Source organism: Lethenteron reissneri, chromosome 19, assembly GCF_015708825.2.
Source record: "Lethenteron reissneri isolate LAM-NWPU_2019-01 chromosome 19, ASM1570882v1, whole genome shotgun sequence".
NCBI classification, from domain to species: Eukaryota; Metazoa; Chordata; class Hyperoartia; order Petromyzontiformes; family Petromyzontidae; genus Lethenteron; species Lethenteron reissneri.
This window is the reverse complement of record NC_083797.1, coordinates 7,949,323-8,061,244: the sequence shown is the minus strand read 5'-3', so window position 1 is coordinate 8,061,244 and position 111,922 is coordinate 7,949,323. Positions and strand designations below refer to the sequence as shown.

The 111,922-nt window shown below is 41.9% G+C and overlaps 2 protein-coding genes across 2 annotated transcripts; one reads left to right on the top strand and one right to left on the bottom strand.

Moving 5' to 3' along the window:
* Positions 1–23,186: 23,186 nt before the first annotated feature.
* LOC133344238 (actin-binding Rho-activating protein-like) lies at positions 23,187–40,710 on the top strand. Its single transcript, XM_061554303.1, has 3 exons — positions 23,187–23,217; positions 37,298–37,470; positions 38,056–40,710. The coding sequence occupies exons 1-3, from the start codon at positions 23,193–23,195 to the stop codon at positions 39,238–39,240; spliced, it is 1,383 nt and encodes a 460-aa protein (XP_061410287.1). The 5' UTR covers positions 23,187–23,192; the 3' UTR covers positions 39,241–40,710.
* A 4,974-nt stretch (positions 40,711–45,684) lies between these two features.
* Positions 45,685–98,150, bottom strand: LOC133344233 (oxidation resistance protein 1-like). Its single transcript, XM_061554298.1, is given in 18 exon segments — positions 45,685–47,483; positions 48,273–48,346; positions 49,219–49,314; positions 52,906–52,941; positions 52,943–52,972; positions 52,974–53,060; positions 54,272–54,400; positions 55,150–55,230; positions 57,088–57,250; positions 62,541–62,706; positions 63,016–63,752; positions 64,963–65,147; positions 66,244–66,408; positions 66,760–66,873; positions 67,692–67,799; positions 68,766–68,845; positions 94,083–94,342; positions 97,811–98,150. Coding segments are annotated over 18 exon segments (2,679 nt in total). The 5' UTR covers positions 97,843–98,150; the 3' UTR covers positions 45,685–47,347.
* Positions 98,151–111,922: the final 13,772 nt, after the last annotated feature.

Below are 111,922 nucleotides of genomic sequence, written 5' to 3'. Positions count from 1 at the left end.
TACGTCACTGCCGCGCATCTGTGTGCCAGACAGCCAGCCAGGACAGGAATCCAGCCAGGCGGCCAAGAATTCAGCCAGCAAAACACGTTTTTGTTTGTAATCAAGAACGACTAGTCTGAAATATGATGCCGCACGAAGTAACATCACTTTAAAGATGCTACTTCTGTGCTCTCTCCGCCAAATGTGCTGTCGCATGGCATCGGATGATCTAACTCTTGTTAGATTTAGGAAAAAAAATCACAAAAGCAAAAAGTTTATGATCCAAACATCCCGAAGAGATATAAAGTTGTCCTTAACATCCAAACATCTGCAATGTTTATACTCTTTGGTTCTTTCGGCAAAAGTCGCGTAGGTATAAAATAAAATTAAATCACGACGACGTTTCGATCGCAACACAAGCGGTCGTCCTCAGGCGGAAAAAATATAATCCAGCAATGGAACTGCTGAACTAAAGTTTGAAACTCACCCGTACGAAGTATGTATTCAGGATAAGCTCCAGGAGGGAGTGCGATTGATGACCGATGCCCTCCTGTGGTAGAACAAAAGCCGAGTACAGGGACTCCTCTACTCACGACAAAGCAGAGGTCGCAAACGGGTTTTGATTCCTTACCCGTACCCGTACCCGGCCGCACCAGGGTCGCAAACGGGTACCCGTACCCGGCCGTACCCGTACCCTATCCGTACCCAGCCGGGTACGGGTAGGGTACGGGTATTGGGTACCTGATTGCGACCTCTGGGATGAAGCCATGTTGCAGGCGCGGGTGGGTTGATTCTAGGAACTTGAATTGTGAGAAGAGACAAGACGTTGGGAAATTAGTGACAAACAGTTACTCACCAGTGACTCACGGTCTACCCGTACCCGTGCCCGGCCGCACCAGGGTCGCAAACTGGCGGGTACGGGTAGCCGGGTATCGGGTAGGGTACGGGTATCGGGTACCCGGTTGCGACCTCTGCGACAAAGTGAGGTTCCAGAGGTCTCTTCGTAAGTCTTTACTCCTGTCGATTCCAAACATGTTGTGACGTCATGTACACTAAACACGGGAAATGGCATTACACGTTGTATGATGTCCTGTAGATGTAGATGCCACTGGTTCTTCACGTTCTGCAGATGTAGATTCCACCACCGCCATCTATTGCACGGCGGTTGAACTTACGAATCTCGGTCCGAACAGGCAACTGGACATACGAACAGATTTGCCCGTGTTTTTTAAAGTTTGTAAGTCGAGTGTTCGTAAGTAGAGGAGTCCCTGTGGTGGCACAATGGAGCGCAAGACACATTAGAGAAACATTTAAATCCTATGTTATATATTTATTTGATGCTTTCCCACCTGATGACAGACGCTTGTGTTGCGCCCGAAACGTCGTGATTTATTTTATTTTATACCTACGTGACTTTACCGAAAGAACCAAATAGTATTCTTTGTTATAGTTTGTATGTTTCGATTTGCTTCTGGATGGGTGGCAGGGTGGCGCATCTGCGACACTTGGGCCACCACAGCAAGAAGGAACTAATCATTTTTTTTTACTCTTTATCTGGCAACAAAACTGACACCTTTTTTACAAGGAGTCATGTTTGCATTGACCACAATACGTGCGGTGAGAATGCAATAAAAACACAACTCTGATAATGTATGCACTGTCCTTGAAACTGATTGGTCCACACCCGAGACAGCTTTTCTTAGAGCCTATTCTCACATGGTGTTGGACCAGATGACGCCATATTTTGCTACTGGCAAAGGAGGTTCCAATGGTGGAAGAAGGAACGGGTTTCGATTCAGACTTCAGGCACCTGTCTGCGTGGAGTGAGAATGTTCTCCCCCTGTTCATCATGGGTTTCCTCTGAGTCCTCTGGTTAACTCCGATAGCTAAACACCTCCACTGTATCTGGTATTGGACAAAAATACCAATGCTGAAAATGTACCTGCAAATTACTAAAATCACTCAATTCGGACTACACAAAGCAATCCTCCTAAAAAAAAGTCTTGAGACTCAGTGAGGTTATCCAGAATAAACAAGCATGGTAATAAACACATTCCTGCGGAGGGAGCTGCTGGTAGGAACGTTGGGTTGCTCGGTCAATGGCCAGGGTCAACGGCGGCGTGGTGTATTCCGCAAATATGCCCGACTGTGAGGGTGGGCACAAGCTGGCGTGAGTAGGTTAAACGTTGATTTGTATAAGGGCACCACGGGGTGAGCAGCCCCTCCTCACCCAGCCCCACCCCTCCCACCCCCCACCCTGCCCACCCAGCCCCTCCACACCCTCCCCACCCAGCCCCTCCCCACCCTCCCCTCCCTACCCAGCCCCTCCCCCCCACCCAGCCCCTACCTGCACGACGGACGGACACAATAATCCCCTGTGCGCTGGTGTAACCAGGAGGTTCCTACCAGTAACAATATGCATAGAGAGGAAGTCAACCAGTGTTAACGAGTATTAATGGGTTATGTGAACATTTGATAACGCTCTAAATTGAAAATGTCATAACCGTACATGGCCACATAATACATTTGATGTGATTAATAATGTCTCACGGAGTGATTTGTTTGGAAAATGTGACACGTGGAAACTGAAAGATGACTGTTCAATGAATGAATCTGGCTGATTTATACAAACCAGTATAATACGTGAGATTAAAATGTCATGTTGTAATGCGGTAGTATTTTCTACTGTAAGTTAATAGAGTGTGATGGAAATAATTAGATCGGGCAATAACAATATCTTTGATTCAACTTTCTTTAGAGTAAGAATGTCAAATACATCTCCACGAAATGCAGAAAACGGCTCGTTGCAGTCAAAATCATTTTATGAATATATATCTACAATAGGCGACATGTTAAGCCACCCATGCGGCTAATGAATATGAGTGATTAATGTCCGAATTCAAAAAATCGTTATGCTTTTGGGTGGCCCAGATGATGAAGCGTCGCAGCTGCAAGCTCGCCACAATCCTGCATTATTAACGCTCTGAGATGTTTTTTCGTGGCATCCCAGAACGGCACGAACCATCTGGAACCAATGGCGAATGCAGTGTAAACACTAAATATGAAAGTGTCAACATTCCACACTCGGGGTCTAAATCATGCCGCTACTTTGGCCGTCATTGCATAAACTTCGAAGCAAAATGAAAGCCGGTTCCGCATAAAAATCAGAAATAGTCTGCATTTGGAAGCATTCCGCAATTCAATTGCCTCGGTTCAGTTACTGATTATGGCAAATTTCTGTGCGGAGTGTGTATGTTCTCCCCCTGTTCTGCGTGGATTGCCTCTGAGTTCTCAAGTTTCTTCCCGTTGTAAAAAAAACACAAGCGATGTAACTGGCATTGGCCACATTCCCATGCTAAAAGATTACCTGCAATTTACTCAATTGGGATTACACACAGCCACAGCCTCGCCTCCTGCTGTGAGATCTTGGCAGGATCGTCCAGTGATGCTTTCCTGGGTAAATAAGCATCGTCCATAATCATTCATGTTGGCTACTCTGTTCAGCATTTTTTTGCGTATTTTGCAATTATATTCTCGGTTCTTTCGGTAAGTCACGTAGAAGGGAAATAATAATAATACAATTCTCACGACGTTTCGATTGCAACACAAGCAATCATCATCAGGTGTGAAAACCACAGCAAGAAAATTTGAAGAAACCGCCACTTTTTTCAAAATTTCTTGCTGTGGTTTTCACACCTGATGATGATTGCTTGTGTTGCAATCGAAACGTCGTGATAATTTTATTATTTTTTTTCCCTTCTACGTGACTTTACCAAGAATATAAATCCCTGCAGTCACGAAAGCTTTAAATCGAAATTTATTCTGCATTTATTTGGAAAGTTTTTGCTTTGGTTTGAAAAGATGATGAAGCCATTGATGATAATGGTATTCATAGATGATGATGTTGATGATAATGGACAATTATGATGTACGTTGTACGTAGCCAACGGTGCTAATTTTCGTGGTATGATAGTAGACGATGATGTTACATAAAGATGGTAATAGTATAACTGATGATGATAAATGGGTGCTGATGATCACGTGCTGTTGATGTTGCTTCTGCTGCTGCCGATGAAAATGATCACAAAGATCTATGCAAAAGAGGCAGTGTTCCCAGAAAAATCCATACGGACTCCGAGTACATATATTAAAGAGTATTTGGCACACGGGTAGGACATGGCAGTACCCTGATAAAAAATATATATATATGGGAGGGGGAGTCGCACTTAAAGCTCATCACAGATAGATTCGCTGTAATATCTTTGCTTGGCCATCTCGCCCAGAGTGCTTGTTCGTTTTGACCCACCCATCCATGCCTCCAAATCCATGAATTGCAGGTGTCGTGCGCAACACACTGCAACAGTGCCCCATTAAAGGCTGAGTTGACCTCGAAGGGGCTCAGAGAACGTTCAAACTCGAGTCACAGGGTTCGTCGCACAGCGCACGGTTCAATGTGCGACCCACATTAGCACGCCACACACGCCACACATACAAAGATCCCCCGTATAGCCTTAACAGACTGTTGGGGCAAGTGCTGTTTGCGAGCACCTTATGAAGGCCGGCACGGCACACGAGGGGGTGGGTGGCCAGCACCACGCCCGGCCGCCTTTGTCTCCCGAGTGGCGATGTTTACACACCCCCCCAGGACCGGTTCAGATAATTAATCGTCACTGGTGTTGGTCGTGAGCGGGAATCGAACTCGGGTCGCAGGGTTCATAGCGCAGCGCGGTAACCGCTACACTGCCGATCCTCACACATTCACACGCAGACATTGACACATGCACAGTTACAGGCATGTCTGAGCGAACCAGCAGGCAATAATAGGATGTCAGGGATATACTCCCTGCTCCTGGGTCAGAGGTCCCTGTACAGACATGGAATGATATCTGTATGGAAGACAAAATTAGCATACCTGGTAGAATCCAAGCACAAGACCCTCTCTGATAATTGGTTCTTTACCCTTCTATCTGGCAACAAAACTGACACCTTTTTGCAAGGAGTCATGTTTGCATAGACTATTGCGGTCTATGCAAACATGACTCCTTGCAAAAAGGTGTCAGTTTTGTTGCCAGATAGAAGGGTAAAGAACCAATTATCATATTTTTACTGGCAAATGAGGTCCCCATAGTGTAGATGCTTGCCCCGAGCTCTCATACTCTGATGGTGCATTGTCCTTGAGTTCTGCGCCTTTTGGCGTCATCTGGTCCAACCCATATGAGACTAGGCTCGAAGGAAAGCTGTCTCGGGTGTGGACCAATCAACTTCAGGGACAGTGCACATTATCAGAGTTATATCTTTTGTTTGTATTTATGACTGCAGGTATTGCGGTCTATGCAAACATGACTCCTTGCAAAAAGGTGTCAGTTTTGTTGCCAGATAGAAGGGTAAAGAACCAATTATCATATTTTTACTGGCAAATGAGGTCCCCATAGTGAAGACCCTCTCTCTTTCACAGCGTTATATTCGCCTTTCTGAGGCTTTCACAATTCCCATTCGCCCACGGTTTATCATGTATTTGACACAGTGTGTATGTTGTCCTTGACAATTATCAGCTACATTATATATACGTCTAGAATGAAGAGGAACACATGGGTGAGAGAAGCTACGCGGACTGGTGACACCATGGGACCGTCCATAAATGACGTCACGCGATCTTGGCCGATTACACCCCCCCCCCCCCTCGTCACACGGCGTCACAAAAAGTCAGACCCCCCCCCCCTCAAATATGACGTCACAAAGCTCTGCCCCCCCCCCCCAAAACCATATGTCCATTTTGAAAATAAAACATGCTTCAAATCGCTTTAAACTATTGTCATTGTAGTGCGTATTTAATGTGGCGCTGCACTCTGATGTTGTAGGAGAAAACATTTATTAAAAAGTCTATTTAATGAAGCAGAACGTGTTGTCTATATTTATTTAAAGTTGCGCATTTTGATGTGACGTCACATTTCTCAAACCCCCCCCCCCTCGTCACACATCGTCACAAATGTCTGACCCCCCCCCCCGCCCCCCTAGGTGCGTGACGTCATTTATGGACGGCCCCTTAGGACCCGGGTTGTCCCCATACGGAATGCTGTTGGCGAGTTGCCTTGAAGACGCGGATGCTGCCCAGCGATGAACCGTTAGCAAAGCGCTCAACGGAGTGAGGTGGGGCTCCGGCCCAAGTTCAGATATTTATCTTCTTATTCTTAGGTTGTTTCGGTAAAGTCACGTAGGTAAAACATTAAAATTAATAAAAGTAAAATAAAATAAAAATCACGACGTTTCGGAGGCAACACAAGCTTCCGTCTTCAGGTGGAACCGTCACAGCCACGACAGCTGTATCAAGTAAGCTGTCGTGGCTGTGACGGTTCCACCTGAAGATGGAAGCTTGTGTTGCCTCCGAAACGTCGTGATTTTTATTTTATTTTACTTTTATTAATTTTAATGTTTTACCTACGTGACTTTACCGAAAAAACCTAAGAATATGAATCCTTGCAGTCACGAAAGCTTCAAATCTAAGAATTTATCTTCTTGGTTCTTTCGGTAAAGTCACGTAGAAGGGAAATAATAAAATAATAATACAAATTTTATTATCCCTGCAGTCACGAAAGCTTTAAATCGAAATTCAGATATGTAATCAATATATTTCAGAGGTATATATTTTTTTCTGGAAGGTATCGCTCATGTTAATGGGACAATATACGGTGGTCCGTTTATAGATACCCCAATACAATTTTGGGGGGAAATGTATTTCAAAGCCTCTACACGTCCGCCGCCAATTACAGTTATAAACTTCGTTGATATGTTAACACTCTACTCGAAGACATGTAGCCAGTGGTTACAATACTCTATTCAATCAACCTGTTGGTAAGAAAACAAGAGGTCCGTTAAACATAAGTGGGGTACCTGTACATAGATCACCCTGTATATTCATCTGGAATGAGCAGACTAACTGATATGATTGTTTGTATGTGGAGACTCAGAACGGAATTCTGCTTATAGTTGCCTTCATCCTTAAAGCTTCACGGTAACAAATAATTAATCGTGTACTGTATGGCTTTAGTGTTGAACGGGGTACCATAGTTTATATGGAATGCTCTTGCCAATAACATCTGTAAACCGAGCATGCTTTATTTAACCAGTCCGACCCTGCTGATGAGATCCAGAATATACAAACATCGCTTGAAAATATTGGCCTGGAAATCAAATAGGCTGATGGACTAGAAATATTTGTATGTGGAAACACAGAAGGAAATTCTGCTCATTTTGTCATTAAATTGGTGTAACTGAATGGGGAATGTGATCTCTCCCGGTCAGTAAACGGCCTGCGGAACCTCCAGTAGAGGGCAGCTGAATGGTGAGACATTACTCTGCGTGATTTCAGAAGCACTCACTCTGATGCTCTCAGATGCCCATTTGCTGCAATCAAACCATCGGCGAGTTTTTGGATGGAAATGAGACATTTTAATTGGCACAATTCGAAGAGCCAAGATTATTGTGATAATTGCACAGCGCCTTCGGGCTACTTGAGCAATTATTATGGACATAAATAAATATTAATGAGTGCAAATGTGACAGTAACACTCTCGTCAAGTTGTTGCGCCACTGAACTTAAATGTGAAAATGCAGTTTAATTTTAAAAATATATAAATCTAACAATAGGTTTTTCATATATGGCGGATACATTTGCCGTCACTGAGAGGAGAGGAATGTCTAGATGTCTTGGCTGCTTCGCTTTCATAATGAAATATTGAGCTTTACAGATAGCAAGTATCTTCAAGTGCCTTTGGTGTGTGTCAATGGATGCGGTGAGGTGATGGACTGGACATGTGTGAAAAAGAGCTTCATTGCTCATCGGATTCTTCCCAGGAGCTGTGCAGTGTTCATGGTTTTGACCTCTTGCTCCATGGGCCACGAAGTGACCCATTTAGGCAGTTTCATTATCCTACAAAAATTAACAGAAGATAGAGAATGTGTCAACACAAACAAACTCAAATTGTACGCATCAATTACAGTTCCTTCAAGTCAAATTTATTTCACCAGTTTGTGTCTTAATGTCGGAATATATTTAATCCCTGATTTGTCTGAGCAGTGCTTATAGTCTTAATGTATTTTCTTAGCAAAGCATGGCATTCGTTCTTCATTTCATTCGTTTGATATCTTTATTGGGGTTAATGCTGTGCATGCCACAATCAGCATTCCGTTAAGAAGGCATAGAGGCTGTCCTAAGCTCGCATGGCAATCATTCAAAGATTATACGCATTTTAAGAATGCTTAATTAACGAAAACTTTTGACGTGTTTACTTACTGTAAGTTGTAATTAATACATACCAAATAAATCTGATAATTTAAAATGCAATTAAAACACCGGAAAATAAATGTCTTTTTCCGTGGCACATGAAGCTTCCAGAGTTTGCAATGACAAAAAAAACGAGATTCTCAGAATTAATCGGAGAAACCCAGAATTTTAAACAATTGTAAACAATTCTGAGAATGAGGCCACCAAGAAAGCGAAATGATCTGTTGTGGCCACTTTTCAACTTCCTGCAGCTAAAGAAACTTTGCTGAATTCATATTTTTTTTTACTAAAACAACTGTCTTCTCGATTCTTTCGGTAAAGTCACGTAGAAAGGAAATAATAAAATAATAAAAATAAAACATAATAAAATAAAATTCTCACGACGTTTCGGCCACAACGCAAGCAGCCGTTCTCAGGTGAAGAACAGGTCTGTCGGAAAAACAACTGTACCAAACAATTGTTATCTTTATTTACAGCTCTGTCTGGAGGACGTTCTTAATGTTATCAAATAATCAAATATTATTTTTTATCAAATATTTAAAAGCAGCTGACAACTTCAGATAATTAAGGTAGGACTTGAGCTGCCCTATTCAGTTCCTGAAGAAGCTCCCAGCACGTGCTGCGAAACGTCGGACATGATGCCAAACAATACGACTTGAAGAACACATGGGATAGCGATAACAAATCTTAGTCAATGAACAATTATACAATTCACCAGATGAGATGCCACATGCCCTGTAAACTGACGACGACAATGATTGGTGGCTCACATAGATTTTGTAAACCTCTCACACCCACAAGGTTGACCTGGAGATGGTCTTGCAGCAAATGGGTCATGCACCCACCCGTGGAGGTGAGTGAGCATTAGTCTGTCGTATATGTGGGCTTTCTCCAGGTACTACAGTTGCCTCCCACATGCAAAATCACTGAAAGAATGTGACACACATTCCAATACAGGACTGTCCTTAAGAGGAGCTATTAAAAACTGTTTTGGGACAATTTAGCAAAATAATTAATTTCATTGCATAGTGCCTATGACCAAGCTACCCAGAATGCACCTAATCTCATGAGATTTCAGAAGCTAAGCAGGGTTTAGCCTAGATAGTGCTTGGATGAGCAACTAAAATGTGTAAACCAGGTGCTGTCGGCTGATGTGGAGTTATGCTGTGAACAGAGGGCAGGGCAGCAAAATGCATTGTTATACTATACTTCTATGTTCCTATGTCTGTCCGCCTTCACCAACGAACACTGACCGACATGCTGATGTATGGTCAACAAATCACCGTGACCCATATGGTGTGGGGAAGCCCTCATTTACCAATGGATTCACAAAACATCTGGATATAGAAATTCGATTTAAACGTTGTGTGAAGGGATCCTATTTGTTTATTGCGGTATATTTATTATTCTTCATTTAAAATGGCACGTGTTCAAATAAATCTAAAAGATTGTACTGGAAGATCGTGTATAAGCACAGACTTTAATAAAAAAAATCTCACCATTGTCAACATTAACGGACCTTTATAAAAGAAAGATGTAACGGTAAGCGAACATTTATTCCGGCAGTAGTGATTTCATGAATCATGTTTGGTATATACACTGTCTCTGTTAAATATCTCTCAAAACCCATTTCAGCTGTGAACCCGGTGACCCGAGGTCTCACAGATGGCTTTCGAGGTAAGGCCGCGGTGCTAAGCTCTTGAAAGTGTGTGGATCATGTGTGTGCTTGACCTCACAAATGTATCCATGTGCCCGAGGCTATTGAAACCACTGGGGTGGTAAGCCTTGCTTGGCCACTATCAGCACACCAGATTAACATGGATCCTAGGAACACAAACTCATCTCACTGGACCAATGCCAAAGCCAAAATGCCAAAAGCATCCACAAATAAGGACAGGATTAATTATCAAAAACAGCATGCATTTACGTCAGTGACGAACTTGATGAATGAATAGAATGTAGGTGTTCCATAGAGCTCGCAAATGTGGTAAATATATTGTAAAGTTGCAAACCTGCACTTTACAGGAAACCAGCACTTAATCATTCATGTACTTTATAGCCTACGTGTTAAACTGCTTTGTTTTCATTGTTATTAATCTCGATTTCTTGATTGTGGCTACATCCATTGATGTTTGCATTTTATTGTATGGAACAGCACTATCTGTGTTGTAGCCCTTACCACCTTTGCCCAATATTTGTTTCAATGTTTTTCTGAGAGGATGTAAGCAGCCTTGGTGTGTCGGCTGCTCTGACTCACTTGAGTGTGAGTTTCTGAATAAACGAATGCTATATATTTAAAAACGATATATAAACGATTTATAAGGAACAAAACAGTTAGACTTCTCCCCAAATGTGGCTGTCGCCTGATAAAGCTAGTTGTAATTACTGGCGAAATGTCGTACTCAGTTTGTAAATGTTGTGGCTTGGCTCTCCAACACACCGGTTAGTGCTGTACTAGTGACGAATTGGCCACGTTCTGTTTACGTGACAACCCTTTACGCGATCTCACCCAAAAACATCTATTATGGATAAATATTTATATATAAACGATGTATATATAAACGATGTTTATACATATAAAGAATGTGTGTATATATAATTGCTTGTGCACGCCACTGGTGGTGGAAGAGCCCCCATGTGGCGGGAGTTGTTGAGGACTTTCAGATCTTCTCTTCAATGCCGCTTTGACGGCTCGGAGGAGGTGGGAATACTCGCTCTTTACCCCGCCAAACGCAACCTGCCGATCTCGTAACTGTACGATATTTTTTTTCCTTCAACCTTCGTTCAACAAACTCCAACATCAATGCATCCTTTTCCTTGTGATTTGTGCCCAGAAATATTGCACATCCATGCGATCATAATGTTGGCACCGCTTTTATAAAATTGTTGGGCATCTCCTGTCGTATTTTTATCTTTTATGAGATATCATGTGTGTGTTTGTACACATTTACATAGAAATTAACATTTTGTGTTAAAAATCCTCATGCATAGCGCAATACGGCAGCTTACATTTGATCGCATTGGCACATGTACAGCCCTTTGTCAATCCACGTCTGGCTAAAGAGCCTCCTAATGTCAGTTTCAAGTTGGTGATGTGATATATTTTTGCATGGATATAACTTTGATAATGGAAAGTTTGTAGGTAAATATCCAGATAGTAATTTGGTAGCAAATAATTTGGTAACATTTTACAGTATATACAATTTATACAAAATATTTCAAAGCCTCGACATATCTCCCACCAATGCCAATCCACGTATTACGTGTACGTACGTATGTATGTTGAACTTATTTCGGACCGTATGTAGTCAACCGTGCTAATCGGTTGCCGACCACTCTCCTCTGCCAGGATATGCCGCCATTACTTCCTTACTCCTCTTCGCTCCCTGTGAAGCATGAGGCCGCAACAATCCCACGCCATGCCGGACAGTCTTTAGCAGCTTTCTCTGCTTCACCCCAAGACAGGCGGCCCCCCCGTGGTCTTTAGTTGGTCTTGAAAGGTGCGTCGCCATGTTGCCTTTGGCCTGCCCCGCGGTCTTTTTCCCGTAGGGCGGATTTCGCTACGGACTCGGGTTCCATTCTCAGCACGTGCCCCAGCCACCCGAGTCTTCTCTCTCTCTATCTCTTTGCTACCTCCCGCGTTATGCATCTTGAATTGGTCTCGATGTTACAGGTCCCGGTTTGAAATCTTGTTTGGCCAGAAGATGCGACACATTTTCCCCAGGCAGTTGTTGTGGAAGGTTGATAGGGAGTTCACGTCTATCTTGGTGGTCCTCCAACTTTCACTATTGTACAGTAGCACTGATTTTACATTGCTGGCCAGACTTCCAGATGTTTTTTAGTTGAAAGAAGGTTTGTTTTGCCTTGTTTAGCCTGGACTTGATGTCTTTTGAGGTGGAGTTTTCTTTGCTTATTACAGCGCCAAGGTAAGTAAAACTATCAACCTGTTCCAGTGGCTTTCGCTTGATTGTTGTTGTTGCTGCGTTGATTTTCATTTCTTGGGTCTTTTCTACATTATCTGCAGGCCCTAGTTGGTCAACAAACTGGCATAAACGAGTTGTTTTCTCCTGCATATTATGGGTTTGTTGAGAAGAGAGCAGAGTCATGTCATCTGCGAAATCAAGATCTTCGAGAATTGAGAAGAGGGTCCACTGGATTCCACTCGGGAAGTCTCTTGTGGTGCATCTCATAATCCAGTCAATGGCAACCAGGAAGATCATTTGTGAAAGGATTGCATCCTTGGTGTACCCCTGACAGGACGGCGAACCAGTCTGAGGTAGTGTTGTCGACCAGGATGGCACATTCAAATGCTTCGTAGAAGTCATTCCATTCACACGACATCCAGCCACCTGTTCTAATTTCGTTCATGTACGGAAGTCAGCAAGCTGAGAAAAATGTTACATATTTATTGAGTAGGTCAGATTATTTGCCAAGGTTGACGTGTGAATGGTTCCCGCAGGCCATTCCTATGAACGCACCTCTACCGCGTTATACTCGGAGCAGTGAATGAGTGTCCACTCACCACCAGCCGGATCCACTCATCGACCTTCAGCTATCCTTGTAAATCACAAGTAAGTAAAAAATATATTTTTGGTTGTATTTTGTCCTATGTCTGATTAAAATTGTGCTGCTGCATAGGCAGTGTCATTAGACGAAGCACGGTACCCATTCAGATGTCTCACAGAGCAGTGTGACATTTTTTTTGTCAGAGAACAGCCCATGAAAGTTGATAACAGAGCTGAGTTCCCTTCAAATGACATCTAGTCCACACAATAAAAGGCTGCACTACCACACTCGTTATCTATATGAGAGTAACGTTTGTCAAATGTATATTTGTAATTTATGCATATTCATTTCAGAGCTAAATTCAATGCGATGGTTATTTTTTTTGCGCAGTCACTGATGACTGGACTGAGGCTATCAACTCGCGACACTTAAGAACCAGTTTTACTCATAAGCAGCTGCCTAGGATTCAAAACTAGGATTTCAGCGGTGCCATCTCAGAGCTCTGACCTATGAGCCATCCAGCCACCCACTTGCCCATTAAAATTATTCTAATAGGCACAATGCAGTAATGGTGTTCACATGTATTTAATTCAGAATACTTTGTGCGATTTCATGACATCCTGCCAGAAACTTGTGCTGACATTTTTGTTTAATTTTAAATCAGCATGACCTCTGAAATATATTCAACTGAAGTGCCGCAGGAGACAGAAAATATACCACCCACGTATCCCCATCCAATTTATATTGTTCAACTCTTCTGCGAAGACTGAATAAATTGCCGTGGAATTACTCGACTAACCATTCCAAGCAATTCATAATAAAGGTGTTTGGGTTAGATACGCGATCAAACCCAAAAACCTTTATTATGAATAATTTTGCTCGCGAAAGTCAACGTGTTACATTCGAGGCAAGCTTTTCTGCTCAATCATTATGAGCAGGCTGAGAGAATTCGGGTGCTATTCTTTTCCACGTGATATATTACTTCATTGGGCAATCATTTCTGAACACAAGATCTATATCTCAGTGGGCCTCACCTGGTAGAATACATAAATAGTAAAAAAAATACTTCGGTTTAAATACCGATGACAGCCGGTTTCCAGCAACAGCCAGCAGGCTTCCGCCACAACCAACCTCATGCCACCAAAACCTTCATTCGATGGAACTTTGAACGGCAACTTACAGTGGTTATGAATTTAATTGACTTTGGACAAAAGGATAAATGTCACTGAGCATGTATACCAGGATGCCCATTGTTCATGTACAATCACATCAGGAATTTGCTGTCCAGTGTAATGTGACCACGGAAATTTGACGAGACTGTAGCTTGTCCCCTATCACTATAAATTGTCAAGAAGCAGACTGCCAGCGTGAAACCTGGCATCAAACAGATGGGAGGTGTGTATGTTGAACTTCGTTCACGCCATACGTAGCTAACCATGATGAGGAGGCAGGACAACAAACTAAACACAAGCAGTTCTACAGCAATGAATTTTCAATATACAGTAGATTTAAAAGTGCTTGGCAGCTTGGACTTTATACACAACACAACCCTATGAGCTTCATGATATTTTTGAAAGTGAGGTGGTGGGTTGGACCCGATTAATTCAGCCATCATTATCCAAAACACGGCGAGCAAAATACGCAAACAATTTTCGGCTGCGAGCAAAAACACGACGTCACATGAAGACACTAAACTATTTGGATTTAAATGGTGTCTAAATCCAACTATATTTCATAAAGACGCCGTTCATAAAGAGTCAGGATAATTCCATTGGAACCTTCTTTGCCAGTAGCAAAATATGATAATTGTTTTTTTACCCTTTTATCTGGCAACAAAACTGACACATTTTTTTGTTGCCAGATAAAAGGGTAAAAAAACAATTATCAGTCAGGATAATTGTTTTCATTAACTGGGGCTGAGCCTTCAGCAGGGTGGCTCGTATCCTTTCAGCCACTGCCCCCACCCTCCAACACTATAACACGAGAGGACATCTGCATATTCTGGAGGGGATTCAGAGGACAACAAACCACCTCGTGAAATCATCCAAGATGAAAGATCTGCTAAAATGTAAGGCATAGTCATGAATACCTATTTGAATACAGATGGCTGTACTGAAACAAGTCAACAAGTTTAAATATCTAGAAAGTATCAATCAACAGCAGTGGGGAGTGCATCCCCAAATGTTAAACATAGAATCAACAAAACTAGTTCTTTGAAAATGAAATAACATTTGGAAATTGAGCGCCATCGGCGAAATCACTGAACTGAAGATATTCAAATGCAACCTGCGATCTTTCATATGCTATAGATTAGAGTTCTGAAGAAATAATTATGATCAGATGCTTAAGCAACAAAAACCCTTCTTTAAATGCAAGTGTCAACACCTTTTAGAAATTTAATTTGTTAAAGTCATTCATGAAGATATCATCGAACGGGATGGAGCTCATTACAAAAACACAAATGGCTCTATGATGTGTTTCTGGGTTATACAGAGGAGGTCTCTGAATAATTTAGTTCCTGAAGAAGCTTCCAGCACCTGAAGTGAAATGTCAGACATCAAGCCAAACAACACACGGGTTCCTCATACAAACAAATCAGAGAGCTACACAGCATAACCGTGCAAACCGACGCAAGAGTGTGGCAACACGAATCGCTCGGAAGTGGAGCTTGGAATACTTTGGAATATAGAACATTCCTGAGCCAAGCCTCCCAAGCTAGGCCTTGGTGTGGCACTCACATGGGAAAGGAAGAGATAATGTCCGAGACAATGGACTAAACTTTTATAAACTAAACTTATTATTTTAGCAGGTAAGGCCCACTGATATATTTAACTCTTTTTCAGAAGCAGCCTGGCCATAAATGATAGCTCAACGAAGTGGCTTATGTCAAAATGTATAGCAGCCAAATTCTCTAAACGCATGCTGATTCTAAATGAGGGAAACCCCGAAGGACCTGGAGAAAAATCCACGTGACTACGGAGAGAGAGAGAAACTTGCAAACTGCAAACATACAGTTGTCAGGGTCGGGATCGAACCCACGCCCTCTTCTATACAAGGACGAGGAATTGTAGAGTTGAAGTTTTTGTGACTGCAAGGAATCATATACTCTTTGTTTTTTTTCCGGTAAAGTCACGTAGGTTAAAAGAAAACAAATAAATTAAATCACGACGTTTCGGAGGCAACACAAGCTTCCGTCTTCACTGTATCAAGTAATTTTGCTGTGACGGTTCCACCTGAAGACGGAAGCTTGTGTTGCCTCCGAAACGTCGTGATTTAACTTATTTGTTTTCTTTTAACCTACGTGACTTTACCGATGAAAATTAAAGAGTAAGGACGAGGGAGTTAACATCCCACCACCGTGCCACAACCCTTCAAAGTAAGCTGGTGGCCGAGGCAACAACTCTACAGAAGTAACAGTGAGCTTGAAGAACAGGGACAGGACAGAGGCAAGTGACACCACCTGACCAACTGCCTGACGGTGGAGGTAGATACCTTTTTGGCGTCCTCTTTCTGAAAACGTAGACTGGTTGTTGGTATGCGTTGTAGAAATAGCTGCCATGAACTAGTAATTCTATGTACATATTTAATTTTAAATTTATTTCTTATTGCTCGTTCATAAGAAATGGGGTTATAGTTAGACAGCCCCATGGCACCCTCATAATGCAGCCTGATGCAACAATGCCACACTGCGTGTCGCACTATGTGGAAACGGTTAATTAAGCCATCATTATCCAAAACAAGGCGAGCGAAATGCGCAAGCGATTTTAGGCTGCGAGCAAAACATGATGTTGCATTAATACCCAGCAGAGCAATATTCGTCACAAACATGATCTGACACGACATTATTTGGATATAAAATGTGTCTAAATGCCACCATGTATCATAAAGACGCTGTTCATAAAGAGTGAGGATAATTATTGGAGAGACCGAGAGGCAGTCGGTCACAGAGGAAACTGGACTTAACTGAGCCTGGACTTAAACAAGGGAGGGGCTGGGTGGGGAGGGGCTGGGTGGGGAGGGGCTGGGTGGGGAGGATGGGGCTGGGTGGAGGGTGGGAGGGGTGGGGCTGGGTGGGGAGGGGCTGGTCACCCCCTTGGTGCCCTTATAAAACTCAACGTTTAACCTACTCACGCCGGCTTGTGCTCGCCCTCACAGTCGGGAATATTGCGGAATACACCACGCCGCCGTTGACCCTGGCCATTGACTGAGCAACCCAGCGTTCCTACCAGCTCCCTCCGCAGGAATGTGTTTGTAATCAATTGGCAGCCGTATTTTTTTTCCATTCGACTTCAACAGCAACAACAAACAAAACAAAACACACGCACGCCCCTTTTGAATAAAGTCTTCATCAAGGAGCATCGCGACTGAGCCTCCGCTGTGCGCCAAACCCAGCCTGCGCCTGCCCCAAGGGGGACACACACAACAGGGCTGATAGAAAAAAAGGGCTGATAGATTTGGGGAAAATATCTCATTGAGATTTTTCTGACAGATATTGCGATTGCGATTTGCGATGAAAAAAATTAAGTCAAGCTTCAATTCAATATTCATGTTGTAATAGATTTAAAACATGTGATGGAGCATTACCACATGATACCATCAAAATATGAACTGCTCTATATATTCTAATACAAGGATGACAAATTTAAATATATGAATTGCTTCCAGCATGTATTTATATAAAAAAAATAATAGAACAATAAAACATAGAACAATTGTTAAGTTAAATAATTAAAGTTCTAATAATCCAAAATAAAACAATTCCAATAAGAAAGTAAGAAGACTTTTCAAATCGCAAAAAAATCGCAGCCTTTGCGATTTGCGAAACGCATTGTTTCAAATTGCGATCTTAAATCGATTAATCGTTCAGCCCGAATAGACAACACCGCAGCCGCTGCTGCTACTGCTGCTGCCACCACCGCTGCTGCTACTGCCACTGCTGCTGCCACCACTGCTGCTGCTGCTGCCACTGCTGCTGCTGCCACCACTACTGCTGCTGCTGCATGGCCATGGGCTGTTGCCACAATCCCAGGGACCAGACGCACCACCCCCCCCCCCGCCTCTCCGTCTCGATTAGCGCAGCCAAGTCTCGAGTCGGCGGCAGCGGCGTAGCTCGCAAGGTTTCAGATTTATAATTATAATCATAACCCTAAGCACGCTCTCTTTATTTCTGACTACTCTTTGTCACCTCGGCAACACGTTTCGATTAAAAAAGCAATCTCCTTCCGTGCACAACATTGGATCTTTGCTAATGTCACCGAGTGTGTTGTTGTCCAGTATGAATGACAAAGTTGAATAGCATCTCTCCACTGGCTTTTTTTTTACGCAAAGAACCTGGTTGCCACGAAGAGTGGCGAATATTTGAACCGTTGCTGGGTCTCCCCTAGGTCGACTCAGCCTCAAAATGAGTACCTGGTGCGGTGTGTAAACATCGCCACTGGGGAGACAAAGGCGGTCGGGCGTGGTGCTGGCCACTCACCCTCTCGTGTACCCTTCTGGCCTTCGCTAACAGCACTTGCCCCTACAGTCTAAGGCTATATGGGGGGTCTTTGTCTTTGTTCAGTGTCGTTCCTTCACAGTTCGGTAAGAGTCAAACTAAAATATGTTTTATTTCACTAGATAAGGCCCACTGAGCTATATAGATATCTTTCAGAAGCGACATGGCCACAAATGATATCCCAACAAAGTGGCTTATCATGTGGAGATTTAAAGCAGCCAAATACGTACTCTAAACGTGTTTTTTTCTAAACAACTCTGCGAACCAGTTACGTTACAAAGCAGATATTTATTTTACTGATCAATTTAAAGAACACGAACCACTGCGGTTGCCAACACTGGTTACGAAACCCATTTTGCAAAGTGGCAAAGGAATGAGCATTAACCACAAACGGCTCAAACGTTTTCGTTGCTGATGTGTCGTGACCGAAGGCTCTTTCACGCCGGGTTGAAAGCACCGACTTTTCCAAACTGAGAATATGTCAGTGTCCTGAGACGTGTGTCATTTAGGTAAACTTTTGTCGACTCAGATCAGAAGACTCGTGACGTTTGCCCATCGCAGCCACACACCTTATAAGTAGGCGAGGAGTATTATTGGCAAATACTTCCCGGTGGTTGATGGTTCGATTCTGGATAGAATCGGCCCGCCACTTGGCCATGGATAAGAGGAGTTGAAGACTGACAGAGATTACGTATTGGCATTCGAAATGTATCGCTACAGGAGGATACTACTGCGTCTGAGCTGGACACGAAGAGTGACCAATGTAGACGTAAGAAAAAGGTTGCCCATAGAAGAAGACAACCTGATGATGCAGGCAGCGATGAGAAATAAACTGGCACGAGATGTCGGATGGACAACAGGAACATTTAAAGTGTCTTGTTTGTTTGGAAAAATGAAAGGAACCGGAAAGAGAGGAAGACCTCACAGAGCAGGGCTTGACGACAGAAGAGATTGGTGCCAGAAAGGTGTTGCACTGCTTGAGCATATTGGCACAAGACGGAGAGGAAGGTGGAGACAAATGACGAAATGTGCAGTGGACACCTACGGGGCTATCTGCCCATGGACCGTGATGACGATGATGATGAAGAGGAGTTCGACTGAACCTCTAGCCTGCTGTCTCACCGTTGAGCCCACTGTTCTTGGCACTGCTGTGTCTTTAAAAGCTCTGCCATCGGCAACATCATCAACAACGTGCATGTCACCGTGTTTAGAAGGAAAGAAAAAAAACATGAACTCGACCGTAGCACGATGGAGTTTTGTCCCAAAACGTTGCGGGTGTCTCGGAGCCGTATCTCAACCCGCTGGGGGTGTCTGGGGTACGCGTGGCACACCGCCACGGGTCGCCATGCCCCCGGAGCTCGGCCACCTTCACAAAGTCTCTCCCCTCCCACCGAACACTCAACGATCCTGCCAGCGCGGTTTTCATCTGGGATTTGTTCGTGCAAATGCACACAGTTCTCATTCATGTGCGGAAAACTGAAAAACAAAAACCAGCCACAACATTTTCTCATCGGCTGATTAATACTGAGCGAGATAATAAATGCGTATTTGTTCGGAATTTGAAATCCACTTTGCTCTCGCCGGTAACATTGTCAGTTTAATATTAATGTAAATGTAATTCCACTTCACCAGACAACGATGGCATTTAGGCAACATTATGCATAACAGCCGCCAGTGATTGTCACGAACGTTCGTGTCTGGTTTGTTCATTCAAGTACACCACTTGCCCAAGGCTACAAGCGCACGCTAGCAGATGCGTTAAACCCCCCCCCCCCCGTCCATGTTTTGGTATTTCCCAATTATACAAAGCCCTATGCACCTCAACTGATGCAAGGCGCACTGAATTTAAACTGGGATTTTCCATCAGGACACGAGCATGAAACGACAGTAATCTCTTTACTGTGAACCGATGGCTTGTGGCATGCGTTCATGAATGTGTGCTTGCTTACGCCGTGATTTGTGCGAACTGATTTAATGATTCATCCTTGCCAGAGAGCTCTTAGGAAAGCAACACGAGCAGAAGTGATCACTTTACTATATCAGCCTATATCCCATCTCTAATATTGGATACGTCTTTGGTTATCTACCGCTTCGGGAAATGGTCATGGGGAATCCATACTTTGACTAGTTACACACATAAATAACATTGCAGATTGCACGAGTATAAACAACATATATCTTTCAACATGAATACTAATACAATTCCAAAAGCGTAATTTCCGTCGTCTCTAAAGTGCATGCAAGGGATAGTATGAAAGAAATAAATAGCCAGTATTATATATGTATGTTGAACTTCTTTCGCACCGTACGCAACCAACCGTCCTAATATGTGGTGCAGGGGAAGGATAACACACTAAACACAAAAAGCAATTATAAAAAAAAACGTGTTTTCAATCCGGATTTGAAAGTGCACAGCTCCAATGGCTTCCTAATAAATGTTACACACTTTGTACGCGGGATATGGATTTCTCTATTATTAACTTGAACTACACGAAAGGTCAAGGTCACGCTGCCTTGGCTTTGTTCACTTACGAGAGAAACCACCTGAAGTAACACGATTGTGCTTCTGAACGCTGCTGTCTCGCCCGCAAGCAAAGAGCCTTTGCCTCAACATATGATCAGTCACATTACAGGGAATGTCCTTGAATATATCGTAATGTGTTCATCTCATACATGACAAACTCTCAGGTCAGATGAAGGGTCAAACCTCTCTTGGAAGCCTAAAAAGGGCAGCGTATTGTGAGTGTGCATGTCAGTGTGAAAGCATCACATGCACCGTTAAAATTCATTGATCAAAATCATCGCTACATTTGGTGCGTCCACTATTCTGGAAGCACGGGGAAATCACAGAGACACCACATCTGTATTCTAAAACCACGGATTAAAATAAATATATACTCAGCGGTGTACATGAGATAGAATATTCCAGGACATACATGTCATAAAACAAAATAGACTTCCTCTATTAAAAAAAAACCAATAAGGCATTTGATTCTGGGCTATTGGGCTGTTATTAAATCCACATGTATAGCTTCTCTTAGTACGTGACCATACTTCACCACAATGGTCAGCACGGGCTGTTGATGTCCAGCAGCAAGATCTTGGAGCGTGGTACAGTACAACGTGGGATTTTGTTGCACTGCCCCTCTGCTGTCAACATCGTTTCACATGAGCCTACGATGCCTCTTTTATGCATGGCGATGGTCGCTTGTCCAAGCGTTATCCAGGCGTAAACATGCTTAGCTTCCAATATCTGATGAGATTGGGTACATTCCAGGTGATTTGGTTATATGCATTGTAGGTGACTCAAGTAAAACATTATATAAGGTTTGCATGCACAGACACGGGTTCTGAGTGTCCTGGCTTGTAAATAGACAACATTCGTCATGGTGCTAAGAGAAACATTCAAGAAGCGCTGCAAGAAGCTAAAAAAAAGTTGTCAGACAAAACAAACCAGTTATGCAACGATAGAGTCTGCAGATGCAAAAAACAACAATCCCAATATTTTCTGTTCAGTACAACTGTGAAAAGCTCGCACGACGATGCAACATTTGCACCCTTGATTACTTGAAAAGGAACTCGTTTGGTTAAAATTTGCAGCCAAAAAGTTTTTGTGTGGAAATAAGTGGGGAGGAGGGGAGGAGGGGAAGGGGGTGCCCGTAGACTGCCCCCACACCTTACCCCACCATCCACGACCTGCCGATCAACTGACTGTGGTTGTATCCATTTAAACCAGCGGTCGGGAACCTATGGCTCGCGAGCCATATATGGCTCTTCCAGTGACTGCATATGGCTCCCAGCCAATTTTGAGTTGAAAAAAGAATAAAAAAATAAAAAATAAAAAATCAGTTTGGAACTGATTTTAAAATACTTGTGATATTGCTTAATAATACTGTGTCATTTTTAAGTAAACAGAAATTAGTTTTGAAGATAAATTTCACGGGTCACGCCTGCATGAAGCTCAACCTCACCACGTACGAACCAGACAACAAGGCCATCAGCAAAACCATGCAGCACCAGAAGTCGCATTAAAAGTAAGACATATTTAATTTATTATACGTTCAAAATACTACATGGCTCTCAATGAAATATATTTAAAAATATTTGGCTTTTATGGCTCTCCCAGTCAAAAAGGTTCCCGACCCCTGATTTAAACCAATGGGTGAACACATTGTAAATGTTGTGGATTTACTCTCCAACACACCGGTCAGTGCCGGATTATCCTAGTCGCAAAAGTAGCTACATACAGTAATGCTACGGGCGCCGCACTTTCAAGGGCCCCGCGATAAATGCTTTCAAGCTATCAATTCCGTTTCAGTGATTCTGCACTTGCTCTATTACTATAGTACCATACTGCCTTCAACTTTCATGAACGACTGGGTGTTTAAGGTTAGCGATTTGTTATATTATCTGGCTGTGTAGCAAATGAAAACATGCAATTACTTTACTATGCAAGTTAAAAATTTGTGTTTCTAAAATTTACGTTTTTTTTTTTATTCAGGGCCCCTTTATAACATATTCTACAGGCCACGCACTAGCTTAATCTGGCATTGACACCGGTGCGCTGAAGTAGAAACTAATTGGCGCGTCGTTTACGTGACAAACCATACCGGCTGTGTCGGGTGGTGGAGGGTTACGACACATTTATGCTTACGCGATCTAACCCAAAAAACATTTATTATAATAAAGCGTTTTTGGTTATGTCGATTATTATTATTAATCGTTAACAATTACTAATTGTTTCAACTGCCACAACGGGAGATCAAACCGGCAATCATCTGTATTTATCAAGTGCAGCGTGCTAACCATTCCCATTTCTGTGTGAACGCACCCACCAATTGTTAATTGGTCAGTGCCGGCAGAGTGTACGATCGCCTTTGCCCTCGGAAACAGTGTCGTCAGACACCACGTGAAGGATGGCATGCGTCAACCATGCCGTGTCCGCCATTCTGTAACAGTGAGTCACGGTGCATGACAATTAACCCTTTCTGAGGTGTTCGTGTGCATTGTGAGTTGATCGACGGAGATCCTGTACACATGGGCAGATGTACAGGGTGGTCCAGGTAGTTAGTGACACCCCCCCCCCCCCACACACACAATTTAAGTTTATAAAACGTCATATTTTTTAAGTATGATTATTTTTCTTCTACAAAGCATACCATCCCACGAGGCAGTCTGCAAAGGAACTGGTTTCATAGTGACTTCTAATTTAAATATAGCAAACAATGAAATGGTTCACTCGGGTTGTACGACTTCGCTCGGGCACCTTGAGCGAGACCGAATGGAATTCTAAAAGCACGCCAGGGTGAAGTGGGGGAAATCGGCGAAACATTTAATTACTTGAAATATCCCCACTGCGCCACCTTCATGGTAAGAAAAAAATACATATTAACCGCCTTAGATTTGCTCACGATGGTCTTCATCATCATTTGCTTATGCGTGTCCCATCACGCCCAGTGCGGTCATAAGCTGCCGACCTTCTTGCTGTCGCTCCTCCACCCTGCGCACAGTTTCGCTTTCGCTCGCCGCTTGCTCCCCCCCGCCCTTCCACTGCAACAAACTCCTCTCTTCTTGGTTCTTTCGGTAAAGTCACGTAGATGCTGTCTTCCCGACAGACCTGTTCTTCACCTGAGGACGGCTGCTTGCGTTGTGGCCGAAACGTCGTGAGAATTATTTTATTGTGTTTTATTTTTATTATTTTATTATTTCCCTTCTACGTGACTTTACCGAAAGAACCAAGAAGATGAATCCCTGCAGTCACGAAAGCTTTAAATCGAAATTTAAACTCCCTCTACACATGCGACTCTACCCATCGCTTTACTCTTTTCGCACTGCCCTCGGGTCCTACCTGACTGCTCCTGCCTTCTCCCTTCCGTGACCTCTACGAGCACCAACTAAGGGGCTGTCCATAAATGACGTCACGCACCTGGGGGGGGGGGGGGGGCAGACATTTGTGACTATGTGTGACGAGGGGGGGGGGGGTTTGAGAAATGTGACGTCACATCAAAATGCGCAACTTTAAATAAATATAGACAACACGTTCTACTTAATTAAATATACTTTTTAAAACATGTTTTCTCCTACAACATCAGAGTGCAGCGCCACATTAAATACGCACTACAATGACAATAGTTTAAAGTGATTTGAAGCATGTTTTATTTTGTTTGGGTGGGGGGGGGCAGAGCTTTGTGACGTCATATTTGAGGGGGGGTGCTGACTTTTTGTGACGCCGTGTGACGAGGGGGGGGGGTAAAAAAATCGTCCAAAATCGCGTGACGTAATTTATGGACGGCCCCTAACTCCCCCCTTCCCAGCCACAGCCTTCCACCTCGCTCGCTCCATCCTACTCACTGCCCCATCACCACCCCTTATTTTTTGATATTTTGTACCGTAGTCGGTAAGCATTGTCAAGCGCCTTGGTGAACGGCGCTTTATAAATCCTAAGTAGAATAAAATAGAACATTATTGAAAAAAAAACAATAACGAAAACTGCAAATCAAGGCTCATGATACATATTAAAGTAGTGTGCAAGACGTTTGCTGACCAATTGGAGATATCTGTTGGAGGGACAAAACTAGAAGACACGCTAGATTATTGTATGATAATTGTTTTTTTACCCTTCTATCTGGCAACAAAACTGACACCTTTTAACAAGGAGTCATGTTTGCATAGACCACAATACCTGCAGTTATAATGCAAACAACAAAACATAACTCTGATAATGTGCACTGTCCTTGAAGTTGATTGGTCCACACCCGAGACAGCTTTCCTTAGAGCCTAGTCTCACATGGGTTGGACCAGATGATGCCAAAAGGCATTATGACTGCAGGTATTGTGTTCTATGCAAACATGACTCCTTGTAAAAAGGTGTCAGTTTTGTTGCCAGATAGAAGGGTAAAAAAACAATTATCATATTTTTACTGGCAAATGAGGTTCCAATGGAGATTATTGTATGTTTACTGACAGCAGTTATTGAAGGCAAACCAGAATCAAATTCATGAAATAAAGAGACCCGAAACAAGAAGAATTCTCCACAATTTTGGCTGCAGCCTGATGATGCTTGTTATAATGTCTGGCGAGTCGTCGCACTCGAATTGTAAATGCTGTGAAGTTCACTCTCCGACACACCGGTGTGCTGTGCTAGTAACGAATTGCCACGTTTTGTTTACGTGACCAAGCTTGTGAATTGGCTGTGTCAGGTGTTGTGACGGGTTTCACGACACATATTTCCGTGTTCTCACCCAACCTACTGGGTGTTAAGCTGGGTGAGAGGAGGTTGGAGTGCTTGGGTTAGACGCAAGCCTGGGGGGGGGGAAGATCTGCAACTCCTAAGGACGTTTCTCAATTTTTCATATCAGACCCATCAGCAATAAATCCATTCCATCGACCTTCCAAACAAGGGCTAAAGATAACCTTGCGTGTGGCCGGTGTGTCGAGAGAAGCCAAAAAACATGATCAGCATCTGTTCAACTACAGGCATTCTCTTCAGCCTTTACTTTTGTCATGTCACAAACAGGTTCCTTCTGTCCTGGAGGTGTTTTGGCTGTGGTTCCCCTGTGCAAAGAACACGCTTCGGTAGCAACACATTATTCGCTGACGATCCACTTTTGGCACTGGAGCACACACACAAACACATTCCTGCGGAGGGAGCTGGTAGGAGGGTCAACGGCGGCGTGGTGTATTCCGCAAATATGCCCGACTGTGAGGGCGGGCACAAGCCGGCGTGAGTAGGTTAAACGTTGAGTTTTATAAGGGCACCCCGGGGTGACCAGCCAGCCCCACCCAGCCCCTCCCCACCCTCCCCACCCAGCCCCTCCCCACCCTCCCCACCCAGCACCTCCCCACCCTCCCCTCCCCACCCAACCCCACCCTCCCCTCCTCACCCAGCCCCTCCCCACCCAGCCCCTCCGTGCACGACGGACGGACACAATAATCCCCTGTGGGCTGGTGTAACCAGGAGGTTCCAGTAATAACAAACGCCTGAACACATTTGTCAACAACAATCCCACAAAAGGAAAAGTATCAAATTGGCGACGTTTTGGGCAATGGCCCTTTTTATTTGCTATGAAGAATTGACCATGTGCTATGAAGGAGGGATTTTGCCTTAAATGTCATCGATTACGTACCTTTTTTTCAAGGCAGTGTTGCTAACACAATGCGTTGTGATCCAGTAATGGTTTTCATATTTACGAGCACACACATTTTGGTGATGTAAAGCAGCAGTGGCTTGATTACTTATAAAAAAAAACACACGACTCTTACGATCATTGCCATCAAACACAATTTACACAACCGTTAGTATACGCAGTGAAGAAGATGTAGCTTTTGAGAAAATAATCAGATTGCATTACAACTCATTAAGTTAACAGCATTAATCTGTACCTTGGGATAATATACATAAATGATAAAGTTAACCAGAAAGCCCTCCTAGTTTCACAATGGCCAAGTCTTACATGAAACTGAATTTAAAGCACTGGGCTATATTTAGTGGAATGGCCACAACTTGAATACTCAATAAACCAATTTGAGGACGAGGCTTAAAATGTACCATACATTCCTAAGCAGAACAAATTCATACACCGCAAAGATTCTGCGGCGGTATTGGGATGGAATAGTAAGCATGGATGTCACTTTTTTCCGTGAATTAATAATTCATTTAAATGTGTCTGAGCTCATTAGTACTGTGCACATTCATATTTAAAGCACACCATGCCTGGTGCACAGACTTTATACACCATCGGGGCTTGACGCCGGCTCATTCATTAGCATATGTGAATGGTTGTCGTGATGGATTGCAGAGGAATATGAAAGATTCATGGCAGAGACTGCTGTCAAACAGGGCGATGAATTAGGCGCAAGCAGACGTTACTCGTTGTAACCATTCAGGGAAGGTGACGGCGGGAATCGGGACTGGTTTATAGAGGGACCTCTGTGGTCACATTAGTCAGCAAAGTAGAAGATAAATAAAATAAACTGAGCAAGACGTGTCTTTCTCTCCGCACATACACAATGGACAGGCATTGAGTACTGGGAAAGTCGTATGCTTACTCCGGAATGCATTTGAGAAACATTCATTAAGAATGCTTACAGAAAAGTTTTGAGTTTGTTGTTGATGATTATGACTATGACGATAATGACCTGCAACTTACATTCCAGCACATTCAGCGCAAATGCAGCATAACTCAAGACAAAAGCCAACACCAATGACTCACTACCATTACAGTGTGTAACGAAATTTTTTTTTTCCTGTGTAAGTGTTATTTCCTAATTGGGTATGCCTCAAAAGTACAGAAAATGGCTATTATTTCCCACAAACTTTACTTTTGTGACCAGGACAGTGATATTTTAAATGTGCCTATTTTCAATGAGAAAACGTGTGCATTTGTGCCATTCCTTCACGTAAAGTCCTGGTCACAAAAGCAAAGATCGTGGGGAATAATAGCCATTTTCTATACTTCTGTAGTGAGTTCAACTGAGTCGCAGACGCACTTCTTGGAGGCAACACATTTAATATACCAACACACGCGGTTAACAAGATAACAACCTACGGTGGTGGACCACCAGGCTAATTACTCTGTAACTAGCTACAACGGACCGGACCACAGCATGGACCCAGGTCAACGTGTTGGTGACTCTTCAGGAAGTAGAACGTAGACTTCTTCAGGATGACAACAGCAACGCCGAACCCCGGTCCCTCTTTGGACCCGGCTTATATCCGCTCTGGCCGTGGCTGGCTCCGCCCTTGGCCACGACCACCTTCCAGAATCCTCTAGCAGGATCTCGCCCTGACACGTGACCACCCCTAGTCCCCCACTTGCGGCCCCTGTGTAGACTTTACCAGTCACGTGTCCTCCTAGGTCAACCAGAGTGCCACGGCCTATAGTAACCCCATTCCGTGGCCGGCACCCTCACACCCCATCCTGTAGGGGTCGGCACTGCACGCCGAGCGTGGTGCCACTCGGCGCTATCATTCAGCGCTCACGGAGCCCCTCTAGGGCCGGCATTACACAGTGACATCCACGATGTCCACGATGTCACTACACGTTTGAGGCATAAGCAATTAGAAAATAACACTTACTACCCAGGAACAAAAATCGTGTTACATCGCATTATCATGAACACTGCCTTGTAACAGAAAAGTGTGCTTGTATCAGACAGGCGGGTTGCTTTTGTAATTTGCTTGCACGACCAATCATCATTCCGGCATTCTCTGCAGGACGATCAGCCGGGGAGAATTCCTTCCAGTTGGGTCACAGTTCCGGTTGCCACCTGTCCTGGTTTTCCCAGGTCCGTCCTCTCTTTGAGAACGCTGTCCTGGAAAGTCTGTTAATTTTTCTTGGACATTTCAAAGTCTGCCTTCTGTCAGTTGTATAGTACTACGGCACTCAAGGCAATGCACACATGGTTCTCCCTGGTATTGTGGGATGTCCTTCTTCCTGTAAAATGTCCCGTTGTTTTTTTTGCACAAGAGGGTTGGCAATCTAAGTAACAGTATCCATGCAAATTGCATTCTCAGTTTATATAAAGACTAGCTTGTTAGCCCGTCCTCAAACTGAAGCTGTAATATTAAATATGTAAATGAACGTTTTATTGTATGATTGTTAAGTTTATTAGGAAATATAACACGTAAAGACATTTTTCCTAACTTATTAAATGAAGGTAAATTAAGGAAAATAATAAAATAATATTAATATAAAAAAATATTATAATTTTACATTATTTTATTATTTCCCTTCTACGTGATTTTACCGAAAGAACCAATAATATGAATCCCTGCAGTCACGAAAGTTTTAAATCAAGATTTATTAAATGAAATTAAAGACTTCGGAAGATTTCTCGGTACACGATATTTTGTGTTTATCTCTTATCACTGTTCAAAAGGTTTTTTGTGCAGTTGGCTATCCTCGATGAACACTTTAATCCGCTGAGGATATTTAGAGCTAGACAGAGCCACGTACAACTGGCCATGGGAAAATACGGGTCCATTGAGATAAATACCCACATTTTCAAAAGTCTGACCCTGCGACTTGTTGATCGTCATCGCATGAGCAGCAATTATCGGAATTTGTCGTCGTTTCAGTACGAAAGGAAGAGTGACATCACTTGGAGCATGGTCGATTCTCGGGATGAAGACGATTTCGCCTCGGTTGCAAAGGCGAACAATCTCTGTGGCTGTGTAATTTAAAAAAAACCCTAACTTCACTTTAGCACTGTTTTCAAATCACCTGAAGTTGTTAACTGACAAATGTAACTTCACCGATGGACGCTTGATCGCGAAGAGTGAAGAAAGTAGAGTGCTGATACTGTCTGAAGTAACTTGGCAAATAACGAAGAGCAAAGAGAAGCATTAGAGTTACGAATAAATTGATCAGAGTATAATTGTATCTTGTCTAAATGTCATGGCAGGGAACATTGAAGAAAAAAAAGGCCATCAAACACTTCATTGCATTTCACTGTAGCACTGTATTAATGGCAGTGAATGTTGCACAAAAGGAAGTCAATAAAACCTCACAGCATTTGACCGCAGCACTGCATTAATGGCAGTGGTTGTTGCACGCAACAAAGTCATCAAACACCTCGCGTAATGTCACAGTAGCACTGCATTAATGGCAGTGGTTGTTGCACGCAACTAAGTTATCAAACACCTCGCGTAATGTCACAGTAGCACTGCATTTAACGGACATTCAATTACTTGCAATCCACTGCTCTGATAACTTACTTATCTTCCGCTTTCGCTCGCTGGGGTTGAAAACAATTGGAATTCGATACAATGTCTGCAAAGTAGCAAAGAAATGTTTATTTTAGCATAATTTGGAAGCGTAAAGTGGACTTACCTTTTGTTGGACGTGCCGAAGAAACAAATAAAGGCACCAAACGCACCGCGATGCGGCGTAGAAATATTTATTGCCTTCACTTTCTATGAAGATACGTAAAATCGAAAGTGAATTTGCGTAAAAAAATGTTCATAACTGCTCGACCTTCTGCATTAATAAAAAAAAATGCAGGCACACATGAATAATAACGAGGGGGGGGGGGTGTCCATGTGGAGGACCATACCTACCTGTTCATGATTATTAATGAGGGGGGCTGGTCGACGTGGAGTGACGTCACGCGCGTTACACACTGACATTATTGGCTCATTATAGTGTCGTGTGGAGACACACACTTGTTCTTGTAGGCAACATGTTTATTACAACACCCTAACAGGGTTCTCCTACATAAACGTCTACTGGTTCTACATCTAGATGATAACTACATGGTTCACTAGACCACAACGGGGTAACTACATAACCGGGTCAGTCAGCTAACACACTGCCTGACCCACGATGCCGAGCGTAAACATCGAAGACCGAGGGACCAAGGATCGAAGAGACGTAGCACCGACGGGTTCCATTCAAACAGAGAGCCAAGAACCCACTCGGGACTGCCCCTTTATGCACATGGCCCATATCACGTGTCCATCGAGCCCCTTTTCGAGCCCCCTTGCTACCCTGCCCTGGTCACGTGTCCTCTCGGGTTCACACAGAGTATCACGTCCTCACTTGGCCTCTCTCTCCGACCCTCACCAGAACTATGCCCCCGAGGGCCCGCTTCCATGCCAGTTCCACTCTGGTGCCAGAGAGAGACTCAAGACGCACACTTCCACTCCTGTGACAGTAGCAGGCGCTAAACACCATCGTGACTCCATATAAGTCACTACAATAGTCGTAAATGTACCCAAAATAATGCATCTCATCTCTGTCTGTTTAGTCCTCTGCCAAATGAGAGATCTTCAGCTCAAATCCCTACATCATGCATGTTTGATCTTGAGCTTTCTTTATCCTTGCGCTGAACATATAATTTACCATTTCTTAATGCATATGTCCTGTTTAAATCAGGCTAGATCCCCTTAAAATGGTGAGAACAAACCTGATTGTAATATATCAACTATAAAAAAATCTACATTACACAATTATTAACAGCATAATTAAGAGTATACGATAATTGAAAAATACGCAAGAATGCAGTGTATATCTAAAATAAATCTAGGTATGTATGTATGCATGTTAAACTTATTTCGCACCGGATGTAGCCAACCATGCTAATTGGAGGTGCAATTCTAACTCAATTTACAGTTCCTGCATGTACACTTTAGCTGTGGAATATGGGATATTTGAAAAACAATTATACACTCATGATGTCCAAGAAATCAATGCAGTTTTCCCATTAAAAATAACTGGGAAGGAAGAGTCTGTATTTTTTTAAACGATGCAATGTTTTCCCATGTACAAGGGCCATAATGTCAAAAAAAGTACCTCCAAAGTCAGTATTTACTCGTGGGTTATAGCATGTGCATTTTCAGACATGTCTCAAATTGCAGGGATGACACTTTCAGTTAATAAATCAGGTGGATTCTGTGGGAATTTCTTTGCAAAATGTCATTCATATAAAAACTAAACAACAGTAAATAAATCACGAAGCATAATGATGGCGATGTATCCCAATGACATTCTGTAATTAATATTTCAGCATGGTTCATCAACCTCAATGTTCCAGCCGGCTGAACTTTAAGAGCAACTCTGGAAGACATGTCTAATTAAGCATGGGGTGCAGACTGTCCTGAACCTAACCGTGTGATCTCAGACTCGCGATATATTTATAAGTGACAGCGTGTTTGAAGGCTACATTTCCACTTCAATATCAACGTCCAGATCTGTTGAGAAGCCAAGGAGAAGGCAGCCACCCCCTTAGGACTGGGGGTGGGGGGTGGCTGTAAGGGGATGGAGGGGACTAAGCCCCCTGAGTTTCAAGCTCAGCCCAACTGCTAATCTATTACAGTCAACTTTTTGGTTCTTTCGATAAAGTCACGTAGAAGGAAAATAATAAAATAATAAAAATAAAACATAATAAATAATTCTCACGACGTTTCGGCCACAACGCAAGCAGCCGTCCTCAGGTGAAGAACAGGTCTGTCGGAAAGACAGCGTGGCCGAAACGTCGTGAGAATTATTTTATTATGTTTTATTTTTATTATTTTATTATTTCCCTTCTACGTGACTTTACCGAAAAAACCAAGAAGATGAATCTCTGCAGTCACGAAAGCTTTAAATCGAAATATTACAGTCAAGTCAATAAAGGTTGGTACGTAATTTCGTACAATTTAGCAATGGGCATCACTGACTTTAGCTCATACACAGCGTGTGAGGGCTAGATGAGGATGTACAATGGACAAAAGCAGATACAATCGTTGCCGATTGTGTTTCAGTGTTTAATTGTTGTTTAAAGTTCGATTAGCATTGACGGTGTGGTGCTCCCCACTGGCTTACTGGACATGTGTGAAAAAGAGCGTCATAATTTGTTGAATTCCTTCAGTGTAAATAAAGATTCTGATTCCAATCCTGCGATTTTGTATGCCCCCCCCTCTCACCTTTAAAATCGGCCACTCTAGAGTCCGGAGGGTTGATGGACCGTGGTTATGAACACCACAGATCTATCTAATTGCAAAATTTGGTTGTAAAAAATAAACCCGTAAAAACAAAGTTTATCACTCTAAATCCTTTATATGCGTGGCGGCTAGAGTCCTCTCGTCCTCTGGCTTGAGATGGCTGCCACCTATGGGTCAGATGATTGTCTGCCAGCATTAAGCAATTGGTAATTAAATATTTAAAAAAAATTCCCTAAACAGTGTAAAATTTAGGAAAAAATTTTCACGAAAATTAATTGTCATGCACAACGAGTCTGTGTGGAAAATGTCAGCTCGATTGGATCACGGGAAGTGAGTTAAAAAACGACCTAAAGATTTGCACGGTCGTAAGCAAGCAAGCAAGCACGCAAGCACGCAAGCAAGCAAGCGAACTTAATATAAAGGATTTAAAAATTGTTCTTCGACTTACCTGAGGTGAAAAAAAAACTATTGGTGCGTTAAAGGCTGAGTACACGACAATTTCTTTGGAAGGTTTTTACGATGAAAATTTGGCCAGATCATTACATAGTCAAACCCAACTAAAAATTATGAATCGTAATTATTGGCTGCGAAAACCCTACGTGGTGAGTCATATTCTTGCCCCTAACTTGTGTATATTCACGAATACAGCCTGCAGTTCCATTTTGTTTGTCAGTATGAAGATTTCTGATCCATAGGTCAGAGTAGGTAGCACTCACTTATTAAAAACTAAATTGTGATGACAAATGGTTGATCAAAAGTTATGAATGTGCGTCGTTCAAAAAGAAGATTTTTTTTTTAGTCTTCAGAAAAAGATCACCTCTGTGCAACCTCATTGCAGCTGTCAATGAGCACATGATCATTGACATTAACTGAGGCATGTGCGATTTTGATGAGAGCTTCGGTGGTTGACATTGTCCTCCATTTCACTGCAAATATCCACCTCATTCCTCTGTCATATTGGTCTGTAATTGAAAATTGATCAAGTCCTGTGACCAATAAAACCAAAAAATTGAGTAACGCTCAGCCACTGCAAGACAGAATGTAGAAGTTATTATATATGATGCCCCATGCTCTCCCCAAGCTCATAGGGTCGTTGATTTCAATCGTAATGAAATATTAAGCTGCAGTCAATACCTTATGATTCCTCAACCCTGCGTTTCTGAGGACGTCTGGAACGCTCTTCCTTCAAATATTAGGAAGCCACCGGAGCAATGCACTTTTAAATCTAGATTGAACATTTTTTTTCTTTCGAAATGCTTTTTTGTGTTTAGTTCGTTGTCCTTCCCAGGGCACCTCTGATTAGCAGAGTTGACTATGTTCAGTGCGAAATAAGTTCTACATGTATGCGTATACCCAGGATTATATTCTCAAGTCCATCAATGCTTAAAAGACATACCCCTCCTTTGGCAATGGATGTAAAGAATATTGCCCAATTCGGATGACATTGAAAAACACTCCACCACAAAATAATGTTCATGTCAACCGAAAGTCAATGGCCCGGTAATGGTCTCAAAGAATCAGTGAGCATCATTGGCGGCCTCATCACACACTAGAGGGTGCCATTCCTGTCCAGAGAAGATGTGTCAACCAGAGCAGGATAATATTAATATTACTAAACTTGTTCACCCACGAAAGCCTGAGTCCCGGCTCCTTTTAAGGAGGTTTAAGCCATGTTTTCACAATAGGCGCCACTGTTGTTATTATGCGTAATCTTAACCGAGTTATTTGCAGGTAATTTTCCACCAGTGGGGGTGTTTTGGCCGATATCAGTTACACTGTATATTTATTTTTAGCTGGAGGAGGAAACCGAATAACCTGAAGGAAACCCGTGTCAGCCGAGTTGGGGATCGAACCCGGGTCCTTCTTGCGGTGAGGCACGTCACCGATGTGCCCATCCTGCTGCCCACAAAATTGTGTCAATGGGATTGTCCCTTGGGTCACCACCTGGTGTGTCCTCCACTGACGCACGTGACGCGCAACGGTGTCCGGTTACTTTCCGATCATCGGCTCCGCACTGCCGGTCACTGCTCGCACGGCGATACAACCGAGGCAAATTGGGATACACTCGTGTGTTTGTGCAAAGGTGCCCCTTCCAAATGCCTGTGTACTGTAGTGGACCCACCAGTCGGCACTCGAGAACTGTGATTTCCAAATGTACTAATTCTTATCATCAAAACTGTCAGCAAGAGTTTCAAAACGACCCTGTACGTATGCATGTATGTTGAACTTCTTTCGCGCCGTACATAGCCACCGATGCTAATCGGAGGCATGCGGGGGAATGACAAAACTAAACGCAAAAAGCAGTTGGAAAGAAATTACTTTTCAAAAAATCTTCAGCAATTGGTCAGAATTCCCTTCCTTTAGTATGAACCGAAACACTGCCCTCCCGCCCGAGCGTGCGTCGGAATCAAGAGCAACAAAACCTTACTAGTGGGTAGTAGAATAGTCGAAGGGCCGTGGGGGCGCTGCGGTGGCGAGATATTAACTACCTCGCCTGGTATACAGGAGGTCGTGGGTTCGAGCCCAACCCTGCCTGTCTCTCTCTCCCCATGGTCTCGTGGATTTTTTCTCCGGGTCCTCTGGGTTTTCTCTCCACATTGAGAATCAACATCACGCGTTTAGAGTATTGGTTTCTAAACATTTTCGCATGATAAGCCACTTGGCCGAGCTATAATTTGTGACCAGGTTGCCTCTGAAGAAAAGAGCTGAATAGCTGAGTGAGCCTTACCTGTTAAAATAAAAAAAAATAGTTTAATAAAATAGTTAGAAGTGTGTGATTGTAATGGAGCAGAGATGCAGGGCGAAATAAACCGGGCAACCCACGTTTTACTCCCGGTCATGGATAAAGTCGCTGATGAGTAATATCTGAAGTGGTCCTCCACACCCTGCACTAATCCACACTGATCAACACGGTGATGCATGGTCCAATAACGTGGAGATAATATAAGCACTAACTCATTGAGACGAATCATGTAGCTTGGTCATTTCTTCGTTCGTTTTTCTTCATGCAATTGTCCAGTCAAAAGGGAGAATGCCGAGATGAAGTAAGTTAAAATCGATTCCCACTATATTCTTGGGTCTTTCGGTAAAGTCACGTAAATAGGTTCAAAGAAAATAACAAAAAAATAAAGTCACGTAGATAGGTTCTTTGACTTTACCGAAAGACCCAAGAATATGAATTCCTGCAGTCACAAAAGCTTTAAGTCAAGATTTAGATTCACACTGTATTTGTTTGTCCACAGTGCAATGTAAGCAAGCGTGGAAAATTGGTATGAGCAAGGCAGATGAGATCTAATATTGCAAACGGTGTGCTTGTTTAAATGGTTGTTATCCCATGCAGAATTCGATGTAATTTTACACATGATCGATTCGCAGAAGAGTATTGTTGCATTTGCAATGCCGACAACTGGTATCCTGCGAACAGCACAGAATGAATTCACTACAATTTATAACAAGCATACGACATGAAGGCAAGCTGACCAATATTGTGTTTCTGCCGAGCAATTAAGGTCCTCGCAGATGAAGAAATGTATTCCGGATAATCAGGAGCCATGGGCACCTAATGGAATTCATTGGTCTTATTCTGTTGTGCTTACTATAGTAGTTTCTTATTTCCCAATTTAATTCCAGGGACCGAAATACAAAATTAAATGCGGCTGTGGTGTAATGGTTAGCACACTGAACTTGTGATCTCGAGTTTGCCGGTTTGATCTCCCGGCGTGGCAGTTGAAACAATTGGGAATTTCTTAAATCTCCTGACCTCTGGCCTCCAGGTAACATGTTGCTGCGGTAAAGTGTGGGGACTCCCACCTCTTCCGATATTAGGAAGCCACTGGAGCTATTCAATTTTAAATCTCGATTTAAAACAGCGTTTTGTGTTTAGGTTGTTGTCCTTTCCCTGCACCGATTAACACGGTTGGTTACATACAGTGCGAAATAAGATCAACACGCATACATAACATCTTGGCCAGTGTGGAAGAGTAAGCCAAAAGACCCTCTCTAGAGGGCCTCCATGGAGCTCCTTCTAGTGGTGGCCATTCCACAAGCAGTGGTGTGGGTAGGCAAATCGCAGCGCTGCATGTTTTTTATTACAAAAATATAGAAGCCTTTCAGATTGCAGCAACGTATGCAGTACAGTAGTATTGGTGGATGTGTTATGAAGATGGCACTCAGTTATTCATTGGATTGAAACCACTTTAAGGGCATGGTCAGAGTCTAAAAATAGACCGACGTTCACGGCCACCATCATCAATCCTCAAATATTCTCCAATGTTTTTCACAATCTCCGACATCACAAACATTTCTAAGTTTCAAAGATGTCCTCGACTCAGCACACCACTATAAATACTCTTTTTTAAAGTGGATTCTTATTTTAACGCAAGCTTTGTTGATCTGTCTGATAACCTTGGGATGGCTGCTATGTATTACATAAATAAAACATATCCAGGAAGAGCAAACAATATTTGGAAGGTTTTTTTTTAATTAGAATAATGTTATCTCTAGATATAACCTGCCTTGTCTGCAAAAAGATTTGTCAACACATGCGAAAACACAACGTGCCAATGCGGCTGTATGACCGTGTCACACGATCTCTAACTTTCCATGCCTTTAGGTGACACACAAGCCAACCGGTCTCCCACTGGAGATTCCAGCCATACCAGAGTGGCGATAAATAGTATATCCAGCTGCCTGCCCTGCTTTCAAGCGGGCTCAACGAAACACGAATGCGCCTTCTCACCAAAGCCCTGCCGAGCGTTACTGGGGAACAAGATGAGCTCCTCGCAGGTTAGTCTGAGAAAAAATTTAGTTCGAGGCAAGATACGCTCTCTCTGTATTACCGCACAGACCATGAGCTGGACGAATTGTTTAAAATAGCCATTGGCCATTTGAGCACAAGGTTATGAAAGGTGGGCGATAGGAATATAGTGGGCAAGACAGCATAAACAATGCAGAAGTCTGCAACAGAAAATGGCAGGCAAGTTTTGGAGACTAGATTGAAAACTCATTTCTTTATAGCTGATTGTTGTGTATAGTTTGTTGTCCTTTCCGTGCACTTCCAATTAGCACGGTTGGCTGCGTACGGTGCGAAATAAGTTCAACACACAGTACATACAGATATGATGATGGAAATAGTCTTGTGCTGAGGAAGACCGTTTGCCAGGATAGGTATTGGAGTGGCCTACACGAGTTCGGGAAACCAAGGGAAAGACTTAAGACAATATAGTGGAATACTATCAGGGCAGATATTGGAGATCGCGTGTAGACTGTGCAGCCATCCGTGGGACCTGGCAGAGGTCAAACGTTTTGGCGAGGTGTGGTGGCATCAACGGATTGACCATGGTAACACGTCTCGCTCTTTGACCTTTACAGGTAACGTTGAAAAGAAGCACCAAAGACATCGTGCGGAAGATCCGGTGTGTGAGCATGGTGAACAGCCTTACGAAGGGCTGGCAGCAATGGGCTCAGGAGAATGAAAGTAAGCAATCGAATGAACCCACAGGCTGGACGCCTGGATGCGAAGATGGCGATAATGGCGAACAGTGTTCCTTCACGAGAAAGCTGTCCGTGGACGCAGAAAACGCCGCAAAGAAAGAATTAACAATGCCAACGTTGAAAAACCTTCAGCCCGATTTCGTGCCCGACGTGAACACGTCCATCAGGACTGGAGCTCGCGAAAGGGGCAATGGACGGGGCGTGAAAGAGCAACGCAAGGAAATGACCAGCATGCTGAAGAGCTGCTTCGAGCCGTCGGCTCAGGAAAACCAAGGGAAGCCCCCGAGTGCGGTGGACGACAAGCTTTATCTCCTGAGCGACCGCATGTCGCCCACGCTGAGGCGGCGGTGCAATGGCCTCGTCTCGGAGCTGTCGACGGGGTGGCGTCAGGCGGAGAAGGAGGACGGCGACAGTGGCTTGAGCTCTCTGGAGGCCAGCAGAAACAACAGCATCGACGCCGGCGACGTCCTCGCCGTGGCGCGGGGGGAAGGCAGCGCCGGCGAAGCCGTCGAGGCGACGAACCACGGCGGCGACGACGGCGGTGGCTCGGAAGCTCCGGCGATCGGCATCAAACGGTCGTCCGCGAAACCTGGCACGGACAGGTCAAAGGGCGGGAGGCAAAAGTCGCGCTACAGCCGCGTGAAGGACCTCCAGAGCGGCTGGGCCAAGTGGTCCGAAGACCACATGGAGACACAGAAGCTGAACCCCTTCAGCGACGGCTTCGACGCGGAGCACGCCCTGGCCACGCGGCTCCAGAAGGGCGAGGAGGGGTACGGCCGCCCCAAGGAGGGGACCCTCACGGCGGAGAGGGCCAAGAGGGCCGAGCGCCACATCCGCCGCGAGATGGAAGACATGTGCTTCATCATCAATGGCATGGGTGTGCAGGGCCGCGACGGCAGGGTGCGCATGCCGTTCGGGGAGCTGTTCGATCGGTACGTGCGCATCTCCGACAAGGTGGTCGGCATCCTGCTGAGGGCGAGGAAGCACGGTATGGTGGACTTCGAGGGCGAAATGTTGTGGCAGGGCAGGGACGACCACGTTATCATCACGCTGCTGCGATAGCGGTGCAATGAGTCGGTGGTGCCGGAGGATGTCAAACGACGCATATTGTTTGAAACGGGTGGCTTTTGTGTTGCCCTAAAATCCAAAAAGTTGAAAGCCATGGACAAAAGTTCGTGGGTTTTTTTGAAGTGTGAGAAAACACGCTTTGAGATTCATGTTTAAGGTATCATCTCGAAATTGTACGCTGTTGTCGGATGTGAAATGTCGCGAATGTTGTTAAGTTTATATCTCATATTAATGTTGTGCAATGTTTTCCTCTCACTTCATGTAATATGGTTTCATTTTTACTGTCAAATTCTATAGATACATGTCATTCAAGTTTTATTTGACCTTGCTTATTTACACATGCAGATAATTTATTTGTATTTATTACGCATGTATAGCTGTGCCTATGCCATGTCAAATGTTATTTTATGCAGTTTTAGGGAGAGAAAAAAAACTTGCGGAACATATTTATATTATTTCAATAAATCACAGGCATAGCACAGTAACACTAAAATGCAATATATCACGTGTATACGTACTTGCTTCAATATTTAAATGCCCTCACTATTGCAGGCACTAAAAATGATGTAATAGCTGTATCAGAATACTGGAGGAATCGGATGAGCTATGAAGCGCTTTTTGCACAGATGTCCACCTGATCTTTGTTGACAATTCATTGGCCTGCGGCTGAACATTTATATCTGAAAGCTTAGGAACAGTTGGAAATGCCGAGTTTTATTTATAAACTAAATAGATACATGTGAATAATTGTAAGCTTTATTTTTTATAACTAAGCAATTTTTTTTTATTGGGTTAATAAATAGGACTGGACAAATTGAACTGTTTCTAAACGTTCAGATTATAATGTTCGGCCGCAAACCAAGTAATTGCCAACAAAGTACAGCGTGCTTCAAAACAATGTTCACACTTCTGCGAATTTGCAACAACACCACAAGAAATGTGCCTCCAGGCTCTGGAGGACCATCTGGAGAAGATTACAATGATGGCGAACAAGTGGAGACTTTTTGAAGCTATTGACATGCATTTATCATGTTACAGTGTGTAGTGTCCGTTCTTTTTCCATTAAAAACGATAGTCTCATATAAGTGTTAATATTTTTTTGAAGCAGCCTGTGTAGCTGGACATGACTTAATGGCTGTACTGTACTACTAATAAGTGCCCCCTAGTGCTGTGGTGTTTTCTGGAGGCCTCTAGAAGGAGGATGGGGAGGGGAGTGGGTAATGGCCTCTGTATCTAAAATGATAAGATCCGTCTTGGCACGCTAAGCATATCTCCGCAGCACAGATGCTCTTTGCCCTATGCTGCCCTCCAAATCAGGAGCAGATAAGCCGGTGTATTGGCTCCAATGTCGAGCTGTGATAGAAGTCCCCTGCTAATTTGCATCTCACACCCAGAGAAAAATCATATTACTGGTAGGAACCTCCTGGTTACACCAGCGCACAGGGGAGTATTGTGTCCGTCCGTCGTGCAGGGAGGGGCTGGGTGAGGAGAAAGGGGCTGGGTGGGGAGGGAAGGGTGGGGAGGGGCTGGGTGGAAAGGGGCTGGGTGGGGTGGGTGGTGGGAGGGGTGGGGCTGGGTGGAGCTGGGTGGGGGTGGGAGGGGTGGGGCTGGGTGGGGAGGGAGGGGCTGGGTGGGGAGGGTGGGGCTGGGTGGGGAGGGAGGGGCTGGGTGGGGAGGGTGGGGCTGGGTGGGGAGGGGCTGGGTGGGGAGGGGAGGGGCTGGTCACCCCGTGGTGCCCTTATAAAACTCAACGTTTAACCTACTCACGCCGGCTTGTGCCCGCCCTCACAGTCGGGCATATTTGCGGAATACACCACGCCGCCGTTGACCCTGCAGGCCATTGACCGAGCAACCCAACGTTCCTACCAGCTCCCTCCGCAGGAATGTGTTTTGCTTTTCGGTACGTGCTTTGAGAAAAGAAAACATGTCCTTGCGGTCGTCAAGAAAACTGTTCTTCACATTAACTATAATTTTCTATTAGCCTGTTGCTGTACATACCGGTATGCAAAAAAATGTCGCGACATCATTTGCGTTTAATTATTTTTATTAAGCACATTACACTGTATTTCCTACATATACAGTGGTAAGAGTATGCATAAGGTGGTACAGTGCCTTAATACAACCACACAACTTATTACAAAGGTGGTCACGATATTTAAGAGTCTAATTAACAACGGAGTGCATCAACTACGAAGGAAACACCATTCAATAAACCCCATTTACCGTTTTGGTGCACCAACAACAATGCATAAAATACAGCAACTCCTTTCCAAACCTGTTAATTATAAACCACAACATAAGTACGAATGTGCCTTATTGCAACTTCCATTGTCCTGCTATGTACACAACTAACCGGTGTTTAAGGCCAATGCAACAAAACTTTCAAGGCTATTATTCAACCAAACGTGTGTGTGTGTACCATAACACCAAAGTTTTACACCATTATAATTCCACGTTAAAGCTGTAAAATAACATTTAAACCACACTTTTTTTTATCACTATTAAATTCACCTGCAGAACATTGTCCGACTACAGTGTAAGTTTCAAACAGTCATTTTCTTAAATATATAAATATGTATATATATAGGATCTGGCATAGAAGCACTGCACAGACAGATTGACTGGCTATTTAAGTATACAACACCTGCCGTAAGCAGTCGAGCACTGCCAATGGTATAAAGCATTGGGAGTGCCCACCTGCAAACACAGCACATTAAACAGCACGGTATATACTATTCTTACACCTCTGGTCATTTTCAATTTAAAGCAGCATTATTTAAAGCAAAACAATTAATAGTACTTATCTGTGGAATATGAAGAACTTGGCAATTTTATGAATGGGTGTAAAAAATATATATAAAGCGATTACCACAATCGACATGTAGATGTTTCCTCCAGATTTTGAGACTTAATTTATCACATAATTTCTGGAATTGTTAAAGATTATATTAATTCAGCGACTGCGAAGGTGTTCGCTCTCCAACATTTTTGGGTTTTACCGCGTGTTGTGTGTGACGATGTTCGACGTTTCGCTCCATGCGCTCCGAGCTTCTTCAGGAAGAGGAACTGAAGAAGCTCCCAGCATGTGGAGCGAAACGTCAGACATCATGCCGAGCAACATATGGTACAACGCGAAAACATATCACAGCTTTTATTTCATGCAACTCTTCTGGAAATGATATATTTTTTTTACAAAGAAAATGATTTCACAAAACATTACAGAAGCCCACGGTGGTGAAGCCTTGTAGACAATTTTAGGTGGACAAAAAATTAAGGCCGTTGTCTTAAAATGTACTTGCTCAAAGCTGACATTCAACATTCGCATTGTGAGAGGTGGTCAAGCGAGACAGAGGTTGAGCTCCCACCGACATCCTGGATTTGAATCCAGGCAGTCACACGTGGTTAAAACCGGGATCTCAAGTCTAATGACGTTATGGTCTCAGCGGGTTACCGATGACTGCACAAAACAACCTATGCCATTACATTTCATGTCGCACTGAATTGTATTTTAATTACAGCTGAGAATTTAATATCGTTTTCACTATTACCCAACAAACATTGCTCGCGTATGCTGAGCATGTGTACTTGCCTCTATTGGACGTAAGAGCACTCAATTGAATGGATCTCAGAGGTAACTCTGCGATATCAAATTCCATGGGCCACTCACTAACACGGAGACGGTTTTTCGTTGCTCTGCGAGATTCGTTTCATCAACATGACTCCGAGATCATAATCGGGATACATTTTGGAATATTTTCCCAAGTATCCGATTTTTACTGGCCTTGTGGTGACAGCGGCAAGTGTTGGAGTGGCTATCTTGGGGGAAAAAAGAGAATTGCCCAGAGCACAGCCTTCCATCTAAGTACACGATGGTTTTTTTTTTATGTAGATCACTAACAGCGTGCATATCCACTTGCCATTTTGAAGCTTGGCTCTACAGAAGATAAAGAGGCAAGCATGCAAATGCTTGCTCACACAACTACTGGTGGAAGGGCTTCCACGACAGGGCGTTCTAGAGATCCCTTCTAGCGGGTATTTAGCCGACTGTTCAATGGTGCTCAGACATCCTCCACACTTTACCCATTCACATGCCACCTGCCAAATCGACGAACTCTGGCATGGACCATTTGTATATTACTGGACAGTCTTTGATAGATGCATCGGATTCCTCCAGTATAAATATTCAGATTTGTATATTCTGCTGGGTGGACAGAGGGAGGCAGGGGGGATTGAATAAACTTGCACGTGGTTTTAACTGGCGCGCCAGAAGATGTAAATCAAACAGGCGCGACCTCTGAATTCAGCTCCGAAACACCTTAACGAAAGAGTGGTCCATTAACAAAAGGAAACATGAGAATTTAAAAGCCTGCAGAAATATATCGTGTAAGTGTTGCCACAAATTATAACACTCGAGACCAACTACATGACATTTGCGGGAACGTCCACAGTGACGTTGAAACACCGCTCCAGTTCCGATGGTCTGCTCGCAATCCCATCCTGCAGGTCTTGTCATGGCGAGAGCCAACAGCAACAGTGGTGGATGTTCAGCGTCTCGCTGTGTATTACGGTTTAAGAAACCAACATAAGTCCCAAAATCTTTTGATGAAATGTCATCAGGGATGTTTACTTGTGGCTCAGCAATATACATAAAACACATTTTAATTGCATATATAGAATACAACATCAAATAATACCCTGTTCCAGTCGCTCTGGCTCTGAGAAAACTCCATTAAAACAAAAGTCTGTGGATGATGAACATCGATCTCTCGCTTAAATATTACATCCAGTTCAGACTTTTAATTTGACAATGAGGTCCTGACTTTTTAGACGATGTATCCACTCGCATATAACCCAGAAATGTGTCATACTATGAACTATGGTAACTGAAACTCTGGTAACTGAAAGTGCCATGAAGTTCCAGAAAAAAATACACATTCTAAACTGTGCATTCTGCTAAAATCGATTTCACATTGAGATTGTACAACGCTTGGTACCAAAACTGGCCAATCGCACAGATGATCGCGATGGTGATAACGATCACAAAGTTGATGGCTGCAATCATAATGGTGAAATCATAGTTTTAATAATAATGACGGTGAAGATGCAACAAACACAAATATAAGAATTTCAACTAAAGCAGTTGTGTACGTTGAAACTATTCTCTTTTTTTCTCATCACGGAAAATATGGCAATGCTATTATCTATACCAGGGGTCGGCAACCAAAATAACAAGAAGAGCCATTTCTTTACAATTCGGTACAAAATTCAGTATTTCAAGAGCCGCAATGCATCTGAGTAAATACGTACATATCGTCAAGAAGCAGCCTGTAAAGAGCCGCATGCGGCTCCGGAGCCGTAGGTTGCCGACCCCTGATCTATACCATATGCCTTTGAGATCAAACATCTCCATGAACTGTGACTCGTGTACCATAGGTCACAACAACGCACACAATTGGCTCCACGAGTTCGCAGACGGCACGTGAACGAATACCCCTGACAGTGAAATTAACAAATGACTGTATTTGGTAATTACATCACAAAAACCAGCAATGGGTATAATTCCAAGGATTGTTTTATTTGCTATTAATACTCGAAAGCCACCTGTCACTCAGGACAGTGAGGTTTGCATGTCCGGTACAATCTAGGCTGTTTTAAACCAGCATTTTGTAAACCATAACAGATTAAACTTTATATGTATATATATAATTTCTCATTTACTTTACATTCATAAATGTACAACAACATATACACATTAGCAGGAATGAAAATATTAAACATTCAAGTTTACTTCTTTTTTTCTTCTTCAATTTTTCTCTTTTTTTCAGAGTTTTTAATGAGTTTTATTGAGCAATCATAATGACTGCATATTAAACGGCAAGAGCATGTATACTGTATATACTGTAGATACAAACTATTGGGGAAAATATAGGGAAAAAGAAAACATGAACCAGTGCATTCATACTTTGAATGACCTACTTATTTCATGACATAAAATGCAGTTCCATACTGACAGCAAATCAATTGACCACATTTTGTCAGAATTTCCAAATCAGCATGTTCAACAACAAAAACAAAAAAATGATCCAATTAGTATCAATCATACCCAACTGTATAGTATAATATCTAAACAAAGTGATACTTTTTAAAAATAATTTCCTTGTGGTTTTAACTGTTTTAGATGCATTCGGTATGGAAACAAGATCTACACATGCCCAACGAAGAATTAAAGGAATAAAAATTGCAGGTCAACAGTTATTGTGCTCTTCTTGGTTCTTTCGGTAAAGTCACGTAGAAGGGAAGTAATAAAATAATAAAAACAAAACATAATAAAATAATTCTCACGACGTTTCAGCCACATCGCAAGCAGCCGTCCTCAGGTAAAGAATGAAACACCACCAAGCTTAGAGCGTATATTTAAGCTTAGAGTCGCGGCATCTCTACTTCCCTTCTACGTGACTTTACCGAAAGAACCAAGAAGATGAATCCCTGCAGTCACGAAAGCTTAAAATCGAAAGTTATTGTGCTACAGATACATATGGCTCTAGGACATTACAGGAGTGGGTTATACAGCTACAGTATAGTGTAGCATGCCTCGGTGAGTCAGACACGACAATGGAGAGTTAAGGTACTGTTGTGAGACCATCGTTGCTTATTGAAATAATCTTTTTCCCACTGAAATTACGAACACGCACAAGATACTTTTGCAGGACGATTTGCAGCACTACCCAAAATGCCCCCTCTCTTAACCTCTGGTATTGCAAATGACAGGCAGTTGTTGCGATGCGATCACAACACTAGCCGACTTACACATCATTTTCAAAAAAATCCTTATGCACTTAGCTATCCATTAACCATCACAGCAACACACGCCTGCTTGGCAAGCATTTAAAATAGCATTGCATTCTACTTACGTCCTTGCAGCTTCTCAGATACCATCCTTTTGCCATTGTTTTTGAGACGTGCTTGATTTTCCGGGGAGGTTGCTCTGCTATGTTGTACAATGCACTCGATTGCACTTACTGCATGCCGGAATGAAATAAATGCTCTTGCATATAACATAGTCACCAGCACATATATTGGATTCACACACCATCTTACGGATTCAGGATGTCACTGTGTTTATATGCTAGCGCCATCTGAAAGCTTGAGAGAATCCGGAGTACAACTGTATAACTCTACTGGTTTACCACGGACGTTATAGACACAGACTCAATTAACTGGCAGACCAAGCAACACAATATACAATATAATGCACACCATTATGTGTACAATATACACTGCATTGTAGGATCACCTTAGCATTGCTAAGCATTGGTTGGGGTTAAGTATAAACGTGTGCAAATAGCAACAACATTTATTACTTTGCTATTATTATTTATTAACACGTAATCATGTATTTGCTCAAATTTATTTAATTGGCAGTACCAAGTACATACAATGTTGTTATAATGCAAATTGTGTTCATGTATGTTTCTGTTGGGTTAAGCCGTAACTGATGTTGTTGCATTTCACATCTCTCCCACGTAAAGCTCAGTGGCATAACCTTGACTGTTTGAAAAAGTGTTGACAAAAATTCAATCGCATCTTTCAAACCTACAGGGCATAACACCATAATGAGCTAGTGACTACTGACACCAAAGCAACGTTAAATATTCAAAGTTATACAACTCATTATTTCAACCCTCATTATACAGTCTGAACAGCTACATAAACAGCTGTGATGGGTGACGATAACCTAATCGCATAATCTGAGGAAACGACAGAGAATTGTGCCACATTATAAGCACACAACACAATGTACGGTGCACCGAATCAAATCGGTATATCTTTTACTCTATGCTCATGCTGATGTTAAAAGGCCAATTGTGTTGCTCCACTGCTGTTTACACGTTGGATTGTGTGGTTTCCTATTATGCATAACTTTCACGTCTACCACTGAAGCTGTTTTCGTATATGATGAGTCAAAATACAGCGGCACCCAAAGCTCCACCGTGATCAAATAGTATTGACATTGCAAGTTATCTATACAACATCAACAGGTATTGCAAAGAAGCCACAAGGAGATCGGATTAAACAGCCTGGACAGCCCCGTAGTGATCCACTATTCAAACAGCCAAACTTCAACCTCCTGGATGAAGAAGTCTTCTTTCTTCGATAGCGTTTCATTATTAAAGGTTTTACAGAAGTGGCTCCGTCCATGATACAGGTCTTCATCCAACCACAAGCCAAATTGTCCACTGCAACAAACAAAGACAAAGATCCCCCGTATAGCCTTCATACACTGTTGGGGCAAATGTTAGTGAGCTCCTATGAAGGGCGACACGGCACACGGAGAAGGTGGCTGACCAGCACCACGCCGCGGCTGCCTCTTTCTCCCGAGCGCCGATGTTTACACGCCGCACCAGGTACTCATTTGAGGCTGAGTCGACCTAAGGGGAGGCTCAAGACCGGTTCAGACAATCGTAACTGGTGTTGGCCATGAGCGGGAATCGAACGCAGGTTTTCGGGTTCGTAGTGCAGCGCGCTAACCGCGACATTGCCGCTCTGCACAGAATCAGTATCGCTGCAACAAACAAAGACAAAGATCCCCCGTATAGCCTTCATACACTGTTGGGAGCAAGTTCTGTTTTCTAGCACCTATGAAAGCCAGCACGGTACACGAGGGGGTAGGTGGCCAGCACCACACCCGGCTGCCTTTGTCTCCCCAGTGGCGATGTTTACACATGGCACCAGGTACTCATTTGAGGCTGAGTCGACCGAGGAGGTGGCTCAGGACCCGTTCAGACAATTGTCACTGGTGTTGGCCGTGAGCGGCAATCGAACACAGTCTGCCGGGTTTGTAGCGCAGCGCGCTAACCGCGACATTGCCGCTCTGCACAGAATCAGTCTCACTGCAATAAACACACACGTACACACGTGCACACGTGCTCGTGGGCTCACACATTCGGGGATAAAAATAGAGATGGTCTCTACCGCTGTCCGCTGAGCTATAAACCCGTGATGCTTTTAGTGTACGAAGGACTAACCTTCCACCGCCGATTGCCAGCGAGTCCATATCTCCTTTAATGAAGAATAGGTTGTCTCCAGTCCATTTGTAGCACTGCAATGGGAATATGTGCGATGAGGCAAAGCCAATGGGATGAACGTGTATGTGTAATTTCCTCTTACCGAATTATGAGGATAAACATCTCAGAGAATATAACCTTCGGAGGTGAATGTGTGTGTAGTTTTTTTTCAATCAGTGACAGCAGGGAGCAAATCCTATTGAGCAAAGGATAAGATCTCATGCAGCCTGTTACTTGAGCCCTGTTTTGTCTCAAGTACCCCCTATCGATTTTCATTGATTATTGGAGATTCCAGTTATTGTCTTCGAACTGTGTTTTTTTTTGCAGAGCTTAGTGAAACGCTTTGTACATTTGCTAGCATGTGCTGCAATGTGTATAGGGACGTAATTCTGAACGTATAAATATATTGTAATCAGAGAATAGTAAAAATAAATGCCATTCACTGTATCCAGCACTGCTCGTGTGGATGTCATCAAGGAGATGTGTTGATGATGCTGATTACGGATTTTTAAAAATATACAGCAGAGCATGACCAGTAGACTCTACTGACTTAGTGAGCAGTAGTTGCGTAGAGATATGTAAAAAAAAATGAAGGTATGTTTCGTAACATGTCAGATAGAGTTTATCAGTCTTCCATATAGCGAGAGAGCAGTGAGGAATATTAATGATTGTGTAACGATAGAACAGGCCAATGTGGATCTGTAATACGACCAATAACCGCTGGGAATAGAACATCCCCACCTCCCACAGAGCGAAGGGCACAGTGACTCGCACATTTCAAAATTAAATCAATCAGCTCGCCTTTAGTGGCTTGTGGCGAACACATTATTTTAGTGCAAAGGGAGGTTAAAATTATGCATTTGGCTTGTAATTGCTTTCAGAGAACAATGTGTGTTTCTTCACCAACCTGATACTCTGGGTTGAAGGTAAACAGGAAGGTCTCCCCTGTGCCATAGAAATGATCGCTCACTTTGAAGGGATCAGATGAAAGCGCTCCAAAAATCTGTACGGTAAGATTGTTGAAAAGAGCAATCAGTCACCAGTTTCTAAATGTCATACTTCATACTCTTTTGGTTCTTTCGGTAAAGTCACGTAGGTAGAAAAATGAAATAAAAAATAATATATCACGATAATATATCATTATTTTTTATTTTATTTTTCTACCTACGTGACTTTACCGAAAAAAGCAAAGAGTATGGATTCCTGCAGTCACGAAAGCTTCAAATCAAGATGTCATACTTCCTTTACACACAAAAATGAGATTATCGTAGTTATGCAACGCACCCATTTTTTCATTTTTTTTATTAATCTTCGCATTTTTTCTACGCAAGCTATGACTCTTGAGAATGATGCTACGCAGGGGGTCTTTGACGAACGCCCCTGCAGAAATCCGAATGCTTGCATAATATATAATTCTCCAGCGAAATCATCTCAGAGCTGGGTAAATTGTGCAACTGAATTGGTGTGAACTTAATGGCTCGCAAGCTTCATTCGTCATTACGTAAATGACAGCTCATTCATTCCTAATTAAATTCCATTTTTTCCTCATGTTAATTTGTAAAACTATACAAAGGCTGGCTCAATTAGTTCCTACGCAGCCTGTTTATCAGGAAGTCCTAAAAGCAACATGCACTTACATTTAGCAAATAAGTGAGAAAAGGACATCGTTTAAGGCATTGCAAAAAGCATTAGGCGGAAGGCCGAATGAAGATGTTGCTGTCATTAAAAATAAGAGAGACTCTTTCAATGATGCAAATGCATTTGAGTAACATATGCCCTATTATCAACTGTATATATTTATTTAAAATAGAACTAACAAATTATCAGGCCTCGACTAATGTATTCGGGCTTGCAAAGCAACACGACTTTTCGTAGCTGCACTTCGTGTGGCCACTGAGTAAACGCTAAGTTCTGATCAATCCAGCCGCCACCTCTGGTTAAATGCAAAGCCGTTACTCTGGGACACTTTTTTTGCCAGGCTGTCTCTGGTGTAGGCCAGTTTCAAAGACAGTGCACACAGCACGTTTGTTTGCATTTTTATATCCTTTATATTAAGTTCGCTTGCTTGTTTGCTTGCTTGCGTGCTTGCGTGCTTGCTTGCTTGCTTACGACCGTGCAAATCTTTCGGTCGTTTTTTTAACACACTTCCCAGACTCGTTGTGTGTGACAATTAATTTTCGTGAAAAAAAAAATTCCAAAATTTTACACTGTTTAGGGAATTTTTTAAAAATATTTAATTACCAATTGCTTAATGCTGGCAGACAATCATCTGACCCATAGGTGGCAGCCATCTCAAGCCAGCGGACGAGAGGACTCTAGCCGCCACGCATATAAAGGATTTAGAGTGAAAAACTTAGTTTTTACGGGTTAATTTTTTTCCAATTGTGTGGTCAATGCAGACTTGATGCTTTGTAATAGTTTTATATTTGGTGTTTCAACATCTTAATACCTGTATTTATATGCCATAAAGGGTAATAAAGCCCTTTTTTAAAATCATCTTTCAATGTAAAAGGCTGCAGTTTAAGTTGTTAAATTTCATGGATCTTGCTATATTTATATCAACTTTAATATCCTGACGTATAAATTGTGTTTATTGAAGCCCTGATAAAGCTAGCTGCATTAAGCTCCTACAAATAATACAATGCACCTATAACAATTGCTCAGCATAACAGTCATATTCGTATAAGAATAGATTTTTCCCCTTTTTCTGGCAACAAAACCGAAACCTTTTTTTACGAGGAATCATGTCTGCATTAACCACAATACTTGTGGTCAGAATGCAAACAAAAAACACTCTCATAATAAATGCATTGTCCTTGAAACTGATGAGTCCACACCAGAGACAGCTTTCTTTTGAGCCTCGTCTCAAACGGTGTTAGACCAGAGGACGCCAAAAGGTGTACAGCTCGAAAGACAATGCACTATCAGAGTAACGAGAGCTCGGGGTGAGTATAGGTCCCATGATGTAGATGCTCACCCCGAGCTCTCATTTCTCTGATAGTGCATTGTCTTTGAGCTGTACGCATCTCACATTATTCTGCTCTCATTTTATATCGTCATCCAATTCTGCAGCGTCAAATGAAAATATTTATTTACATCCGTTTGTGTATCCATATCTGAGGACTGGAGTTCTACTTTCTGACTGCTTAAACAAAGCAATTTTTGTTATTTAGTTTGTTGTCCTTCCACTGCAACTCCGATTGGCACGGTTGGCTAGTAATGTACGAAAGAAGTTCAACGTACATACGGAAAAGGGAAAAACGTCCGATATTGATTCACAGCTGTGCATGTCATCTCCCTTCTACGTGCTAGGGCACCAGTATGAAGCGTTGTTTCCAACTATGAATCAGCACATTTGTTATACACTGAAAGGTCATCATTGACAGAAATTTGAGCCGATTATGTTTTACGAGACAGCATTAATTACGAATGTGGTGAGCGTTTTTGATTTGTGCCAGCCCTGATGCTGCATAACAATTTCTCGCGAGCAGCAACATGCCTGAGTTCAGCAAGTGACCACAGTGAAGCATTTTTAACACTTCACTATTCAATATGAATTATCTCGGCACATTGTGACGTGGAAGCAGAACGTTGCTCAGTTGGGATATCTACCGCTTAACCGTAAAGGAGATTCTGTTTTGCTTTGAGGGCATTGTTACATATTTATCAGACATGTTCGCTGTACACTGACAAACCTTATTGTCTGGCTGAACTCTTATGAAGTGCTTGGGGTATTTTAACATCCCCAAGTTACAGGACAGCAGCAAACTTTGCATCGTCCACATATTTGTGACAAAAAAAATTGTGTAAAAAAAAACCCAAGTAGGCTGCTAATGTTTAAACCACGGTATTTCAATTTCAATGAGAGGGCCGGCTAAAGTTGTGGCGGCAGCACTCAACATCAGCGGAAAGGATCAAATCAAGAAGGAAGGGAATCTATGAAGGCAAAGACTGACTCGGCAACTCAAGGATAGGATGCTCAAAGTTTGTCGGACAACGGAAAAGAAAGTATGATAAAGAAATCGGCAAGCTGCTGATGTGGAGAACATGGAAGAAGAATACTCTTAGGTTTTTTCGGTAAAGTCACGTAGATAAAAATAAATAATAATAAATAAAATAATAGAAATAAAATTATAAATCACGACGTTTCACAGGCAACACAAGTCTCCGTCATCAGGTGGGACCGTCACAGCTAGATTTACTGTATCATTTACTTGATACAGAGACTTGTGTTGCCTCCGAAACGTTGTGATTTATCATTTTATTTCTATTATTATTTCAATTATTTTATTTTTATTATTTATTTTTATCTACGTGACTTTACCGAAAAAAAACCTAAGAGTATGAATCCTTGCAGTCACGAAAGCTTCAAATCTAGAATGGAAGAAGAAACAAAGCAACAGAGGCACAAGCCAACGCTGACATCCTCTGCAGAGACAATGAGTTGGAACCGGAGGAGATGGCAAACATTACGAGACTAGAAGCTGTAGACCTTCATCGTTCTATCTCGCAGCGATCGGAAGGACCTACTGAGAAGAAGAAGAATGCACGTAGGGAAGTTTTATATCGTAACTGATGACTCAATTATGCTTACCTGCCGGTCAGTGTCTTTAATCACAAGCAACATGGGGAGAGTCCAGACCAACCATGGTGCGGTAGAGAGGTTTTAAGGCTCATTCCATGCTTGGATGTGCTATAGGCGAGCGTCCATGGGTATCCCACCGTGCGAGGGGGAAGGTTTGCTGCCAGCTGCAACACGAAGACACACCAAGCATTTTTGTCGAATTAGTAACAAATGTATTCACAGATTTCAGCCCGTTAATAAAGTTTAAATGGGCCACTGACTGCCACGTGAATTTCACAGAATTTATTTTGCATCATTTCCACATGAACCTGGAAATATTCATAAAGTGCAGTGGACCAGGAAAGTTTAAACTAGAGTGATCAGTATTGATTCCCCATATTTATCTTTTGGTGTAATTACTAATTAAACGTGGTATATAATGTTCTATATTAATACAAATACAAGTACTCTCTGGCAATGGCAATGCATAGAGATAAAAGGTGTCAATGGTGGCTGACGTGATTTGTTCTGTAGTTTTCAAGGATTGTCTCGTTTTAATGTCGTGGGAATACAGCCACCAGATCCGGTTCCTTTCTTTCTGATACAGGAACTCATTGATAACAAAAAACACAACGACCAGCATCGCTAATGCCATGCAACGTGACTGAGTCTCAATCAACAGGGTGCCTTCGACGGCCTGCCATCCTGTCCACCCACAGATGTGAATGTCCCCACAGTGACTTGATGTTGTTACACTAAAGACTGTGATGAAGATAATTTCAACATAACGTAAATTGAAAGTTTATTTGATATTAAACGTGTGAATAGTGAGAACATGAACAACTGCCGCTCGAGTAAGCCGAACAAATTCACACAGTTTCATTGATAGGATTCCAAAAACAGCAGGGTGACAGATTATTTTCACTCAGTTCAAAATCTGCAGTATATGCAGTGCAGGATGTATTATTAGCCAAGGCTGAGCAGGGAGATGTGTGTGGCTGACCCATCGAGACTGGACCTTTATTTAAGCAAAGCTCAATGGAGCTGTGGCATATTCAAATATTCATGGGTAGCGTGCTGCTAACAACTGCTCTTACTTTTAAATAACAATAAAAGGAACTGGGAGCGGGTATTTGAACATATATTATTAAAACGTGCAACAAAGTAATTATACGAACAATGATGTTTAGATCATGTGGCCTTCCTGTAATTAACATTTCATCTTTGGAGTTTAGAGTCTGGCAAAAACATATTTTCTTGTTTTACTTTCATCGCAATGGGCCATTACATGAACTCAATTAATTGAGTCCTGAGCTGGCTGCGGTTCAATCACACTTCACACTCGGGGTAGGAGAGTTAAGACAGATAATGAAAATGGTTTTTCATCGCCACATGCCTTATTTATGTGATCCTGTTCCAGTATGGAGCTGGAGCTGTTGAGGACTGGTTTCCATGCCTCTGGCCCTAGATCAATGGTCGAAGCCATTGGGCCATGCTGCCTCTTTGCTTCATCTGCAGTCACGATCTATGTGTGCGAGTAAGCAAGTATTAGAACATATACACACACACACACTCAAGTTCTCTCTCTCTCACACACACACACACTATCGCGTGCAAGGAAATTACCCCACTCAAAACACACTCGGGAATTCTAATAGTTATTTGCAAAATATGTTTTGTTGTTGTTGTACACGCTTGTGTGTCTTGACATGTGATGGACACCAAGGTATGACAGTGAAAAAAGGATCAATTGAATGCACCGTATTCAATTGATAATTGTTGCCATCACCATAGAGTGAAAATGATTATTAGCCAGTGTGTATCAGCCAGTGTCATCATCTTGCACAAGCCATGTTTCCTAAAAGTGTACAGTAGCTGCTAGGCTTACATTAAACGAGCCATCGCAATGCAACAGATTCTGTGGGTATCTGTTTGCAATTGCTGATGACTGTGTTTGATGACATGATATTACGTAGAAAATTCCCTCAGCTATTTTCCATTGCACAATTCATTTAAGCAGCACTTCAAAAGTGTCTGCAGATTATTAATTGATTAGTAACATGGAGCAAACAGTTTTTACCATTAGCATCTCCTGGAATGCATGGTGTATTTCATAAGGGAATTTTCTAGAGTAAAATAAGAAACCCAAAATAACCACAAAGACATGCATAATTTGACAAATAAAACACAGCGGGACGCAGCAAGCCGTATTATGAGTGATAACAATGAAAGCAACAATGATGATAAAAAAAAATCACTCCTAGGTCCTGCCACCTTCAGACGTTTGCAGAGGTTACGGAGTTCTCCCGAATTAAGTTCATCAATTCTGCGATGGTACTCACTGACAGAAACAACCTAAACAAACAAGACGCAGGAGGGCACAAGGAAACAAAAGACAAACACGTGGCTCCACAAAATGGACAACTTTGGCATGGACAAGAAATAAAATAAAAAAAAACACATACATATATAGCAACATTTAAAGCTGCTACGCTGATCACTAAGTTATCACATTAATCCGAAAAGTCGGGATTTTTTTTTCCTTTATCAAATATGCACAAGACTACATGTTAGAAGAAATTTGAAAGCGCAAGCTTGGCATATTAATGTATTCAAATGGGCAACTATTCACACTATTAATATTAATTTCTCAAGATTTATTACCGCCATTACATACATATATATGTACTCTATATAAAAACACGTGCATGTATAGGGCGGCCACAAGCTATGTATTAACATAGTTACGGTTAAAAATATTATCAAAACCTGTAGAGACAGCCCCGTGTTACATCTACTATGTTCAAGATCAATCGATTGTGATGTGGGCTTGTGCACACACTGCAGTTAACTATCCTTATGGCGGTACCCCGGGTTACCAAATAATACAAAATGGGCCGAGGCAATTAAATATTTTATTTCTGGGACACTATTTTTTCCCAGGGGTGTACTTCACTCCTGCGACTGGGGTACCAATCGATCCGAAATCGGTGCTACTCCGCGATGTCGAAACGCAGCGAGGACGACTGCGCTGAAACCCTGAACGCTCGTACGCACCACGTGGTGGTGCATCGCGTACAGCTCGTCGAGATGAGTCGATTGTCGCATCGCCGACCATCAACAGACTAAAAATGACTGCATCGCTATGATACCCCGGGGGTACCGCCATAAGTTTAATTATGCAATGTTGGCAGACAGCATCAGACTCAGCCAGCCCCAAGGGCTCACAGTCAAATAGCTCACAGCGAAAACACGTTATCAAATATAATGAAGCTGTATTATTGACATGTTATTGCAAGCTGTATTATAAAAAAAACAATAAATATGCATACAGAGCTAAGAACAGTGCCATTATAAAGTCATTTTCTGTAGGTTAGGCAAAGTAACCATGACGAAACACGAGTGGAAAAACCAGAACACTTGTTTTCTTGCGGCTATTCGGCATCATTTAACTATTTACTATTCACATCCATCGTGAAGCAGGTGGTGATTTGTTCCATTACATTTTTGATACGCACTTTAAACTGCATTTTTTTTTTACGACGATAATGCAGTCATGTTCTGGAGTGATGAACACATTTCAAGAGCAGTGTGAAGTTGGCTAAAATGTGCGATTGCAGAGACAGAGATCTTGAAAACGTTGTTCATGACATTTGGGCAATAACCTAATGTTGTCAGTCGTTCATGTTCACCAGCAAGCAAGATAGGGGCATGCCATCAGAGGGACAGGCAGGAAAATTTTATAAAAATCAAAGCTGTCCCTTGGAAGGGCACTATTGCGTCTCAATTGGATCTCACCTGCTGTTATATACAGATGTGATTTATTTGTGAAGTAATGCTTGGCCTCGTGGTGAGCAATGCCAGGTGTAACCCAAGCATGAGTTTTCTCGGTGATAACTTTTCTATGTATTCTACCACCCCCCAAGGTCCTGAAACGACACACGTCTCCATCCAGGGGAGAAAAGTATTGAAAGTACTCACTAACTGAGAACTATAGACAGAGTTGTACAGTTAAAACCCTAAAAAAAAACCCTACACAATGTCCAAAAACTAGAACCATTTTCCAATGTGACAAGTTGAACAAAGCACAGGTAAAACTATTCGTCGTTCAAGTGCTGTTATAAATACTAAAATTCACTGTACGAACGTTTCTCTGAAAATTAGACCGGTGGGTTAGTATTTACGGGTAGGCTGCTGGGCTATGGAACTTACCTCCCATTCCTTCCCAGAGGCCTCGTCATAGACGTCGTCGATCATGTCGGACTCCTCACTCTTCTCCACCACCACGAAGCCGGGCTCTTTGCCGGGCTCGCTCCCCTCCATGCCGTACACCTCGGGGCTCCACTGCACGAAGAAGGCGAAGAGGTGATCCGCCCTGCAGACACACGGACAGCGGGAGCAGCCACGTCACAAATATCTATTTAACAATTTTTCTTTTGATTTCACCAGGTAAGGCCCACCGAACTATATAGCTCTTTTTCAGAAGCGACCTGGCCACAAATGATAGCTCAACGAATATGTTTGTCAAGTGGAAATTTATAGCAGCCAAATACTCTAAACGCGTGTTAATTAAAGATATTAATTAGTGATTTGAAGCTTTCGTAGGTAAAACATGAAATTATTAAAAGTAAAATAAAAAATCACGACGTTTCGGAGGCAACACAAGCTTCCGTCTTCAGGTGGAACCGTCACAGCACGATTGATACAGCTATCGTGCTGTGACGGTTCCACCTGACGGTTCCACGTCGTGATTTTTTATTTTACTTTTATAAATTTTAATTTATTTTTTACCTACGTGACTTACCGAAAAAACCTAAGAGTAATTAAAGATATGGCGGGAAAAACCGGAGGCCTCGGAGGAAAATCCACACTGTCACGGCGATCAAACCCACGACCTCCTGTATACCAGGCGAAGTAGTTAACATCTCACCACCGTGAAGATCAAAGCTGTTGATGCCACCGCACCTCATTAACTCTTTCGACCATCTGCCAGACCACCCCACAGGTACTGCACAAGTCTTGTGACCTCAAACAAAAATCTGCCCAAAAAGTATCCCACCATCTGGTCGTAGGTCTTCCCATTGGCTGTCAGACTCATGGAGACCACTCAGATGCCTGTCACCTTCCCAAGACAACCTCTACTGCTTGAATCCACAAAAGAGAAATGCAATTAGGTACGCATGGCCAGGAGTAATGTCAACCGCCACAACATTCACGCTCGTCGTCATCCGTTACGTCGTCGAACATTTTAGCCAGAGTAAATCTTGAAAATCGGTGTAGATATGTATCACTGGCAGACATACAGAGATCTAAAAACCTCCTATTCAGATTCTGTAGGCAAATGATGACATTTGGAAAATTTACTGGTACATTTTATGGTTACGTTAATTATATTTGGATATATGTTGAACAAAGTGCAGTTATTTGGCTCCAAAATTAGTTTACAATCAAACAATTCTGTGCATGAAATTAAATATTGCGTGCAATTAAATTCACCTGACAAATGTAATAACACATTTAACAACCTTTGTATGAGATATAGTTTATGGACAAAGATCTTAAGGCCTAGGGCAATATAAAACATAGTGTTATATTAAGGCTCAAATCAGACACGGTAAACTCAAATTAAGGCTAATAGGGCTTTGTTCAATAAAAAAAATATAACACTGAGTAACAGAAGACACATTAAGTGTGTGTGTGTGTTGTGACCTCAGATGCACTGGATGTGTTGGTTAATACACAGATATCCTGTGCTACTGTTGCACAATATATGCAGCCTATAAATCATTCCATTTAATGGCCATGGATAGCCGAGAACAATACACTTTGTGTAAAATAGCTGGCCCAACATGAATTAGTTTGATTAGGGAATGCCAAGGCTTGGCATCCATTGAGATGACATCATTGTAGGAAGTCACCAGCCATGGCTGTCTATTCTATTGCTCTTTTGCATTGCGAGCTATAAAAGGTAGGACAATTAAGGGGCTATCCTTTGAGCACGTACGCAAAAATCTGTCACAATTTGACCCCTCCCCCTCCCTGTACGCATGCGTACTTTTTACACCCCCCCCCCCACCTGCATGCGTACGTACACTTGACACCCCCCCCCCCCACGAATCCTATAGAACGGCCGATATTTAATCCACGCGGAAACGATCAAGGATTAATCATATTAACGTGTTTAAGCAAACAGGTAGTCCACCGCCGGAGTATTGTAGAGGCGTACGTACATTGTCAGTAGACCCCTATACACAAGCATACGCATTTGGGTTAACCCCCCCCCCTCCACCCATATAAGATTTTAAGCAAAGATACAAAACTACCATATAAATGATGACAAAATATTTGCTAAGTTTTCTTGTACTTGCTTTAGGTTTTATATCATTATGGACGGGCCAGGGGTATTAATAAAAACAGCGTATCCATGAACTGCACAATAGTTATAATACTTTCAAGTTATATACTGCAGCGTCATTCTTGCAAAAAGCATCCCATAACGCTGTACGTTAATTATAAATGAGGACCAAATCCCATATACAGCCACTACCAAGCAAAGGAAAACTACTACCGTGCAAAAGAAAAAAAATGAATAAACAAATTGATGAATTTCGATTTCAAGCTTTCGTGACTGCAGGGATTCATCTTCTTGGTTCATTCGGTAAAGTCACGTAGAAGGGAGAAAATAAAATAATAAAAATAAAACAATAAAATAATTCTCACGACGTTTCGGCCACAACGCAAGCAGCCGTCCTCCGGTGAAGAACAGGACTATTATTTCCCTTCTACGTGACTTTACCGAAAGAACCGAGAAAATTGATGAATGGCACCAAAATAAGAAGCAGTTTCCCCAACAAAGAAATACTCAACCAGTCTGCAGTGAGACACTTGCCATCTGATGGCAAGTTCTCACCAAGTCCAGACTGCTCCAATGACCACACTCGCACGCTTAAGCACAACCTTGGGTTACCTTCGAAGCAGGAGTTTTCTCTGCAAGTGTTCCCGTCAAGGCCTGGACGCACCGATGTGCACTGCATAACGTGCGTGTGCAAATATCAAACGCCGAGGCTTTCCAGCACTGCAGACCACTCCACATGGCCAAGCGATCACGTGGGTGTCCGCAAAGTCAACAAGTAGAGGGCGGGACCCATCTGGTTTAAATTTGCCATGTACCAAGTATGTCCCTAGCGGTCACGGTCACAGTAAATAACCAATGGTGGTTTTAACACCACCGGCAAAATGACTTGTGTGTTATAAATACCACCTTTGAAGGGCATAGTATAGGATATAAACCGGAATTCCGGTTGGGCTTTCTAACATTTCTTCTGCCTTATACTACGTATACAGCAGTGCGGTTGCAAATGTCGAAGTCCATGTTCCATGCGTGTGTATATGTGTGCAGGGACATTTTGTAAAAGTATTAATAAAAAATACGTAATTTTCCCATGAGACATTTATACCATTTGGCTATTTTTCGTTTCCTTTGTTCACCTCCTGAAATAAACGATTGATGCAGTTCGGATTGGCAATCACCGTACAGTTATAATTTAAAATAAGTATGCAATTGTCGATACAGCAATCTCACTGTAATATAAATCAGCAGTGGCGTTAATCAAAGCTGCTGTGCCGTTTAGCGCATGAAAATCAACGTGGAAATATTTGAACCCTTTAATTTTGCACCAAGTTGAAATATTTCTCGAAAACTACAGCAATATCGTTTCGCCCGTGAAGTCATGCGAGTGAAAACGGCTGCCGTCATCCCAATGGAGACCGTCAAGCAAATAACTTTTAAATGAACAAACTAAATTAATTAACTTGAAATAACTAATTCAACCTAACTTTTGAATTCACCTCCTGCCGGTCACTTTTTAAAGAGCCGTACATACCGACACGAAGAAGTCTTACGCGTCACAGGGGGAGCAACGTGTACAGTACGCGTAATAAATGCAAACGCCGCATTTATTTCCATCAAATGGAAGAACAACAAACTTTCAGACACGATAACATCACCACATCACAGTTGCTTATTATGTACAGCGACAACCCCCGTGTCACTGGCAACCGAAGGCTAAATCTCTTTTTACCGGTTTGTCAGATGTAATTTTCACGTGCGATTGGATTTTGGTAGCAAAGCCTAAAAATGGCACCGAAAAAATGGGCGACGACACATTATACTGTATATTCTTGGTTCTTTCGGTAAAGTCACGTAGAAGGGAAACAATACAACAATAAAAATATAAAACAATAAAATTCTCACGACGTTTCGACTGCAACACAAATTTGAAAAAAGTGGCGTTTTATTAAAAATTTCTTGCTGTGTTTTTCACACCTGATGATGATTCCTTGTGTTGCAGTCGAAACGTCGTGAGAAGTTCATTGTTTTATATTTTTATTATTTGATTTTTTTCCTTCTACGTGACTTTACCGAAAGAATCAAGAATATGAATCCCTGCAGTCACGAAAGCTTTAAATCAACATTACGCTGTGTAACAAAATAAATATATGTTTTGGTTCCTGGGTAGTAAGTGTTATTTTCTAATTGCGTATGCCTCAAAAGTACAGAAAATGGATATTATGCCCCACAAACTTTGCTTTTGTGACCAGGACAGTGATATTTTGAAATGTACCTATTTTCAATGGGAAAACGTGTGCATTTGTGTCATTCCTTCACATAAAGTCCTGGTCACAAAAGCAAAGTTTGTGGGGAATAATCGCCATTTTCTATACTTTTGAGACATAAGCAATTGGAAAATAACACTTACTACCTAGAAACACAATCGTGTTACATATATAATGCACCACTATCCCAAGAAAGGGCAGGACTCCTTCAAATTCCAAAAACTGTCAAAATAATATAATTTTGTGTTGGATATACGCCAGCTCCGTCTAGTGGACAGAAAAATTGTACTGTATCTAACAGCACAAGTGTGCCTTGGGTGTGGTACTCACATTAGGGAAATTAACATGTTTTTATAAAGTTAGAGCAAGCCCCTTATGCTCACCACAAAGCGAAGCATTTTTTTGACAACTCGTGGTTCAAATTTGCATAATTCCAGAGTTCTAGAACATGGGTTATACCCATGTATATTTTAAGACAAGGACAAACAACCCAGACTTGGCAGGCCAGATAGAGTAAATGCTTCTACATCAACCCATCTATTATACGAGCTTGTAAATTGTGCATCATGTATTTCACACATATGTTGATTCATTGGCATGTTGACAACAATTGATGGAATGCACGCTGGGATTTTGCTGTCAACCCAATGCTATATCGCAAGACACTTAAAAAAATAGAAGTCCACTCTCAAATGTGTTTTCGCATTGTACGGCGTGTTGTTGGATATGTCCATTGTTACGCTTCAGTTCAATTGCTGAAGAAGTTACAATAATATTGATGAAATCATGATATACTATCAGAACCTCAGCACATGGGCAAAACGTTGGGCATCACGGCAGACACCACCCAGGAAATTCCAAATAACATCGGCGACCTTTACAGCAAATACGCAAAATCATATGTCGCTCCAAAACGTCCCCATTTGCCAAACCTGAGACAGTCAATAGTCCAGAGGCACATTCTGTTATTTTAGAACAGCATTTCAAAAGCGTTTGAAAGGGCAGCTGTGCGAAGCGAGTGTGTACAGACACGTGTTTTTTTCTCTTACCTTTCCTGTGGCACGGCAAACCAATATTCTGGTTCAGTATCCTTCTGGGCATACTGCTGCATGCTGGCCTGTGCATGCGTAACGAATGTCTTCATCATGGGCTTGCCCACTCTCAAGCACAGGAACATGACTGCCTTCTTCACCCGTTTTTCACTGGAGAAGACATCTGCAGGGATGACAGGAAAACAGAAGGAAAATTTCATGACAGTGGGTTGCTGCTCTGCAATAAATGCATAAACGTCACATTGCTAGCGGTTTTAATACATCAATGTACCGCCATAAAAAAAAAATCTAAGTCATTAAGAGTAACATTCCAGCCGAAGCACCATTCCACTCATCTCTCCGCAGAAAGTTCAGTGCTCCAAAAGGGGTTAGAGGTTGGCAAATATATTCTAGGAAAAACAGTCAGAGTTGTGTTCAAAAATAAATTAGTATTTCTTAGGTTATTGCAAAAGATAAACAGATAGACACTCGCCTGCATGCTGTATGTTATCTCTCTGCTCTCGCGTATGCTGCAATGTGTGCGACTTCCACATCTTTCTTAGCTCCTCGAGTTCTTCTGTCTGCCCTACAACTCCCTTGGCACCTTCGTTAACTTTCTCAGGCTCTTTTTCGACTGAAGCGTTTGGTTCAGATTCTGCCGGGGCTTCGGCGCCCGTCTCTGGTTCAGCGGACGCCCGCTCGTCTTTGGCTTTCTCGCTGCCGTCCAAATGATCGCAGGACTTCGATCCGTCTCCGTCCGCTTCAATAGAGACCTCGTGGCAGGTGGTCTGTGTCGTGGTATCACTGGAGGAGCCTTGGCTCTCGGTGCTGTTCAGATCACGGCCCCCTAGAGATGCATCACCGGCATCCTGCGAATGACCGGTGACGAAACCGCTGTCGCCCGTGGTCCGAGCTTCGTCCTGAGCAGAACCCGCACACAGCTCCGGCGGCTCTGAAGCCGTGAGCGTCTTGTCAGAACCACTGTTGTTGGCAAGGCCCTCGGCTGACCTCGATGACTGCTCGAGTTCATCCGAAGAGGCGACCTCCTCCCGAATGGGAGACAACTCCGATTCCGTGAACACCTCTTCCGAGAGAGACTCCTCGGTGCTTTTTGGTGCGGTGCTTGCGCTGTCGTTGCCCGCCTCCACGAGCCGGGACTCCCGCTCCTCGCCGTGTGGTCTGATGCTGCTCGTCTTCTTCCCCAATGCCAAGTTCATCCACTCTTCAGGCCTGTTGATAATGAGTAATACGTAATATTTTTAAAAACTTTTTTTTTAAAACACGCTTTAATAAAATGTACCGTACGAGTAATGGCAGAACTCCACGACTCCAGGAAGTGGCCCCGAGGCTTGCCATAACGTAAGGGACGGTGGTGATTTACAGCCAACGTCAGTTGAGCGGACAATTAGACCCAAGCCGAAACATAACATATAAAAGAATGTTAAAAAATATATAATTTGTATTTTTTATGGTAGAATATAGTATTGTCATCAGTATGACATAAGTATACCAAGTTTGCAGTCGATACCACATTGGTAAGTGGGTTAAAATTTAGTTACAAGATTTGAGGATACAACAACAACAAACAGAGCGAGTTAATAAAAAGCGTGTAAAAACATACCATCAACTAAGAAATATTGCACACGTTACAGAGCTTTTAGGAAAAGTAGCATGTTCTCCGAATATTTATTTTTCATAATATTTATTTATATCAGAATTTGTATGTATACTGGAAGAATCTGATAAGCTCTAAAGCTATTTTTCACAGATGTTCAGTAATATTTATTTATATCAGAATATGTATTACTGGTAGGAACCTCCTGGTTACACCAGCCCACAGGAGATTATTGTGTCCGTCCGTTCGTCCGTCGTGCATCCAAAAATGGGAGGGGTGGGGCTGGGTGGAGAGGGGAGGGTGGGGATGGGCTGCGTGGGGTGGGAGGGGTGGGGCTGGGTGGGGAGGGGCTGGTCACCCCGTGGTGCCCTTATAAAACTGAACGTTTAACCTACACACGCCGGCTTGTACCCGCCCTCACAGTCGGCCATATTTGCGGAATACACCACGCCGCCGTTGACCCTGGCCACTGACCGAGCAACCCAACGTTCCTACCAGCTCCCTCTGCAGGAATGTGTTTATACTGGAGGAATCCAATAAGCTATGAAGCTCTTTTTCACAGATGTCCAGTAAGGACAGGTAAGAACGTCACAACAAACAATACAAAAACATGATAAGAGTGCCAAGTATAGGAAATGTAAACAAATCACTTTTTAAAAAACCCGAGGTATTAACTTATTTTTGAGAAGTGACCTGGCCACAAATGATGGCTCAAAGAGTGTCTCATCATGAGTTCCGCATGCGCTCATCCGCACGAGTGTCACGCAAACATTAATTTTTGCTGAACGGTAAAACCAACTGGAGACAGTGAAAATGTTAACGCACATCGGAGTGACATCCTTTATCTTGGTGTTGACGATATCGTGGTACATGGCTGCAGATATCACCTCATCCATTGGACAAATAATTCCATACTCCTCACAGCCGTTTGCTACCACCAGGGGGTCAAGCTTGTGAGGATCAAACATGATGTTGTTTGGTGTGACCAGAAGCACCCCTCCCACCACTCCCTGCAAGAAACAGAAATGTCCACAGTCAGAGGTTACAAAACCCGTTTCAGCCATTAACACCGAATTTACACGTAAGACTGATTTCTGTTCAAATTTGTCAGCATCGTTTATGAACTATACCACACTTTTACTTCGAGGTGCCAGTTCAAGGCATGTTTACTCAGGAAGGAAGGAAGTGGTTGCTGACCAAATATGTCAAAACCGTACAGCATTGATACACAAAAAATGGAAGTAAACAGCATTGAAAAGCTACCCTGCGCTTGAGACTCCTTCTAAAAATGCCTACTTTAATTCGGCATGAGCAAACACGCATGCGCCAGCAAACTCACGCTGTATGCAACATAACTCTCTCTCCCCCTGAGTAATTAGATTCATTTATTACGATTTAGGTCCGTGATTAAATTCTTAAATCCGAGAAGCCATTCGCTTTAGTCTGGGTTTTTTTCCCCGTCTGATATGCATTAATACTGCAAAGGTTTGCGCGGTTGTGCTGAAAACACATCTCGCTCGTATCATTTCTCTTTAGAGTTGTTTGTTTCCGCCGGCAGCCATAACTGCATCGTTAGCATTTTTTTGTTGTTGTACACAGCTTGCGCGCTAATCACATAATTCTTATTCCTCGTGAGCACCATTCGATCAAGCACCATCGATTAGTACGGTTGGCTATGTACGGTGCGAAATAAGTTCAACGTACATACATACAAGCAAAAACTCAACAGTATCCCACTCGCCTTCACATAACCACCCAGTGCCCACCGCTCTCCGCACTCATTAGCAACGTCTCTATCTTACAGGAACACTGCGGCAACTAAGGACATGGGAGATATTTCCAAACAAACCCCCAGACTGCTTTAATCGTCCACCGAAGCTATGCAGCCAATTGGTTCGCAGCACACTTTTCACAGATACAGAACCTACAACAAGCGTGTGTCGGTCACAGCTGCTACAAAACCTTGAACACAATTGCCAGAGACCAAGTGGATGATTTCCCATGTGACACGAGTGCACGCACACACATGCATCACGATCGTGAGAAGCGATCATTTTCACGCGCCAAACGCAAACCGTGCACGCTTCGGTCCGGGCAGCGCATCACCTTTCCGTTGGTGATGTACTTGCAGTTGATCTTGAGGAAGCGCTCGCTCAGCGCTTCCTCCTCCTCCGACGTGGACGAGACAACGCGAGCCGACCGGGCAGGATTGGGCGATGACGTTGCGGGCGCGGGCCTCTCCGACGGCCGCTGCGTCGCTGGCTCCGTGTCCTGGAAAGGGCAGGCGGGGGCGGTCGGTTTCGAGCGCAAGAGCTGTGTGGCGAAGGCCCGGCCGCAAGAGCGGTGCGAGAGTGAGCGAGAGCGCGCGTGTCGCACAAACTGCCGGCGAGGATTCGCTTGCGGACGCGACAGCAGGCGAAGTTAAAAGCCGGACGTATTGAGTGTTTTTTCGCAAAATCAATCGCGTTTCACTTGAGGCTTATTTGTGAACACTGTTCTTCGAGCAAGCCGGGGATATGTCAATGGCAATGCGCGTACACAAATGGCTTAACTGCGTGCGTAGATCACGGCGTAAATATAACTTGAAACAAACGCAGGCCTCTTCAACCCCTATGTTAATACCTGCAGTTTCTCAAACTCGGCCTCTGAAGACGTAGGAGACAGCGGGCTGACAGGACTCGCAGATGGGGAACTCCCATCGCTGGACATATAGTCTGGGTCTGGAGTGTACAGCATCTGATGAACAGAGAAACAATCATACACACATGTACGCAGTGTGTGTGCATGTGAGCTAGTGGTGCTGGTCACCCACTCCCTCGTGTATCATGCCGGCTTTCATAGGTGTTCGCTAACACTTGCCCCTACAGTCTGTTAAGGCTATACGGGGGATCATTGTCTTTGTAAGCTACTGGTACCATCTCCGCTGACAACCGTAAACAAAACAATATTTTCAGGTGTGAAACTATTAAAAACATGATGATAATATCAATAAGATATTGTTTTTTAAACATCCCTACAATGTCAAACACATGTGTGGCACATACACGAGTTCGAATGGGAAAAAAAAAACTCACTGTTGTTTTCAGAAATACACGTATTTAGCCAACTACTTACAGCCAAGACAAGTCTCAAGGTTACCGTCACTCATTAAAAATGCTGTCGGTGAAAAACGTTATGCTATTGATTAAATATAGATCGGTGAGAATCATGAATAACGTTCACAAATGTTAGGGCATGCCTCCCCCCTACAGAACGGCAGGTGGAGGCTGCTCACACATGCGTGCCCCAACTCGCATTTTGCTGGCGGCACTGACATGCTTTTCCGAGCAGAATTGCAACACAATTTGAATTTAAACGAGAGACCATCTTAAACGACATATTTTCTCCAATGATATGCATCGGTAACTATTGTTAAACAACACGATTCACGGGCCGGAAATTTACATCTTAAAATGGAGTCGAACAGAAAATGACAAATGTGTATGACATGTTTTGTGCGCTCTTCAGAATGATTCGTAGGCTTAGTGTGGAGGGGATTTGCGAGATTTGCTTACCTGTCCTGGAACTATCATGCGTGAAAAAAGTTTGTTGAGTTGTACCAGCTCATTAGGAGTGGTGTCGAATTTGAGAGCAATGCTGTTCAGCGTATCCTGGGCACCTGCCTGCAGAGGGGAGGCAATTAAACCGGCGTAAAACACAAAGCTAATAGAATGGAAACCTCTTTAAGACCCGTCCTGAGATGGGCTTGATATATAACTTTTGTAATGAATGCTATAAAAATATAAAAAAAGGCTTCAAATTAGCAGGCATCTTTCTTCTAAAAAATTTAAAAAATAAATAATTTTCAGACAACGTTTTTTACCAGACCACTTTCTCCATTTGGTGGAACGTTTGTTGAAGTACGTTCAATAGCGTGCAAACAACAGATGATTAAAGTGATGTAGAAAACAGAACAAGAATAAAACACCATTACCCAAAATGGCAATAGCAAAACAATATAAAACAGCACCGCTTACTGCGTCATACAGAGAATCACAACGACACCACCTCATTACGTGCTGTTGTGAAGCGTATGGTTAGTAACATAATTAGGCTTTCTGGTCAAATATTTTTACAATGTTGTTTTGGAGTGCCCATAGGCTGTTGGACTAAATCAACTATTGTATTTATACACGAAGCCGTATTATTGTATAACCCATAATCTTCCACAACGGCACAAAACGTTATCATCCAACATTGTTGTTTATGCTGAACAGGACTGCATTGTGATGATGAAGTCCTCTTGCAAATAGCATCTGGCAACCCAAAAGCATTTGCTTACAGCCCCAACTCTGATGACGAGTCTCAAAGGTTGAATAAACTGGTCCAAAGTTTGCGTACATGAATAGTGCTGCATGCCAAATGTCACAGAAGTCAATTGTCCAATGAACTAAAATACACTGCATGCTTATTTGAAGACAAGTGGAAGTCTTCATATCACCCACAATGGGTCTGTGTGTGCAACCCGATATGCGGGTCAAAGTTGAACACGCAGACGATGGTTTACATCCTGGTTTGTTTCCCCCTTCTATCATTTCCGCGGAATTTGAGGAAGTCGAATCTAACATCTGATTCAACGTGTTCATTACCGTGTACTCCATCGTGCCTTTGGGCTTCTGGAAGGACATTCTTCTTTCTTTTCGCTCGCCTGACTTCTTCTGGCCTGTGTCTGCAACCCCCACAAAAGGCGAGCGATAAGGGGGGGGAGAGGGAAATGTAATATTATGTTTAATTAGACGCAATACACAAACACAATCAATTCCATCAGTAAATTTCTCCCATTGTGTACTACAAGGATTATATATAACAACAAATGGGGAATTCAGGATCTTTTGATTATTTTGCCAGGGGGAAAGTGTGGGGAATACGAGATGGCCCATTCAATTGTTGATGCGGGGATATCTGCATAAGAATAATTACTGGACAAATGGCAATCAAGGCTACAATCATAGCAGCTTAAAATTAGATATTTTACAGTGAGAGGGGTGTGCCCCACATGCATCTGCTCGTTGTTCCAGGATTAGAATAGCGTGCTCAGTGGTTTATTTCAGAATTCCACGATTTACAATGCTTATTTGTCTTTGTATTTATACTGATGCATTGCAGAACACTGTGTGCCTGCACAAGTTATAAGCATCTCAAATTACCCGTTAAAGACGGGGGATGGAGCATAAACGATGTTAGTCCAATATACAATGAACCTGGCAAACCTGAGCTCCATTTTCTCAGCCACAAAGATTTTCTCATCAATTGCTAGTGTCATCTTAAGCAGTCATGAGCACACCTTTCACCAACGTCCGTCAACCGGCATGGTGAAGTATGGTCAAACAACCCCCAAGACCGATACGGCGTGGGGAAGCCTCCATCCAACAGTATATTGACAGATTGCGATTATCATTTATTTGTATTTGAAATACGGTATAAGCGTACATGAACAAGCTCATATATAAGGACTTTAATCATTCAGAAGATAAAACCCACCTTATTTAAAAGTGGAAGACTGAATAGAAGAAACTTAAGTCTTTAGTTCTTGCGAGATAGATTTGGCAGAAAGTTTCGCAGGGTTCTTTAGTCAGCAGCACTATAATCTTGAGCAATCGTTTTGTGCGTTAAAAATAATTACATGCTCAATATAGCATAGAGGGTTTATTTATTAGTGACGCACAGTGGCTAATATATGTGTAACAGCCCACGTGCAATTAAAGCTTGCTTTAGGTCAAACAAATGTTGTGGTGAAACAAGGGCAATGATGAGGCCATGAGGCGATGAGTCTTTATAAATTATCTTATAGCGTCACAACAAATAAAAAAAACTCCCAATGGACTGTCTGCTGGCCAAATTGTATTAATGTAATCACGCTGTTAAAATGTAAATATTATTCAGCAGTGGCAGCGTCTTCTTGCTGGGTGTTAAGGCCATTAAAATAAGTCATCAGTGCTGGGCATCTTAAGAGGATAAAGGGGCCTGAAAAGTTCACGTGAACATAGGCGAATATAAAAATGCTTAAACAAGACAGCTTTTATATAGATTGATAAAAGCTCCTTTGGAAATATAAAAGTGTGTTTGTTTACCCAGGAGAGCTGCAGTGAGTCTCAAAACTTTGTCAGAAGGGCCCTGCCAGATTAATATATACCGAGGGGCATCGTTGTAATCCAAAATATAATTCCGAATTAGTAATTTGTGGGTAATGTTTCAGCATTTGGATGTTTGGCTAATACCAGTTACGGTGTATGTTTCTTTTGGCCATGGGAAGAAATCAGAGAACTCGGATATAGAAAATCCACAGTGCAGCATCTGAGTCGGCAATCAAAACCCTTCTCGCTGTATTTTGAACTTCTTTCGTCCCCTACACAGCCAACCGTGCTAAATGGAGGTGCTGTCGGGCACGAGTGTTACCACTGCACTACCTTTCCGCCCAAAGGGAATTGATAACTAACTGCAACATTGCATGATTGCAGATTCATAGCGATGTGACCAGAGGTTAAATGACAAAAGCAATGGCTGCATTCATTCTGGTTTAGCTCTTGGTAAAGACATTTCACCGACAAGCTAACATATCAGACACTTCATCTCGTGCCATAGACTTATCACTGTACACATTGGAGGCTGGGGTATCAACCACACACTTAATTTGGCCAAAAGACATTACGAGCGGCGATTCAAAGGGATCAACATATCTGGCCATATTCCGGAAAGTCCACTCAGTGGAAAGCCAAGAAGGCAATGATTATCACAGAGGGGAACAGGTGGGAAAGTGAGATACATTGCAAGCACAGGTTACCGGGTGGCATTATCAGCATACGGAGACTTGAAATGGATGGTTAAAAAAGACTGACAATGACACGCGCGAGCCCTGCAGACTCGCTGGCTCTGCAGACTCGCTGGCTCTGCAGACTCGCTGGCTCTGCAGACTCGCTGGCTCTGCAGACTCGCTGGCTCTGCAGACTCGCTGGCTCTGCAGACTCGCTGGCTCTGCAGACTCGCTGGCTCTGCCTCCATTAGGTTGAGTGACAACACATGACTCACGATCATATCAAGGAAACAGGAAATTTGTGCATGATGAAGGGCACTGCAGCCTTACTCAATCACTCGTTTGCTTCGACCTTGCACACTACTTTAATCTACCAGACATTGCACTGACATGTTATAACAAACATAAAGATTTTTGTCAATCATAAAATACAACTGTTTCAATAAAAAAATGTTTCTACAACTATTTAGATTACTATATACACATGCTGAGATAACTGTTGAAAGCAAAGTACATCCTGCTCATTGAATGTTAACAATGCTGCTACTGTATGCAGACATACATTTCATGCCAATAATGGTAGCAAAGAGATTAGCTTCTCCATCATAAACTGCAGCACATGCCTGGCAGTAATTGCCAAGATAAAGTTGCAAGCTAACTGGTTTTACGATGTGGTTGGAGCCAGTTCACGTGCTGTGACCATCACAAAATCAGAACGTCACCTGTGCACACTGTGAACCATGTTGGGGTCTGCATATGTTGTAGTTTTAAATGAATATGTACATGAGAGTGGTGGTTCAGTTGGTAGGACACTGCACAATGAAGCCAGTTACCCAAGTTCAATTCCTAACATCATGGCCAAGTGATATATGAACCAACCATCTGCAATTGTGGTAGGTTATGATAAAACAACTTTTTATTTTACCAGGTAATGCCTATTGAGCTGTATAGCTCTTTTTCAGAAGCGATCTGGTCATAAATGATAGCCCAATAAAGTGGCTTAACATGTGTAAATTTATAGTAGCCAAATACTCTAAGACGCATGATGTTGAATCTAAATGTGGAGAGGAAAACTGGAGGACCTGGAGAAAAATCCACACGAAAATGGGGAGAGACACACGCAAACTCCAAATATACAGGCATCAAGGTCGGGATCGGACCCACAACCTCCTTCATACCAGGCGAGGTAGTTAACATCTCGACACCATGCCAGGGTATAGCAACGCTTTTCTCAAGCAATTGATTGACAAAAGGTTATACATTATTCATCAATATTACAATTAATATATAGCCAAACATGACGCATGTACTTGGCCAGAAACACTCCTGCCTAAAGTTATACTTAACATCATGGAACATTTTTTGTGGTTGCGGTCATATTATTTCTTTTGAAAGTTATAAAACATTTAACACTTGTCTACCTTGCAGCAAACAGCTCTATGCTAAGTCCTTTGTTTGCATCAGTCAGAAGTTTGGAGACCCGAAAAAATTAAATATGACAATTAATTTGGTGTTTAAAAATGATGTGAACGTAGCTGTTTGCTCATCCAGTGCGGCACAAGCAAACGGTACGAAACACATCAAACATTAATCATATCAAGGTGCAGCAAATTATCCTGTGCTATGCACACACCATGTTAGACTGCAATTTCAGATGCTGTACGTTTTTTTATTGCATCAACTACAAATGACAACGCTTGTATAACATTGATTATTTTGGATATTAACATTTTGACTAGTCTTAGGTTTTCACTGAGCAGTCCCAAAAACATGAGACAATTTTGCTGAACAACGAATATAATTTTATCAACGTATTTTAGAATTGTCATAAAAGGCATCACACGATGGTTAGTTAACTCAACACGTTCAATAACTACGTATAATAACAAAATATATATATACATTTGTTCATGAGATATAGTATTTGATACAAATTTGAACAAATGGTGTTCTTTAAATAGGCCATTGCCCAAAACGTTAGACTTTTGTTAATTTGCTTTTGCAAGAGTGTTAATAACACACATGGCACTTTTATGTTTTTTACAAATTCAGTAGGTTTATACATTTCAATTGACCTTCTGGGGTAATTCACTATATAAATACGTAATATTTTGTACGCATTTATAGGGACCAATTTACATGCTAGCCAATGTTTTTGTTGTTGTAACATTTTGACCAAAACATTCATGTGTCAACTAACAATAATGAGCACATGGCCAAGATATGCTTAGGCTATTTTGTCAACATTTGAATCTCGTCTCTATCAAACTGGTTTACACCAGTACGCATTCAGAAATACAAATTTGTATGAACTTGTCATTTGCAAGAGAATACACCAAAGTTCGTGAAAACATTTTCACGTAACAGTCAGCCCTTGCATCAAATATTGGAACAGTAGTTTCATGAGTTCACAACGACTGGTGGGATTTGGTAGAATCTAGCACAAATATCAATGTGCCTCAAGATGTGTCAAGACGCAAGGCATTAAGAGAAAATGTAATTGCAATTACATCCGACTTGAAAAGCTTACACGCACTCGTCTGACCTGTGACATTCAACAAATCATGTTTCCACACATCAACTCAAGCGAGGATGGGTGCAAGCACCTATTCAGTAATTCTTAAAATTCACAAGCGAAGCACGCATGTGTGTCCACCCACCCATTGAGGAAATATACGCAGCTTATAAGCAGAGTAGATCTCTATTTGACATTCTACCAAATATTAACTTTACAACCCCACTCGTGTTATGGGGAGTGGGGGGCGAAATGTCAACTACCTCGCCTGATATACAGAAGGTCATAGGTTCGAGCCCGACCCTGACACCTGTATTTTTGGTCTTTACATGTTACTCCCCGTGGTCGCGTTAATTTATCTCCGGGTCCTCCGGTTTTTCCCTCCACATTCAGAAACAAGCGTTTTAGAGTATCTGGCCGCTATAAATTTCCATACGATGAGCCTCTTCGTTGAGCTATAATTATTGGCCAGGTCGCTTATGAAAAAATAGCTAAACATCTCTGTGGGCCTTGCCTGGTAAAATAAAGCATAAAAACACATTTACCTTCAGGCGAGTCATAATCATATTTGAGAGGTCCATAATGATACTGCCGGATACCGGGTTGAAGTTCGACCACAGTGGCACGGGGGGCTAACTGCAGAGACGCCTGCTCCTGGGTGCAAACGCCATCGTGCCCCTTTGGCCCAGCGCAGCTTTCCTCCTCCACGATCGGCTCCAATTCATCTCTCTTGCTGCTGCTGCTGAACAACGCGGCGAGCGGAATCCACGAAGTGAGCGTGGCACGGGGCGAGTCTGGAGGCTTTGGCGAATCCGTGGAGCTGGGGGGACTCGTCTGTGCCTTGTCCCCTGCTTGGTCCACGGCGATGAATTCAACCTCAGAGTTTTGAAAAAACTCGGCGGTGCTTCTGATGACCGCGTTCAGAAAGTGTTCCATGACGAGCTGAGCTACGTCCGTTCCCGGCTGTCGCCTGCAAAAACTATTCCCACAGGTGTACCGGTGGCAAGTAATATAAACGTCAGACAGGCGCTGCAAGTGTGGGCATGGTTTATAGTGGCTCTCGCCTTGTGGGAGTGAGATAACAAACTTCGCTCAGCCTCGGACTAACGTGGAGTTGTAAACATCACGTGCACACCACTTCCTTCAACAAAAAACCCGCACTGTATCCAGCCACTGTACTCTTTGTGCAGAGGGGTGTGGGTTGAGACCTGTCAGTATGCCAATATATCAATGTGTGTAAGATAATTTGCCAGCACTTCCACTTACACGCTATACACTGATATGTAGACAGGCATATAAAAAGTGCAAATATTGTCAAGATACTGCATTCCTGAAATTAAACTGCATGCCCAAGAGCAGAGACAGTGGTGAAGCTATTTCCATCAAGGACAACTTGAGCTATCACCACATTAGTAAATGTGCTATTATATCTCGGCCACCATAATTCATACACCAAATGAAAACGCAGCAGCCAATATGCCCTCCATCCCAAATCCCATCAGCCACACGGCCTTCTGAAAGTGCATAATTTCAACAGCATTGGTTCAATACAAGCAAACTGGAGACCAGATTCGACAGTGTCATCAGCCGTCAAACTTTCTTGAACCAATGGTGGTAGAATGATGTACCCCCAGAAGGCCGTGTGACTGATGGGATGTGTAAAGACTACTTTATTCCCATGTGTAGGGACAGACACGGGATGGTGAACTGTCTGCTTATAGATTTTGTTGTGCACCTCCGATTAGCACGGTTGGCTGCATACGGTGCAAAAGAAGTTCAACATACATACGTTACTTATATCATCTACAATGACACGAATTAAATAAGGGACTTGACTCTCTCACCCTCAGACCTGCTACTGCGAGATGCAACTATTTCCATGTTCAGCATTTAGAAAATAAATGTTTGTTTACAACAGAAACCCACACGTCCTTTGGATGTGACCGTCTGCCTGTCCCTCACAGCCAGCCAGCAAAACTTGAATTCATACACAGCCCTGTCCCTCTCCACCATTCTCTTGTCTTCTTAGATCATTTTCTCGTTTCGTCTCTGTTAATATTTCTCTATTCCGGCCCCTTTTTTAAATCCTTTATATTAAGTTCGATTGCTTGCGTGCTTGCTTGCTTGCTTACGACCGTGCAAACCTTTCGGTCGTTTTTTAACCCACTTCCCGTGATCCAATCGAGCTGACATTTTGCACACAGACTCGTTGTGCGTGACAATTAATGTTCGTGAAAAATGTTTTCCTAAATTTTACACTGTTTAGGGAAAACAAATTAAATATTTAATTACCAATTGCTTAATACTGCAGACAATCATCTGACCCATAGGTGGCAGCCATCTCGAGCCAGAGGACGAGAGGACTCTAGCCGCCACGCATATAAAGGATTTACAGTGAAAAACTTTGTTTTACGGGTTAATTTTTTACTTCTCCCCTCCCTCTATATTCCTCTTCCCGCTCCACTGTATCTCACCCACTTCCCTCACCCTATCTCTCTCCCTGTATCGTACTCACCTCTCACCCTCGCTCTCCTTATTCCCACCTCTCCCTTTGCCATCGCAAACCTCCGTTGCCTCTTTAGAATTCTCCCTCCCACTTGCCCTCACTCTCCTCTTTCTATTTTGCACTCTTCTGCCTTGAATGCCGTTTCACTCTCCCCCCCCCCTGCCCTCTTCTCCCTATCTCTTCCTTCCTCCCCTGTCTCACTTCTTCAAATATCTACTCTTTCACTCTGCCTCAATTGCGCGGGATCCATGGAGGGGATGGAGAGTTGGGGGGGGGGGGACGTGATGTCTGCACAATGCACGTGCAACTTGCTCACCAGCCAGGATTCCAGGCATAAATCCAGCCAGCAAAACTTGTGTTCTAATATAGTGTGATGATGTATATATAATATTACGGCACATGTAAATATACACAATGTATCTCCACTAAGTGAATTGTAATGCACACCCATCTCATGTATAAATATGCACGTAAATATAAACATGATTAGCTTAGAGAGCAATATTAATACAAACGATTAACTAATTCAAGGTTATTGTGAACGATTATTTGTGTTGAGAGCTGAATCGGAATTTTATTCAAATACAGGGAGTTTTGAGAATTTTTCTTTCAATGTTAACAACTTCGACTTGACTATTCCATAAAAAAAATATACACACATATATCAGAGTGCGTGAATGCACTTTTTTTTTATCAACTCTCAGTCTGTGTTATTGTTCAAGACCAGACTTTGAAAAGTAAGCATGGCATACGTCACCGATACAATATAAAAGTAGGTGTTAGTAAAGTAAAAATTTTCTCGTTAAGACGCATAGACCATCACGCAAACTCTGGTCATCCTTGCAGTGAATTTGGCTTACCATCGAACAAAGACGGTCACTGCATCGCACACTTTAAGATGCGGTTCTGCGGCCGTCTGGAACACTCATCCTTCCAATATTAGGAAGCGCTTTTAAATCGAGATTGAAAACCAATTTCTTTAGAACAGCTTCTTGTGTTTAGTTTGTTGTCCTTCGTGCGCACCTCCGATTAGCGCGGCTGGCTACTTACAGTGCAAAAGTTCGACATGCGTACGAAACTCATTCCTGAATATATTTCAGGTTTTTACACTGCCGCTTCTACGTCTCTCTTTTTACTAAAAGCAGTGATTATACACGTAACAACAAAACAGAATAGGACTTTCAATTAAAGTGAGATACAACCCTTTGAACTTAGAGAAAGCAGTTCCAATCTTCTGTACACGGCATAAGGATATAGGCATAACAAGATGATTCACTTACCCGTGATGTTAAAATACAGACAAGGTTATTTAACAAAGTGACATGACACTATCATATGGCAGACTACCTTGCTCAATTTATCATGCATCACATGCTAACATGAACATTTAATTAAAAAAACACAGTAATCTCAAACTTCGATTTGAAACACATTGGTGTTGGAACCATGGGATAATAAACCTGATGAATCCTGAACAAGCACCATATTCAAACATCGTGTTGCCAACAGCAGCACTTTTTAAACACATTTAAACAGTCATTAAAATAAATAAAACATTTTACACTAAATGTTAGTAAATGTGAAAACTAAATTCGAGTGAGAGACTGAACCGACCTGGTCTGTAGGATTCTGCTGCCTCAACCGTGTCCAACAAAACCAAACGCAGTTCCACGCATCCTGTTCTGCCCAGCTGAGAGTGGTTGAACCTGCGAGAAGCAGCCAATGTGCTGATATAAGGCCCTAATTCTTTCAAAGTTGCAATGTCACGTCCAGTGTCCTGCCGGGGATGCAATATGTTACAAAGTCCTCAAGCCACGCTAAATGATAATGTGGCCAGCCTACAATCTGCCACGTAAATATTCTTCAAAATCCATAACTTGCCTTTTTAAAATTCCGAAGTATCCAATGGCCCCAAAAACCCAGGCAACTCTAAGCTTCCAATATCCAACGATCAAAATGACAGGATTTGACATGGCCAGATAGCTCAGGACAATGAGTCAGCCCTGCTGAGTACTTGGGTTTGAATCCAGGTCTCAGCCACCCATAATGAATCCAGGTTGTCAGCAATGACTCCATAAAAACCCAAGACATGAAATTTGGAATAAATTCCAGCTCTGAGAATTAAAAATATATTAGCTGAACTGTAGTGCAACAGTGGGCTCAGTGCATGGATAAACAAAGGTAATTTGAAGGGATCTCACATCAGTATTGTGATATTACGTTCTGTGGTTCCTTCATTAACACTGTTGGTTGCTTTTCTCTGACACAGTTTGAAATATATACATTGTCTCATGCCATTATGGTGATAATACAGATTATTGACATACGTTCGTAACATGATTTTTGACAGTATTTACATTTTTTAAGCATTATCAGTTACCCAGTTTGCAGTAAGTGCTGGCGTGTGTTTAGTGTAAATAAGTTTACGTTTTTTCTCAGTAGTTTGCACATTCCCTCCCTGCAATCTCCTGTAACTGCCACCACTGTTGACGGTCTAAGTCTTTGGTCGTCCTTGTAAGTGACCTGCTTAGCTCATAACATTATTTAAACTACAATTTTTATTTTACCAAGTAAGACCCACTGAGCTATACAGCTCTTTTTCAGAAGTGACCTGGCCACAAATTATAGCTCAACCAAGTGGCTTATCATGTGGAAATGTATTGTGGGCAAATACTGTAAAAACGCATGTTTCTAAATGTGCACCTCATCAGCTCAAGTAATCCGAGCTCGAGCACAAATGGAACGAAATTTGGATAAATTAAAACATTACAGAAATTCCCATTCAGCTTATGCAGCTTTGCTAATGAGGAATGGCAAAGCAAGTACATTACATGTGTAGTTGGTCAACAAAACGATTCACCGTGATAGATCAGGTGACCAAAATCCAACAGCAATTATGGTTTATTTGTTAAACATTTGCACGCACTTTGCATGTAAGAAAAGCACCGAATCTGAAAGTTGAGCAGCGTTGAGTCTGGACAGTGAGTGGATGACCACCACGCATACAGGTATAGAGGTGTTGTGGGCAACAGAAGGAAAAGAGTATGGACACATGTTTTGTTGCTCTGCTCTGCCCCCTACCTTCACCAATCCTCATTGACCAGATTGGTGAAGTATGGTCAAATAACCCTCATTACTTGTACGGCATGGGGTCTTCATCCAGCCATTGAACAGCCTGTAACAGACTGTTGGTGCAAGTGCTGCTAGCGAGCACCTATGAAGGCAAGAACGGCACACGAGGGGGTGGGTGGTCCGCACCACGCCCGGCCGCCTTTGTCTCCCCAGTGGCGATGTTTACACACCGCACCAGATACTCATTTGAGGTTGAGTCGACCTAGGAGAGGCCCAGGACCGGTTCAGATAATTTTCACTGATTTTGGCCATGAGCGGGAATCGAACTCGATTCGCCAAGTTCGTAGTGCAGCGTGCTAACCGCTACACTACCACTCCCCACTAAGTGGGCAATACACATAGAAGCACAGGACTAATAAATGAGTTGTCATAGTAATGTTATTTTTCACTACGAGTATTTAGTTTATATTATGATGATTTTAATTTATCAGAATTATTCTTGTTTACCCCGAAAAGCTTGTGTCTCGTGACTCTTTCAAAGAGGGCCCTGCCAAGTTTTGCCGTCGGATGCCATGATTGCTATGAATATTTCCAACGCTTAATTTGTAGATAATGTTTCAAAACTAGACCATGACCCCAGCACACAATGTCCTCCTGGAGAACAATTGTAAATAAATATTCCGTTCCTCAATTAAATCGCAACTCTTCGCGAATGATGACACACCGCGGAGGAACACATTGTTGCATGCCGATTTATAAACCTCGCTTAGAAGATTTAGATAGACTCAAACATAAAATATACTTCTTTTCTTGTAAATAAAACCACTTCTCCAATTTATATAAAAACAGAGTAAATCATTTTTTTTATCTCCCTTTACTTCCCTGTTCTTGAAATATATATGTGTTTATACTTGTGAGAGTAGGGTATAGTGGTTCGCACAGTGCGCTATGAATCTTGAAAATAGAGTTCGATCGTGAGCCACAGATTACACCTTAGCGAGTGATATCTCAGAAACAAGTTAAAAGTGTTTTAATGTTTTTTTCAGGGACCCGTATTGGTTGAGAGGGAAGGATACGTTGGTTCTGCTCAGGGTATGTCTCAACCCAGTAATACATATGGTTTGGTGCTTGGCATCGGTCTGCAAATGTCAGGTTGCAAATGGGGGCATTCAACTGTATTTTAATGAGAATGTTACCCAAGTTCTGGCCCACACTGGATACTCTACAGCCTTCTTGCATCAACACCATGGCTGTTAGCCCAAACAGTAGATATATGTTCCCACTGCAGAAAATGTCGTCTGGTTAAAACTACCCTTGCGTCTGCTAATTTTCAAACCTAAGATTTCCCCTGCGGGGGGGGTTTAATTTCTTATGAGAAAATTTCGCGTATAGAGCGCACTCGGAACTTTACAATCTTTAATACTAACGATGATGTTAATACAACATGATTTGAACATTCAAATTGTATCGATTTTCAATTTATATAAAGTGTAGAATAGGATATTCTTTGGGTCTTTCGGTAAAGTCACGTAGATAGGTAAAAAAACCTATCTATGTAACTTTAGCAAAAGACCCAAAGAATATCCTATTTTACACTTTATATAAGTTGAAAATCCATACCATTTGAATATAAATTCTTGCAGTCACGAAAGCTTTAAGTCAAGATGTAAAATAGGAGAATTGCAAATAGTGTTGTGTTAACATAATACATTTAAACAATCAGAAAAGAAAGAAATGATGCATAAACGTGGGCAGGATTCCAATCGCAGCAAAAATGCTCATGCCTACGAGTCAAATATTTCACATTGTAAAAAACAGTCATGCCTCTTCGTGCTTAGTGCAAGATGCACGGATGTTGAGGTCACGGTCCATCGGCTTCGACTTGACTTTGGACAGCCACTCTCCTGCAGGCACCGAGCCAAGAGGATGCAGGTGGTGTGGCCAATTGCACCACCTGTTATGATATTTAATGCCGATAGCCCAGTGCTCCTCAACGGGTTATTTTTAATATTATTCCAAAACTGGCACTGCTGGGAACCACACACCAAGTAAAACGTCAATTCGAAAAAATAAAATCCCAATGGACATTTTGAGATGTGCGCAGAGGTCATTGATAATAAATATTAATTTTCAGCATCATGGGTTGAACATGGGCTAGGATCCAACAACACCATAGACTATATCACGATGCTTCGATCGCAACACAAGCAATCGTTCTCAGGCGGAAAAAATAATCCAGCAGTAGAACTGCTGAACCAGGAAGAACACAGCGAGAGAGCTGCTACAACAAGAGGTTATGTATGTTGGCCAAGGGCAAGCAAGCGGGATCCGAGCCGGAAAGGAGTCCCATCCCCGCACGCAAGCACATCAGTTGTGTTAATGGGGGAGATTAGGGAGAGAGAGAGATTAAAAATGAAAAATAAGGGTCGTGACATCTCAAAATCAAATGCACATGATTTAGAATTATATGGTAATGAGTCCTGCATTTTAAACGCCCCCCCCGCCCCCCCCCACCATGCCAATGTCATAATCGACAAATCAACATATGCTTAACCTTAACTGTACATTAGCCCCCTTTGGCACATTTTTGGCTGTCTCCACTCGGGTATTCAAAGAATCGGTGCTAATTTTACCAGTGCCCGAGAAAGGAGCCACAGCATGACTATGATACCACAGCACTGGGGCACAATTGCCTCCAAATGTCATGGTTATCACGTGATATTTAACAGCTTAAGGCAGCCTGTGCTAAAGGAAAGGCTAAAGGTTCCCTCTTAACAATAATACATGTTTATACTTGCATGCAGGGTTGCTACTGCAGTGTAATGCTTAGCACACAGCAGTTGCAATAATGGGGAAAATGTATGAAATACATCTGTCTATCTAATAGTGTCAATGGATAAACCACAGTTAGTCGATAGGCAGGTCGCGTGTGGCGGGGTAATATGTGGGAAACTCCTTACCTCTTCCAACAACGTCTGGCCAGTGTGGAAGAGCAGGCAAAAGTACCTCCTAGAGCTCCCTCTACTGGAGGCCCTTCTGCCAGCAGTGGCGTGAGAAAGCAAATTGCAGGGCTGCACCTTTACCACATCACACCTTTCTTTTTAGGTGCGTTGTAATTCTTTAGGTTTTATTTAATTCCTGACGCAATTGAGTTCCCTCTCGGGGGAGAAAAACGGCAGGTAATGTGAATCCAGTAACACGTGTATGAGCGTGTGTGGAGCACAACTCGATTCCCGGGTGCTTTAGTAAACAATCCCCCCCCCCCACTCCCTCGAGCTGACAGCAACAGCAGGATCTTCTAACGTCAGGACAGGTTCCAGTACTGCTGTTGATACTTTTTTAAAGCCAACTTTGCAAATGGTGTTTACCAGACCCTACCCCGATTGCCTGCAACAAAGGTCGAGCACATGTAGTTACAGTGGGCACGTTAAGTCAACCTTATATGTCCGTAACATAAGCCGCCGACGAACACCACTCGCGTGAATTTGACTCTTTATCACGCCGTTTGAACGCATGCCATGCACCACTGAAATGTAATACGATTACACGTGTATACAGGAGCACATACTGCCGGACAAGCATGCCACTTGCATGAATGTGTCACATTTTAATATTCCAGATGAACTGTTTTTGTCATTGGAGTAAAATTTTGGAAAATAACGTAATGTCCTCGATATTGCACTGCATAACAAGTCAAATGCTTTGTTGTTTTAATAGACGGTGCAAATTAACCAAGACAGCCTTGCAGACTTGTGACTTACACTTTAAAGCAAAACAAAATCTTGATATGGAGACACTGCATGAAATACGTAATTCTTTGCCAGATTGCATAGGCAAGCAGCAGTCAGCTGGATCACCCAATGCTATTTTGAGAACAGAAGTGAGAAAGAGGGCGAACCTAACACGTTGTTTGAGAGCAAAGGAGGTGGGTGACATGGCATGGCTGGCATTTAGGCTTGACATCAGAGGAACTGGCAGAAGGATGACACCACAACAGTAGGCTGCAACAGGGCACAGTTGTCCCACTGATTTGCTAAGGTTTGGATAAAGACTAGGCATGTGATGATGTATCGATGTATCGACTAAAACGTATTATTTTGCTCATGGTCTACGTATCAAATCGCACAAGAACAAATTCATTGCATAAGGCCTGGAAGGAATCAACTTCCCTGTGATTCAATGAATCATTAGATTTTTTAAATCAAATCCCTTTTTCCTATTAGTCAATACCAGTTATATTTCCACTTATCATTTATGAATATTTAATTTGTCACGCCACTGCTAATAACCAAAATTAATAACATCATGGGATCTCCTTTGCCAGTACCAAAATATGATAATAGGGTTTTCCTATTAAAATAGGGTTTTCCTATTAAAACCTATTTTCATATGTTGGTACTGGCAAAGGAGATCCCATGATGTAAATGCTCACCCCGAGCTCTCATTACTCTGATAGTGCATTGTCTTTGAGCTGTGCGCCTTTTGGCGTCCTCTGGTCTAACACCGTTTGAGACGAGGCTCACAAGAAAGCTGTCTCTGGTGTGGACAAATCCGTTTCAAGGACAATGCATAAATTATCAGAGTATGTTTTTTTTTGCATTCTGACCGCAAGCATTGTGGTTAATGCAGACGTGATTCCTTGTAAAAGGTTTCAGTTTGGTGTTTTAACATCTTAACACCTGTTTTGTTGCCAGAAAAAAGGGGAAAACACTAATATCAAAATTAATAACTCATTCCCCTTGGATTTTTTTTCTTCCAAAAATTTCCACTGCACGTGGACTTACAATATTTGGTCAGGATTGAGAGGCGAGTATGACCCTCATGTCGTCCTCATCTGTATCTCATGTGTACATTATTGAACTGTATGTCTTTTGTGCACTGGTGCATTTTTTGTCCTATCTTGTACCACCTCCACTTTTATGATTTGTAACTTTGATCCTTTGATCCTTACATGTGTATCGATAGTTCAATGTTAATGTGCCATTTTATTGAGCGATTGTGTTATCTTGGTGTGGTCTGGGACTGTTTTGTTGTTGTATTTGCTGCCTTGTCCAAGCTTGATGAATCAGACTTACAATCATTGATGGGTTTATTATTTATTTATATGATGCGACTTGCTTACCTTTTTCTACATTTTGCTCTCATATCGTGGTTTTTGTCTATTGTTTGCTGTGAAAAAGATCTTCATAGCTCATCGGATTCCTCCAGTCTAACTAAAGATTATGATGCTGTATAATAGTCAACGTTTATGGTCATGGCCCTTCTTCATAGCACACAAATAGAGGTCAGAGAAAGTGGATAAAATTAACACTTAGGCTTTCGCGACCAATATCATCCATAAGAGGTTTTTTGGGTTAGATCGCGTAAATTGATGGGCCCGCATAATGCATATGCATAATGTACGTTGACTTTAGAGCACAGAAGCGTGGTCACCACATCTACGCCTCTATATAAGGAACGAAACAGGTGGACTTCACAAATCTGGCTGTCGCCTGATGAAGCTAGTTGTAATTACTGGCGAAACGTCGTACTCAGATTGTAAATTTTGTGGCTTGGCTCTCCAACACACCGGTGTCCTGTACTAGTGACGAATTGGTATATTCTGTTTACGTAACAAACCTTACTAATTGGCTGTGTCGGGTGGTGGCGGGTTTAACGACACATTTATATATTTAAGCGATCTAACCCAAAAAACCTCTATCAGAGTGGATAAGAGTTGGAGACTTCACATTTACAATCTATTTACTACAATTTGTATTTTACCCAGGTAGGGTCGACTGCGCTATGTAGCTCTTTTTCAGAAGCAACCTGGCCACAAATGATTGTCCAATTAAGTGGCTTATCATGTGGACATGTATATCAGCCAAATACTCTAAACACGTGTTTATAAAGATGGAGGAAAAAAACTGGAAGACCTGGAGAAAAGGCCACGTGACCACAGGGAAAACATGCAAAACTCCAAATATACAGGTGTCATGGTCAGGATCGACCCCACGACCTCCAGTATACCAGTTGAGGTAGTTAACATTTTGCTACTGTGGTGCCAATACATTTTTGGATTAGCAATTTGATGCATGCATGGTTTTGATCATTAATTGATTTTCAAAAATACTTCGTTCTGGCTCCAGGATACATTACATATAATTGTTCTAAATGGCGGTAGTCAAGTGGTCCCAGAAATAAAAGTGGAAGTCCCGATGGTCCGAATGAAAGTTCTGGTGGTCACGGTGCCAGTTATTATTGTTCTTGCCGTAATGTCAGTGGTTCTAGTGGTGTGAGTGATAAACTCGCTGGGTCCTGGTAGTCCCAGTGGTAGTCCTGGAGGTTTCAGTGATAGGCCCAGTGGCCACGGTGGTAGTCCAGTTGGTTGACCCCAATACCAGCTGGCCAGTAGCAACCAGAACCTCTTTGGGAATTTATTACGTGGGATTAGGACATCGGTTGCTTTTGCAATTCCACTATTTCATCTAGGTCCCATGGGGCCTCCCATTTTTCTGAATGCCAGACTAGAATCAGGGTGGAATCGTGCGATTTCTGTGGACTGGATATCGATTATTTTTTTCATGGTGATTCTGATTGATACCAGTTGGCTGTAATCGTATGGCAGATGCCTATCGAACACGTTTTAATGACAATTGTGGTCGATATCAGCCAACTGATAGAGACCACAATTATCTCAATGCCACACAGCCCGGCCATCCCTCAATTTTTGCCGATCCACGATTAATTAAGAGTCGTATTATATTCTAAGGTTAGAATCGTGATTCCAGGCAAAGCACCAAAAGCATACAATCTCGTTTTGTAGAATCAGCTAATGTGTGTACATTGTTTATGTGCATGAAACAATGTTGCATTTGTGTGTATGTATGTTGTACTAACCAGCTGTGCTAATCAGGAGGTGTGGGAAAAGGTCAACAAGCTAAATTTGTATGCTCATTGCTCATGCAGTGACAGAGGCAAACAACTTAGTTTGTGCATGTCTTATGCCCTTGATATAAAGTCAATTCCACACAGAGAGAAACAAAGCTTCTTTAAACGAGCAGTCTGCCATGTGTCAGGGCACATTCAGCAGACTCAGTCGTGCAGAAACCAGCCTCCTTTACACAGTCTAAATAATGCAACGTTAAATTTCGATTGAAAGCTTTCGTGACTGCAGGGATTCATATTCTTGGTTTTTTCTGTAAAGTCACGTAGAAGGGAAATAATAAAATAATGAAAATAAAACAATAAAATTCTCACGACGTTTATTATTATTTCCCTTCTGCGTGACTTTACCGAAAGAACTAAGAAAATAAAAATGCAACGTTACTTAAAGAGGATGCCAACAAATGTATAATGTACAGCGGCATGTACAATGTTGAATGTTTATTTTAATTTTCTTTAAGCGCTGCTACCACCTACTGGTAGGCACCTCATCAGGAGTCAATTTGCCTCTCGCAGAGATGTCGGAGGTGCAAAGCTGACCAGGCTAATCCAAAGTGCTTACTTATAGAGAGTGTTACATTTTAACTGCCACTTACACACTCAAAATATCAAGTTATTGGTTTTAGGTAATTGGTTTTGCCACAAGGATCAATATGGAACATGCTGAGCACATGAAAACGAAGAACAGCTGCAGGCCCCCAAAGACGTGTCTTGAGATGAACTTGCAGATACTGATTCAGTGGTGCACTCAATGGGCTCTAGTTGCTCGGATTAAGGCTTTTACTTGAGAAGCACATCTGCATGGAGGAATAAAGCTGGAATCGCAGAGAAATAATGGATGACAGTGAAAAAAAGAGAAACTAACTTTGGCCCACGGAGATATTTACAATGTGGAAAAGCAATTCTCAGATTGATTAATTGTCTATAGATTGCAAGTCATTTAAATAAGAACTTACGTCATGTAAGAAAGCACATATTGCACGAATATTTTGATGCCCTGTTTCAATGAAAAAGGGGACATTTGCAGATACTGTGTTATGAAAAGCAATGCACTGTATTTGGCTCCAAGGTACACAGTAGAGAGAAGGAGAGATGTAATTATGTTAGGAATTTAAAAGTCACTCAGGTGAATGGTTGTTAAGCTCAAAGCACAGAAGTGGCACTGACTCGTATGGGACTCCCAAAGAGAATTCCAGCTGGAAGGTCAGAGGGCCTTGCGAATCTTGTCAGACTCTGGGTCTCAAGCACACATTCAATCTCATATTCCAAAATAACAAGGTTCCAAATTTCCCTTTATCTACAAAGGTAGACTTTGATATTTAAATATAAATGTATTGCATTCGGTAATTGTTTCTTTGAAGTTAAATACAAAGCAAATGTACAAAACATTAAATGTAGGTGTGTGCTGTATAAATGTTTACATATCATTACATTAAAACGTATGCTCGTGTAAAATATTTAACGGAACACCTAAGTGATTAATCAAACAACTTGAAAACAATTTCAATGAAAAAAAAATTATGCTCATTATCAAGTACCGAGGTCTCAAGTTGAAATAGGTATGAGTTCAATGTGGTCTGTTTCAGGAATGTACTCTATGCCAAGGTTACAGCGAACTGCACAAACAGTTCTTTTTTATTAGGAAAGTGTGTTTGTGCATTATGAAACAGCGGGATTTTTGTCTTCTTGTCATCTTTGTTCCATGAAGATGCGAGCACATCGATTGCACTCACAGTAACTCGAACTGACACTCGCACACATCTCTGCAAGAGCAAACGGTCAGGGTACCAGCCTTATTTGATTGGAGAATGGCAGACACTATCCCATACAGTTCAACACAACGGTTGAGTGATCTATCCGCAACAGCGAGCAGTTTACCATTCAATATCAAAACATGGCTAAATGGATAGAGCCGTTTTCAAAGTCATTGTATTTAATAATGCTCATAACAACACAACCATACAGTGTGTAACATAATTACAAACTGCAATAGGCACAAACATGCAGAAAAGCACAATGCAACATTATCCAGGATACGCCTTTGTGGCTGACCATCCACTTTTGTCCGTGTGCATGCTTGGTAAAGATCCGAGTCCTTTGACATGCACACGAATCCTGAATTGCATGCAAACATGGAGCCAATCGCTCGCTGCATGGAAATACTGTTAAACGTGCAATAGAGAGAGAGAGGGTCGGCTACTGGATATGTTGATAGCCTACCAAAACATACTCAAAGCTATCCGATTTACAGCTTAGCACACATTCGTTCAGGCAGTGCTATGTAATCAGCATGACTTAAAGTTCAAACGTTTTGGAAAGCTCCGTGAAATATATTAATGTATAGGTAAAATGTTGCTCCATCACATTGCTTTCGTTATACATACATTTAAATGAAAAGAAACAACGTCTGTACGTCATAATAAGTTACCCAAATGTTAGCTAACCACGTTTTTTTTATCACAGCAATTTTTACTTATAAACTTATACTTGGATAGTTAAAAATTATAGACATATACTCATCCTCCAAACATATTGTATTTAATTTTATGAATTCCAATATAATAATTTCAGAACAGGACACACGAATATGATCCCCGCAACATAGAACATGCATGTGGACTGTGTCAAAAAACTAACCGGACCTTTAAGGAATGATCATGGTGCAGGGAGGCCTTTATCTAGCAGTGGATAGATGATAATCAGCTAATGATGGTGTTATTGAATAACCACTATCCCACTATATGACTTCTCTGCTGATATGTCCGTAATTCCTACTCACTCGTAACTCCAAACAAATTTCCCAACGCGAATAATGTTGGCTGGAGTTGAAGCATGAACTGGTGTAACACTTTCCGTTGCCATAATAAACAAGCGAATATTGTGAGTGAAGCTGTCTTTACACCAGCAGAGGATAAACTCCCCTCTCACATCTTGCTGCTATTCTACTGTGCAGTTGAGTAAGGGTGCCAATATACAGTATTTTATCATGTGATACATTGCCATCTAGTGGAAAAATCTCGGAAACATAGAGCACTTAAGTGGCAGGGTGATGCACAAATTAGATTCCAAAGGAGCACCAACACGTTGCAGAATTTTGTGAAGTCTCCTAAACACACCGACATAGCCTTTTTTACATAAAAAAACAATTGCTTGAAAAAATGACTACACTAAGATGACATTCACTCTGCATACTCGTACAACAATGGTCTCTATACTGCAGTGTGCCATTTGTTTATCGCCGATTAGTGTAACTGTCATGCTATAAAAAAAAAAACACTGTTAATCAGGATGTGCATTACCCTCAACAATACTCGAGAATCTACATCTTGCTGAATATCACTAGACTTGTTATTGGTCTCAGGAAATAAACTGTAAGCTTCCTCGCTATTAATCATGAAACGTACAGTAAAATGCACCATTAAAATGTTCCCAGATTTGTCCTACCTGTGGTGTCAATAGAACACTATAAAACGGAGACATTCTATCAGGTATATGAACAGTTCTTTGGTCATCGTGGGATATCCAGCGACTTTTTGTCCGGTCTTTTTGGCTTCACCTGGCACTTTTTGCACTTACTGACATTCTCACATTTTAAAACACCTCTTGGATGACTGCCATTTTAAAAAGATATATAAATTGAATATCCTTACCATTGTCACACCATAATACACGCCAAAAGGAATTTTTACAGTTATATTAATTGCAAGCTCTCTCGTCTCTGCAGCATGTGAGCATATATTCACTACCAAAATCAAAAATAATATAGGTTCAAAATTTCCATTGCTAAACAATTTCCAGTCCTTCTTTTTTTAGATTGTTCCGCTTAACAATGACGTTGGCAGCGTTATGCTATTTCAACGTTTAGTAATTTGCAATGCATTAATTCAAATGATTTTTTGAGTAAAAGCTCGCCCTCGATAAAGAGGACATCGCAATACTTTACAGTATGAATTAAACGAAGGTTGTCCTACCTATAAAATCAAGACAGAGAAAAAAAATCTCAAAATGAGGACACACGCAAGGAAAAGCTAAAAGGGAAAAAATAATTCTTGCAGAGTTTTCTGAACCGTTCGGCGCTCGGGCAAATCTAAGAGAGTTCTAGAACTTAGGTGCCACACTCGAGAATGCCCTACCGTCCAGCGTAGAATGCTAAATTGTAGGCTGAGATAGCAGGTCCTGGCCTGAGGAGCGCAAGGTATAAATATCTAACAGACGTCTGGGGGGGGGGGGGGGGGGGGGCAGACGGGTATGCAGGTACTGAGAATCAAGGCCGTTTTGAGCTTTGTAATATTTCCAGACAGTAATTATATTTAAGCAAAAGTCACTACTTGATTTGGAGAGGTAACTCAAGGCACACTAAATGTAATTTGTAATAATGTTTTGCATTGTTATCACAGTCTCTGCAATAATAATCTAAATACTTTCTTAACAGATTGGAAGTGCTTATACAATGGGCAGATGCCACCTTAATTGAAAATTATTGGCATGGCAGAAATAAATAACAGCATTCAACCACTCTTTAGGAAGCATTTTCTTTTTCAAAACGCCCTGACAGAATGCATACACAATGCCCATCTACTATGTATGAGGCCAATTACTTACTAGATTTGCACTTTTTAAATATAGTAAATGCTATCGAGCAATTAATTACAAACATGTGCCAATTTATTTGCATGACCTGCAAGATGCAATATATGGGCAAAATAAAGAGTTTACTTCAGTGGCTCAGAATAAATAAATCTTTGTTAGCTTTCATTTGTACACAACGAACCACAATATAACCATTACAGTGAGAAAGCATGTGATGGGATTTCAACATTAAGTACAATTCGTAAAAAAAAACTCGAAGATGTATGTTTGAATACCTAATAAATAAATAACAATCATAAATACAGTAGAACAACACGTGACAACCAAAATAGAGTTGGTACTTGCTTAAATCGGTTGGAGCATTCCCTCATTCCCCAGCAATTTGACAAATTGTCACGAGTCCGGATTGCAATTCACTAAGACAGTGCGATTCAACGCTACGGTCAATGGTAACACCTCGAGCAACTCCAGGGACAACATGAACCGATTATATAAACGCATATGAATGGAAATACATCGATTCATGCACATGCAATTCGATGCATGTATCGCAAGCTTACACATCAATAATAAATCGGTGGTTTGTTATGGACCATTCCACCTCTATTGCTGAAACATTTGTAGTTGCTTTTGCAACTGCACATGCTACTGTTGGGAACGGATATTGCATTCTGAACAGACATGGCAAAGTGCACGCACAGAGTTAGAGGAGACGTGCTGCATTGCTTGGTCTCGAAGTGTTGAAAAGCTTCCTGAAAAACTGTTACAAAGGAAAGGTGGCACTCGCTTGCAAATCTGTTGCTCATATGGAGTGGTAGCTCTTGCAATCTCTCATTTACTTGATAAAGCTGTCGTGGCTGTGACGGTTCCACCTGAAGACGGAAGCTTGTGTTGCCTCCGAAACGTCGTGATTTTTATTTTATTTTACTTTTATCAATTTTAATGTTTTACCTACGTGACTTTACCGAAAAAACCTAAGAATATGAATCCTTGCAGTCACGGAAGCTTCAAATCTAGAACTGTTGCTCAAGGGCAAGAACCTTTTGGATAACGTGGGGATGGCAGCAATGTACTGGAGTTCAGAACGGAGTGTTTTGTCCTCCATCGATGCTATGCCCTGCCTCAGCCATAAAGCGTTTGGGCCAGCGATTTTCAAACTAGCAGGCAGCTGTGTGGCACAAAACGACCTATCAAGGGATGCGCTTGCAGATATAATGATACTCGAATAATATCTAGAGTAAGATCTATATCGCAAAAATAATCTTTCAAATTTATTTGGTATTGGCCAAACATCTCAATTCTGGAAAAAAATGCATGGCAGCATGACTGTAAAAACAAAGCTCTCCTGAAAAAGTTGCGACTCTCTAAGTCTTTCCGTTGGTAAACACGAATAATAAGGTTTCATTCTTTTTGTAACCATCCAGAAATGGGTACATCTGTTAAATTGGTCTAAGCATTGAAGGTAAAGTTGAAACAGGGAAGACCTAAGTAAGACACATTTAGTGGAATAAATAGCATTGCAGAATTGAAAGTTTTAAATTACATGTCTCCTTTCGCACGTCAGCAGCAATGGGTGAGGAGCAAACGACAATTTTTCAAGTCAAATAGACCAAAACAGGAACATGTTCTTAATAGAGTGGATAGGTAACCGTTTTAATTGGAAGTGACAAAGGGAGACCGCATAGAGATGACAAATCTGAGACATCAGTCACCCTTGGGAAATGCATGTAAAAAAACACTGCTACAATGAATGACATTGTTTGCACAACTCGGTCATAAATCAAAGCAATAATAATAGCAACTTGTGGAGACCTTTACCACAGTGGCGTAGCTTGTTTGGCATGGGGCCCGGGTGTAAGGAAATTATATTATTGATAAAAGAGAAGGCCATATGTCCAGGTGTCATGGCCCATATTTGCCAAATTTGATCAATCACTTGCAAATTACTCAATTGGAAATAAATCCTGGTGCCGCACAGGGACAGCTTACCACTCGGTCCCCTTGACTAGATTTTTAGCAGGGCCTTGAAATGGTTGAAAAGAGATGTTTTGGAAGGAGGTTCAAGTTGCAAGATGTGCAATTATAGTGCCCTATAATTATAGTGTCCAATTTCCTCCTCCCCCCCCCCCCCTTTGTAGCTCAGCACCTGGGTTCCTGTGACCCGTGGGCATTGTCGTCGTTGCACCATCTGCGTACTCAACAGCGACGCCAAAGCTACACCCAAAAAGCAAGCTCAGCATCGACGATTGTGGTGATGACCGCACTGTCGAATATGTACATATGTATGTTGATCTTCTTTCGCCCCATACCAAGCCAACCGTGCTAATCGGAGGTGCGGAATATGATGGCGTTGACGATTTTTTATTAAAATGACGTGATAAAAAAATGAACCCGTAAAAACAAAGTTTTTCACTATAAATCCTTTAAATGCGTGGCATCGGTTTTATTTTATTATTCATGTCTGTTTTTCTTGAGTAAGAGTTTCATTTTTATCACATTGGTATTTTAAATTAAATATGAAAAAAAAATTTCCCAAAAAAGTGGAAAATTTTGGAAAAAAATTTTCACGAAAATAAATTGTCACGCACAACGAGTCCGTGTGCAAAATGTCAGCTCGATTGGATCACGGGAAGTGGGTTAAAAAACGACCGAAAGATTGGCACGGTCGTAAGCGTGCAAGCAAGCAAGCAAGTGAACTTAATATAAAGGATTTAAAAACAACGCACTCTTTACAAGAATCACACTGTCAAAATCACTCAATATTGAACCCACGCCTCCCACGCAGTACAAGGACGTAACTTGCAGCAGGAGACCGACCAGTGGCAGCTGTCCACTTGAGGTACAAGGTGAAAGCAGCACCAGACAGCAAATGAGCATTAAGCTGCAAGTAAGTGGCGATGTTGCTATGTGGCTTCCCAACTAAGCATTGAGTACTTTAGCACGCTCTGATGCCGCAACACAGAGTGGCCCTACTCTATTTAAAAATACGTTACGGAATCTTTAAAAATATCGCTCGTGATACAATCGCAGTATTAACCAGTACAACCACTGGAATAGAACCGCGAACCTCTGCAACAAGCGTGCTACCGCTGGGCCACATCATCAGCCACCCCCCCCCACTTCCTCATCACTGGTTTTACCAGCACGGTTTACAGCTCAACAATTTTTTTTATTTTACCAGGTAAAGTCCACTGAACTATAATAGCTCTTTTTCAGAAGCGACCTGGCCATAAATGAAAGCTCAAGAAAAGTGGCTCCTCATCATGTGGAAACTTATAGCAGCCAAATACTCGAAACGCATGTTGATTCTAAATGTGGACAGAAAAACTGGAGGACTTGGAGGTAAAATCTACGCGACCACAGGGAGAACATGCAAACTCCAAATATACAGGCGCCGGGATCGAACCCACGACCTCCTGTATCCTGGGCGAGGTAGTGAACATCTAGCCACCACGGCACAATTTGGCACATGCAGATGGGCAGCATATGTATGTAGAACTTCTTTCGCACCGTACGTAGCCAACCGTGCAAGTCGGAGGTGCGCGTACCGATGGTGTAGAAGCGACGCAGCTCGGCTCTGCGGAAGGAGCGCTTCTGCGAGTTGGCCGTGTTGTTCTGCTCCTCCTCCGCGGCAGAGCCCTGCCTGGGCTTGGCGGCGCTAGGAACCGGGGGTGCCACGCTGCCGCTAGCTGACGAGGTGGAGGGTAGGCGGGCCGGTGGGGAGCCAGAGCGGCCTGCTGGGTTCAGCACGGCGGGGTTGGTGAAGGCCTGCATGGTCGCGTCCAGAGACTGGGACTTCTTCTTGAGCCTGCCGACAGAGCATTGGCCAATAGAGCCGGTAAGCAAAAACTACATGATTAATTTACAGATTGTTTGGTATATGTGGTAAAAAAAAGGGCAACTCAATCGTGCTACTTAATGCTGCTATTATGCACCCATCACTGAAGTGTGGTAAAAAAAACGAATTAACTACTCAGCCAAAGAACATATAGCCTACACTAGCCAGAAATAATACAGCTGCCTCAGTAGCTTCTTTAAAATGGCATAATGATTATATTTAATAAGGTCAATCAGCATGAATCACTTTCATGTACGATATTTTTATATTAATTTTTTTACCAATTGCAAGACCTTGAGTCCTATCTATATAAATAAAGACCGTAATCTGTATGTCTCAAAAACCCCTAGCATACTTCCCGAAAAGGTAGAAAGCTGAAATTTGATACAAAAAAGGACAAATCTGAAAATCCGAGATTTTTTATTTTAAGGCCCCAAATTTCGATTTTAAGTGCCCCATAAACATGTTTGTGTGTGTTATTTAGAAACTGTTCAAAATATAAGACTGCAGTTTTTTATTGTTGAATAGAGCATTAACCAGAAAATAAAATTATAGCAAGAACCATTGTTCCATCTTTTATTGTTTTTGAGATATTTCAGATTCAAGCGGTTTTGAACAAAAAAAATGCATTATGATGTTCAAATCTGAATACTTCGATAACGGTAAAAGATAGGAGCTTCCTGCCATAGAGTATTAAGTTAATAAATTTTTTGTTATTTTTATAAAAAATAACGGTATCTTTATATTGAGCAGTTTTTCGATGGCTACGTCTTTAAATATAAGTAGAATCAAGTCAACAATTCAAATACACATTTTTGAATTCGTTCTTAAGTGTCTGATCGTAAATAAAAATTTAAGAAGATCAAATCAGGTTAATAATCATAATTATTGAAAACTTTTGCCTGGGGAAAGCAGTGGTAATGTATTTATCTAACTCTCAAACTAGAGATGATGTGCTAGTTCAGCAGAAACAAAGGTCACATTTGAAACATTATTATAAATTATAATTGATCTATATATATAAACAATAACGACTAAAATAAGAAACCTACCAATTCCATTGCTACTAAAAATCACAATTTACAAAAAAAAACGCACCGGGCCAATATTGTTATAATCTATGTGTAGCGCTACAAGTGGAGAAAGAGAGACGATGTTATATGCGAGGGTTCGTATGTTCTTGGGCACATAACATAGTCTTTAAGATGACATCTGAGAAGGTCAATGAAAGCAAGCAACTGAAATGTAAACAGAGCACTGTGAAAAATATAAACAAATATTTTGGCTCGAAGGATAAAATTGCAAACAACTGTAATGAACACAGACTTCACGCCGTGACTGCCGCCTAAGTAACAACAGAATATTTAAGCCTTTGAGATCCATATACCCATTTCCCAAGGAAATGTTTTAAACATCTATGAAGCCCATGAATGTACTTACTCAAAACAATGCTGCGTGTATTGAATGTTGACCGCTTTGGAGCATATATTTGTCAAATCTTAAAATTCCTGTATATATTTGGCAGCGAGAGTACTTTACTATATGTACACCACTAAGCTGTCTGATAGTGTTGTTAACCGCTTTTACGGCATTTATACAGCGTTATGCCTGACCTATTCGGTAGATTCATCAATTGAAAAGTCAATGCGTTCAACGCAAAAATATCAGCTGCAAGGGACCTTCGATATTCCAATATATTTCAAGGCCGATTGCATTTGGCCCACCACCAATAAAAATTCGAATGGCATCATAGTTGCAGCGGACAGGACACAAAGACAAAATCATATCCTTCATGCCCGTGGATGCATGGGGGCAGGAGGGGGGCTCTGCAGCCTTGTCGTGTCACCCGATGCGCACACCGCCACTCCCTCTCGCCTTGTTCAAGGGAGAGTGGGAGCTCCGAGGTGTCGGAGTAGGTAAGTGCCCCGCTGTGCTTCAACTACACCGACCCCTTGAAGCGTGGAGAGGGACTGACATGCTCCGCTCTACTTAGCAAAGGTAGCAAGCGGAGGGCTCTGCCGAATACGCCAAGCCTGGATCAAGCCCGTCATTCAATGGATGTGAAATAAAATCTGGTATTTTAGCCCTAGAAATGTTCCAACTTAGGGTTTCATTCTCAGGCATATTTCACAATGCCCACCTTCGATTGGCTAAATGTCTGATTGGTAGTTAATCGCACGTGATCAAAGTGGGTTAAATATAAGAATGCAATTAATATTTGGAAATCGTGGCGAAGAAAAATAAACTGCTTGGATATGTTAGTTCTGTCCTCATTGATTATCTCCTCACCAGGTAAATCAACCTTTTAAAGTCAATGCAAAACATACAAAACACTCATTGCTCTTCACAAAATGCTGTATGTAAAATTTATAAGTGTTTCTTTCACATGGCTAACTCTGCTGATGAGCTCCAGGTTTAAACAGGATTCAGTTTTCATCTTTAAGCAAAGGCTGCTGGTACACTTAAGTCTTGAAGGCAAATAAACTGAAAGATATTTTACGTTTTGTTAAAGTACCAGTAAAAGGCAATTCATTGTGAATGGAGACCAGTTTTGCAAAATATCGAAGATAATAATCAAGTGCCACCAAATATGCAGAGAACAAATATTAATAATTTAACATCAGCATTAACAAAACCGTTTGTATGCCTGACTTTTTGGCGTGTCTTCTCTTTTTGCAATGTACTGTATAAGCAGTGGTTGACAACATTCCATTTTTTATTCACCGACTAAATATCTAAACACAATTACAATTAAATAACAAATACATTGCATGGCCACATTGGCATATAAAAAGCAATTTGTGCAGATCCTGTACAATGGTTTTCATAAGTCAAGATTACTGGTATACAACATTACACACTTTAAATGCTCCTGCACACTTGCTTTGCAAGCATGTGTACAATGAAAACAGTCATCAAGGAATGTCACCCACAGTGACTATGTGGCCATTACATTAATCCAGTCGGTGGCAAAACTGCCAACTAAAAACATAACAACATTGCTTGGTTATACAATACACGAAATTTTCTTCATTCTTTTTTTTAAAGGATACAAATTTGTGAGATCAAGGCAATTTAATTGTAGGCATAAGACAGCAGAACAGCGCAGACCCGGGACAGACAATCGCTGCACGGCCAAGATAAAGGCAAACCAAAAACTCATGCCATGTCCAAAGACGCGGGCAAGATTTCTGCGGAGAAGCGCCCGTCTACTTTGCATTCATAAACGAATTGATGTCATCCTTAAACAGCATCACTCACCTTGATCGCTCGCGGAAGAGCACGGCAAAGGCACGCACTCGCTCTCAACCGCCGCAATAACAATGCACGCGCTACTCCGTGGAAGCAGAGGACGCTCTGCCCTTGGCAGAGCTAGACGGCTCTGGTTTCCCCCTTACCGTGCATATAATTTGAAGATGCGCTTAATACATACAGTACCTTGCCCCTTTCTCTTGCCGGAGCCTCTTCATGGTTCGCGTGCACCACGCGCGGTGCGAGAGCGCTCTCGGCTCGTGAAATTCTTCATCACACTCCGCAGACAGCGGCCGCACAGCTATTTTTTTTTCCACCACCACCACCAAGCGATAAGTACAGTGGTCGCAGCTTAAAGCCCGAGTTAAAGTCCATTCATATATGTTTATGTTGCTCGCTGCAAGGATTTCAAAAGCGGCACAATCCTGTATGCGGCCGAATGTAGCTTTCTCAAGGCACGGCAAAAGAATCGCACAGGATGAGGATTTCTACAGTCAGCCACGTAACCGGAAGGTAAGGCAGACCAAGACAGCCATTAAAGCTCAAGAAAAATTGATTGCACTCCCCACGCCAATTACAGCTAAATATAGAAGGGCGGCAGGTCCTACTGGACCAGCATGCGGCTGCAAGGCAGCAGAGGGGGCTTGTGTTGCAGTCGAGAGCGTTAACCATTTCCATCTACCAAGCCCGCTGCAAAAAATATATAATTTGATCAAATACAGATAACACAGAAAGCACAGTGATTCCATACAAACTTGCACTCTTCTGCAAATCATTCACCTGCATAATTCGTGAACAGTCCCGCATCCTTTCAGACATTAGCACTGGGAATTTTTGTAAAACCTTTTATGCTACCTGGCCAAATTCATTTCACCATACAAAAGGAGACATACTGAGCGGCTTGAGCAGCAGTGTATTGTATACAACTTCGGAATGGTTGTCATGAAAAACGCAACGTACAAAAGCAGTTCTATTCAGGCTCATCAAAGAAAGCAGCGTTTTTGAGCGGCAATATTGCAGGCGAATGCAAGAGCACATGGCCGTAATAGCTTTTTAAAATTATACAAAACGTTGAACGAAGACTCTCGTCGGTATTCGAAGTAGATACATTCTAAGTCTTCAAATATGGCACATATGCCATGAATGTAATACATAACAGAAACATACCTAATCGAGGTCAACAATTAAAATAAACTTGCATTTTTTTTTTGCTTTGTGCCCGTCACATGTATGTCTGTTGAACTTCTTTCGCACCGTGCATATCGCCAACCGTGCTAATTGGAGGTGCGGAGGAAAGACAACAAACTAAACACACCTGGCTGGTACTAGGTTCCAAGCAGCCTTCATCACCACTCTCGCTCGTCTATACCGGCAGCCGGACGGGCAGATTGATTGTACGGGTGACGGGCATCTACGCCGCCCAGTAGCCAGGTATATGTATGCCTAGCCTTGTCTGACCTGTGCAGCTGCTCCTGCAACCACTGCAGTAGAAGCAACTATAATGGTAAAAAAAAAATTCAGTATTCCCTGCAGTGTTCATGACCCTCTTGTGGGGGTAGGGGTCATCTGAGCTGCTCTACTCTTATTCTGGCAGGACAGAATGCAATGTGTGGAGGACACCCCCGTTAAATTATTGTCGAAGTAACTTTCGAATCGCATCACTTTACTGCTTGCCACAAATGAACCACAATACCTTACCGATCTCGTCAAGGAGCATAAACCATCATGCAAACTCCAGTTATTCACGCAGCGGCTTTTGGCTAGACATCGAACAAAGACAGTCACCGCATCGTGCACTTTCAGATGCGCTTCTGCGGTCGTCTGGAACGACGCTCTTCCTTTCGTTATGAGGAAGCCACTGGAGCTATGCACTTTTAAATCTAGATTGAAAACACATTTCTTGATAAATGCTTTTTGCGTTTAGTTTGTTGCCCTTCCCTGCACCTCTGATTGAAATCATTGTTGGTTACCTACGGTATGAAAGAAGTTCAACATATATACATACTACTACAGTGTGCCCAAAGTATCAGTGAGCAGGTAAGTGCATGAGCATCTGGTCGGAAAGGGGCAGCCGAAATCAGGCTATAGTCAGTGGGTGACTGGCCAGACATTCACCTTAGTCCTTCCTAACAGAACTTATGAAGGCTATGGGTGAGTTCTGGTAGAGTGTACAATTCTTTACAACCTTGTCAAGGAGTTGACTACATTTTCATTATGAATGTTCATGTTCTTCTTGGTTCTTTCGGTAAAGTCACGTAAAAGGGAAGTAATAAAATAATACAAATAAAACATAATAAAATAATTCTCACGACGTTTCGGCCACAACGCAAGCAGCCGTCTTCAGGTGAAAACCAGGTCTGTCGTGAGAATTATTTTATTATGTTTTATTTTTATTATTTTATTACTTCCCTTCTATGTGACTTTACCGAAAGAACCAAGAAGATGAATCCCTGCAGTCACGAAAGCTTTAAATCGAAAAATGTTTATGTTATCGTTCTTAACCTGATTATTTTATATCCATACAGGCCTACACATCAAATACAATGCAGTTCATTCACTAATTGTTTCTCACTTCTAAGTCATACGTGTTATATCCTATATATGCACTAGAAACGAGGCAAGCTTAGGTTGAACAAAGAGTTAATAACAGCTGATAAATAAAAGTTTCACTTCTAAAAAAAATTCTGTCATGAAATAGGTGTAAAAACATAAATAGTTGCAGCCTTACAGAAAAACATTTGGGAACTTATTTTTGTATTATATATTACACATTCTACGAACTATAGAGATAACAACCACAACCATGTTGATCACCAGGCAATGATCTAATACATTCTTCCATTGGCTACCTATTATTTACAAAGTCCTTTTTAAATATGGATTCACATCGTGAACTTTTAAGTAGTATACATTAGGGACGCATTCTGAGGAAATGCTACTTAACTCTAAATTATATCAAGCTAACTCTAATTTTCCAGAAACAATGTTAAAATCAGGGGTTAAGTTCCAAGCTGACATGCTGGAAAAAAAACACCTCCATGTCAATAACTTTAGAATGCATAATATTATAAATTAGCTTACATTTTGACTCATAATAAATAGAAATGAGATTAAACTTAGCAGAGATTGTTAAAGTGCTTGCTGATCAAGGCCTCTTGTGGTGAGTGGTGGTCAGACGAAGAGGAGAGATCACCTGTACTGTTTTACTAATTTACATGTAACATTTGACATACAGTAAAACCTTGGATTGCGGAACATAATTCGTTCCGGAAACGTGTTTGTAATCCAAAGCGCTCGTAAATCAGTTGTGATCACGTGACGCTCGGCAGAGAAAGTGCATACACGTACTACTCGTATTGCAAGACCTCGCTCGTTTATCAAATTAATATATATATTTTTTAAATGCTCGCCTTGCAAAACACTCGCAGACCAAGTTACTCGCAATCCAAGGTTTTACTGTATTTGACATTTTAATGGAGCGACGGCCTGTCATTATATGCCGGACTAACTAGGAGGTCCCAATTAAATCTGAAACTTGAATCTGTGCCAGACCAGCAATAACTATTTAGCACAAGCCTATTTTGTCAGTAGGTCATTTTGTTTGGGTGATTTTGTGTCTTTGATACATTTAACAAAGCATTTGCTACAGGCTGTTCTAACAGCCAATGTGCCACTATACAAAAGGTGTCTCTGGCAGTAATGAAAGATAACCTTGTTACAGTTTTAGTACCTCACCACCGACACAAGATCCCACTTCTGTGTTGTGCTGTCACCATCCCAGAATCTCACCCAGATCCAGAAGAACGCTGGCACGCAGTGGAACTACGCGGACGTCCAGAAATAACCTCATTCGGTACCCAAACATCGCACCTCCTCGCTTTGACATTCCTCCTCCTCGAAGACACTGGTGTAACCATCAACCGCATCAGAACATAAACAGGCCGATGGACACATCTCCTTCGTGAATGGAATATTAAAGACAAGCCACAGCGGTGCGACTGTGGCCATGCAACACAATTCTTTGGACCATATAGTAAACCAAAGAATTTGCATTTAGCTCCTTAACCTACTACCATATGCAAGAATAGAACGGAACTGTAGAAACTCGAAGATCTGTACATAGCAACAAGCACATTTTGCATTACCTCTATACAATGTAAAGACACTCTTAAACTTTGAATTGATTTTGTGGCAAATATATGTTTTACAAGTCAATGGATTGCATGTCCTTGTACTAAGCAGGTAAGTGCCTGCTGGAAAACACTGCACTGCAAGAGACTTGGGTAGAAGGTAAATGAATGACATTTTTATAATTTTTTTAAGACTTTGTTTTTGACAATGCCACATTTTTAGTTTTAAGTCATTATCACATATGCCACAACAGTTTCACATTTGGTTCAATATACATTTTCATCATCACCATATCAGCAACTATCACATTAAAATAGGGCAGACGAAAAAGCAGGATCATTTGAAATTAGCCTACGGGTTGAACGTGCAACTCAAGGCCTGCAGCAGTTAGCACGAGTTGGGTCAAGAACGCCTGCACAAGAGGCAAAAAAAAATCACTTAACACTGTACATGAGCCTATGCCCTTGATGTGTCAGGCCATTTCATCAATCCACGGATGGTCTAGGACTACTATATCTTTTCTCGGATTTCCCCAATAAGGTGACAGTGGTGAAGATCAAAATGGGCCCCAAAAGAAGCTATCAAGAGTGTGAGATTGGGGTGGCTGAGGTGGTGCAATAGTAGAGAACTCTGGACATTGAGAAGATGTGTAGAATACGAGCCCCAATTTCACAGTACCTAAATGAACGTAGAGAATACTACGAACGAGCGAGTCATCCTGGGAAAATATATTATGGCTTCAGTCGCATTTTGTTTGCATGTTTTATTTAACCAGGAGCTTAAATTAGCATGGCAACCGAGACGACTTGGGTTCTCAGAAATTAAACAGATTGCAACACGAATATCTAAATGCAGTTCAAAATGTGAGTGTTATGCACAGTAACTGCAGGTATATCATTGTCATATGCAAATAAGGGTTTTCATTAGGTATTCTGGGATCATCCCGTGCCCACTTAGAAGAGTGACCTGGTCAAACTTTGTACCATGATGAAATCAAGTATGAAATGCGCACTGCTCAAAGCAAATGGATTTCAAAGTTAAAATGTTTGACTAATAATCAAAAATAGGCAGATGTGCGAAACTAATGGTGGTTTTGCGTTTTAAGAACTTGAAAGCACGTGAAATGAAGGTTTCAACGATTTCGCTTGCTAAAAGCGCGTCTCACCACATCTAACGCACAACCCAAATCAGACCGTTTGGTGTTTTGATGTTAATTTTTACAGTTTTACTGTCGGATATATATTTTAAATGAGAAAAAAGGGAGGGGAAATAAACTTTGAAAGTCCATATATATAAAGCTTCAACATATTTCTCCGAGAGCAGCATTTAAAACCACAGATATAAACTCATGAGAGCAAATTAAACTTTTACTATCTATAAACCTATTTTACAAGATTTCCCTTATCCGTAACCCCCTATTGATCTGTGCAAATTCATAATCTCAGTGTGACAATTCTTCCTATAACTCGAGCTTTTGCATTGATCAGAGGAGTGACCCAAAAGTTGCAACATATTCATCCTTTTTAAAAAAACTAATACATTTTACCCTATCTGGCAATAAAACAGATGTTAAGATGTTCAAACACCAAACAGAAACCTTTTGCAAGGAATAAAGTCCGCATTAACCACGCGTACTTGTGGTGAGCATGCAGACAAATATGCTCTGATAATATATGGGCATTGCCTTTTAAACTGATTGGCCTACACCAGAGACAGCCTTCTTTATGGCCAAGTCTCACAAGTGTCAGACAAGAGAACACCAAAAGGCAAACAGTTCAAAGACAATGCCCGTATCAGAGCATTTATAGCTCCGGGTCAGAAGCCATATCATGAGACCTTTTTGCCAGTCTCAAAGTATGAAAAATAACAATAGGTTTTACCCTTTCTGGTAATAAACCAGGTGTTAAGATGTTTAAACACCAAATAGATACCTTTTTGCAAGGAATCATCTGCACATTTGTATGTAGAAGAGTCATTTGAAAGTGTAAGATAAATCTTCCTGTAATCCGAGCCTTTGCCCTGGGTAAGAAGGATGAGAAAATGGCAGCTAATTCATTCATCCTATTATTTGTTTAGTCATGCGTCAATGAGTAGATAAAATTAATAATTTGTACAGATAAATATATTATTCAGAATCAGAATATCTATTTATACTGGAGGAATCCGGTGAGCTATAAAGATATTTTTTACAGTGCTGCCCCATGCCTCTAACTGTAAATAAGACCAAAGATATTTTAATTTAGAGTACTACAATGCTCCACAAGCATTATTGCTGAAGAGGGGTGAACCCAGTGCACACTTTATCATATACCGGTGCATGCTGGTAGGTGCATTCATTGCAATCATTTGTGAGCAGCATCAATTAGTGCTGTCGAATTGCTCATGAAACATGATGGCAATTATGAATGCACACACACGTGCATTCGGCGATATAAATCTGAGCGACGCACTTGTGCGTGAATGTTAGCTCCTGAGGTGAACACAACTGAAATTGTTGTCCGATAATGGCCATGCCATAGATGGCCGAGAAACCACCACACACAAAAGGCTCGTTGTGTTAGGCATACGACAATTCGAATACCAATGTCATATTTCTAAATGAAAATATGTATTCGAAATTGACAGGAAAACGACGTGGATGAAGGCAGCAACAGCTATCTGAATCCCGGTGCTAAAACTCCCATGATCTCGACAGGGCAATTCAAGAAAATACAACCAGCGCAAAAAGCTGGAAGCTGAACCACGGGCCTTGCAACTGCACCAACACAACCATTTGAAACGTTTAAACTAAACCATATATCTTGATTTGAAGTTTTCATGACTGCAGGAATCCATACTCTTTGGTTCTTTCGGTAAAGTCACGTAGGTAGAAAAATAAATAATAAATCACGACGTTTCGATCGCAACAGGTAGAAAGATACAGCAGTAGAACTGCTGAACAAGAAAGGGCTGTTGCAACAAGAGGTTATATATAGGTTTGAGGTGGGTGTCAGCCAAGGGTAAGTAGGCGGGGTCAAAGATGGAAAGGAGTCCCGTCGCCGCAAGCATGCACAGCAGCTGCGTTAAAGGATTGGCATGTACTGGTAGGAACCTCCTGGTTACACCAGCCCACAGTGGATTATTGTGTCCGTCCGTCCGTCGTACATCTAAAAATGGGAGGGGTGGGGCTGGGTGGAGAGGGTGGGGAGGGGCTGGGTGGGTAGGGTGGGGCTGGGTGGGGCTGGGTGAGGGGTGGGAGGGGTGGGGCTGGGTGGGGAGGGGCTGGTCACCCCGTGGTGCCCTTATAAAACTCAACGTTTAACCTACTCACGCCGGCTTGTGCCCGCCCTCACAGTCGGGCATATTTGCAGAATACACCACGCCGCCGTTGACCCTGGCCTTTGACCGAGCAACCCAACGTTCCTACCAGCTCCCTCCGCAGGAATGTGTTTAATGTAAACGAGTACAATGGGAAAATGAGCCCCATCGCCGCACGCATGTACAACAGCTGTGTTAATGGGAGAGACATACAGCCTATTGAACAGGGAGAGCTAAAGGGAGCAGCGGTGGCTATGTTAGTATATAAACTATATCTTATTCTATTTGATCAAGTAAGGACCACTGAGCTATAGAGCTCTTTTTCAGAAGCGACCTCGTCACAAATGATCGGTGAACGAAGTGGCTTATCATTAGGAAATGTATAGCAGCCAAATGCTTAATACAGATGTCAGGGTCGGGTTCGAACCCACGACCTTCTGTATACTGGGCGAGGTAGTTACCATCTCGCCTTCACACTTCAGTTTTTCACCGCCACTCAGCGCAGTGGTCATTGATTTTTGCCTGTTCCTTTTGTCAATGTTCTTTTGGAAAATAATTAATGTTGGGCACCAATTGGGTGCGAATTGCCCTTTAATTTGTGTTGGTGTATCACAAAAACACCACCACACATGCTCTCCTTCTTCCTCATTGGCAAGTGCATTGACATTCTTGAGATAGATTTGTTCTCATTTAAAGAGTTGTCAGTTGTTATTATAATTCAGCCAAACATATTTTCTATTGTTTATCAGTATTTCTACCATTTTGATTTAAAGCTTTCGTGACTGCAGGGATTCATCTTCTTGGTTCTTTCGGTAAAGTCACGTAGAAGGGATGTAATAAAATAATAAAAATAAAACATAATAAAATTATTCTCACGACGTTACATCCCTTCTACGTGACTTTACCGAAAGAACCAAGAAGATATTTCTACCATGTTGTTATTAGAATCCCCCTTACTCTTTGGGGCTACGGTTGTGTTATACAAATTGTTTATCATGTTATTGCTCTTGAAATTCTCCTTTATTGAAGTCCATATGCGCAAACGGATGCATCAGAGCACTTGAATGGTTGTGGTTCCAGTTTGTGCACTGATCTTTTCTTGAGTTTCGGTGTGGACATCTGGGAGATTCAACACTGCAGTGAAATGAAAAATGTATGCATGCAGAAATATGCCTTTGTAATTGCATTCTTCTTCACTTGTGTATGCCAAGCCAAGACATCGACCAGCCAATAATGGTGCTGTTACAACCTTACACGAAAACATTTATAATTTTCCAAGTTGTTTGTTCCAGACTCGTATGCAACCTTGTTTCCCTAATTTTGCAGCCTGTGTTAAACAGAGCAACATGGACAGAATCATCATGTTGCACTATTTAACTTCAGATTTATGAAAATTTAGGACTTACAGTACACTTTTCAAGGTCTTGTACCATCAATTAGGAGCTCTTCCCAAATAACACTAATAGATGGAATAAATGTATAAATACTCATGTGAATTAATATTTAATAAATGCAAGAATAAATTGTTTGCAATAACACTGAGATTTTGCATTACTAATGTTATTGTGAGAGTGCATCCCTAATTTTATGCAAAAACTCAATTGTAAAAAAAGGCAATACCATCTATGTGTTTATGCAAATGCACCTCTAACGAGAAATGTGTAAATGCAAGACAATTTAAAGAGAAAATAAAAAGCAACCAAAATGTAATAGTAATCAATGCAAATGTAAATGCTGAATGTTACATTAGATGAACACACTTGCACATATTATGTTTTAATTTCATAATTGTTCATGTTCATTTACTTTGGAGTCATCTTATTTAGCTTTTCCATTAGCATCAATTGTCTCGCACATTCGTCGAGTCAAGCTGTCCCAGCTGCGGATACAAAAATTCTCATTTCCTCTTGGGTGCATGGGGTTTTATTCTGCAAGGAACATTGTGTTGCAGTTCAGATTAAAACACAAACCAAATGTAGGACGTGAAACAAAATTCGACACATTTATTTTTCGAAAAACAAAAGAGGAATTTAAACTGTATATTTTCTGATGTTAAAACATACAATATTCCCTGCTGTACTTGAAATATAAAAATATTTCCACAACCAAAAATCGGGCTGAAGAGATATGAGATTTTTAAGGAGCCTCTATTTGATTTGAATTCTTTCTATTTGTTCAAGGTTTAGACAGAAGTAAACCTGGACATTGTGTACCATCACCACCACAATCGCTGGATGGAAGGAAGTGATGCCACTTGTTGCAGATGTTCGTGGTTTGAGTCCAACAGCAGCTTCGCTGGACATTACTGCAGGCGTATTTGCCATATATACGTGTTGACTGTTGCACAGTGCACGTTAACGATCATGTGACATTAAAAAAATGAGGCCACGTGTACCAGCATCGCCATCCAAATTGGCCAAATTATAAAAAATTAACCCGTAAAAACAAAGTTTTTCACTCTAAATCCTTTATATGCGTGGCGGCTAGAGTCCTCTCGTCCTCTGGCTTGAGATGGCTGATGATTGTCTGCCAGCATTAAGCAATTGGTAATTAAATATTTAAAACATTTTCCCTAAACAGTGTAAAATTTTGGAAAAAAATTTTCACGAAAATTAATTGTCACGCACAACGAGTTGTGTGGAAAATGTCAGCTCGATTGGATCACGGGAAGTGGGTTAAAAAACGACCGAAAGATTTGCACGGTCGTAAGCAAGCAAGCAAGCACGCAAGCACGCAAGCAAGCAAGCAAGTGAACTTAATATAAAGGATTTAAAAAAATACTTGCCAACCACTTAATTGGGCAAAACCTCACAGCAGCACGAGTCTATGCTCGTCTGTGAAACATAGCACCTTCGTGATAGCTTTGCTATAATAATTGTGCGAATACCTACTGTCATTTATTAGCATTCATCATCATAATCCATGGACAGATTGCTCATCAGTGTCCACATGCACATTTTATAATTTGTTTCCAATATTACTATTAATCAACTAATTTCCGAGGACAATTTTCTGAGGGGTAACTAGAGAGAAAATAAATTAAATTGCCTGTTAAAAAAAAACGTTGGTATGGCATAAATTGTGAGAAATACAGCTTTAAAAAAAATCCTTGGTTAGAGTGACACTTTAAAAAAAGAGGGATTTTTGTATGCCCAGCCTAAGGAATATTGAGAAAAGACATTAAAAAATATCTTCACATTTTCTTTCGACAGCCATCTGGAAATCATGGCACCAATTTAAGAATCATCATCCACTAGATGATTTAGTCAAATATTGCAACTAAACACCAGTTACTGTTTTAAAGAAGACAACTTTTGTAAAAAAATAAGCACATTTCCTTACCTGTACACATACACGTATAAATTATTTCAATTATATTTCGGCCATAATACATTCATTCAAATTCTCTTATTGACATGTTATACTATCAACCAGTAAACAATTTATTTGTAATCATTGCCACTCTCTTACAGCTTACATTTTTTTTTGTAAGTATAATGCTGCATAGAGATGTTAAAATGTTACAAATACCAGATAGCTCGAACATGGCAATCATCTACAAAATGTAAGAAGTCAAAAATATACCGCTGCAGGGCTGTTAACAATGTATTTTTTAAATCTTAAAATACTTCACATATAAAATACACACGCATACAACACTAATAATTGTATAGATATACTGTGCATTACCACAACCCCGAGTATAATTTCAAAATAATGTATTTTAAATAATGTTAGAATTTAAAGAAGCATAAATCGGTTCTTGACAAGCACAATCAGTCATGGTATAAAGTTGAGAAATTCACTTAAAAGTCAACAGCATCATCATTAGCACCAATTCAATTTAAATGTCAAATATATTTGCCCAGTTAAACATATTGGCATTTAAATCAGCAATAATTTTCTTCGTATGGTCAGTGTCTATCAAATGGTAGCAATACCTATCTGAAGACAAAGCACTTACTTCACAAAAGCCCATCTATGACACTATTATATTATAATTTGATGCTATCCTTGAGATGGCAATATGTTGAGGAGCTAAACGCCATTGTCGAGAGGTCTGTTAGCCATGAGAAGTCTTTCAGAGAGTTTGTGTAGTTCTGCTGTTCCTCCTCAATTGAAGGAGGAACAGCAATGGTTTACGACTTAGTCCATAGTTGCTTGCGTTTAATTTTGCATTGATCAAATTTTGATGATACCATCATGGTGAGATGAAGATCTGATATTGATGTTAAGATGAGTATGACTTCATTATGATGATCATGATCTGGTATGATGTTCATGACCTGGTATGATGGTTTGCTGTAATTATTATACAACATTTTGCAAGCAATTATAGTTTTGATATCATGATGGTCAAATCATATTAGATAGCTGAGCAACCATTGCTTTCAAAACAACAGTGACCTCTGTAATAAAGCAGCTCTACAATTACTGAGTAATGGCTAGCACACTTGAATGGCAACCCATCACTAGCTGGTTTGAACTCCCAGCATGGCAGCTGAAACAATGGGCACGTTTCTCTTGGTTCTTTCGGTAAAGTCACGTAGAAGGGAAGTAATAAAATAATAAAAATAAAACAAAATAAAATAATTCTCCTCGACAGACCTGGTCTTCACCTGAGGACGGCTGCTTGCGTTGTGGCCGAAACGTCGTGAGAATTATTTTATTATGTTTTATTTTTATTATTTTATTACTTCCCTTCAACGTGACTTTACCGAAAGAACCAAGAAGATGAATCCCTGCAGCCACGAAAGCTTTAAATCGAAATTTAATGGGCACGTTTAATAAGTCTCCCCCCTCCCCCACCTCTGTCCATCCAGCAGTGTAAATGGGTTCACCAGCTAGTCGATGGGCTGGGTCGTATTTATTTGGGTAGTGTGGTAACTCCTACTTCTTCCAGAGTATCTAGCGAGTGTGGACAGGAGGCCAAATACCCACGAGAGCGATTCCCCAGAGCTCCTTTGTGCGGAGGCCCTTCTGCCAACAGGGGCATGAGTAATAAAGCATAGTGCAGCACCTTAACGTTTCCTCTTTTACAAGCATGTGAATGACTTTATTACACCCACTGCCACATTTTGTGGGTTTTTTTATATGACTAAACGTGTATGATTTTATTAAAGCTGATGCACAAGTGTTAATATTCGGTCTCAGCAGAGGTCATCAACGGGGTCTCCTGAGAAAAAAAAATCCTATTCAAATTTGGTTTTGACCCTAATTTGGCTGAATTACAACTGTGAGAATGAAACGTATGAATACGATGGTTGTCATGTGACCATCTCCCTGGTAGATTATAGGAGGAATTCACCTCCTATTATGTAAATTATAAAAAGGCAACATCGGGATTTATTTGAGATAAGTCCTGCGGACACATCTTTTCTGCAGGCCATTCACTGACAAATGATTTGAGACCCTTCGTCTGATGGAAAAGTTTTTTCGTTAGTAGGAATTAATGTAATATTTATTACAAACGTCTCCGTGCATAGAATCTTATTTTCGGGGGTCTAAATCTGGTGGCAGAGTGTTTAGGTCACCGCACAGATAGGCGAGGATGACTGTGTTGTGTGGCTGCAGGTGTCTCAGACAAAGATGTATGTGTGAATATCCCATGGTAACAATAAGTCTCTCTCGAATGTCTGAATTATATGGGAATGGGTTAAACTTCGTGCTTGGCTGCTGTGTGTGCATGGCCGGTCTTTAGAAAAATTGCATTTCCTGACAAGCAGCCTGGGGCAAGGCTATTTTGAACTATGAATAGCACAACCGTCAAAACACAGCCGGTCACCGAGACGCACCATTCCGTCATTAGTTGCGTGAGACTACTCCAGGTACACCGTTTGGTTCGATGGATATTTGATTACAACTATCATGAGATGCATGTATTAGCATTCGTAATTATCAGACCATTATTGATGCAAATCAACAACTGCGGCCAGTTACATGAAACTACATTTATTATATTCTTGCATATGGCTATATGTTCAGGAAATTCCAATTTTGAGGTGTGCTAACCACAAGATGGCTTCACGAGTTAGTTCATGTGGCTTTGCTATTACACCAGTAAAGTAGCATAGTCCATAGTTTGGGGGGCCTCGCCACAGCCGCACTGTGGTTTGTCTTTAATCTTACAATTAAATGAATTTCTTTCAGTAACTTTTCTCGTTCGCCTAGTTAGTGGACCCACTACTAGAGGTGGACACAGTTTCAAATGTTGCTCCATTGTGGAAGAATCAACACCCGCTTCTATGCTGCCCATGGCAGGCACAAAGACATTTCTCACTCAGACGTAAACAAAGTCGCAATTTCCAAAATTCTAAAGCATCTACAACAAATTAGGAAGCTGTATGATTGTACTCGTATCATATGCAGCTTTGATTGGTGGAGATGTTTTGGCTTAACCCCAAGCAAAAATCAAGAGTTTGCCCGTTAGAAATATCTGACACTTCTCTTTCTATGCCTTCGTTTTGCTTTATGTGACCAAAACTTTACATTTCCGAGCATGAGATTAGCCGGATTTTACTGCATTTGTGACCCCATCCACTGACGAGATGACACCATTTGGGGTTGCAACTCAAAGTGTGAGAACCACTGCCCTAGACATCTTGCAGTGGGGTCATAGTGCGCAGGGTTACCACACAAGCACACATCAAAGGTGGCATCTGCTGCAAGATTATCTATATATAAAAGGGAAATTTGTCAATATGTGTCTGTTCGAAATGTTGAGCATACTTCCTGACATGCAACAAACTTGAAATTTGGCATGTGGGTAGTTTCCAAACTGTACTCAATGCAAACAGTATAAAAATAGACTTTTGTATTTTGGGGGGGGGGGGGGGGGCGCAATAATGGATGTAATATTGTGCACGGCAA

What these genes read in the sequence shown, in the direction of transcription:
- LOC133344238 (XM_061554303.1), top strand. Translation starts at nt 23,193, where the DNA reads ATGCCGTGTCCGCCATTCTGTAACA. An exon ending in GTGTCCGCCATTCTGTAACA is followed by an intron (nt 23,218 to 37,297) that starts GTGAGTCACGGT and finishes CCATGCCTTTAG; the next exon opens with GTGACACACAAGCCAACCGG. An exon ending in ACAAGATGAGCTCCTCGCAG is followed by an intron (nt 37,471 to 38,055) that starts GTTAGTCTGAGA and finishes TGACCTTTACAG; the next exon opens with GTAACGTTGAAAAGAAGCAC.